This window comes from Saccostrea cucullata, unplaced genomic scaffold (assembly GCF_032062105.1).
Source record: "Saccostrea cucullata isolate Sc308-1 unplaced genomic scaffold, CSIRO_AGI_Scuc_v1 ctg165, whole genome shotgun sequence".
Classification (NCBI taxonomy): Eukaryota; Metazoa; Mollusca; class Bivalvia; order Ostreida; family Ostreidae; genus Saccostrea; species Saccostrea cuccullata.
Window position 1 is genome coordinate 9111 of NW_026932023.1, and position 128390 is coordinate 137500.

Genomic DNA, 128390 nt, shown 5'->3' on the forward strand with positions numbered 1-128390 from the left:
AAGGAATTGAGCAAAGAATTCCCCGCAAGTCTCGCCGTTTTCAAGATCCCTTAGGCTATTTTCCATTTGCCCGGGGCATATTATTCAAAACTTTTTTACTGCAAGAAATACACGAAAACTGAGGGTACAAATTATCTATTTACCGTTTCTATATCATATCTCAAAAGCAAATATTTGGCTCCTGTTTTTCAAAATGACAGTATTGGTCCAAAAACGAAAATTGACAAATTCCAAAAATTAAAATATTGAAATATTTTTCAGATAGAAGCATATATCAAACTTTTGTGGTTGTTTTATAGATATTGACCATATCTGGGCAAGGAATTGAGCAAAGAATTCCCTGCAGATCCCGCCGTTTTCAAGATCCCTTAGGCTATTTTCCATTTGCCCGGGGCATATTATTCAAAACTTTTTTACTGCAAGAAATACACGAAAACTGAGGGTACAAATTATCTATTTACCGTTTCTATATCATATCTCAAAAGCAAATATTTGGCTCCTGTTTTTCAAAATGACAGTATTGGTCCAAAAACGAAAATTGACAAATTCCAAAAATTAAAATATTGAAATATTTTTCAGATAGAAGCATATATCAAACTTTTGTGGTTATTTTATAGATATTGACCATATCTGGGCCAAAGAATAGTCTCGCCGTTTTCAAGATCCCTTAGGCTATTTTCCATTTGCCCGGGGCATATTATTCAAAACTTTTTTACTGCAAGAAATACACGAAAACTGAGGGTACAAATATTTGGCTCTTGTTTTTCAAAATGACAGTTTTGGTCCAAAAACGAAAATTGAGAAATTCCAAAAATTAAAATTTTGAAATATTTTTCAGATAGGAGCATATATCAAATTTTTGTAGTTATTTTATAGATATTGACCATATCTGGGCAAGGAATTTAGCAAAAATTCCCTGCAGATCTCGCCGTTTTCAAGATCCCTTAGGCTATTTTCCATTTGCCCGGGGCATATTATTCAAAACTTTTTTACTGCAAGAAATACACGAAAACTGAGGGTACAAATTATCTATTTACCGTTTCTATATCATATCTCAAAAGCAAATATTTGGCTCCTGTTTTTCAAAATGACAGTATTGGTCCAAAAACGAAAATTGACAAATTCCAAAAATTAAAATATTGAAATATTTTTCAGATAGAAGCATATATCAAACTTTTTTTTAGAAGCATATATCAAATTGTGGAAATTTTATTATGAGCATATATCAAACTTTTGTGGTTGTTTTATAGATATTGACCATATATGGGCAAGGAATTGCAAAGAATTCCCTGCAAGTCTCGCCGTTTTCAAGATCCCTTAGGCTATTTTCCATTTGCCCGGGGCATATTATTCAAAACTTTTTTACTGCAAGAAATACTCGTAACTGAGGTTACAAATAATCTATTTACCGTTTCTATATCATATCTCAAAAGCAAATATTTGGCTCCTGTTTTTCAAAATTCCAGATAGAAGCATATATCAAACTTTTGTGGTTGTTTTATAGATATTGACCATATCCGAGGATTCGCGCAAAGAATTCTCTACAAGTCTCGCCGTTTTCAAGATCCCTTAGGCTATTTTCCATTTGCCCGGGGCATATTATTCAAAACTTTTTTACTGCAAGAAATACACGAAAACTGAGGGTACAAATTATCTATTTACCGTTTCTATATCATATCTCAAAAGCAAATATTTGGCTCCTGTTTTTCAAAATGACAGTATTGGTCCAAAAACGAAAATTGACAAATTCCAAAAATTAAAATATTGAAATATTTTTCAGATAGAAGCATATATCAAACTTTTGTGGTTGTTTTATAGATATTGACCATATCTGGGCAAGGAATTGAGCAAAGAATTCCCTGCAAGTCTCGCCGTTTTCAAGATCCCTTAGGCTATTTTCCATTTGCCCGGGGCATATTATTCAAAACTTTTTTACTGCAAGAAATACACGAAAACTGAGGGTACAAATTATCTATTTACCGTTCCTATATCATATCCTAAAAGCAAATATTTGGCTCCTGTTTTTCAAAATGACAGTTTTGGTCCAAAAACGAAAATTGACAAATTCCAAAAATTAAAATATTGAAATATTTTTCAGATAGAAGCATATATCAAACTTTTGTGGTTATTTTATAGATATTGAAATTTATTTGGCTCCTGTTTTTCAAAATGACAGTATTGGTCCAAAAACGAAAATTGACAAATTCCAAAAATAAAAATATTGAAATATTTTTCAGATTGAAGCATATATCAAACTTTTGTGGTTGTTTTATAGATATTGACCATATCTGGGCAAGGAATTGCAAGCAAAGAATTTGGCTCCCCAGTATTGGTCCAAAAACGAAAATTGACAAATTCCAAAAATTGCAAACTTTTGTGGTTGTTTTATAGATATTCATATCTGGGCAAGGCTGCAGTCTCGCCGTTTTCAAGATCCCTTAGGCTATTTTCCATTTGCCCGGGGCATATTATTCAAAACTTTTTTACTGCAAGAAATACACGAAAACTGAGGGTACAAATTATCTATTTACCGTTTCTATATCATATCTCAAAAGCAAATATTTGGCTCCTGTTTTTCAAAATGACAGTATTGGTCCAAAAACGAAAATTGACAAATTCCAAAAATTAAAATATTGAAATATTTTTCAGATAGAAGCATATATCAAACTTCTGTGGTTGTTTTATAGATATTTACCATATCTGGGCAAGGAATTGAGCAAAGAATTCCCTGCAAGTCTCATTGTTTTCAAGATCCCTTAGGCTATTTTCCATTTGCCCGGGGCATATTATTCAAAACTTTTTTACTGCAAGAAATACACGAAAACTGAGGGTACAAATAATCTATTTACCGTTTCTATATCATATCCAAAAACAAATATTTGGCTCCTGTTTTTCAAAATGACAGTATTGGTCCAAAAACGAAAATTGACAAATTCCAAAAATTAAAATATTGAAATATTTTTCAGATAGAAGCATATATCAAACTTTTGTAGTTATTTTATAGATATTGACCATATCTGGGCAAGGAATTGAGCAAAGAATTCCCTGCAGATCCCGCCGTTTTCAAGATCCCTTAGGCTATTTTCCATTTGCCCGGGGCATATTATTCAAAACTTTTTTACTGCAAGAAATACACGAAAACTGAGGGTACAAATTATATATTGGTCCTTTCCATATCATATCCCAAAAACAAATATTTGGCTCCTGCTTTTCAAAATGACAGTATTGGTCCAAAAACGAAAATTGACAAATTCCAAAAATTAAAATATTGAAATATTTTTCAGATAGGAGCATATATCATACTTTTGTGGTTGTTTTATAGATATTGACCATATCTGGGCAAGGAATTGACAAAAAAATTCCCTGCAAGTCTCGCCGTTTTCAAGATCCCTTAGGCTATTTTCCATTTGCCCGGGGCATATTATTCAAAACTTTTTTACTGCAAGAAATACACGAAAACTGAGGGTACAAATTATCTATTTACCGTTTCTATATCATATCCCAAAAGCAAATATTTGGCTCCTGTTTTTCAAAATGACAGTTTTGGTCCAAAAACGAAAATTGACAAATTTCAAAAATTAGAATATTGAAATATTTTTCAGATAGAAGCATATATCAAACTTTTGTAGTTATTTTATAGATATTGACCATATCTGGGCAAGGAATTGAGCAAAGAATTCCCTGCAGATCCCGCCGTTTTCAAGATCCCTTAGGCTATTTTCCATTTGCCCGGGGCATATTATTCAAAACTTTTTTACTGCAAGAAATACACGAAAACTGAGGGTACAAATTATCTATTTACCGTTTCTATATCATATCTCAAAAGCAAATATTTGGCTCCTGTTTTTCAAAATGACAGTATTGGTCCAAAAACGAAAATTGACAAATTCCAAAAATTAAAATATTGAAATATTTTTCAGATAGAAGCATATATCAAACTTTTGTGGTTGTTTTATAGATATTTACCATATATGGGCAAGGGATTGACAAAAGAATTCCCTGCAAGTCTCATTGTTTTCAAGATCCCTTAGGCTATTTTCCATTTGCCGGGGGCATATTATTCAAAACTATTTTACTGCAAGAAATACACGAAAACTGAGGGTACAAATTATATATTGGTCCTTTCCATATCATATCCCAAAAACAAATATTTGGCTCCTGTTTTTCAAAATGACAGTATTGGTCCAAAAACGAAAATTGACAAATTCCAAAAATTAAAATATTGAAATATTTTTCAGATAGAAGCATATATCAAACTTTTGTGGTTGTTTTATAGATATTTACCATATATGGGCAAGGAATTGACAAAAGAATTCCCTGTAAGTCTCGCCGTTTTCAAGATCCCTTAGGCTATTTTCCATTTGCCCGGGGCATATTATTCAAAACTTTTTTACTGCAAGAAATACACGAAAACTGAGGGTACAAATTATCTATTTACCGTTTCTATATCATATCCCAAAAGCAAATATTTGGCTCCTGTTTTTCAAAATGACAGTTTTGGTCCAAAAACGAAAATTGACAAATTTCAAAAATTAGAATATTGAAATATTTTTCAGATAGAAGCATATATCAAACTTTTGTAGTTATTTTATAGATATTGACCATATCTGGGCAAGGAATTGAGCAAAGAATTCCCTGCAGATCCCGCCGTTTTCAAGATCCCTTAGGCTATTTTCCATTTGCCCGGGGCATATTATTCAAAACTTTTTTACTGCAAGAAATACACGAAAACTGAGGGTACAAATTATCTATTTACCGTTTCTATATCATATCTCAAAAGCAAATATTTGGCTCCTGTTTTTCAAAATGACAGTATTGGTCCAAAAACGAAAATTGACAAATTCCAAAAATTAAAATATTGAAATATTTTTCAGATAGAAGCATATATCAAACTTTTGTGGTTGTTTTATAGATATTTACCATATATGGGCAAGGAATTGACAAAAGAATTCCCTGCAAGTCTCATTGTTTTCAAGATCCCTTAGGCTATTTTCCATTTGCCCGGGGCATATTATTCAAAACTTTTTTACTGCAAGAAATACACGAAAACTGAGGGTACAAATAATCTAGTTACCGTTTCTATATCATATCTCAAAAGCAAATATTTGGCTCCTGTCTTTCAAAATGACAGTTTTGGTCCAGAAACGAAAATTGACAAATTCCAAAAATTAGAATATTGAAATATTTTTTCAGATAGAAGCATATATCAAACTTTTGTGGTTATTTTATAGATATTGACAATATCTGGGCAAGGAATTGAGCAAAGAATTCCCTGCAGATCCCGCCGTTTTCAAGATCCCTTAGGCTATTTTCCATTTGCCCGAGGCATTTTTTTCCAAACTTTTTTACTGCAAGAAATACACGAAAACTGAGGGTACAAATAATCTATTTACCGTTTCTATATCATATCTCAAAAGCAAATATTTGGCTCCTGTTTTTCAAAATGACAGTATTGGTCCAAAAACGAAAATTGACAAATTCCAAAAATTAAAATATTGAAATATTTTTCAGATAGAAGCATATATCAAACTTTTGTGGTTATTTTATAGATATTGACCATATATATCTGGGCAAGGAATTGCAAAGAATTCCCTGCAAGTCTCGCCGTTTTCAAGATCCCTTAGGCTATTTTCCATTTGCCCGGGGCATATTATTCAAAACTTTTTTACTGCAAGAAATACACGAAAACTGAGGGTACAAATTATCTATTTACCGTTTCTATATCATATCCCAAAAGCAAATATTTGGCTCCTGCTTTTCAAAATGACAGTATTGGTCCAAAAACGAAAATTGACAAATTTCAAAAATTAAAATATTGAAATATTTTTCAGATAGAAGCATATATCAAACTTTTGTGGTTGTTTTATAGATATTGACCATATCTGGGCAAGGAATTGCGCAAAGAATTCCCCGCAAGTCTCGCCGTTTTCAAGATCCCTTAGGCTATTTTTCATTTGCCCGGGGCATATTATTCAAAATTTTTTACTGCAAGAAATACACGAAAACTGAGGGTAAAATAATATATTTACCGTTTCGATATCATATCCCAAAAGCAAATATTTGGCTCCTGTTTTTCAAAATGACAGTATTGGTCCAAAAACGAAAATTGACAAATTCCAAAAATTAGAATATTGAAATATTTTTCAGATAGAAGTATATATCAAACTTTTGAGGTTGTTTTATAGATATTGACCATATCCGAGGAAGGAATTGCGCAAAGAATTCCCTGCAAGTCTCGCCGTTTTCAAGATCCCTTAGGCTATTTTCCATTTGCCCGGGGCATATTATTCAAAACTTTTTTACTGCAAGAAATACACGAAAACTGAGGGTACAAATTATCTATTTACCGTTTCTATATCATATCCAAAAACAAATATTTGGCTCCTGTTTTTCAAAATGACAGTTTTGGTCCAAAAACGAAAATTGACAAATTTCAAAAATTAGAATATTGAAATATTTTTCAGATAGAAGCATATATCAAACTTTTGTAGTTATTTTATAGATATTGACCATATCTGGGCAAGGAATTGAGCAAAGAATTCCCTGCAGATCCCGCCGTTTTCAAGATCCCTTAGGCTATTTTCCATTTGCCCGGGGCATATTATTCAAAACTTTTTTACTGCAAGAAATACACGAAAACTGAGGGTACAAATTATCTATTTACCGTTTCTATATCATATCTCAAAAGCAAATATTTGGCTCCTGTTTTTCAAAATGACAGTATTGGTCCAAAAACGAAAATTGACAAATTCCAAAAATTAAAATATTGAAATATTTTTCAGATAGAAGCATATATCAAACTTTTGTGGTTGTTTTATAGATATTTACCATATATGGGCAAGGAATTGACAAAAGAATTCCCTGTAAGTCTCGCCGTTTTCAAGATCCCTTAGGCTATTTTCCATTTGCCCGGGGCATATTATTCAAAACTTTTTTACTGCAAGAAATACACGAAAACTGAGGGTACAAATTATCTATTTACCGTTTCTATATCATATCTCAAAAGCAAATATTTGGCTCCTGTTTTTCAAAATGACAGTATTGGTCCAAAAACGAAAATTGACAAATTCCAAAAATTAAAATATTGAAATATTTTTCAGATAGAAGCATATATCAAACTTTTGTGGTTATTTTATAGATATTTCTGGTATCTGGGCAAGGAATTCCGCAAAGAATTCCCCGCAAGTCTCATTTTTTTCAATATCCCTTAGGCTATTTTCCATTTGCCCGGGGCATATTATTCAAAACTTTTTTACTGCAAGAAATACACAAAAACTGAGGGTACAAATTATATATTAAGCCTTTCTATATCATATCCCAAAAACAAGTATTTGGCTCCTGCTTTTCAAAATGACAGTATTGGTCCAGAAACGAAAATTGACAAATTCCAAAAATTAAAATATTGAAATATTTTTCAGATAGAAGCATATATCAAACTTTTGTGGTTGTTTTATAGATATTACCATATATGGGCAAGGAATTGACAAAAGAATTCCCTGCAAGTCTTGCCGTTTTCAAGATCCCTTAGGCTATTTTCCATTTGCCCGGGGCATATTATTGCCCGGGGCATATTATTCAAACTTTTTTACTGCAAGAAATACACGAAAACTGAGGGTACAAATTATCTATTTACCGTTTCTATATCATATCCCAAAAGCAAATATTTGGCTCCTGTTTTTCAAAATGACAGTTTTGGTCCAAAAACGAAAATTGACAAATTTCAAAAATTAGAATATTGAAATATTTTTCAGATAGAAGCATATATCAAACTTTTGTAGTTATTTTATAGATATTGACCATATCTGGGCAAGGAATTGAGCAAAGAATTCCCTGTAAGTCTCGCCGTTTTCAAGATCCCTTAGGCTATTTTCCATTTGCCCGGGGCATATTATTCAAAACTTTTTTACTGCAAGAAATACACGAAAACTGAGGGTACAAATTATCTATTTACCGTTTCTATATCATATCTCAAAAGCAAATATTTGGCTCCTGTTTTTCAAAATGACAGTATTGGTCCAAAAACGAAAATTGACAAATTCCAAAAATTAAAATATTGAAATATTTTTCAGATAGAAGCATATATCAAACTTTTGTGGTTGTTTTATAGATATTTACCATATATGGGCAAGGAATTGACAAAAGAATTCCCTGCAAGTCTCATTGTTTTCAAGATCCCTTAGGCTATTTTCCATTTGCCCGGGGCATATTATTCAAAACTTTTTTACTGCAAGAAATACACGAAAACTGAGGGTACAAATTATCTATTTACCGTTTCTATATCATATCCCAAAAGCAAATATTTGGCTCCTGTTTTTCAAAATGACAGTATTGGTCCAAAAACGAAAATTGACAAATTCCAAAAATTAAAATATTGAAATATTTTTCAGATAGAAGCATATATCAAACTTTTGTGGTTGTTTTAGATATTGACCATATCTGGGCAAGGAATTGAGCAAAGAATTCCCTGCAGATCCCGCCGTTTTCAAGATCCCTTAGGCTATTTTCCATTTGCCCGGGGCATATTATTCAAAACTTTTTTACTGCAAGAAATACACGAAAACTGAGGGTACAATTATCTATTTACCGTTTCTATATCATATCTCAAAAGCAAATATTTGGCTCCTGTTTTTCAAAATGACAGTATTGGTCCAAAAACGAAAATTGACAAATTCCAAAAATTAAAATATTGAAATATTTTTCAGATAGAAGCATATATCAAACTTTTGTAGTTATTTTATAGATATTGACAATATCTGGGCAAGGAATTGAGCAAAGAATTCCCTGCAGATCCCGCCGTTTTCAAGATCCCTTAGGCTATTTTCCATTTGCCTGAGGCATTTTTTTTTTTTACACTTTTTTACTGCAAGAAATACACGAAAACTGAGGGTACAAATTATCTATTTACCGTTTCTATATCATATCTCAAAAGCAAATATTTGGCTCCTGTTTTTCAAAATGACAGTATTGGTCCAAAAACGAAAATTGACAAATTCCAAAAATTAAAATTTTGAAATATTTTTCAGATAGAAGCATATATCAAACTTTTGTGGTTATTTTAGAGATATTTCTGGTATCTGGGCAAGGAATTCCGCAAAGAATTCCCCGCAAGTCTCATTATTTTCAAGATCCCTTAGGCTATTTTCCATTTGCCCGAGGCATTTTTTTCCAAACTTTTTTACTGCAAGAAATACACAAAAACTGAGGGTACGAATTATATATTAAGCCTTTCTATATCATATCCCAAAAACAAGTATTTGGCTCCTGCTTTTCAAAATGACAGTATTGGTCCAAAAACGAAAATTGACAAATTCCAAAAATTAAAATATTGAAATATTTTTCAGATAGGAGCATATATCATTCTTTTGTGGTTGTTTTATAGATATTGGCCATATCCGAGGAAGGAATTGCGCAAAGAATTTTCCGCAAGTCTCGCCGTTTTCAAGATCCCTTAGGCTATTTTCCATTTGCCCGGGGCATATTATTCAAAACTTTTTTACTGCAAGAAATACACGAAAACTGAGGGTACAAATTATCTATTTACCGTTTCTATATCATATCCCAAAAGCAAATATTTGGCTCCTGTTTTTCAAAATGACAGTTTTGGTCCAAAAACGAAAATTGACAAATTTCAAAAATTAGAATATTGAAATATTTTTCAGATAGAAGCATATATCAAACTTTTGTAGTTATTTTATAGATATTGACCATATCTGGGCAAGGAATTGAGCAAAGAATTCCCTGCAGATCCCGCCGTTTTCAAGATCCCTTAGGCTATTTTCCATTTGCCCGGGGCATATTATTCAAAACTTTTTTACTGCAAGAAATACACGAAAACTGAGGGTACAAATTATCTATTTACCGTTTCTATATCATATCTCAAAAGCAAATATTTGGCTCCTGTTTTTCAAAATGACAGTATTGGTCCAAAAACGAAAATTGACAAATTCCAAAAATTAAAATATTGAAATATTTTTCAGATAGAAGCATATATCAAACTTTTGTGGTTGTTTTATAGATATTTACCATATATGGGCACGGGATTGACAAAAGAATTCCCTGCAAGTCTCATTGTTTTCAAGATCCCTTAGGCTATTTTCCATTTGCCCGGGGCATATTATTCAAAACTTTTTTACTGCAAGAAATACACGAAAACTGAGGGTTTGAATTATATATTGGTCCTTTCCATATCATATCCCAAAAACAAATATTTAGCTCCTGCTTTTCAAAATGACAGTATTGGTCCAAAAACGAAAATTGACAAATTCCAAAAATTAAAATATTGAAATATTTTTCAGATAGAAGCATATATCAAACTTTTGTGGTTGTTTTATAGATATTTACCATATATGGGCAAGGAATTGACAAAAGAATTCCCTGCAAGTCTCATTGTTTTCAAGATCCCTTAGGCTATTTTCCATTTGCCCGGGGCATATTATTCAAAACTTTTTTACTGCAAGAAATACACGAAAACTGAGGGTACAAATTATCTATTTACCGTTTCTATATCATATCTCAAAAGCAAATATTTGGCTCCTGTTTTTCAAAATGACAGTTTTGGTCCAAAAACGAAAATTGACAAATTTCAAAAATTAGAATATTGAAATATTTTTCAGATAGAAGCATATATCAAACTTTTGTAGTTATTTTATAGATATTGACCATATCTGGGCAAGGAATTGAGCAAAGAATTCCCTGCAGATCCCGCCGTTTTCAAGATCCCTTAGGCTATTTTCCATTTGCCCGGGGCATATTATTCAAAACTTTTTTACTGCAAGAAATACACGAAAACTGAGGGTACAAATTATCTATTTACCGTTTCTATATCATATCTCAAAAGCAAATATTTGGCTCCTGTTTTTCAAAATGACAGTATTGGTCCAAAAACGAAAATTGACAAATTCCAAAAATTAAAATATTGAAATATTTTTCAGATAGAAGCATATATCAAACTTTTGTGGTTGTTTTATAGATATTGACCATATCTGGGCATGGAATTGAGCAAAGAATTCCCTGCAGATCTCGCCGTTTTCAAGATCCCTTAGGCTATTTTCCATTTGCCCGGGGCATATTATTCAAAACTTTTTTACTGCAAGAAATACACGAAAACTGAGGGTACAAATTATCTATTTACCGTTTCTATATCATATCTCAAAAGCAAATATTTGGCTCCTGTTTTTCAAAATGACAGTATTGGTCCAAAAACGAAAATTGACAAATTCCAAAAATTAAAATATTGAAATATTTTTCAGATAGAAGCATATATCAAACTTTTGTGGTTGTTTTATAGATATTTACGCTATATGGGCAAGGAATTGAGCAAAGAATTCCCTGCAAGTCTCGCCGTTTTCAAGATCCCTTAGGCTATTTTCCATTTGCCCGGGGCATATTATTCAAAACTTTTTTACTGCAAGAAATACACGAAAACTGAGGGTACAAATTATCTATTTACCGTTTCTATATCATATCTCAAAAGCAAATATTTGGCTCCTGTTTTTCAAAATGACAGTATTGGTCCAAAAACGAAAATTGACAAATTCCAAAAATTAAAATATTGAAATATTTTTCAGATAGAAGCATATATCAAACTTTTGTGGTTGTTTTATAGATATTGACCATATCTGGGCAAGGAATTGGGCAAGGAATTGAGCAAAGAATTCCCTGCATCTCACGCCGTTTTCAAGATCCCTTAGGCTATTTTCCATTTGCCCGGGGCATATTATTCAAAACTTTTTTACTGCAAGAAATACACAAAAACTGAGGGTACGAATTATATATTAAGACTTTCTATATCATATCCCAAAAACAAGTATTTGGCTCCTGCTTTTCAAAATGACAGTATTGGTCCAAAAACGAAAATTGACAAATTCCAAAAATTAAAATATTGAAATATTTTTCAGATAGAAGCATATATCAAACTTTTGTGGTTGTTTTATAGATATTGACCATATCTGGGCAAGGAATTGCGCGAAAAAGAATTCCCTGCAAGTCTCGCCGTTTTCAAGATCCCTTAGGCTATTTTCCATTTGCCCGGGGCATATTATTCAAAACTTTTTTACTGCAAGAAATACACGAAAACTGAGGGTACAAATTATCTATTTACCGTTTCTATATCATATCTCAAAAGCAAATATTTGGCTCCTGTTTTTCAAAATGACAGTTTTGGTCCAAAAACGAAAATTGACAAATTTCAAAAATTAGAATATTGAAATATTTTTCAGATAGAAGCATATATCAAACTTTTGTAGTTATTTTATAGATATTGACCATATCTGGGCAAGGAATTGAGCAAAGAATTCCCTGCAGATCCCGCCGTTTTCAAGATCCCTTAGGCTATTTTCCATTTGCCCGGGGCATATTATTCAAAACTTTTTTACTGCAAGAAATACACGAAAACTGAGGGTACAAATTATCTATTTACCGTTTCTATATCATATCTCAAAAGCAAATATTTGGCTCCTGTTTTTCAAAATGACAGTATTGGTCCAAAAACGAAAATTGACAAATTCCAAAAATTAAAATATTGAAATATTTTTCAGATAGAAGCATATATCAAACTTTTGTGGTTGTTTTATAGATATTTACCATATCTGGGGCCGCAAAAGAATTCCTGATTTTCAAAATGACAGTATTGGTCCAAAAACGAAAATTGACAAATTCCAAAAATTAAAATATTGAAATATTTTTCAGATAGAAGCATATATCATACTTTTGTGGTTGTTTTATAGATATTGACCATATCCGAGGAAGGAATTGCGCAAAGTATTCTCTGCAATTCTCGCCGTTTTCAAGATCCCTTAGGCTATTTTTCATTTGCCCGGGGCATATTATTCAAAACTTTTTTACTGCAAGAAATACACAAAAACTGAGGGTACAAATTATATATTAAGCCTTTCCATATCATATCCCCAAAACAAATATTTGGCTCCTGCTTTTCAAAATGACAGTATTGGTCCAAAAACGAAAATTGACAAATTCCAAAAATTAAAATATTGAAATATTTTTCAGATAGGAGCATATATCATACTTTTGTGGTTGTTTTATAGATATTTACCATATCTGGGCAAGGAATTGACAAAAGAATTCCCTGCAAGTCTTGCCGTTTTCAAGATCCCTTAGGCTATTTTCCATTTGCCCGGGGCATATTATTCAAAACTTTTTTACTGCAAGAAATAAACGAAAACTGAGGGTACAAATTATCTATTTACCGTTTCTATATCATATCCCAAAAGCAAATATTTGGCTCCTGTTTTTCAAAATGACAGTTTTGGTCCAAAAACGAAAATTGACAAATTTCAAAAATTAGAATATTGAAATATTTTTCAGATAGAAGCATATATCAAACTTTTGTAGTTATTTTATAGATATTGACCATATCTGGGCAAGGAATTGAGCAAAGAATTCCCTGCAGATCCCGCCGTTTTCAAGATCCCTTAGGCTATTTTCCATTTGCCCGGGGCATATTATTCAAAACTTTTTTACTGCAAGAAATACACGAAAACTGAGGCTGAAAAAACATTTCAATATTCTAATTTTTGGAATTTGTCAATTTTCATTTCTGGACCAATACTGTCATTTAGAAAAACAGGACCCAAATATTTGCTTTTGAGATATGATATAGAAACGGTAACTACATAATTTGTACCCTCAGTTTTCGTGTATTTCTTGCAGTAAAAAGAGTTTGGAAAGAAATGCCCCGAGAAAAGGAAAATAGCCTAAGGGATCTTGAAAACAATGAGACTTGCAGGGAATTCTTTGCTCAATTCCTTGCCCAGATATGGTCAATATCTATAAAACAACCACAAAAGTTTGATATATGCTTCTATCTGAAAAATATTTCAATATTCTAATTTTTGGAATTTGTCAATTTTCATTTCTGGACCAATACTGTCATTTTGAAAAACAGGAGCCAAATATTTTTTTTCGATAAATGATATAGAAAGACTTAATATATAATTCATACTCTCAGTTTTTGTGTATTTCTTGCAGTAAATGAGTTTGGAAAGATATGCCTCGGGCAGATGGAAAATAGCCTAAGGGATCTTGAAAACAATGAGACTTGGAGAGAATTCTTTGTTCATTTCCTTGCCCAGATATGGTCAATATCTATAAAACAACCACAAAAGTTTGATATATGGTTCCATCTGAAAAATATTTCAATATTCTAATTTTTGGAATTTTTTCAATTTTCATTTCTGGACCAATACTGTCATTTTGAAAAACAGGAGCCAAAAATTGGAATATAGAAATATTTTTGAGATAGGAACATATATTATTCACTTGCAGTGGTTTTTATAAGTAATTGAGTTATCTGGGCCAGGAATTGAGGAGAGTAATTCTGGAAAGAAAGCCTTATATGTTTCACTTGGTTGTTCACCGTTCTATCGATGGTCATGATTTTACGAATTTAGAATGTACACTACTCCAAGTTTCTTCCACATTAGTTTCAGCTTTCCTGGCAAACTCTGGTTTTGAGAAGATTTTTAAAAAAATTCCATCTGTATATCTCTATGTAAAACTGAAACCCCTATTGTGGTTCAATATCCAGGGGTCATGATTTTAACAATGTAGAATCTACACTATCCCAGAATATTTCCACGTAAGTGTCAACATTCCTGAACACTGGTTTTTGAAAAGAAGATTTTTAAAACTTTTTTCCTATATATTTATATGTAAAATATGGATTCCCTATTTTGGCCAATCCTACCAACTATAGCAATGATTTTTACAATCTATAATAAATACTTTCCCAGGAGGCGCTTTCCTGGCACACTGGTTCTTGAGAAGAAATTTTAAGAATAATTTTCCTATTTATTTCTATGTAAAACTTGGATTCCTAGCTATGGCCCCGTCTTTTCTCCGGGTGTCATGGCTTTACCAATTTAAAATCTACATTACCCCAGATTCCTTCCACATCGGTGTCAGCATTTCTGGCCACTGGTTCTTGAGAAGAAGATTTTCAAACTTTTTTCCTATATATTTGTATGTAAAATTTCGATTCCCTATTGTGGCCCCACTGTTCCCCTGGGGGTCATGATTTTAAAAACCTAGAATTACTGTTTTCCTTGCATGCTTCCATTTAGTTTCCAGCTTTCCTGGCACACTGGTTCTCGAAAGGAAAATTTTGAAATAATTTTCCTATTTATTTCAATGTAAAACTTGGATTCCAGGCCTAACTCCGGGGGTCATAGTTTTACCAATTTAGAATCTACACTACCCCAGGATGCTTCCACAACATTTCTGGCCACTGGTTCTTGAGAAGAACATTTTAAAACCTTTTTCCTATGTATTTCTATGTAAAAAATGGATTCCCTATTGTGGCCCCGCCCTACCCACTATGGTAATGATTTTAACAATTTGGAATCTATACTTCCCCAGGATGATTCCAGATAAATTTCAGCATTCCTTGCCCACTCGCTGTTGAGATGAAGATTTTAAAAAGAAATTCCTTTTTATTTCGATGTAAAACTTGTATTTTCTACTGTGGCCCCGTCCGACCCCCGGGGGTCATGATTTCAACAATTTAGAATCCACACTACCCCAGGATGCTTCCAAATGATTGTCAGTCTTCCTGGCAACTGGTTCTTTAGAAGATTTTTTAAAAATAATTCCTAAATATTTCTATGTAAAACTTGGATTCCCTATTGTGGCCCCGCCCTACCCAATATGGTATTGATTTTAACAATTTGGAATCTACACTACACCAGGATGCTTCAACATAAGTGTCAGCTTTCCTGGCCACTGGCTCTTGAGAAGAAGATTTTTGAATTCGTTTCCTATATAATTCTATGTACGAGGGTCATTCAAAAAATACGTAGACAATGCTTCTCATCGTCGTATAATTATTACAAGATTATAGATCAACACATTTTCGTAAACATAAACATTTATTTTGTCGAAGTGTGAAGTTTCATTACATTTGATTAAATAGAACTCATGTTAGCCAGAATTTAAACCAACATGTTTTGTTACCACGGAGCACGGTTACCCAACATTGTAACGTCAAAGACAACGTTGAGAAAGTTTGTCAAAATTATACTAATTTTCTTAATTTCAAACTCGGTTTGTAGTGTATTCTTCATTTAAAAAAACATATCCATAACATTTAACACCTAGTTTGCAAACAATTGTACAAATATAGCTTGAATAAGAATGTCATTGTTTCCAAATTCTTTAATTTACCATGTAGCTCTATTAATTCTGCAACAGTGAAGCACACATCACGTTCAATGACGTTCCTAACTATTTCGACAATATTTTTAACTTTAACCTGTTTCTTTGCAGACAATCCATCGCCCGATTCAAACTCGCTACCACTCAAAAATTGTATTTTCCATTTAATACCAATACACAGATTATTTTTCATACAGATCCTGATTTATACGGATTTTTAAAGCTTGTAGAAGAAGTTTCCCGAATGTAAAGTACAATTTTATTGCTACTTGCTGCTCCGTGACGTCCTCCAACGTCATGGTTTTTTGCTTTTTTTAATCAAGTCCATATGTATTTAGAAACTGATATCTTTTAAATGGAGCGACATATTACATAACCTGATTTCATTTTAATTAATACAGCAATACTTTATTTAAACATGTAAATTTTATTTCGTTTCAGCTCCATTTATTAGAGGTATGGCTGTAAATACTGTAAAGTGAAAATTAATAAATTACTCAATTTTGACGGTGCTCCGTGACCCCATTTTTGCTGTTCTAAATCCTTGGTAATTTTAATAAATATAAAGATACATTCCAATTTTTTTACTCAAATTATTTGAATTTGTTGTTAAAATATTTGTACCAAATTTGGATTTAATATGACGTTAAATAGAAAAGTTAGGACAAAAGTCTACGAACTTTTTGAATGACCCTCGTAAAACTTGGATTCCCTACTGTGGCCCCGCGCTACCCCCAATGGTAATGATTTTAACAATTTAAAATCTACACTATCCGTGGATGCTTTAAGATAAGTTTCTTCATTCCAGGCCCACTCGCTCTTGAGAAGATTTTTTTTAAATTCTTATTTATTTCTATGTTAAATTTGGATCCCCTACTGTGGCCCCGAAGATTTTAAAACTCTCCTCCTGTATATTTCTGTGTAAACCTTGGATTCCCTATTGTGGCCCCGTCCAATTCCCAGGGGTCATGATTTTAACAATTTAGAATCTACACTACCCCAAGATTCTTCCACAAAAGTGTCAGCTTTCCTGGTCACTGGTTCTTGAGAAGATTTTTAAACTTTTTTCCTATATACGAGTATTTCTCTGTAAAACTTGGATTCCTTGTTGTTGCCCCTCGCTATCCCCTAAGGTAATGATTTTAACAATTTGAAATCTATACTACATTGTACCTACGGATGGTTCCAAAGAAGTTTCAGCTTTCCTTGCCCACTCGTTGTTGAAAGAAGCTTTTACCAAAAATTTTCCTTTTTATTTCTATCTAAAACTGTGGCCCTGCTGAAACCCTTATGGTAATGATTTTAACAATTTGGAATGTACACAGCCCCAGGATGCTTCCACATAAGTGTCTGCTTTCCTGGCCAATGCTTCTTGAGAAGAAGATTTTAAAACTTTTTTCCTATTTATTTCTGTGTAAAACTTGGATTCCCTAGTGGGGCCGCGCCCTACCCTCTATGGTAATGATTTTAACAATTAGAAATTTATACTACCAGCGGATTCTTCCAAAGAAGCTTCAGCATTCCTGACCCACTCGTTCTTGAGAAGAAGATTTTTAAAAGATCCTATTCAGTTCTATGTAAAACTTGGATTCCCTACTGTGGCCCCGTCCTATTTCCGGGTGTCATGTTTTTACCAATTTAAAATCTACACTACCCCAGGATGCTTCCACATAAGTTTCAGCTCTTCTGGCCCACTCATTCTTGAGAAGATTTTAAAACTCTCTTCCTGTATATTTCTATGCAAACATTGCATTCCCTATTGTGGCCCCGTCCAACCCTCAGGGGTCATGATTTTTATAATTTAGAATTTACACTACCCCAGGATGTTTCCACATAAGTGGCTACTTTCCTGGCCACTGGTTCTTAAGAAGAAGATTTTTAAACAATTTTCCTATATATTTCTAGGTAAAACTTGGATTCCCTATTGTGGCCCCGCCCTACCCCCTATGGTAATAATCTGAACAATTTAAAATGTATACTATCCGTGGATGCTTACAAATAAGTTTTTACTTTCCTGGCCACTGGTTCTTGAGAAGACATTTAAATTTTTTTCCTATATATTCCTATGTAAAATTTTTTAACGGCTATTATGGCCTCACCCTAGCCCCGGGGGGGGTCATGATTTGAACAAATTTGTATGTACACTACCTCAGGATGATTCCACATGAGTTTCATCTTTCCTGTTCCTATGGATCTTGAGAAGAAGATTTTTAAAGATTTTTCCTATATACTCCTATGTAAAAATTTGATCGGCCATTTTGGCCCAACCCTACCCCCGGGGGTCATGATTTGAATAAACTTGAATCTACACTACCTGAGGATGATTCCACATGAGTTTCAACTTTCCTGGCCCAGTGGTTCTTGAGAAGAAGATTTTTAAAGATTTTTCCTATATACTCCTATGTAAAAATTTGATCGGCCATTTTGGCCCCACCCTACCCCCGGGGGTCATGATTTGAACAAACCTGAATCTACACTACCTGAGGATGATTCCACACGAGTTTCGTCTTTCCTGGCCCAGTGGTTCTTGAGAAGAAGATTTTTTTAAAATGCCATTAACTTTTCTCTAATTCATAATTATCTTCCCTTGGAAAACGGCGTGGCCCTTCATTTGAACAAACTTGAATTCCCTTTACCTAAGGATACTTTGTAGCAACTTTGGTTGAAATTGGCCCAGTGATTCTTGAGAACAGGATGAAAATGTGAAAAGTTTACAACGACAATAACAACAACGACAGACAACGGACAAATTTTGATGAGAAAAGCTCACTTAAGCCTTCGGCTCAGGTGAGCTAAAAATGTATACTATCCGTGGATGCTTACAAATAAGTTTCAGCATTCCTGGCCCACTCGTTGTTGCAAAATTCTTTTTTTTATTTCATTTTTATTTCTATGTAAAACTTGGATTCCCTATTGTGGCCATGTACAACCCCCAGGGGTCATGATTCTAACAATTTAGAATCTACACTACCCCAGGATGCTTCCACATAAGAGTCTGCTTTCCTGGCAACTGGTTCTTAAGAAGATTTTTTGAACTTTTTTCTCATATATTTCTATGTAAAACTTGGATTCCCTATTGTGGCCCCGCCCTACCCCCTATGGTAATGATTTCAACAATTTAGATTAAATACTTTCCGAGGATGCTTCCAAATAAATTTCAGCATTCCTGGCCCACTGATTCTTAAGAAGAAGATTTTAGAATAATTTTGTATCTTTTTATGTTAATCTTGGATTCCCTACTGTGACCCTGCCTTTAACCCGGGGGTCATGACTTTAACAATTTAGAATCTCTACCTCAGAATGCTTCCCTATCAGTGTCAGCTCTTTTGCCCGACTACTTCTTGAGAAGATTTGAAAAATAATTCCTAGATATTACTTTGTAGAACTTGGATTCCCCATTGTGGTCCCACCCTTTCCCAATGGGTGATGATTTTAACAATTTAGAATTTACACTATCCCAGAAAGCTTCCACATAAGTTTCAGCTTTCCTGGTCCAAAATTTCCGGTGGAGAAGATTTTTAAAGATTTTTATCATGTATTTGTATGAGAAACCTCGAGTCTCTATTGTGGTCCCGCTGTACGCCTGGGGGTCATATTTTCAAAAATGTAGAATAAATACTTTCCCAGGATGCTTCCCATTAATTTTCAGCTTTACTGGCACATTGGTTTTTTGAGAAGAAATTTTTTTTAGAAAAAATCGTATGTATTTTTATGTTAAACTTGGATTCCCCACTGTGGCACAGCCCTATCTCTGGAGGTCATGGTTTTACCAATTCAAAATCTACATTACCCCAGAATGCCTCCACATAGTTTCAGCTTTCCTGGCACACTAGATCTTGAGAAGAATATTTTAAAATAGTTTTCCTATCTATTTGTATTTAAGACTTGGATTTCCTAATGTGGCCCTGTCCTATCTCTGGGGATCATGGTTTTAGCAATTTGAAATTTACTCTTTCCCAGGATGCTTCCACATAAAATTCAGCTCTCCTTGCCCACTGGTTCTTGGGAAAATTTAAAACTTTTCTCTTGTATATTTCTAGGAAAACATTGGATTCCCTACTGTGGCCCCGTCCAACTCCCAGGGGTCATGATTTTAACAATTTAGAATCTACACTATCCTAGGATGCTTCCACATAAGTGTCAGCTTTCCTGGTCCACTGATTCCGGAGAAGAAGATTTTTAAAGATTTTTCCTATGTATTTCTATGTAAAACCTGGAATCCATATTGTGGCCCCTCTGTACCTCTGGGTTATGATTTTAAATATTTAGAATCAATACTTTCCCTTGAAGCTTCCACTTATTTTTCAGCTTTTCTGGTACATTGGTTCTTGAGAAGAAATTTTTAAAAAATCCTATTCAATTCTATGTAAAAGTTGGATTCTCTACTGTGGCCCCGCCCTATATCCGGAGGTCATAGTTCTACCAATTTAAAATCTACACTACCCCAGGATGCTTCCACATAAGTTTCAGCTTTCCTGGCCACTGATTCTTGAAAACAATTTAAAATATTTTTCGTATATACTAATTTTCTCAATTTTATTCCATCCCTTCCACTGGGGGTCATGATTTTCTCAATTAAGAATAAATACTTTCCCTTCATGCTTCCATTTAATTTTCAGCTTTCCTGGAACACTGGTTTTTGAGAGGAAAATTTTGAAATAATTTTCCTATTTATTTCTATCTAAAATTTGGACTTCTTACTGTGGCCCCGTCCTATTTGCGGACGTCATGGTTTTACCAATTTAAAATCTGCACTATCCCAGGATGCTTCCATGTAAGATTCAGATCTCCTGGCCCACTGGTTCTTGAGAGGATTTTAAAACTCTCCTCCTGTATATTTCTATGTAAACATTGGATTCCCTATTGTTGCCCCGTCCAACCCCCATGGGTCATGATTTTAACAATTTAGAATCTACACTATCGCAGGGTGCTTCCACGAAAGTGTCAGCTTTCCTGGTCTTCTGATTCCGGATAAGAAGATTTTTAAAGATCTTTCCTATATTAAACCTGGAGTCCCTATTGTAGCCACGCTGTATCCCTGGGTTATGATTTTAAATACAGTGCATTTAGAATTGATACTTTCCCTGGATGCTTCCACTGAATTTTCAGCTTTCCTTTCACAATGGTTCTGGAGAAGAAAATTTTTTTAAAAAATTCCTATTTATTTCTATGTAAAAATTGGATTCCCTACTGTGGCCCTGCCCTATCTCCGGAGGTCATGGTATTATGAACTTAAAATCTAAACTACCCAAGAATGCTTCCACATAAGTTTAATCTTTCCACGCACACTGGTTCTTAAAAAAAAATTAAAATATTTTTCATATATACTAGGATTCCCAATTTTATTCCATCCCTTCCCTGGGGGTCATGATTTTCCCAATTTTGAATAAATACTTTCCCTTGATGCTTCCACTTAATTTTCAGCTTTCCTGGCACACTGATTCTTGAGTAGAAATAATTTTCCTATTTATTTCTATGTAAAACTTGGATTCCTAGCTATGGCCCCGTCTTTTCTCAGGGTGTCATGGCTTTACCAATTTAAAATCTACATTACCCCAGATTCCTTCCACATCAGTGACAGTATTTCTGGCCACTGGTTCTTGAGAAGAAGATTTTTAACCTTTTTTCCTATATATTTGTATGTAAAACTTGGATTCCCTATTGTGGCCCCGCTGTTCCCCTGGGGGTTATGATTTTAAAAATTTAGAATTACTATTTTCCTTGCATGCTTCTATTAAATTTCCAGCTTTCCTGGCACACTGGTTCTTCAAAGGAAAATTTTGAAATAATTTTCCTATTTATTTGAATGTAAAACTTGCATTCCATACTGTGGCCCAGGCCTATCTCCGTGGGTCATCGTTTTACCAATTTAGAATCTACACTACCCCCAAGATCCTTCCACAGCATTTCTGGCCACTGGTTCTTGAGAAGAAGATTTTAAAACTTTTTCCCTATAAATTTCTATGTAAAACTTGGATTCCATATTGTGGCCCCGCGCTACCCCCTATGGTTATGATTTTAACAATTTGGAATCTACACTACACCAGGATGCTTCAACATAAGTGTTGTTTCCTATATAATTCTATGTAAATCTTGGATTCCCTACTGTGGCCCCGCGCTACCCCCTGTGGTAATAATTTTAACAATTTTAAAATCTACACTCTTCGTGGATGCTTTAATATAAGTTTCGGCATTCCCGGTCCACTCGTTCTTGAGAAGAAGATTTAAAAAAAAAAGAATTCTTATTTATTTCTATGTTAAATTTGGATTCCCTACTGTGGCCCCGTCGTATCCCCAGGGGTCATGATTTTAACAATTTAGGATCTACACTACCCCAAGATCCTTCCACAAAAGTGTCAGCTTTCCTGTCCACTGGTTCTTGAGAAGAAGATTTTAAAACTTTTTGCTATATATTTCTATGTAAAACTTGGATTCCATAATTTGGCCCCTCGCTACCCTCTATAGTAATGATTTTAACAGTTTGAAATCTATACTACATTGTACCTGCAGATGCTTCCAAAGAAGTTTCAGCTTTACTTGCCCACTCGTTGTTGAGAAGAAGATTTTACAAAAAAAACTTCCATTTCATTTTTATTTAAAACTTGGACTCCATAATGTGGCGCAGTCCTATTCCCGGGGGTCATGCTTTTACAAATTAAAAATCTACACTACCCCAGGATGCTTCCGTATAAGTATGACCTCTACTGGCACACTGGTTCTTGAGAAAATTTTAAAATAATTCCCATATATTTCTATGTAAAACTTGGATTCCCTATTGTGGCCCCGCCCTACCCCCTATGGTAATGATTTCAATAATTTAGAATCTACACTACCCCAGGATGCTTCAACATAAGTGTCAGCTTTCCTGGCCACTGGTTCTTGAGAAGAAGATTTTAAAACTTTTTCCCTATAAATTTCTATGTAAAACTTGGATTCCATATTGTGGCCTCGCGCTACCCCCAGGGGTCATGTTTTTAGCAATTTAGAATCTACACTATCCCAAGATCCTTCCACAAAAGTGTCAGCATTTCTGGCCACTGGTCCTTGAGAAGAAGATTTTCAAACTTTTTTCCTATATATTTCTATGTAAAACTTTATTTCATATTGTGGCCCCGCGCTACTCCATATGGTTATGATTTTAACAATTTGAAATCTACACTACATTGTACCTGCGGACGCTTCCAAAGAAGTTTCAGCTTTCCTTACCCACTCGTTGTTGAGAAGAAGATTTTACAAAAAAATTTCATTTTTATTTCTATCTAAAACTAGGATTCCCTATGGCCCCCGTCCTATCACCGGGGGTCATGGTTTTACCAGTTTAAAATCTACACTACCCTAGGATGCTTCCGTATAAGTGTGACCTGTCCTGGCCCACTGGTTCTTGAGAAGATTTAAAAAATAATTCCTATATATTTCTATGTAAAACTTGGATTCCCTATTGTGGCCCCGCCCTACCCTCTATGGTAATGATTTTAACAATTTAGAATCTACACTACCGCAGGATGCTTCAACGTAATTGTCTGCTTTCCTGGCCACTGGTTCTTGAGAAGAAGATTTTAAAACTTTTTCCATATAAATTTCTATAAAACTTGGATTCCATATTGTGGTCCCGCGCTACCCCCTATATTTATGATTTTAACAATTTGAAATCTATTCTACCCCCGGATGCTTGCATAGAAGTTTCAGCTTTCCTTGCCCACTCGTTGTTCAGAAGACGATTTAAAAATATTTTCCTTTTTATTTCGATCTAAAACTTGGATTCCCTGCTGTGTCCCCGTCTTGTCACCGGGGGTCATGGTTTTACCAATATGAAATATACACTACCCCAGGATGCTTCCACATAAGTGTCACCTCTCCTGGCCCACTGGTTCTTGAGAAGATTTTTAAACTCTCCTCCTGTATATTTCTATTATATAAGTCTATTTCTAGAATTGGATTCCCTATTGTGGCCCTGCCCTACCCAATATGGTATCGATTTTAACAATTTGGAATCTACACTACACCAGGATGCTTCAACGTAAGAGTCAGCTTTCCTGGCCACTGGTTTTTGAGAAGAAGATTTTGAAATTTGTTTCCTATGCAGCTCAACAAACTTTTTAAGCTCACATGGTTTTTCGCACAAATTAAGGTCACATTGTTATGATATAATATTGTGTATCGAGGCAACAAAATACATTTTAAAAATATTTGTTTACAAAGTTTGAGTTTTATTTCATTTACTGAAACATAATTCACAGAAATCAATTGGTAGAACTTTGATATATTTATGACAACTATTCTCATTTGAATTTTTGTAGTTTCTTGCCAATTGCAGCTGTCCTTTTATCCGTTCTTTTGAAAACAATAGCGCTTGGCAGAAACGTAGACATGGGCACTGTACAGCTACTGTAACTTGTATTTTCTGTATATATTGACTCTTTAACTCGGAGTGGTAACAGTATTTTTCATATGTTTGACTGTTTTCTATGCTAATAAGGTGGGGTTTTTAAGAGATAACTTCTAAAATCTAGAATCATGAAAGATTCATCCCACTGCAAAATTTGAACGTTTCAAACCGTAAATGCATAAGAATTTTCCTTTTCATAGAAGAAATTTACTATTTAAAAAAAAACATACTTCATTATCCTACCCTTTAATGTGGTTTCCTTTTGCAATATTATCCGTTTTCGCTGCTACATTTGGACGAAACCAAGAGAAGTATGGTAAATGAGCAAAGATTTTTTTAAAATACTCAACTTTAGGAAAAATATTTAAAAATTTCAATTACATGGGATCAAGGAAAGATCGTTTTATACAATTTGTAAAAACCTATGTTAGAATCGTATTGTCGAATCATCCTACCTTTTACTTATAAATTTTCCTTTAAAACATCCACTTTGGAAACTTAAGATGATAATTTTAAAAGACATTTATGCTTGACATTATATGTGTAATGTAACGAAGGGTTATACCATTGTACTGCAGTTCCAAAATGGAAATTTTTATTACAATAATGTGACCTTAATTTGTGCGAAAAACCATGTGAGCTTAAAAAGTTTGTTGAGCTGTATAATTCTATGTAAAACTTGGATTCCCTACTGTGGCCCCGCGCTACCCCCTATGGTAATGATTTTAACAATTTAAAATCTACACTCTCCGTGGATGCTTTAAGATAAGTTTCGGAATTCCCGGTCCACTCCTTCTTGAGAAGAAAATAAAAAAAAAATTCTTATTTATTTCTATGTTAATTTGGATTCCCTACTGTGGCCCCGTGTTACCCCATATGGTAATGATTTTAACAATTTAAAATCTACACTATCCCTGGATGCTTTAGGATAAGTTTCTTCATTCCAGGCCCACTCGCCCTTGAGAAGATTTTTTTTTAATTCTTATTTATATCTATGTTAAATTTGGATTCCCTACTGTGGCCCCGTCCTATCCACGGGGGTCATGGTTTTACCAATTTAAAATTTACACTACCCCATGATGCTTCCACAAAATTGTCACCTCTTCTGGTCCACTGTTTCTTGAGAAGATTTTAAAACTCTCCTCCTGTATATTTCTGTGTAAACCTTGGATTCCCTATTGTGGCCCCGTCCAACCCCCAATGGTCATGATTTTAACAATTTAGAATCTACACTACCCCAAGATTCTTTCAAAAAGTGTCAGCTTTCCTGGTCACTGGTTCTTGAGAAGACGATTTTTAAACTTTTTTCCTATATACGAGTATTTCTCTGTAAAACTTGGATTCCTCGTTGTGGCCCCTCGCTATCCCCTAAGGTAATGATTCTAACAATTTGAAATCTATACTACATTGTACCTATATATGGATGCTTCCAAAGAAGTTTCAGCTTTCCTTGCCCACTCGTTGTTGAAAAGAAGCTTTTACCAAAAATTTTCCTTTTTATTTCTATCTAAAACTTGGACTCCCTACTGTGGCCCTGCTGAAACCCTTATGGTAATGATTTTAACAATTTGGAATGTACACTGCCCCAGGATGCTTCCACATACGTGTCTGCTTTCCTGGCCAATGCTTCTTGAGAAGAAGATTTTAAAACTTTTTTCCTATTTATTTCTGTGTAAAACTTGGATTCCCTAGTGTGGCCCCGCCCTACCCCCTATGGTAATGATTTTAACAATTAGAAATTTATACTACCAGCGGATTCTTCCAAAGAAGCTTCAGCATTCCTGACCCACTCGTTCTTGAGAAGAAGATTTTTAAAAAATCCTATTCACTTCTATGTAAAACTTGGATTCCCTACTGTGGCCCCGTCCTATTTCCGGGGGTCATGGTTTTACCAATTTAAAATCTACACTACCCCAGGATGCTTCCACATAAGTTTCAGCTCTTCTGGCCCACTCATTCTTTAAAACTCTCTTCCTGTATATTTCTATGTAAACATTGCATTCCCTATTGTGGCCCCGTCCAACCCTCAGGGGTCATGATTTTTACAATTTAGAATTTACACTACCCCAGGATGTTTCCACATAAGTGGCTACTTTCCTGGCCACTGGTTCTTAAGAAGAAGATTTTTAAACAATTTTCCTGTATATTTCTATGTAAAACTTGGATTCCCTATTGTGACACCGCCCTACCCCCTATGGTAATAATTTGAACAATTTAAAATGTATACTATCCGTGGATGCTTACAAATAAGTTTTTCCTTTCCTGGCCACTGGTTCTTGAGAAGACTTTTAAATTTTTTTCCTATATATTCCTATGTAAAATTTTTAACGGCCATTATGGCCCCACCCTAGCCCCGGGGGTCATGATTTGAACAAATTTGTATGTACACTACCTCAGGATGATTCCACATGAGTTTCATCTTTCTTGTTCCTATGGATCTTGAGAAGAAGATTTTTAAAGATTTTTCCTATATACTCCTATGTAAAAATTTGATCAGCCATTTTGGCCCCACCCTACCCCCGGGGGTCATGATTTGAACAAACTTGAATCTACACTATCTGAGGTTGATTCCACACGAGTTTCGTCTTTCCTGGCCCAGTGGTTCTTGAGAAGAAGATTTTTTTAAAATGCCATTAACTTTTCTCTAATTCAATATCATCTTCCCTTGGAAATGGACGTGGCCCTTCATTTGAACAAACTTGAATTCCCTTTACCTAAGGATACTTTGTAGCAACTTTGGTTGAAATTGGCCCAGTGGTTCTTGAGAACAGGATGAAAATGTGAAAAGTTTACAACGACAACAACAACAACGACAGACAACGGACAAATTTTGATGAGAAAATCTCACTTGAGCCTTCGGCTCAGGTGAGCTAAAATGTATACTATCCGTGGATACTTACAAATAAGTTTCAGCGTCACTCATTGTTGCAACTTTTTTTTTTTAAATTTCATTTTCATTTCTATGTAAAACTTGGATTCCCTATTGTGGCCATGTACAACCCCCAGGGGTCATGATTCTAACAATTTAGAATCTACACTACCCCGGGATGCTTCCACATAAGTGTCTGCTTTCCTGGCAACTAGTTCTTAAGAAAAAGATTTTTTGAACTTTTTTCCTATATATTTCTATGTAAAACTTGGATTCCCTATTGTGGCCCCGCCCTACCCCCTATGGTAATGATTTCAACAATTTAGATTAAATACTTCCCGAGGATGCTTCCAAATAAATTTCAGCATTCCTGGCCCACTGATTCTTAAGAAGAAGATTTTAGAATAATTTTTTTTAATCTTTTTATGTTAATCTTGGATTCCCTACTGTGACCCTGCCTTTAACCCGGGGGTCATGACTTTAACAATTTAGAATCTCTACCTCAGAATGCTTCCCTATCAGTGTCAGCTCTTTTGCCCGACTACTTCTTGAGAAGATTTGAAAAATAATTCCTAGATATTACTTTGTAGAACTTGGATTCCCCATTGTGGTCCCACCCTTTTCCAATGGGTGATGATTTTAACAATTTAGAATTTACACTATCCCAGAAAGCTTCCACATAAATTACAGCTTTCCTGGTCCATAATTTCCGGTGGAGAAGATTTTTAAAGATATTTATCATGTATTTGTATAAGAAACCTAGAGTCTCTATTGTGGTCCCGCTGTACGCCTGGAGGTCATATTTTCAAAAATGTAGAATAAATACTTTCCCAGGATGCTTCCCATTAATTTTCAGCTTTTCTGGCACATTAGTTTTTGAGAAGAAAATTTAAAAAAAAAATCGTATTTATTTTTATGTTAAACTTGGATTCCCCACTGTGGCACAGCCCTATCTCTGGAGGTCATGGTTTTACCAATTCAAAATCTACATTACCCCAGAATGCCTCCACATAGTTTCAGCTTTCCTGGCACACTGGATCTTGAGAAGAATATTTTAAAATAGTTTTCCTATTTATTTGTATTTAAGACTTGGATTTCCTAATGTGGCCCTGTCCTATCTCTGGGGATCATGGTTTTAGCAGTTTGAAATTTACTCTTTCCCAGGATGCTTCCACATAAAATTCAGCTCTCCTTGCCCACTGGTTCTTGGGAAAATTTAAAACTTTTCTCTTGTATATTTCTAGGAAAACATTGGATTCCCTACTGTGGCCCCGTCCAACTCCCAGGGGTCATGATTTTAACAATTTAGAATCTACACTATCCCAGGATGCTTCCACATAAGTGTCAGCTTTCCTGGTCCACTGATTCCGGAGAAGAAGATTTTTAAAGATTTTTCCTATGTATTTCTATGTAAAACCTGGAATCCATATTGTGGCCCCTCTGTACCTCTGGGTTATGATTTTAAATATTTAGAACCAATACTTTCCCTTGAAGCTTCCACTTATTTTTCAGCTTTTCTGGTACATTGGTTCTTGAGAAGAAATTAAAAAAAAAATCCTATTCATTTCTATGTAAAAGTTGGATTCTCTACTGTGGCCCCACCTTATCTCAGGAGGTCATAGTTCTAGCAATTTAAAATCTACACTAACCCAGGATGTTTCCAGATAAGTTTCAGCTTTCCTGGCTCACTGATTCTTGAAAACAATTTAAAATATTTTTCATTTCGATGTAAAACTTGTATTCCCTACTGTGGCCCAGTCCTATCCCGGGGGTCATTGTTTTACCAACTTAAAATATACGCTACCCCAGGATGCTTCCAAATAAGTGTCAACTTTCCTGGCCACTGGTTCTTGAGAAGATTTTAAAAAAATAATTCCTATATATTTCTATGTAAAACTTGGATTCCCTATTGTGGCCCAGCCCTACCCTCTATGGTAATGATTTTAACAATTTTAGAATCTACACTACCACAGGATGCTTCAACATAAGTGTCAGCTTTCCTGGCCACTGGTTTTTGGGAAGATTTTAAAACTTTTTCCCTATAAATTTCTATGTAAAACTTGGATTCCATATTGTAGCCCCGCGCTATCCCCTATGGTTATGATTTTAACAATTTGGAATCTACACTACACCAGGATGCTTCAACTTAAGTGTCAGCTTTCCAGGCCACTGGTTTTTGAGAAGATTTTTAAATTTGTTTCCTATATAATTCTATGTAAAACTTGGATTCCCTACTGTGGCCCCGCGCTACCCCCTGTGGTAATGATTTTAACAATTTTAAAATCTACACTCTTCGTGGATGCTTTAAGATAAGTTTCGGCATTCCCGGCCCACTCGTTCTTGAGAAGAAGATTTAAGAAAAAAGAATTCTTATTTATTTCTATGTTAAATTTGGATTCCCTACTGTGGCCCCGTCCTATCCCCAGAGGTCATGATTTTAACAATTTAGGATCTACACTACCCCAAGATCCTTCCACAAAAGTGTCAGCTTTCCTGTCCACTGGTTCTTGAGAAGAAGATTTTAAAACGTTTTGCTATATATTTCTATGTAAAACTTGGATTCCATATTTTGGCCCCGCGCTACCATCTATGGTAATGATTTTAACAATTTGAAATCTATACTACATTTGTACCTGCAGATGCTTCCAAAGAAGTTTCAGCTTTTCTTGCCCACTCGTTATTGAGAAGATTTTACAAAAAGAACTTCCATTTCATTTTTATCTAAAACTTGGACTCCATACTGTGGCGCAGTCCTATTCCCGGGGGTCATGCTTTTACCAATTTGAAATCTACACTACCCTAGGATGCTTCTGTATAAGTATGACCTCTACTGGCCCACTTGTTCTTGAGAAGGTTTTATAAAAATAATTCCTATATATTTCTATGTAAAACTTGGATTCCCTATTGTGGCCCCGCCCTACCCCCTATGGTAATGATTTCAATAATTTAGAATCTACCCAAGGATGCTTCAACATAAGTGTCAGCTTTCCTGGCCACTGGTTCTTGAGAAGAAGATTTTAAAACCTTTTCCCTATAAATTTCTATGTAAAACTTGGATTCCATATTGTGGCCTCGCGCTACCCCCAGAGGTCATGTTTTTAACAATTTAGAATCTACACTACCCCCAAGATCCTTCCACAAAAGTGTCAGCTTTCCTGGCCACTGGTCCTTGAGAAGAAGATTTTCAAACTTTTTTCCTATAGATTTCTATGTAAAACTTGGATTTCATATGTGGCCCCGCGCTACTCCCTATGGTTATGATTTTAAAATTTGAAATCTATACTACCCCCGGATGCTTCCATAGAAGTTTCAGCTTTCCTTGCCCACTCGTTGTTCAGAAGAAGATCTTAAAAATATTTTTCCTTTTTATTTCTATCTAAAACTTGGATTCCCTACTGTGTCCCCGTCTTGTCACATAAGTGTCACCTTTCCTGGCCCACTGGTTCTTGAGAAGATTTTTAAACTCTCCTCCTGTATATTTCTATGTAAACCTTAGATTCCCTATTGTGGCCCCGTCCGACCCCCGGGGGTCATGATTTTAACAATTTAGAATCCACACTACCACAGGATGCTTCCAAGTAAGTATCAGCCTTCCTGGCAACTGGTTCTTGAGAAGATGTTTAAAAAATAATTCCTATATATTTCTATGTAAGACTTGGATTCCCTATTGTGGCCCTGCCCTACCCAATATGGTATCGATTTTAACAATTTGGAATCTATACTACACCAGGATGCTTCAACGTAAGAGTCAGCTTTCCTGGCTAATGGTTTTTGAGACGAAGATTTTTAAATTTGTTTCCTATATAATTCTATGTAAAATTTGGACTCCCTACTGTGGCCCCGCGCTACCCTCTATGGTAATTATTTTAATAATTTAAAATCTACACTCTCCGTTGATGCTTTAAGATAAGTTTCGGCATTCCCGTCCCACTCGTTCTAGAGAAGAATTAAAAAAAAAAAAGAATTCTTATTTATTTCTATGTTAAATTTGGATTCCCTACTGTGGCCCCGTGCTATCACCGGGGGTCATGGTTTTACCAATTTAAAATCTACACTACCCCAGGATGCTTCCACAAAAGTGTCAGCTCTTCTGGCCCACTGTTTCTTGAGAATATTTTTAAACTCTGCTTCTGTATTTCTATGTAAACCTTGGATTCCCTATTATGGCCCCGTCCAACCCCCAGGGGTCATGATTTTAACAATTTAGAATCTACACTACCCCAAGATCCTTCCAAAACAGTATCATCTTTCCTGGTCACTGGTTCTTGAAAAGAAGATTTTAAAACTTTTTTCCTATATATTTCTATGTAAACCTTGGATTCCCTATTGTGGCCCCTATGTAAAACTTGGATTCCATATTGTGGCCCCGCCCTACCCCCTATGGTAATGATTTTAACAATTTGAAATCTATACTACATTGTACCTGCGGATGCTTCCAAAGAAGTTTCAGCTTTCCTTGACAACTCGTTGTTGAGAAGAAGATTTAAAAATAGATTTCCTTTTTATTTCTGTCGAAAACTTGGATTTCCTACTGTGTCCCCGTCCTATCACCGGGGGTCATGGTTTTACCAATTTAAAATTTACACTACCCCAGGATGCTTCCACAAAAGTGTCACCTCTTCTGGCCCACTGTTTCTTGAGAAGATTTTAAAACTCTCCTCCTGTATATTTCTATGTAAACCTTGGATTCCTTATTGTGGCCCCGTCCAACCCCCAGGGGTCATGATTTTAACGATTTAGAATCTACACTACCCCAAGATCCTTCCACAAAAGTGTCAGCTTTCCTGGCCTCTGGTTCTTGAGAAGGAGATTTTAAAACTTTTTGCTATATATTTCTATGTAAAACTTGGATTCCCTATTATGGCCCACGCCCCAAACCCTATGGTAATGATTTTAACAATTTGAAATCTATACTACCTGCGGATGCTTCCAAATAAGTTTCAGCATTCCTGGCCCACTCATTCTTCACAAGAAGATTTTAATTTTTTTCCTGTTAAGTTCTATGTAAAACTTGGATTCCCTACTGTGGCCCCGTCCTCTACCTGGGGGTCATGGTTTTACCAATTTAAAATCGGCACTACCCCAAGATCCACATAAGTTTCAGATTTCCTAGCCAACTGGTTTTTGAGAAGAAGATTTTAAAACTTTTTTCCTATATATTTCTATGTAAAAACTGAATTCCCTAATGTGGCTTCGCCCTACTCTGGGGGTCATGATTTTACCAATTTAGAATTTACACTATTCCAGAATGCTTCTAAATATGTTTTAGCTTTTCTGGTCCATTGGTTCTCGAGAGGAAGATTTTAAAACTTTTTTCTTATATATTTCTTTGTACAACTTGGATTCTCTACTGTGGTCCCGCTCTATCCTGGGGGTCCATGATTTTCCTAATTCAAAATCTACACTACACTAGGATGTTTCCAAATAAGGGAGACGCCCTACCCGCGGGGGAAATTATTTTCACAATTTAGAATCTACACTACCCCAAGACGCTTCCGCTAAAGTTTCAGCTTTCCTTGCACAATTGTTTTTGAGAAAAAGAATTTAAAACTCTTTTTCCTATGTATTTCTATGTAAAACTTGGATTCCTTATTGTGGACCCATCCTACCCCCTGGCGTCATGAATAAAACAATCTAAAATCTATACTACCCCAGGATTCCTCCACATAAGTTTCAGCTTTCCTGGTCCACTTATTCCGGGAAAGAAGATATTTAAAGATTTTCCCTATGTTTTTGTATGTAAAACTTGGATTTCCTACTGTTGATCCACCCTACCTCCAGGGGTCATGATTTTAAAAACTTAAAATCTACACAACCCAAGAATGCTTCCACATAAGTGTCATTTTTCCTGGCTTACTGGTTCTTGAGAAGCAGATTCTTTTTCCCCTATATTTCTATTTAAAACTTGGATACCCTACTGTGCCCTCCCCCCCCCCCCCCCCGCTCCGGGGGTGATGATTTTAATATCTAGAATAAGCTTCAGCATTCCTGGCCCAGTGGTTTTTGAAAAGATGATTTTTAAACTTTTATCCTATATTTTTTGTGAAAATTTTGTATTCCGTATTGTGGCCACATCCAAACATCAGGGGTCATGGTTTTAATAATTTAGAATCTACATTATACGAAGATGCTTCCACATAAGTTTCAGCTTTCCTGGTCTGCTGTTTTTTGAGAAAAAGATTTTTAAAGATATATCGCATGTATTCAATGTAATTTTTGAATTCCCTATGTTGGGCCCGCCCTACTCCCGGGGGTAATGATTTTAACTATTTTGAATGGAAACTACCGCAGGTTGCATCCACTATGTATCAGCTTTCCTGGCCCACTGGTTCTTGAAGATTTTAAAACTTTTTTCTATACATTTCTATGTAAAATTTGGATTCCCTATTGTGGCCCTGCCCTACAGGCGGATTTTCATTAGTTTAACAATTTAGAATAAACCATACGCAAGGAGTCAGCTGTCAGTGACCCACTGGTTCTTGAGAAGAAAGATTTATGAACCTTTTCCTATATATTTCTTTGTACAATTTGGATTCCGCATTGCTGCCCCGCCCTACCCCTAGGGGTCATGATTTTCACAATTTGGAATGTACACTATACCAGAAATTTTTTTCACATAGGTTTCAGCTTTCCTGAATCACTGGTTCGTGAGGAGAAGATTTTTAAAGAATTTTCCTATAAATTTCTATGTAAAACTAGGATTCCCTGTTGTACCCCGCCCTACCCCCGGGGGTCATGATTTTAACAACTAAGAATATACACTACCCCAGGATGGTTCCACATAAGTTTCTGATTTTCTGGCCCACTGCTTCCTGAGAAGATTTTTAAAGATTATTCCAATATATTTCTATGTAAATGTTGGATTCCCTATTGTGGCCCCGCCCTACCCCCGGGGGTCATGATTGTGAACAAAAATGTTTATTATAGAGCTTGAATTAAAATATAGGACATCTGCACACACGACACACACACCTACAATATTCGTACAAATTAAAACGAGAAGCCTCTGATGAGACTGTAGGTCTGTATGTATAACAAAGGAAAAGAAGCACATGAATTTGAAACTTTGCAACAGACAGCAATAAATAGAATTATATATCTAAGTGTAGTCTACTTATGTGCCACATTATATTGAAATAATACCAAAATTGTAGGTGGAGTAGCGTTTTAAAGGAATTTCACAGATTTTTTTTTATTTTTAGTAACAATGGCAACACCGTTTATCGAAATCAAAAACTGATGCACTAAAGTATGTATTTTAGTGTAATTTACGTGTGCACCAAGTTATATTGAAATCAAAATAAAATTGTAGGAGGAGTAGCGTTTTGAAAAATTGTTTACAGACAGACGGACAGCTAGACAGACAGACGGACGGAAAGACAGACAGACAGACAGACGGACGGACGACAGACACCTTACTAACGCATAAGCTCTTCTCGTCTCTGACCAGTAGAGCTAAAAAAACCAAAAAATAAAAAACAAAGAAAAAAAATAATAATGATGGTATCAATATACCGACTATAATATCGTCATACCAGACCCGACAAATGTTTCATTGCAATGTGCGAATAAAATCAAAATCGGACACACTGACTGTCGAGACCACAGAGGTTGACCCAAGACATTACCGTATACTGTTAATAGGCACACTGTTGTTGGTTACTCATACACAAGGTTACGACACTGTCCAACAACTGCAGGTCCCTCTAGCCAAAACGACCTAGTACTCAGGATTTCCTCAATGTCTCAGTATGCCATAATGTTCATCTGCTAACTCAAACACGTACATACACTGTTGGTCACCTATAATTATATATTATTTCAAAGTCTGGGTTTCCATAATCTGTAAAAAAAAGTAGTCATGTGGAATTCCTGAATATGTCGGTTATAGTATCTTGTATACATAATACTTTACAACATAATGAAATAATAACTTTTTCTTTAAACACATTTCAAACTCACCGCTGCCAAAGTTCTCAACTTTACTCAACAGTCCACACAGGAAAGCTTCTCGAACACTCACAAAACATTCAAGCCTACTTCACACAGCTATTTTTCACGCGTCCAAACAGGTCATACGACATTTCTATGAGGAAGGACACACCGTATTACTTCTGCGGCCTGCTCATAACTCACACGTAAACAAATTGTAGAAACCGGTCTGACAGCCATGAAAAACTATCCGTAACGATTCTACTGCAAGAATGAAATTATGGTACGCCCTAACCAATATAATAATAAAATCCGCCTTTCTGAATGCTTGTTTTTATTGTTTGTTAATACATAATAAAGAATATTTATATGATACATTGTAAATACTTTTTACATATTAGTAGTAGTACTTATATACAAGAGGCCCATGGGCCACATCGCTCACCTGAGCACTAAGGGTAGGAAAAAGTAGAAAATGGCTTTTTATTGTAAAGTTTAAATCCAAAAGTAGTCCCATGACCAATCATGGATTTGCTATTTTTTAGAAAATGATTTTTAAAGAATTTTCCTATATATATCTTTAAAAACTTTGGTCGGCCATTTTGGCCTCGCCCTACATCGGGGGGTCATGATTTGAACAAATTTGAATCTACACTACTTGAGCATGCTTCCATATAAATATGATGAATTATGGCTTTGTCATTCTTGAGAAGAAGATGTTTAAAGAATTTTCCTATATATTTCTATGTAAAAGTTTGGTCGGCCATTTTGACCCCGCCCTACCCCAGGGGGTCATAATTTGAACAAATTTGAAACTATACTACCTGAGCATGCTACAATATATATATGATGAATTATGGCTTTGTCATTCTTGAGAAGAAGATTTGTAAAGAATTTTCCTTTATATTTCTATGTAAAAGTTTGGTCGGCCATTTTGACCCCGCCCTACCCCCGGGGTCATGATTTGAACAAACTGGAATCTACACTACCTGAGAATGTTTCCCTATAAGTTTCATCTATCCTGGCACAGTGGTTCTTGAGAAGAAGATTTTTAAAATATGCCACCAAATTTTCATTAATTCCCAATTATCTCCCCTTGAACGAGGGCGTGGCCCTTCATTTGAACAAACTTGAATTCCCTTTACCCAAGGATACTTTGTGGCAAGTTTGGTTGAAATTGGCCCAGCCGTTCTTGAGAAGAAGTCGAAAATATGAAAAGTTTACAGACAGACGGACAGACGGACAGACGGACGCCGGACAAAATGTTATCAGAAAAGCTCACTTGAGCCTTCGGCTCAGGTGAGCTAATAATATAGAAAGAAAAACTAAAAAAAGCATACTGAATTTAATCTAAACCAAAGTCTTCCAACTGCCTCGTTAGCTCAGTGAAATGAGCATCGGACTGCTAAAGGTGACGTTACCGGGTTCGATTCTCATCATGGGTGATATAATTTTCTTAATGTGAAACTAACCTTTAATATTTTCCAAAACTCTTCTCTAAAATTTTCTAAGTTCTTTCCTTGGTAGAGGCACGGAAAGGAGAATAAGACCATAACAAATTTCGTTTTCAATGTAATTTGCAACTCTCCATTCCATAAAAGTAATGGAGCGCTCAAACAAAAGAATGACGTCACAGGTGGATTTTACACGCGGGTTAATATACTCGTAGCGCTCCATTCCTTAAAAGTAATGGGCCTCGGCCCCTTCGGGGCCTCTGCTCCAAAATAGGCCTACATGTAGATATTTTTTTTCATAAACCTGTAGTTTATCTTTAGGTATAAAAAACCTTCTCCTGACTTCCTTATTGAACAACTTTATTTTTAAAAAATATTCTAAACTAAATTTGTGTAAATATACAGTCTCTGAAAATATTAATTAACTATAATAATCTCTTCTTATCAAAAAATTGTAAGAAATCCTTGCTTTATTAATAGTTTAAACTCCTCTCTGCTGCTAGTGAACAAAACAACTGGGAGTCTGCAAATTCAGAATACACAAGGGGGGCGGAGCTATCATGTCACTCAGAACCTCTTTCACACATGAGTGAACAAAGCAGTCCCAGAAAGCATCCTCAGGGACAGCTGGGACTGCTAGGTCTGCTTTTTAGAGCAGTCCCAGAGCAGTCCCGGAGCAGTCCCACAACGGTCCCAGAGCAGTCCCACAGCAGTCCCAGAGCGGTCCAAAAGCAGTCCCGGGGACTGTTTTCTGGAACTGCTTGGGTGTCAGATTGGGTCTGGTCGGTGCTGTAGGAAAAATCTTTAAAAAATCTTCTTCTCAAGAACCAGTGGGCCAGGGAAGTTGAAACTTATTTGGAAGCATCCTGGGGTAGTGTAGATTCTTAATTGTTAAAATCATGTCCCCAGGGTAAGGAGGAGCCAGAATAGTGAATCCAAATCTTATACAGAAATAAATCTTCTCCTCAATGACCAGAGGGGCTGGAAAGCTGAAACGTGAGTGGAAGCCTCCTGCGGTAGTGTAGATTCTCAAATGTTAAAATCATAACCCCTGGGGTTAGGCCGGGCCCACAATTGGGAATTCAAATTTGAAATAGAAATATATAGGAAAAATCTTTTTCTACAGAACCAATGGGCCAGGAAAGATGATACTTACGTGGAAGCATCCTGGAGTAGTGTAGATTCTAGATTGTTAAAGTTATGACCCCCGGGTTAGGGCGGGGCCAAAATACGGAATCCAAGTTTAACATCTAAAATATATAGCGTAAATCTTTTAAAAAAATTCTTCTCAAGAATCAGAAAGCCAGGAGAGATGAAAATTATATAGATGGAATCCTGGGGTAGTGTAGATTCTAGATTGTTAAAAAAATGATGACCCCCAAGGGTAGGGTGGGGCAGAAATAGGGAATCCAAGTTTTACATAGAAATATATTGGAAAAATCTTTAAAAATACTCTTCTCAAGAACATGTGGAATAGAAAAGCTGAAACTTATATGGAAGCATCTTGGGGTAATGTATAATCTAAATTGTTAAAATCATGACCCCAGGGGTTAGGCTGGAACCACAATAGGGAATCCAAAGTTCACAAAGAAATATGGTGGAAAAATATTCTTCTCAAGAACCAGTGGGCCATAAAAATTAACACTTATGTGGAAACTTATTTGGATATTGTAGATTCTAAATTGTTAAGATTATGACCCCCGTTGGTAGGGTAGGGCCACAATTGGGAAACTAATTTTTAAATGGAAATATATAAGAAAAATCTTTTTCCATGAAAGCTGATACTTATGTGGGAGCATTTTGGGGAAGTGTTGATTCTAAATTGATACAATTATGACCCCCAGAGGTAGGGCAGGGCCCCAAAAGGGAATCCAATTTTTTACATACAAATATACAAAAATATCTTTAAATATCTTCTTCTCAAGAACCAGTGGTCCAGGAAAGCTGAAACCTATGTGGACGGATCCTGGGGTAGCGTAAATTCTAAATTATGACCCCTGGGATAAGGCGGGGCCACAATAGGGACTCCAAGTTTTACATAGAAAATACATTTGAAAATATTTAAAAATCTTCTCATGAACCAGTTGGCAAGGAAAACAGAAACTTACGTGGAAGCATCCTAGTGTTAATTCTTAAGAGTTAAAATCATGAGCCCCAGGGATAGGGTGGGACCAAATAAGGGACTTAAGGGATAAATTTTTCATAGAATGTATAGGAATTTTTCTTAAAAAATCTTCTTCACCAGAACCAGTGGGTCAGGAAAGCTGACACTTATGTGGACGCATCCTGGGGTAGTGTATATCCTAAATTATTAAATTTATGACCCCAGGGGAAGGGCCAAACTTTATATAGAAATATACAGGAAAAATTTCAAGAACCAGTGGTAAAAAAAAAGCTAAAACTTATTTTTTATGCATCTTTGGGTAATTTAGATTTCTGAATTGTTAAAATCATGGCCGGAGGAAGGTTGGGGCCACGATAGAGAATCCATATTTAAGATAGAAGTAGATGGGAAAAACCATTAAGATTATCTTCTCCAGAACCAGTGGGTCAGGAAAGCTGACACTTATGTGGAAGCATCCTTGGGTAATGTAGATTCTAATCGGGAATCCAAATTTTACATAGAAAATATGTAGGAGAAATCTTTAAAAATCTTCACCAGAACCAGTGGGTCAGGAAAGCTGACACCTATGTGGAAGCATCCTGGGGTAATGTAGATTCAAAATTGTTAAAATTATTAACGATACACTTGAAATGCTTACCTCAATATCTATCAGCTTATGACATTTAACACTAATTTAGGAAAAGTGAGGTCAATGTCAAAGCAAAGGTCAAGGTCAAAACTATTGATGCAGTTGCACATCTCTCATTAGTATGTATCAACATATGAAGTTTGATAAAAATATCTAGAATTGATGTCTTTAATGAAAACTGACTTAAACACAATATGATAAATGTGGGGTCAATGTCAAATAGAGGTCAAGGTCAAAATTGTTGATGCAGTTGAATTGCTTACATCAGTATTTATCAGCATATGAAGTTTGACACTGAATCAGGAAAAGTGATGTCAAAGGTCAAAGCAAAGGTCAAGGTCAAAGATGTTGATGCAGTTGCAAATCTCTCATCTATATGTATCAACATAAGAAGTTTGATAAAAATATCTAGAAACGATGTCTTTAATTAAGCCTGACTTAAACACAATTTGATAAAAGTGAGGTCAGGGTCAAATAAAAGGTCAAGGTCAAAATTGTTTATGCAGTTAAATTGCTTACATCAGTATGTATCAACATATGAAGTTTAAAGGTACTTGGACACAGATTTGAAGTTCTTATTTTCTCTATAATATTACAAATTAGGCCAAAATAAAAAATACCTTTGTTTCCCCTAACACGACCGACCCAATAAAATCGCGCCGACTGAAAAGATTTTTTAAATAAGATGATTCAAAAATTTTTTTTATTGTCAACCAAGTTTTATAAAATACAATTTCATCAAAATCAGTTTTTTTATCAGAACGGCAGACATTGTTCTACTGTGATTTTCAAGCATTTGTTGGAAAAAAATGGCGTCTAGAATCTGTTGTTGTAAATACGTCTGTATATTCATCCTGATAAATATAATTCAGTTGTCCTTTTTCATGCCTTTATTTACAGGTTTAACTTTGAGACTATGACATTGTTTATAGCATTTTCATCATTTGTAGATTCGGTTTGGTTCATATAAGTATTGTTTACACACTCTTTTCAAATAGTTTTTAAATCATAATTAAGTTTCCTGAGACGTCCAGTGTAATATTCTTTAATTAGGTCCTTGAAGATTGGTTGTTTCTTTGCTTTTAATCCCTTCGAGATTTGTTGGGACGACATTTGAACATTTCCCCATTGCAGTGGGGGATCTTTTTTGAGCCAGCATCTTCTGCTACACTGGACATAGGTTTTTATGGTCCCTTTTGAAGGACTGTTTTCAACGTTCCTTATTGGTATTAGAACCTGCGACTTAAAATTAGCCACTTACGTGTTAACTCCAAAGCAAAATGCTCTAGAACCACTTCAAATCTCATGGCCTTCAAAAAAGTGCATCGACTATATATAAGCACTGAAGGCTGATTGAAGGTTTGAAAAAATATACTCTGATGTCCAGTCTTTGTGTATTTGAGACTCTATAAATGTACTCTGGCGTGACAAGTTCAACTAAATTACAGTTGTGAATTAATTCTTCTTCTTCTTCCTATCAAGTGAAGGGCCGCTGCTGCGGCATTTTCTCACTTTGATTAAAAACGTGTACGTGAGGGGGAGTCCACGCGTCTATTTACAATTTTGAAAACTGATAAAAACATGTCCTGCTTCATTTATGGTGCTATGTATCTCTGAATCCTGGTCTTCAAGGACTCCAGGGATAGAGCTGTGATAGTGTCTTATGGCAGCTGGTTCCATATCCTGATGGTAGTAGGAAAGAACGATTCCTTGTAGACGTTGGTACGGCAGAATGCGATCCTGTACCGCTGTTGGTGTCCCCGTGTGGCTGCTCCTGTTTGGCTGAACTGGGGAGGTAGGTCTATGGCAACAAGGGAATGGATGACAAGGTACATCATAATAGCCTTTGCTTTAATTCTGCGTTGTTGTAGATTTTCCCATTCTAGCCTGTCAATCATCTTTGTGACACTACTGGTGGTGTTGTCGTTATTGGTTACGAACCTAGCTGCCCTTCTTTGCACAGCTTCTAGTTTGTCAATGTTTTTCTTTGTGTGAGAGTCCCAGACGGTGGATGCATATTCTACCTGGGGTCTGACCAATGTCTTGTAACACTTGTCCTTGATGTTACTGGGACAAGACGAGAGGTTCCTCCTTAAGAAGGCAGTGGTGTTGTTTGCCTTCTTACATACACTATCAATATGATGGTTCCACGATAGGTTGTTGAAGATGTTGACCCCTAGGTATTTGGCCTTGGTGGTAGTGGTTAACTCCTTCCCATGGATGTAATATGGGGTAATGAGTTGATTCCGTTTGGTGGTGATACGGATAACCTCGCACTTGTCTGGGTTGAAATGCATTAGCCAGTCTGTTTCCCAATCTTGGAGGTTGTCAAGGTACATCTGGAGTTGTCTGGCATCGGCCTCTGTAGTGATGGTCCTATACAGAAGGCAGTCATCCGCAAATAACCTGGCCTTGGACCTCACTCTGGAGGGTAAATCATTTATGTACGTCAAGAAAAGCAGTGGGCCGAGGACTGTTCCTTGTGGCACTCCAGATGTAACCGGTGCGGTTGGTGAGAAATGGCCCCTGGGTGTTGTTTTCAATACTCATGGCGAGGTCCTGGATTGTTGTTATTAGTTGGGAGACTCACAGGAGCGCTTCTTCCTGAACCCATGCTGGTAGTGGGTTAGGATACTGTGATGCTCGAAGAAATTCATCAGTTGGCTGTGGATAATGTGCTCTATTACCTTGCAACACACAGAGGTCAGGGACACAGGACGATAGTTTGCAATTAATCATGAATTTTGCTTTTAAACGGCATATGTATGATTCTTAGTATTTTGTTCACAAATCAATTTCTTTTGTACTTTTCTTATTTATAAATGTAATTTTCCAATAAATTTTAGAATGTATTTTCAAAGCTGCTGTCAGAAAATAAAATTGTTACCCAACTTGAGAATTTAGGGTCGGGTTAGGGGAAACAAAGATATTTTTAATTCCGCGGCCTTATATATTTTAATAGCATTTCACACAAAAAATAATTAAAAAGCTTTCATATAAAAGATATTAAAATTTAGAATTTTTTGGCGGGTTTGATTGACACATCCTTCCACTTTCACATATTAATTTTATTCTTAATCCTTAGGAAAAGTGGCAATCTCGTTGTGTATAAATGAAAAGTATTAATACTGTAATGCAGAATATTCAGAGTAGACATGTTTGAAAGCAAAACAAACTCACAATATATTGGCAGTCCGTGCAGCTGTGGTAAGCAGACTGTGACGACTGAACGCACCCGATGAATTGTAAACATCAACAAAAACAGAACTCGCGCCCTGTTTAGAAAAACTGTGTAAATAACACGAGTGTGCTCGACTCGATGTTTGCTAAACTCTGTACACAACTCTTAGTTCGGAATGACGATACTCGTGAATAAATTTTGCTTTCTAACATTTCTACTCTGAATAAAATTATTTTTCTGGATAAAATTTTTAATATTTCTCATCAATACACAGCAAGATTGCCACTTTTCTTAAGGATTAAGAATAAGGTTAAAATTTGTGAAAGTGCAGGGATGAGTCAATCAAACCCGCCAAAAACTTTGAAGTTTTAATAACTTTTAACTGAAATAAGATTTTTGATTAATTTTTGTGCGAAATGCTATTAAAATATATAAATCGTAATATTATAGAGAAAATATTGACTTCAAATCTGTGTCCAGGTACCTTTAAAGCCGCTTAGTCCGAAACAGGCACATTTTATCTTACACAATAAAAGTACGTCATTACATAGATAATATAAAAAAATAAATTATAAGATTGATTTTATAGTTCATTACAATAATCCTTGCAAGGAAAACATAGATCAAAACCTTATTGACAAACAGAAGTTCCTGACGGGAAGTTGAAATCTGTTGTGACGTCACCTTTGAAAAAAATAAATTTATCGGCTATATCTAATAATCAAGATAATTCAAACCCGAGTATTTTTTTCCATTACATGAAGAAGAAAGTCATAATATTATATCTTTTAAAAATTAAGAAATTAATTGAATATAATCCATAGTAATTTTTATATTAATATGCATATTTAAAGAATAAAGGAAAATCAGATTTGTTAAAGATTTTTTTAAAGGAAGTTTAGTAACGAAGGCTAAAATATTGTCCGTGTACAGGTATAAGTACTTTGTTATGAAAAAAAAATGCTCGGGTTTGTTCTTCATGAGATATAAGCGAAAAATTTAAGTTTTCGAAGGTGATTTCACGCGATATCAACATAGGATTATTTTTGGTGTGACCTAACAAAAATTATTTTTCTAACTTCTGAATTTTGATATCTTTTAAAAGAAAAAAAACTTTGGGGATATAATTTGACAAAAGTTGAAACAATTTATTGACAATTATTTTTCAAGAAGAACAGCGAATACATTTTTTCGCGATTAGAATCGGACCAAGCGACTTTAATAAAAATATCTAAAAATGATGTCTTTAATTAAAACTGACTTAAACACAATTTGATAAAAGTGAGGTTAAGGTCAAATAAAAGGTCAAGGTCAAAATTGTTGATGCAGTTGAATCACTTACATCAACATGTATCAACATATAAAGTTTGACACTGATTTAGGAAAAGTAAGGTCAAGGTCAAAGCAAAGGTCAAGGTCAAAAATGTTGATGCAGTTGAATTGCTCTCATCAATATGTAACAGCATATAAAATTTGATAAAAATATCTTGAATGGTATCTTTAAAACTGAGCAAACCACTAATTTCAGAAAAGTGAGGTCAAGATCAAAGGAAAGGTCTGGGTCAAAAATGTTGATGCAGTTGAATAGCTCTCATTAGTATGTATCAACATGTGAAGTTTCATAACACCTCTTGAATGGTATGTTTAAAACTGAGCTAAACACTAATTCAAGAAAAGTGATGTCAAGGTCAAAGAAAAGGTCAAGGTCAAAAAATGTTGATGCAGTTGCATATCTCCCATCAATATTATCAGGATATAAAGTTTGATGAAAATATCTTGGATAGTTTCTTTTAAACTTAGCTTTGAACAGAGCTAAACGCAAAGTGTGAAGGACAGACGGAAGGATGGAAGACGAACATAACAAACACTATATACCCCGGCCATATTCATGGCGGGGCATAAAAATCTTTTTAAAAATCTTTTTCTCAAGAACCAGTGGGTCAGAAAAGCTTACACTTATGTGGAAACATCCTGGGGTAGTGTAGATTCGAAATTGATAAAATTATTACTCCCGGGGTAGGGTGGGGTCACAATAGGGAATCCAAATTTTATATAGAAATATATAGGAAAATCTTCTTTTCAAGAACCAGTAAGCCAGGAAAGCTGAAACTTATGTGGACGCATCCTGGGGTTAGTGTAGATTTTAAATGGTTAAAATCATGACCCCCGGGGGTATGACTGGAGCACAATAGGGAATCCAAGTTTTACATAGAAATATATAGGAAAATTCTTTTAAAATCCTCTCAAGAACCATTGGGCCAGGAAAGCTGAAGCTTATGTTTTTATGTTATATTGTGGCCCCGTCCAACCTGCAGGCGTCGTGATTTGAACAGTTTTGAATCTATGCTATCCCAGGATGCTTCGACATTAGTTTCAGCTGTTCTGGACAAGTGGATTGTTAGTGATTTTCCCTATATATTTCTGTGGAAAAGGACAAGTGCACTTAAGCAATTATACTTAATGGACCCTTTTTATGGGGTGTTACTAAAACGCGGAACGGAAAACGGAACGGAAAGCGGAACGGAACAGAAAACGGAAAATAAATGTCAAGCAAAGAAGCTTGATTCGATATTCATCAGACATAAAAAGCATTATTCATGATATAAAAGTCATATTTAATGAAAAATTAACGTAAAATATGACATTTTCGTTAATCATTAACCCCTCATAACATGTATATATGATGGTCAATGAAATGTACACACTGTAATATATATGTACTAACTATAGTATCTATCTGTCAAATGTTTCGTTCAAATCATTTTCAAAAAAATCTTGTATTGAAATAAGCGTAAGGAAAAAGACTTCTAGAATGTACACATACGTGTATCGGTATAGACAAAAATTTGAACTAGTTTTGACATATGCATTACGCATGCATTGGCGAATCCGGGAACTTGAAAAGGGAGGGGGCAGTTTAGGGTCGGAGTAGGTGCCTTCAGTCACACACATATACTAGTCACAAAGAGGACGGGGGTGGTCTTCCTCCCCTCTAAATCCATGAGTGGCATATGATATACATATTGAGAAATTCAAATATGAATAGCTGCAGCATAAGAAAACATTTCTTGCAAAGGAATTTGATAGCGTGACTGTGTAACCTTTTTCTTAAACAGGAACTTTTGACAAGAAGCAGAAAAACAAATTTAAAGTTTTACAGCCAATTAATGCAGAATAGCGCAGTAGACATGTTTGTAAGCAAAACAAACACACAATATATTTGTCCGTGCAGTTGTAATATATACTGCGAGTTTCAACGCATTTCATCGGTAATTTAAACATAAACAATATACAGACACTCGTGTTGCACTGTTTACAAAAACTGTGAATATTATATTATTTATTTATTATTTATTAGAAAAATCAGGAAGTAAAGATATTATAGTACAAGAGGCCCATGGGCCTTATAAGTCACCTGAGCATTCTGCAACAACTTTCCAGTTATTGAATTTGATTCATGTTTTAAGCCAGATGCTATATGGCATTCACAATTTTGAAAGAGGCACCATTGATCATCATAAAAATACACTACAGTTGCTCAGCTTGGTTTATTGATTTAATATATCCAATAATAATTATAGGATCTTCATGAACATTTCATCAATAAAATTCATGAAAAATTACGGAAATAAATGAATTATATATGATCACCTCGCAGGGGTTTTGCAATGCGCGCATACGCAAGGTAAGGGAACAAAAATGCATTCCAACTAATCAGTAATATTCAGCAATAATCAGTAGTGCCCCTAACACTGTGAAATAAACCCCTGACCCTAGGTCCACACATTGCACAAATTTTAAAAAGGCACCGTTAAAATTGCCTATCAAAAAATAAATAAATGTTTTATAAATACAAAGGAGCAGATTTCAAACAATTAATTCATTAGTATATGTAGAGCTCCACCCCCACCCCTGACCCTGGGGCCTTGAAATTCAAAATTCTGCAAGATTAGTAAGCCTTGCTCATCATAACTATTTAGGTAGTTCATCTGCTTCATACCCAGAGACAGAGAAGAAAATGTTCTCAAAGATTTAATGTATATTCACTATATAATCAACAGACCCCCCCCCCCCCACACACACACACACACCAGAATCCCTGACCCTGGGACCATAAAATTCACAATTTTGGTTGAGGCACTTTTGCTCATCATAACTATGTACTTAGTTAGTTTATTTAATACCTAGGAGCAGAGAAGAAGATTTTCAAAGAATTCATGTATTTTTTCACTATATAATCTATAGAGCCCCGCCCCAACACCAGAACCCCTGACCCTGGGACCATCAAATTCACAATTTTGGTAAAAGCACTGTTGCTCATCATAACTATGCACTTAGTTAGTTTATTTAATACCTAGGAGCAGAGAAGAAGATTTTCAAAGAATTCATGTATTTTTACTATATAATCTATAGAGCCCCCCGCCCCCCTACAAGAGAAGCCTTGACCCAGGGACCATAAAATTCACAATTTTGGTAGAGGCACTCTTGCTCATCATAAAAAGCACTTAGTTAGTTTATATAAAATACATATTTAAAGAAGAAATTTTCAAAGAATTTGTGTATTTTCACAATATTATCATTAACCCCTCATACACCAGAATATATGACCCTGGGGCCATAAAATTCACACATTTTGGTAGATATATATGCTCATCATAACTATGCACTTAGTTAATTTATTTAATATCTAGGAGCAGAGAAAAGATTTTCAAAAAAATCATGTATTTTTACTATATAATCTATAAAGCCCCCCCCCCCCTACCAGAACCCCTGACCCTGGGGCCAAAAAATTCACAATTTTGATAGAGGCACTCTTGCTCATCATAACTATGCACTTAGTTAGTTTATTTAATATCCAGGGGCAGAGAAGAAGATTTTCAAAGAAATCATGTATTTTCACTGTATATACACACAGCCCTGGTCACAAACAACAGAAACCCTGACCCTGGGGCCATAAAATTCACAATTTTGGTAGGGGCACTCTTGCTCATCATGTACTTAGTTGGTTTATTTAATACCCAGGAGCAGAGAAGAAGATTTTCAGAGAAATAATGCATTTTCACTACCTACTTGTGTAGCCCTGCCCTAGCACTATAACCCCTGACCCCAGGGCCATGAATTTCACAATTTTGGTAGAGGACTCAATGCTGATTACAATCATGCAAACAGTTTGACTGCTTGATTTCCAGGAATAAAGAAGAAGATTTTTAAACACACAATTTTAGTGGTTTTGGCCCCACCCCTCAGGCCCCAGGGGGGCAGGGATCATGAAATTCACAATTTTTGTTCCTCTTCACCCATAGATGCTTTGTGCCAAATTTGGTTGAAATTGGTTCAGTGGTTGCAGAGAAGAAGCTGAAAATGTTCAAAATTAACGATTTATTATACGACGTACGACGAACGACGACGGACGAAAACAGATAGCAATAGGTCACCTGAGTTTACTCAGGTGACCTAAAAACAGATATTAAAGCAGATTTTGTCTACAAGCAAGTCAGAGTGAAACTTTTCAGATTACTTGTATTTAATCATATACTGTGGATAGTACTGATTCTTATCAAACACACAAAATACTCTTGGATTATCCAGATTATCCACACAGCAGTCATACAGCTCTGAATTAGGATTTTTAGGATCCACAGGTGGGGGTCTGGCATATTTTGGGTCTCCAAGAGCCAACTTGCCACACAATACTTTGACAAGGAACATATATTTGTTCTTCTCTTTGTCCACTTGGGCATACAAATCTGAATACTTGGCATCCGATGCAAAGTATGTACCTTTCCCAAATAAGGCCCCAACTCTCTCCCCAGCAAGACGGAAGTCCAGGTTATCTTTACAGATGACATCTACAAGGTGGGGTAGAGTACCATGAAAAAGTTCTCTCTCATTGGAACATCCACTGCCCCCGTACTGTATTTCCATCCGATTGCGTTTTCTACAAAGCAGAATATTTTACATGATTTGAAAGATAATTTTTTAAAGTATTAAATAGAAAATGATTTACTACAATACCAGTAAAAGTCCTCTATACACTTCACAAGAGATTCTGATTTTGTGGTATACTATAATAATTTCTGTGGTACCTTTACTACAGTTAAAATAATATCTCCTTGCATCTAAAACAAGAGGCCCAAGGGCCTTGAATCACTCTTCTGATAAATTGTACGATCTATCACTTCTATTAGAAGCCTCCATTTCTATCAGTATCATAAGACCCAAAATGCATCAACTGAAAAAGTTTGATAATATTTAGTCAGTTAAGACTGAAGATATTATAATTATAAAATACCATAAGTAGGTCACAATGACCTACCTTTTGATTGAAAGTTTCTAAGGACTCAAGATACATTAATTGACAAAGACTGATGATTCTAAGTGAATAAGTACCTGAGATATTCAAGAGTAGTTCACCATGACCTGCTTTTTGGTTGACATTCTCTGAAAACCCAATATGCATAAACTGACAAAGTTTGATGATACTAAGCCAATAAGTACCTGAGACATTCAAAAGTAGGTCAATTGACAAAGTTCAATGATTCCTAGCCAATAAGTACCCATTATAATTAAATATAGCGATAAAATGTCAAAAGTAGGTCACAGTGACCTACTTTTTGATTGTCAAAACTTGATGATTCTAAGCCAAGAAGTGCCTGAGATACTTAAATATAGCCACAAAATGTCAAAAGTAGGTCACCATGACCTATTTTTTCATCGACATTCTCTGAAAACCCAAGATGCATCAACAAAAAGAGTTTGATGATTCTAAGTCAGTAAGTACCTGAAATACTTAAATATAGCCATAAAATTTCAAAAGTAGGTCACCGTGTCCTACTTTTTAGTTGTCACTCTCCGAAAACCCAAGATGCATCAACTCACAAAGTTTGATGATTCTAAGCCAATAAGTACCAGAGATACTTAAATAAAGCCATAAAATGTCAAAAGTATGTCACCATGACCTACTTTTTGGTTGTCACTCTTGATTCTAAGCTAATAAATACCTAAGATATTTATTTATAGCCATAAAATGTCGAAAGTAGGTCATCGTGACCTACATTTTGGTCAACATTTTCAAAGTCCCAAGATGCATCTACTGACCAAGTTTGATGATTGTAGGTCTGAAGGTAATCAAAATATGCCTTTTAAACAATTTGAAAACAAATGCCCGCAAAATTTAAAAAGTAGATCATCGTGACCTACTTTTGAATGAACCTGATGTGAAGTACTAAGATGCATCAACTTACAAGATTTGATGATCCTAGTCCTTATAGTAAGCAAAATATAAACATTTTTATTAATTGTAAATTTAGGTCAACTTTGAAGTGACCTTGAGACCATGCCTTTTGCCCCAGGGTAATACCCCACGCAAATTTTAATCTTCGACACATCCTGAACCTTGTATGTAAGTTTGGTGAAAATCTGCCTGGTGGTTCTGGAGAAGAAGATTTTTTAGCAACCAGTACTTTTGGTTTTGTTTTCCTGATTATCTCCCCTTGTTCAAGGGTCCCAACCCTTATTTTAGTATACATGTAAATGGTAGCCCTTGGGCCAAGGATACCCTGTGAAAAATTTGACACTGATTGGCCAAGGGGTTCTTGAGTTATGGCCCATATTCTAAAACATCACGAATGGCCATAGCATTAGCTCTTTGAGCCTTTGGCTCAGAAGAGCTAATAAAATTGACATGTAGTGTTTTACTACATTTATAACCAATTTTAGGATTAATATAATTTAATAGGCAAGGCAAATTCAAATAAATTATGGGCCACTTTGCTCATCTGTTCAAGAAAAAAAACAAAAATCAACCCAGAATTGAAAATAAGTATAAGTGGTCCCAACCTACTCCTAAAAAAAGGGGGGGGGGGGGTTATGATTTGAATAAACTTGAATCTACACTAACAAAGAATGCTTACATACCCCAGTATTTCTTTGACTTACTGTGGCTTTTTTCTTTTTAGTTTTGAAAACTTCATTATGGTCCACCCTAACCCCAGGGGCCCTGATTTGAACAAATTTGAATCTACACTACCTGAATATGCTTCCATATTAATATCACTAATTATGGCTTTGCTATTCTTGAGAAGATTTTTTAAAGATCTTTCGTATTTAATGTGCATATATTCCTATGTAAATCTTTGATTACCCATTGTGGCCCATCCTATCTCTTGTGGTCATAATTTGAATCTACACCACCTGAGAATGATTCCACTTGAGTTTCATTTTTCCTGGCCCTGTGGTTCTAGAGCAGATTTTAAAAAGATTTTTCACTTGTACTAGTCATGTCTTTGCTGTTCTTGATAAAAGATTTTAGAAGATTTTTCTATACATTCCCTTGTAACTTCGCTTATTGTTACATCCTGATTGGTAAAAACATATACAGCTATATTATATATAACTACTTGACGATGAGTCAATATCAACATGACAAATCATGGCTTTTAAATAGCTGTTTTTGAGAATCTTTCTAAAAAAGTTACTTTTTCATTCCTATTAAACACAACTGCAGACCTACCACATCTAGGAGGGTCATGCAGGGCTTTCAAAAAGATTTGAACCAGGTGGTACTTTATCAAAAATAGGAGGTACCACTTGGCGAACGCCGAAGGCGTAAGCCTGCTAGGGGGGTCCGGGGGCATGCCCCCCCGGAAAAATTTTGAAATTTAGAAGCCACCAGACAGCATTTCCTGGTTTCTAGACACATAGAAGTATGCTGCTATCAGTGTTATTTTTATGCCATGTTTCAAAGTTTATTTTTGGTCAATACACATTACATGTGAAGTTTAGCACTGGATGGGTGGAATTACATAGAAAAAATTAGTTATTTGAGCAGAGTAAAACTTCTAAGTTCTATGCTATATTTGTTTATATAAATGTGTTCAAAAAAATTTTGCAAGGTTTGAGTTGTAAGTGTTAATTTGTTTTAAATATAAAAAAAAAGTTATTGAGTCACGAAAGGAAATGGCAATTCAAAATTTAAATTTAATAAAAGAGAAATGAAATTGTATTTGCATTAAATTAAATTCATTTCTGTTCTACAGTAAAGTGCAGATTTAAAAAAAAATTTAGAAGAAGCACTGCATGATGCATAGCATGTACCAATAAATTCAGCATATTTTTCATGCACTGGTACATATACATATAAAATAATATACATGTGTAAATTAGATAAAGATGACATCAAGACTGGAGACAAAAAAATTTTTAGATATGACTCCCTCACTTTACTGGATATGGTTACAATATTGGGAAGAAAGTAAACGTCCGCAAGGTCATTCTCTTGACCACAAGAAAACTGCTGAATCAAAGAATTAAATGTGTGGTAAAAGAAATAGTTTCTGTTTTATGTCCTCTTGTTTCATCAGAAAGTTGCAGATATTCAAGACTGTAAGTAATTTATATCGTCAGCTGCGGATTTTGACACTTAAATTTGAAGAGTTGAGGCTATTAAAATGTACAGAGGTGGTCAAAGAACTATCTACTGTTCATGTCCGTCTCTTTATCGGTCAATTGTGTTGAAGATTTTCCGTGGTCTAGTTCCTTGTATCTTAAAATCTTTTGTGAAACTCATTACCATGGCTTTAAATTGACACTTTCATTTTTGACATCTAGATTCCTATTTTTTATTTGTTTGACCGTATTTATTTAAAATATATTCCTAGTCATTCGCTTTTGTCAAAATCAGTGACGGTGGCATTTGATATCGAAATCTACTTTCGTTTTCGACAAGATCTATAAGACGCGTTACGCAATCTCTTTAGTTTCATTTATTCAAACGCTTTAATGATCTTCTTGACTAACCAATCAAAAACGTTATTAGATACCATTACGAATTAAAGAATAATACAAAGCTACGTAACCACAACTTTTGTAAAACATGGTAGGGCCTATCGTATTTTCACGCGATTTTTTTTTCTCCACTGAATATTTTGGCCGGTACCATGAATGAATCCAACCGGGTAAAAGTACCGGGTACCGGCAGATTTTGAAAGGCCTGGTCATGCATCCTAGAGAAGCAAAAAATGGAGAAACATAAGAGAAATAAAATTAACATGCACAAAATTATCACTTACAAATAATAACATTCCCAGCAATAGAGATTTTGGATTCTTTCTATTGTTAAAATTTTGGCTTGTCCTAGTGTCTTTTTAAATTTATCAGCCACCATTTGGTATTCCTTCTGCAGCATACCACCACCATCAGGAGAAAGGGGAACTCTTCTGAATGGTTCCCGACCCATGGCCTCCCAGTCTGAAGGAATTCCCACACCTTTCTTTGTCACAGCTAGGTTTGAAGTTGTAGCCTTTTTAGACAACCTGTGTAAATTATTCATAAGATTTCAAGGAAGTCAATCAATCCCAGAATCTGGTATAAAATTAATTATCTGATTTAGATGACCATCTCTACTTTCTATTTGTAACTCACATGACCATGAAATGCTTGACCATATCATCCTCAGCCAAATCCAGGGGGGACTTTTTCTCCTGATTTTCAATATTAATGTCGGCCTTTGCTTCTAACAAAGCACAAATAATCTGTGTACCAACATTTTTGTCTTCTGGTTTCAGTTGTATCAGCTACAAAGGAAAGAGAATTATTTTCCTTCTCAAAAATTACTGACACAAATATTAATTGTGATATACTCTTAACAGCTTCTTTACTGAGCAGTTTAAAATCGCTCAAATTACATGACACTAAACAAGAAATGTTTGTAAAACACTTATGCCCCCTTCCCCAACAAATTGGAATTTTTCTATGTCAAAAAGGACATAACTCTGTCAAAAATGGTGCGATCATACCCAAAACAGAACTTGAACTAGATATTCATCTGACAAATCTGTACACTAAATTCCATTTCAATACACATAACTCTGTCAAAAATGGTGCGATGGTACCCAAAACAAAACTTGACCTAGATATTCATCTGACTTATCTGTATGCTAAAATTCATTTCAATATGTGCAACCTCTCCGAAAAAAAATGAACGGAAACTGCAAATAATTGGAATTTTTCTAAGTCCAAGGGGCATAACTCTGTCAAAAATGGTGCGATCGTACCCAAAACAGAACTTGACCTAGATATTCATCTGATATACCACGGTACCTGTATACCAAATTTCATTTCAGTATGTGCAACAGTTGTGAAGAAAATGAATGGAAAGTAAATGGACCGACAGACAGCAGCAAAGCAATATGCCTCCCTTTTTCGAAGGGGGGGGATAAAAATTAAATACCAATTTTTAAGGACAAATCCCTAAATTTGCATCTCACTTAAAATTTCCACTTATATGGCATCTCAGTGTAGTCTACTTGCATGCCAGGTTACACTAAAATCAGACCAAACTTTAGAGAGAGTATTGTTTTGAATGTAATTCACAAATATTTCCAGTTTTAGTAATCATGTCAACACCATTCATCAAAATAAAAAACAAATAAAAAGATATGTACATTTTAGTGCATACTATTTGTTCAGCAAGTTATACTGAAATCAGACCAAAACTGTAGGAGGAGTAGCATTTTGAATCCATACCAGTTACCATGCAGACAAAAAATGATCTTTTACACTGTAAATTCGACAATCCTAGTTCAATGAGGATTAAAGTATTAATTTGTGCACATGCGTGAGAGAAAAAATAGATTCAGACTTTCTTGCTATGTTAAAAATGTAACTTCCATTTTAAAAAGTGTGTTTGTTTTATGAAACACATCGACAGAAAATGACTTGTACCATAAACAGCAAGCATGTTCTCTGATGAAATCGAGGACAAATACAGCTAAAAATGTAGCTATATCTCACTATAATAGTGATATACCACTATTATAGCAAAATCCCCCCAACCTGATGAGAGACAGACAGATGGTAGAGGTACTCTGTACAACTTTTCCATCAGCAAAGCTGACTTGAATCTTCATCACAGTTGAGCTAAAAAGCACATGAATTACCCCTGGTAGAGACTTCTTCATCTGAGCAACATGTAAGGCTGTGTTTCCATTGTTGTCCTGGGCATTGACATCACAAGCTACAAAACAAAACATAAAACTGAACCATTAATGGCTGCAGCTGATGTAAGAGTAAAACATGCATATTTTGTCACATTTTGGTTATCTCTCACTGTCTCTCATTTATAAGTGGTACATCAGCTAATATTTTAACAAGTGTTTGAAATTTTAAACAAGAAGCCCATGGGCCTTAAAGCTTATAGGTCACATGAGCATCATGCAACAACTTTCCAACCATTGAATTTAGTTCATATTTTAAACCAGAGGCCATGGCATTTACAATTTCCAATAAGGCACCATTGATCAGCATAACTATACACTTAGCATGCTTAGTTTGGTTACTTAATACCCATAGGCAGAGAAGGGGAACAAAAAAATACATTTCCACTAATCAGTAAAAATCAGCAATAATCAGTGGTGCCCCACCCTACTGGAACCCCGCAGCCCGAGTCCACAGATTTAACAATCTTTGTTCATTATAAATGTTTGATTAGTACTAAGGAGCAGATTTCAAAGCATAAAATGATTCATTTTCAGTAGATAAGTAGAGTCCCCCTCTATAATACCCCTGACCCAGGGGCATTGAAATTCACAAATCTGGAAGAAGGATCCTTGCTTATCATTGCATGGAGTTGAACAAACTTAAATCTATTCTTCCTACAAATGCTTTTAAATTAATATGACACATAATGGCTTTGCTGTTTATAAGATGAAAATTTTTATTGATCTAGCTGTTTAATATATTCCTTTGTATAACTATGATCCACTTTAATCGCTCATCTATTCTCCTGGTTGGTCATGATTTGAACAAATTTAAATCTGAATTACTTTTTTTTAATGCTTTTATATTGATGATCCATCATGGCTTTGTTGCTTTTGTGAAGAATTTTAATGATTTTTCCTTTGTATTCTTCATAAAATCTTGATCACACATTGTGGCCCAACTCTACCCCCTGGGGTCATGATTTGAATAAAATTGAATCTACACTACCCGAGGATGCTTCCATATAAATATAAACAATCACATCTTTGATTTTTAGAGGATTTTTCCTATGTATTCCTACATTAAACTTTGATACCCCATTTTGGCCCTATCCGAACCGAGGGGGGGGGGTCTTTATTTGAACAAATTTGAATCTACAATCAAGAGGATGCTCCATTCTAACTATGACCAATCATGGCTTTCCTATGTATTCCTATGATAAACTTTGATGCCCCATTGTGGGCCCACCCTACCCCATGTATTAAACAAAATTGAATCTACACTACCAGAGGATACTTCCACATTAGTTTCATCTTTCCTGGCCCAGTGATTCTTGAGAAGAAAATTTTTAAAGACTTTTCCTATATATTCCTATATGTTCAGCCATAGTGGCCCTGCCCTACCCCCGGGGGTCATGATATGAACAATTTTAAATCTACACTATCTGAGGATGATTTCACATGAGTTTCATCTTTCCTGTCTCAATGGTTCTTGAGAAGAAGATTTTTAAAGAATTTTCCTATATATTTCTATGTAAAACTTTGATCGGCCATTGTGGCCCCACCCTACCCCCGAGGGTCATGATTTGAACAAACATGAATCTACACTTCTTAGGATGATTTCACATGAGTTTCATCTTTCCTGTATCAATGGTTCTTGGAAGATTTTTCCTATATATTCCTATGTAAAACTTTGATTGGCCATTGTGCTACCCCGCGGGGTCATGATTTGAACAAATTTAAATCAACACTACCAGAGGATGATTCCATGTGAGCTTCATCTTTCCTGGCCCATTGGTTCTTGAGAAGAAGATTTTTTAAACAAGAGGCCCATGGGCCACATTGCTCACCTGCGTAACTTGGGTGATGCAGTTCTTGACCAGATTTCCCCTCTTGCTATACCTATCGTGCCCCCTACCTCCTTCCCTTTTATGATATTTATAGAATCTACACTACCACATAAGTTTCACCTTTCCTGGCCAAGTGATTCTTGAGAAGAAGATTTTTAAAGATTTGTTCTATATATTTCTATGTAGAACTTGAAAATCCCTATTGTGGCCCTGCCCTACCCCGGGGGTCATGATTTTAACAATTAAATATCTACACTACCCAAGGATGCTTCCACATAAGTTTCAGCTTTCCTGGCCCAGTGGTTCTTGAGAAGAAGATTTCTAAAGATTTGTTCTATATACTTCTATGTAAAACTTGGATTCCCTATTGTGGCCCTGCCCTACCCCAAGGGGTCATGATTTTAACAATTTAATATCTACACTATAAGGATGCTTCCACATAAGTTTCAACTTTCCTGGCCCAGTGGTTCTTGAGAAGAAGATTTTTTAATGACCCCACCCTATTTTTGTCTTTTCTTGATTACCTCCCCTTGTAAGAGGACTTGGCCCTTCATTTTAACAATTTAAACCTCCCTTTACCCAAGAATGCTTTTAATCAAGTTTGGTTAAAATTGGCCCATTGGTTCTTTAGAAGAAGTTGAAAATGTGAAAAGTTTACAGATGGACAAAATGTGATCAGAAAAGCTCACTTGAGCCTTGGACTCAGGTGAGCTAAAAATGCCATAAATTTTTCACAAATTCATAATTATCTCCCCTTGGAAGAGGACATGGCCCTTCATTTGAACAAACTTGAATCCCCTTTACCCAAGGATACTTTGTAGCAAATTTGGTTGAAATTGGCATAGTGGTTCTTCAGAAGAAGATGAAAATGTGAAAAGTTTACAACAACAATAACAACAGCGTCAATGCCAAAGATGACAACGACAGACAACGGACAAATTTTGATCAGAAAAGATCACTTGAGCCTTCAGCTAAGGTGAGCTAAAAGTGAAAAGTTTACAACGACAACAACAACAATGCCAAAGATAGACAACAGATAAATTTTGACCAGAAAAGCTCACTTGAGCCTTTGGCTCAGGTGAGCTAATAACTTATTTAGTCTCTCACTAACACCAGAACCCCTGAGCCTTCCCCCCTCCCCCCCGAAAATGAGAAACAAAAGCCCCTCACTCTGGAACCATAAAGCTTTAAAAAATTTTAAGAAGGTAGATTTGTATTTAGTCATCATAACTATGCACTTTGTTAATCTGATCAACACTAAAGATTTAACAGGATTACTTAACAGAATAAATGCATTTTCACTACATAATTAATTGAGTCCTGCCCTAACACCAAAATCCCGACCCACGGACAAAAAAATTCACAACTCTTGCTCATCATAATTATAAACTATTAGTTAGTTGGTTTAATACACAGAAGCAGAGAAGATTTTCAAAGAATTAATGGGATTTTTTTTCCATATATAATCAATAGAGCCCTGCCTTAACACCAGAACCCTAGACCCAGGGGCTGTGAAATTCACAATTTTGGAGTTTATTTATTACATAGGAACAGAAAAGAAGAATTTCAAAGAAATAATGCATTTTTACTATATGATCTACATACTTTAACTCCTGAACCCCTGAACCTGGGGTCATGAATTACACAACTTTAGTAGAGGGCTCTCTGCTTATTACAATCATACCAACAGTTTGACTGCTTGATGTCCAGGAGTGAGAAGATTTTTAAAGATTGCACTAAATTTGGTGGTTTTAGCCCCACCCCTGTCCCGGGGGGGGGGGGGGGGGGGGGGGGCAGGGACCATGAAATACACAAATTGGTTGGAATTGGTTGAGCAGTTGCAGAGAAGAAGCTGAAAATGTTCAAATGTTAATGCACAAGGCATAACAGATGATGCACAATCATGACGGACACAAACAGATAGCAATAGGTCACCTGAGTGACTCAGGTGACCAAGAAATCCCATGTGGCTTATCATAATTAAATAAGTTATTAAGTCATTTATATTCTGTCTAGATGCTGTCTACATGCTAAGATATTTAAATCAAACTATTTTATATTTTCAGTCAATCAATTTTAAGATTAATATTTGAAGAACCACTAATCATCTCATACCAATCTACTCTAACAGTAAATGTAATCAAGGTTTTATCTCAAACCAATCTACTCTAACAGTAAATTTAATCAAGGCTTTATCTCATACCAATCTACTCTAACAGTAAATGTAATCAAGGCTTTATCTCATACCAATCTACTCTAACAGTAAATGTAATCAAGGTTTTATCTCATACCAATTTACTCTAACAGTAAATGTAATCAAGGTTTTATCTCATACCAATCTACTATAACAGTAAGTGTAATCAAGGTTTTATCTCATACCAATCTACTCTAACAGTAAATGTAATCAAGGCTTTATCTCATACCAATCTACTCTAACAGTAAATGTAATCAAGGCTTTATCTCATACCAATCTACTCTAACAGTAAATGTAATCAAGACTTTATCTCATACCAATCTACTCTAACAGTAAATGTAATCAAGGTTTTATCTCATACCAATCTACTCTAACAGTAAATGTAATCAAGGCTTTATCTCATACCAATCTACTCTAACAGTAAATGTAATCAAGGTTTTATCTCATACCAATTTACTCTAACAGTAAATGTAATCAAGGCTTTATCTCATACCAATTTACTCTAACAGTAAATGTAATCAAGGTTTTATCTCATACCAATCTACTCTAACAGTAAGTGTAATCAAGGTTTTATCTCATACCAATCTACTCTAACAGTAAATGTAATCAAGACTTTATCTCATACCAATCTACTCTAACAGTAAATGTAATCAAGGCTTTATCTCATACCAATCTACTTTAACAGTAAATGTAATCAAGGCTTTATCTCATACCAATCTACTCTAACAGTAAATATAATCAAGGTTTTATCAAATAAATAAATCTAACAGTTATATAATCAAGGCTTTATCTCATACCAATTTTAAATATATGTATATATAATTATATACTCAAACAGTAAATGTAATCAAGACTTTATCTCATACCAATTTACTCTAACAGTAAATGTAATCAAGGCTTTATCTCTTACCAATCTACTCTTACAGTAAATATAATCAAGGCTTTATCTCATACCAATCTACTCTAACAGTAAATGTAATCAATGTTTTATCTCATACTAATCTACTCTAACAGTAAATGTAATCAAGGCTTTATCTCATACCAATTTACTCTAACAGTAAATGTAATCAAGGCTTTATCTCATACCAATCTACTCTAACAGTAAATATAATCAAGGTTTTATCTCATACCAATCTACTCTAACAGTAATTATAATCAAGGCTTTATCTCATACCAATCTACTCTAACAGTAAATGTAATCAAGGCTTTATCTCATACCAATCTACTCTAACAGTAAATGTAATCAAGGCTTTATCTCATACCAATCTACTCTAACAGTATATATATAAGACTTTATCTCATAAAGACTCTTACAGTAATTATAATCAAGGTTTTATCTCATACCAATCTAATCTAACAGTAAATGTAATCAAGGTTTTATCTCATACCAATCTACTCTTACAGTAAATGTAATCAAGACTTTATCTCATACCAATCTACTCTAACAGTAAATGTAATCAAGGCTTTATCTCATACCAATCTACTCTAACAGTAAATGTAATCAAGGTTTTATCTCATACAAATCTACTCTACATGTAACAGTAAATGTAATCAAGGCTTTATCTCATACCAATCTACTCTAACAGTAAATGTAATCAAGGCTTTATCTCATACCAATCTACTCTAACAGTAAATGTAATCAAGGCTTTATCTCATACCAATCTACTCTAACAGTAAATGTTCAAATTGTATCTCATACCAAAACAAAATACCTCCATTGTTTTTGTGACCTTGAGAGACACAGTTTTATATTCAGATGTTTGTCTGTTACGTTCACATTACACTGCCCCTTAAATTATAAAAAACAACAAATAAATAAATCATTATATTATAGGAATGCATGATTTTAAATATATGTATATATAATTATAACATCAATGTCAAAAATTGTATGTGAATATTGTGTACTTATAATAGCAGGCTTATATTTTAGCGACTTCGGCACAATTGAACAATGTGCTAATTTATGAAAATGCTGATAAATCATTTATTAATACAATAAAGTATGAATTAGCAACATTTTCACACAACAACTCCATACCAAGTGACTATGCTAAATTTTGAATGTGCCAAATTATGTAAATCACTAAATGTACAGTACTCAAATTGTATGTGAGGTAAACTAGCTGTTCTTGTTCTAGCTGCTTTAATGACTATGGCATCAGGGCTAAATTGGCCGTACTTATACATAAAATCTTTTGACGGGAAATTTTCAATAAATAAGAAAGCATCAAATGTTTGAAATATTGATTTGATATATGATATATATATATATATGTACATCCAAAGTCTCTTCTTTGTAATAGAATAAAAAACTTTAAAACACTTTTCGAAATATTTCAACCGTGTTACAGACCTTCATCAGCCGTGTTTATTTAAGGGGGGACCTATGTCCGAAAAGTCTTTGTGTGAAATTTTCAAAACTTTCACATTTCTTTCCTGACCAATTGCTCTTAATTTTTAGGTATTAAAAACAATACCTTTATATGCTTATTTTTACACAGAAGCACGTGCAAAAACAGTGTAAAATGCTAAAAATAGATTATTTTCAGACATTATTGTTCTACCCCAAATATGCGCTAAAAAGAACCAAAAAATATCAGATCGCATTCAGATCAATAGGTATTTAATTTATATGACTTGTATCTTTAAAATGAAGCAAATTCATTGTAATTCATCTCGCAGGAAAAATTATAATGGAATTCAATGTAAGTATCATCCCGTTTTTCTTGTTGTGTTTTTTACAATTCCGACACGCAGAACAGGTTATATCTTAAAAAGTCTTTGTGTGAAAATGTTGTAATTCATATTTTTTGAAAGAAATGATTCATCTCTATATTTTGATAATGATTATGATAAAACAAACGAGAAATATGACGTTTTCTTTTATTTTCGTACTCTTGTGTCATAAATATCCGCATATATGGCAAACATCTGAATATAAAACTATTTTGCGAAAAACGAGTATTTTGTTTTGATTAGAAACAATTTAAACAGATTATTTCTTTCCTTCTTGATTCCAATCATTCTGCCCCCCCATTTCCCCGTCAACAAACAACACCTATTAGAACCTAGGAATGACTTTATACAATAAAATCTACATGTACTATAAATCAATTAGCAAAACAGGTACAAAGTACATTTCTTAGTTTTTTTCTTAGTTTTATCCAGAAAATACAATTAATGGTAAACATAGAATTAAACATATTTCCCTGATTTAAGTGGCTTTATTAGCTAAATTTCAACTTATCTTTATGCACTTATATATCAGCATATCATCAAGGTATTTCTTTACAGCTGAAATTGCTATAAATTATCAACCAAAGGAAGAGAATTCTAATATTAAGAAACTCCATAAATAAAAAAAAAATGTTATAAGTGATGAATAAATTTTCTTTTTGTAAATTGTGTACGTTAATAAGTATTAACAATGTTCTGCATATATCATAGTTGCAAAATCAACAGGTAAAATATAAGCCTGTGCGTATTACGCTGCTTTACGTAAAACAATATTCACATAGCAATTTTTGAACAATTTATTGAGATGTGTTTTAAGTTTAGTCATAAATCATGATATAATAGGGATGCATGCTTTTATCTATATATCAGTAATTTAATTTTGGTTGTAACGTGTAATTTGATTGGATAAAAATTAATCTGTATTGTATAACCTGGGTTGCCAAAATCACAATAACATACGTCAAAAACATATTAATCCACTTGACATCACATTTAAAATACAAACAATTTCAAGGCATTTTTAAGGGAGAAAGTAGGGATGGGTATCGCCAAAAATTTTGTATCGCGATATATAACGAGTTTCCCCCAAAATATCACGATAATATCGTGATATTTTTACAATCAATTTTTTACAATGATTTTTAATGAATTTTCATTATTTTTATTTAAAATATGCTAGAAAAACAATTTTTTTTTTTTCAAAATTTTATGAATTGTAATTTGAAAGATTGAACAAATAAATGAATAATTTCTGGACTTTATAATATGTACCTAAATACCAGTATTTAGGCCTCTGTATCATGATATGTATCACGCAAAAAAAAAAAAATCGCGATATACCGGTATAAGGATAAAATTGCATATCCCTAGGAGAAAGTGTCTCGTTTTCTATACTTAATAACTGAAAATAACTTGGGTAGCTCTCAAATTCATTCCTAAAATATATTGTGATTTTTTACTTCATGATACTTAGACTAAAATACCTGGTATACTTATACAATAAATACTTGGTATAAAATTACAAATTCTGAATATTAATTTATTTGTTTTGTTGAAAGTACAACAATGATGACATGGAATATGACAGACCAATTTTGATCAGAAAAGCTCGCTTGATCCTTCACCTCAGGTGAGATATAAAGCTTACATAATGAAAGAATGATAGATGCAAAGAAAATGCCACATCACTGTTAAGCCTGTCAAATTACAGACATTTTAAATATCATTATTCTAATAGGTGAACAATATCATTTTTTTTATTTAACATTCATTGACAGCTGCCACAATACTGACCCTGTGGATAAGAACACTAGCAATCTCTACATAGTCATTAGCAGCAGCAATATGAAGAGCTGTAAAACCCTCTGCCATCTTCTCATCAACAATAGATCGATCTTTGTCCATGATAACACTAACAGCTCTACAACAAACAAAAGTAATGCTAAATAATAGTAACATGTTCACAACATACAGTCAAACCCTGTCAACTCAATGGGACCAAGAAAAAACTTTAAGTACCCATCTTCATGTATCACAATGATCAGTCTAGGCCTAATGTAACTTTCTAGTTCTGAGCCAGACAGGATTTTTACATAGCATCTTTAATCAAAGGTCACAGTTACCTACTTTAAATGTGTATCAGCCAGCTGGAAAGCTGGACTGACATGAACCCCTTTATATTAGTTACATAGCGTTTTAGTGACGGGATGATACCGGGTTAGGAAATTTCACACCTGATTCGGCTTCGCCTCGCCAGGTATGAAATTTACTAACCAGGTATCATCCCGTACCGTCACTAAAACACTGTAACGAATTTACCCCACCAATGAAACATTTACGTTATATCTGTGGTTTATAAATGATTTTCTCTACTAAATGTTTCATCACACTTTTACTGTGCCTATTATGACATCACGTTGTGTTTGTTACGTAATACATTGACCGGGTATAGATTTACAGATTTATAAGTAATCCACCTCATTCATGTGACAGACTTCAACCAATAGTAAGCCAGGATTTCACAGAAAAATCAACAGAGGTGGGGTAACAGAATATTTCCTGACTGAAGACAGATATATAAAAGTTATCTATGTCATAATGAAAAGATACACAAAAAAATTGTTATTTATCATGAGTTATCAACTTTTGAAATTAAATGTTATTTAAAGAGTTTTGTTAATATGATGTTCATTTTGTCATGGTTAATACCAAAGGCAACATAATAAAAGTTCTAAAGCAAATCCATTAAACATTGTTTTGAAAGTTTTTGTTATCAATGGATGATGGCAATTTCTTCCACTCCATTTCCCTATTATTTTTTTAACTTAAAATGTCTTAATTTAAACACTTTGAATCTTCATTTCCATATAAATATCATTAATCATGGCTATATATACTTTAAAAGAAAGCAAAAGAAATTCACTTTTATATATTCCTATGTAAAACTTTGGTAGGACATTTTGGCCCCACCCTACCCCCTAGCAGTACAGGAACAGCAACAAGCTTGAATCTAGGCAAGTCAAAAAACCTTTGCATGCCGATAATTTCACATGAGTTTCTACACTACACGGTCATTGAGAATGAAGTGAGATACAGTTATTTGGATAGAGTTTTAAAAGATTTTACCAATACACATTGTGATGAAATTATTATTTATAAAGCACATTTTACAACAACTCTTAAACTAACATAACTGCCCTAAGTGAAGAAATATTGATAATTAATATATTCCATACAGTTACAGCTTTCGCTGGCCGCTGTGGTTCCTAGGCAAGATTTTCAAAATAGCTTTTTTTTTCTTATATATTCCTATGTAAAACTTTGAATCGGCCATTTTCAACCCTGGGCTGGGGTGGAAGTGGGTATCCATAAAAAAAGTGAATTTCTTTGTGCTTTCTATATTAATATTTCATCTTTCCTAAGGCAGTTAGGTTAGTTTAAGAAGTTTTTTAAAAACACCATTAATTTTATATATATATTTAATAATATATATATATATATATATATATATATATATATATATATATATATATACCGTAAATACCTAAGAATTTTTTGTAGATAAATTTTTAGCAAATTTGCATATAATTAATTTAGAAGTTATTTTCAGTGCAAATCCTTTAGTGTTTTTATTTTCAAAATTGTTACGACGACAACAACAACCACAGATTTCTTGACAAACGTTGCGAATATATTGGTATTCTAACTGTGCATACTAATTTGAAACATAAACTGATATGAAAATCCATTAAACATTGTTTTTAAAGTTTTTGACAATTCGCAAAATTTTGAAGCGTAAAAATTAATCAATTTTTTTTTAACCTTAAAATGTCGTAAAATAAACATGTAAAAATTTCAGATTTCCATTGACATTATTTCATATATATATATATATATATAGTTATATTCAAAAAATTATCTTTCCTTGGTATAGGGATATATCATGTCATCCCTCCCATACTAAACGAAACATCCCATTCAATATGGCCAGGCGAATTTGTACTATTGTTATTGATGAGGAGCGCAGAAATACAAGACTATGTGAACTAATTTTTAGGCTAGACAAAAATATCCATCAAAATTAATTGAGGCTGCTATACAAAAGGCAAAGGAAATACCCATTAACGAATTACGTACTATTAGACATCACGTTTTAAAGAGGAGAGTTACCAAAAGATGTTGTGATGAACCCACAACCCAAGAAATCACAACATCTTTAAAACTGCCAAACAATTTTTCCCTAAGTGAAGAAATATTCAACAATCAGAAACATTAAGGGACCTTATTAAACCAGAGGATATACTACACAGCAGGCGTCAACCTCCCAATTTGAAAAAGATTCTACCACTGCCAAATTTACAACAGCGCACTAGAAACCGATGGCTTTCTAAGCAAGTCAAAAAACTTGCTGTCAATTTTTAAAAACCGGCCAAACCATTATTTTTAAAAACGGAATGAAGTTTGACGTTAAATCTTCTATGACGTGTAAATCTAAAAACCTTATATACTTATGACGTGTCCTACATGTGAGGAAAATTATATAGGACAAGTTATGGAACCAAATTAGCCGATCGTGTGCGTGCACAAATAATAATTAATTTCATTACAACATGCAATGTAGTAACACTTTGATTCTTGTGGCAAAGGACATTTTTATATATTTCCTTTTTACAAAATAAAAGTGAAAATGAACAATTACGGAAAGCCAAAGAACAATATTTTATAAATCTGTTTAAACCAAAATTGAACTGCTAAAAGGAATTTATATCAAATTATTTTATTATGTACATTTTATATAAAATGTCTCCATTATTGTACATTTATAATAGGCGCTTAACTGGGTATCCAAGTAAATGTGAACTTTTCTTTGTGCTTTCTATATTAATATTTCTTCACACGGCAGTTATGTTATAAGAGTTGTTGTAAAATGTGCTTTATATATCATCGATATATATTATTTTTATATCATTATTATCAGGATTATATATATATATATATATATATATATATATATATATATATATATATATATATATATATATATTTTATATATCTTTATATTTATATATATATTTCTTTATTCTGTTGAAGCTTTTTTGCCTTGTAACTTACAGTCTGGAGTCCTTCATCGCTGCCCACTGTAATACATTGAATCCCTTGGCATTTGTTTCTTTATACTTGGCAAGAGAACTCCCTAGAACTGCTTGTATTATCTCAGAGTTTCCCTCTCTTTGACTTATTGCATCATGCATTGGAGTATCACCATCATTATCCTTAAAGAGTAAGGTAAAATAAAACATCATCACCTGAATTATTTAAATGTTCAGCTTAAGACAAACAAGATGTGTTTGTGAAACACTGATGCCCCGATATGGATACATACCAAAAGTAAGATATTCTCACTGGAAATACAATTGTGAAATATGAAAGTAGGCCAAGGTTAAAGTTTTTTTCATAAGTACAGAAATCTTCAAGGCATAGGTATCCAATGAGAGGTCTTGCCACAAAAAATACATATGTAAAGTATGGAAGCCCTGGTCCTGATAGTTCAGAAGTTAAGTCCGAGGTTAAATTTTTTAAAAAGTAAGTCAAACTCGAAGGTCAAGGTCAAAGGTTTTGCTATCAAATGAAAAGTCTTGTCATAAAACAAATATAACTATGTAAAGTATGAAAATTCCAAGGTCAAGGTCAAAAGGTCAAGGTAATTGGCATCTAATGAAAGATCTTGCCATATAGAATACATATGTAAAGTATGGAAGCCCTAGCCCTTACTATTAAGAAGTTATGGCCAAGGTTAAACTTTTTAAAAAGTAGGTCAAACTCCAATGTCAAGGTCAAAGGGTCAAATGTGTTTCTATCAAATGAAAGGGCTTGCCACACGGATTAAATATGTAAAGTATGAAAGCACTAGCCCTAACCCTTTAAAAGTTTTGGTCGAGGTTTGCTTAAACTCCAAGGTCAAGGTCAAAGAGTAAAAGTTTTGGTATCCAATAAAGGGTCTTTTCACTAGGATTACATATGTGAAGTACGAAAGCCCTATCCCTTACCGTTCCAAAGTTATGACCAAGGTTAAAGTTTTTTTACAACTTGGAAATTTCCAAAGTCAAGGTCAAAAGGTCATGGTTGTTGGTATCCAATGAAAGGTCTTTCAACAAAAAATACATATGTGAAGTACTAATGCCATGGTGCGTACTGTTCAAAAGATATGGCCAAAGTAAAAGTTTGAAATTTTTGTGTAAAAGTGGGTCAAACTCCAAGGTCAAGGTCAAATTTGGTGGTACCCAAAGAAAGGTCTTGTCACAAGGAATACACATGAGAAATATAAAAGTCATAGCTCCACTAAATCAAAAGTTATGGGCAAGGTTAAAGTTTTTGCGGACAAACAGAGAGGCAGACGGAGAGACAGCTAGACAGACAGACAGACACGACAAAAACTATATGCCCGGGATACTTCATTTACAGGGGCATAAAAAAACTTGTAAAACTTTTACATTTGACAGAGATTGCAATTAGGCAAAAACTGAAGAGGAAGCAATAGCAAAGTCTTGAAAAAAATTCCCCAAAAATCTTTTTTATTGACCATGACAATGGGTCACAAAGCTCAACTGAATCATGTTTGTCCCATTCTTATTCAGATTACCTCCTTTATACATGTATATTTTTTTGGTCTTAAATGATACCTCCCTGTTCTTTTTGGGTTATAATTTGTACAAAACTAGACCTACACTCTTATAATTTTCTATGTAAGTCTATAAGTTCATCTATTGGATCCTTGAGATTCAAGATTTCAACAATCCTTCAACAGTCATGATGATGAACTGAAAAAATTGAATCTACACTATGTCAGGAAGCTTTCACATAAGTTCAAGTTTTGGACAAGTGATTCTTAATAAAAAAAAATTCAAATGACCAACCCAACATTTACTTTTTCTTAATGATCTCTTCTTGGAAGAGTGTGTGGCCCTTAATTGAAGAGAATTGAATTTCTTGTACCTGTAGATTCCTAAATATACGCATGGAATTAACTATCACGTGTTTTCGCAGGAAAACCCACTTGAGCCTTTGGATCAGGTGAGCTAGGAACTGATCACTCATTGCAGCATCCTACCCCCATTGAAACGCAAAATAAAATTACTCGCCTTTATTTTTTGGTTGTTGAAATCTATGTAAAATCTCTTGATCAACCGACCATTCGCAAATTATTATTCTCATGATTTGTTGTTTACGAGTCCTTTTGCGATAATAAGTACTTGCAAAAAATAAGGAATCTACAGTATTCAGACTTATGTTGTTGTGCATGACATTAAAAAATTGAATCAAGATCCCGACTTAAAAGTTGCGTCAGGCCATTTTTAGCCAGTTGGTCAGTAGGGGCAAATGCATATTTTTTTTAAGGATGGCCTTGTAAATTGTTTTCCTTCCTTTTTTTTTAATCTTTTAGTGACCTTTGACTTCAGATCAAGACATGGTTATTGGCAATGCAAAATTTAGGATTGAAAACATCCTAAATGTATTCAAGAGTTATTTAAAGTTTATGTCAAGATTTGTGAGAGATGTACATAAAACATCATGACAGACAGAAACTTCTTTTGTGTTACCTTTAGGGATGGATTGGCTCGGTGTTTAAGTAAAACTTTAACACATTCTGGACTTGCTTTCCCTACTGAGATGTGAAGAGGTGACTGCTTGCTTTTGTTAATGATGTTGGCATCTGCACCAAATCTCAGGAGTTCTTCCATGGTTTTATGCTCTTTTCTACAAGACAAATAATGATAGGTGTACATCTACTTCTGTGTAACTTGTACTACATTACTTTATTAATGCTGTATAATTTTTCCCTGTCAAATAATCAAAAGGCACATGCATGGCCCACAATGCTCATCTTAATTACCTTGGACCTGCTGTTCTTGTTTTGAAAAGATATTTTTTCTTTCACCTCATAAGATCATGACTTACTAAGTCTTAAATCTAAAGAATACTGGGATCAATGCTTCAATTAAACGAGGTGCACATCTAATCCTGAGAAGACTGAAGACAGTAGATTTGATCATGTACCAGCCATGATTTTGAACATCCACATCACCTCAGGAAGCTTCTACACACCTTTCAGCATTCCTAGGTCAGTGGTTCTTGAGAAGAAGATGTTCACAGATATTTCTTATTATTTCAATAAAATTTTGGTTCCCAATTGTGGACTTGACTTGACTCATTTATATAATTTTAACTCCCCTGCACCCAAGGATGACTTGTAACAAGTTTGGTTAAAATTGGTTCTTGAAGAGAAGTTGAAAATGTGAAAAGTATAAAGACAGACAACAGTTGATCAGAAAAACTCGCTTGAGCTTTCAGCTCAGGTAGGATAAAAATGTTTTGAAAATAGCTTCTTTGATCAATGTCTTTGAATTTTTCATACATAAACATGGAGCTGTTCTCCCAAATCCCCAAAATTTGGTGTTCATATCCTGTAATTACTTTTCTGCAGTATATAACAACGACAGATATTGAAAACAAAGAAATAAATTTGCAACCTTTCAGGGTCAAATCACAAAAATTTTAAACTTTGATCCGAGTTCTCTACAATTCAGGTGTCATAAAGACGTGTAAATTACCCAAAAGCACTGTAGTGTAGTGGACTGTCATAAAGACGTGTAAATTACCCAAAAGCACTGTAGTGTAGTGGACTATCATAAAGACGTGTAAATTACCCAAAAGCACTGTAGTGTAGTGGACTGTCATAAAGACGTGTAAATTACCCAAAAGCACTGTAGTGTAGTGGACTGTCATCTTCGGAATCTTTCAGGTTCGGGCTTGCTTTGTTTTCTAACAAGAATTTGACAACATCCACATAACCTTCATAACATGCAATCTGTAGTGCTGTTTTACCCTCAAGTTTTTGATCCACCTGTGAAATTTAGTATAAAGGAATGTAAATCATACATGACTGTACAGGCCTTAATCAACTAAACATGAAGAATACCCATCTACTTGTCATTATATCCAACCTTTGTATCAAGTTTGTCAATTATTAACTGAAATCTAAAGTTTCAAAATTTGATGTGAAGAATAGCAACAAGATAGCTGAATTTTGACTTGAATATCACATGGCCATCTTTGTAGTGCAGAGGAATCAGCACTGATAAATTAATTGTAGTGGATTTATTTCAAACTTCCAAATCGGATTTAAAGAGTGTGTTTACACTAAGTTAGTTCTCATATAAAACTTTAATCCCAGTTGTGGACCCTCCTTATGATTTGAACAAAACTGAATTATACTAACTAAGGATGCTTACATATTCCTTTGACTATTAACTGTGTTTTTCCTTACAAATTTAAACTTTCACTGTGGTCCCCTCCTACCCCCTGGGGTCATGACTTGAACAAATATGAAACTCCGTAATCGTATGAATGCTTCCACATCCCTTGAATCTATACTACCTGTGGATGTTTCAGACTGAGTTTCATCTTTCCTGCCTCAGTGGTTCTTGAGAAGATTTTAAAAGATGCCATTAATTTTGGAATATGACAATGCCCTTCATTTGAATAAATTTTTTGCACCCTTTACATGTCAAGGATGCTCTGTGCCAAGTTTGATTGAAATTGGTACTGTGGTTCTAAAGAATGTGGAAAATGTGAAAAGTTAACAGACAGACAGAATACATACAAGATCAGAAAATCTGACTTGAGCTTTCAGCTCAGGTGAGCTAAAAACTTTACTTCCTATAAATTTTATTTAAAACTTTAATCCCCCATTGTGGCCCCACCTTATCCCAGGGGGCATGATTTTAAACAAAGAACAGGGTTCACTTATAGCCCTTTTTGGCCCTGTGAATTTCTGAAAAACTGAAACTGCTTAATATTAGTTAACAATGCATTAAATATCTTTTAGACCTTTGTTGATTGCATATATCTATCAAAAATGAAGTAATTTTCTGGCTAGTCAATTAATGCATTATGACGCCATGAAATGCGTCAATTTCCTCATATTCTGAAAAAGTCTTCAAAAACTGCCAATTTTTAAAGCATTTTTCAATATTTAATATAGAGTGCAACCTCTGATCTAAAATGTGCAACTTGTAAATGATAGAACTATTGCTGAGGATTACAAAACATGTTTTATTTTTTAGATCAGAGGGTGTGCTCATATTATTTTTCTTCTTGGAAAGTACGCAAATATACCTGTTTATATTAAAATTCAAGAACATTGCAATTCAATAAAGCCCAGGGTTCTCCATCGTTCAAAATTTTACTGTGTTGCATAGTTTACTCGAAGCACTAAAATTTCGCAGTATTTTTGCGATCAAATTCGCAACTGAATAACTATTCATTATAATTAATAAAGAATACATGAACACACTTTTTTAAAAATCGCTAATTCTTTACACAAATGGTATGGTCGTATATATTGATAAAAGTAAAAAAACACTTTCTGAAAAGCAGAGGAAATTCTGGTCGATATAGTCGAACAACTGAACATTTTTGAAAGTAAATTTGCCATGATTAGGCCAAAAAAAAATTAATCAATAGTTTCTCGGGCACCACCGCATCAGTTCAAAAACGGCCACATTGATCAATTTTATTGACATATTGGAATGGACAACAATAGTTATCAATCAAATCTCAGAACCTATCAATTCATATAAATAGAATTCCTATGAAATTCTACCCAATCATTACCTTATCTGGGAAATTTTTAACAATTTCCTTGACAGCTTGAAGGTCCCCCTGTCCTGCGGCCTGTACAATACTGATTGTCCCTGCAGCATGTCCAGGCATTCCCCTTAGCATGTCTACAAACAACTGAGCAATGGCTTCTGCTACATCTACAACAAAAAGATGTCATTCATACACCATTATAAAGTCAATTAAATGAATAATTAGTTCTAGGACCAAAAATGCTGCAGGTGGGTTTTCTCTTTTTATGCCCCCATAAAAGAAGTTTCTGTGGTATGTAGTTTTTGCCCTGTCTGTCCGTCTATCTAGCTATCTGTTTGTCTGCAAAAACTGCACATAACTTTTGAGTTGATGGGGCTATGGCTTTCATATTTCACAGTGTATTCCATGTGAAAAGACCTTGCTTTGGGTATCACCAAATTTGACCTATTGACCTAGGAATTTGACATACTTAAAAAAAACTCACACTTTTACTTTGGCCCTAACTTTTAAACTGTGGGTACTAGCCTAAGGTTATTCATACTTCTCATATGTATTCTGTGACAAGACCTTTCATTAAATTCTAACAACTTTGACCTTGACCTTGGTAGATTGACCTACTTTTCAAAAATTTTACCTTTGCCTGAAATTTTAGATGGTAAGGGCTAGGGCTTTCATATTTCACAGATGTAATCCTTGTGACATGACCTTTCCTAGGATACCAACAACTTTGACCCTTTGGTCTTGACCTAGTAGTTTGACCTACTTTAAAAAAAAACTTTAACTTTGGCCATAACGTTTTAATGGTAAGGGCTAAGGCTTTCATACTTCACATATATAATCCTTGTGACAAGACCTTTGATTGAATTCCAACAACTTTGACCCATTGACTTTGACCTATTTTTAAAAAAACTTTAACCTTGGCCATAACTTTTGAACAGTTAAAGTTAGGGCTATCATACTTCAAATACAAGGGTTGTCCAAAAAGTTCATGGACAATGACGTTTTTGTGAAAATAAATGGTTCTATACAAATCTGTTGTATATCAAAATATTTCTTGCGAAAAAACAAGTCAGAGTGATTTAAATCTTATTGATGGAACGTAATATTTTTGTAAAAATCGGGGTCTTTAAAGATTGCAGATAGTGCACACTGACCATGCAAGGTTAAAATGACATAAAATCTGATATACAGTGTTTGGATTAAAGTGATTATTTTCTACATAAAACAAGTCAAAACTTAATAAAAATTTTATGTTACACAAATATAGAGGCTATAATCATTTTATAATGTTTTATGTATCGCTTATTGTATAGACAATGCAAATACTAAACAAAAACCCTAACAAACACGTTACTTTTTGACACAAAAAGTAACGTCGGCAGTACGAACTGGGCAACATCTGGTCAAAAAAATATGTTTTAATACAGTTGAAACGAAGTAAGAGACAAAATATTTGTTAAAACAATTCAAAACTAGAACTGTCCAATAGGGACAAATACCCCCGCTGGGTTTTTCAGAGTAGGTGCCAATTCAGAAATATTTTATGGATCTAGTAAGAGGTGTTCACTATTGTCTAATAAAGTGCCCCGCCACAGCATGATACCCCCATCAAATATTGTTCGATAATCATAAATTGGTTAGGGTGCAAGAAAATCAAGTAACCTTGATTAACAGATTGACACAGATTTCAATGATCTAATTTCCATTTCTTATCATGCTTAAAATATTGTACATACATCTCTAAGAGACTTACAGTGTAGGGATTAATTAAAACAAATAATACATCATATAATTCTAAACTGGCTGTGTTAGAGCTTAACAAATATCCATCTGCAGCTTTCAATTGTTTATTGCATATTTTATGAAATAATGGAAATGCTACAGTTTAATAAAACAAGAGGCCCAAGGGCCACATCGCTCACCTGAGCACATCTACTAGGAAAAAGCACATATCAGATAAAAACTGAAAGTTTACTGGAGACATGACTGCAACTTTGGGTGTCAAATATATAAAAATCTACACTATGAGGATGATTCCATATAAATAGGAAAATATCACTAATCATTTTATACTTGAAAAGAAGATTTTAAAAGGTTTCCCTATATATCCTTATGTACAACTTTGGTCAGCCATTTTGGGCCCAAAACTAGCCCCAGAGGTCATGATTTAAACAAGCTTGAATCTTCACTCACTGAGGATGATTCCACATAAGTTTCTCTTTCCTAACACAAAGGTTATTGAGAAGAAGATTTTTAAAGAATTTTCCTATATATTTCTATATAAAACTTTGGTCGGCCATTTTGGCCCCACCCTTGTCCCGGAGGTCATGATTTAAACAAACTTGAATCTACAATACCTGAGGATGATTCCACATGAGTTTCATCTTTTCTGGCATAGTGGTTCTTGAGAAGAAGATTTTTAAAGAATTTTTCTATATATTCCTATGTAAAACTTTATGTCAGCCATTTTGGCCCCACCCTAGCCCCAGGGGTCATGATTTGAACAAACTTGAATCTACACTACCTGAGGATAATTTCATTTAATAAGTTTCATATTTCATTTCTCAATGATTTTTAAAAGAAAATTTTTAAAAGATTTTCCTATATATTCCTATGTAAAACAACTATATTGGCCCCACCCTAGCCCCATTTTTAAGCAATTATGAAATCCACACTTAAAATTCCACATGAGTTTCATCTTTCCTGGCCCAGTGGTTCTTAAAAAGATTTTAAAAGATTTGTTCTATGCATTTCTATGTAACTTTGTTCGGCCATTTTGGCACCACCCTAGCCCCGGGGGTCATGATTGGAACAAACTTGAATCTACACTACCTGAGGATGATTCCACATGAGTTTCATTTTTCCAATTCCAGTGGTTCTTGACAAAGATTTTTAAAAGATTTTTCCTATATATTCCTATGTAAAACTTTGGTCGGCCATTTTGGCCCCACCCTAGCCCCTGTAAAATGATTTGAACAAACTTGAATCTACACTACCTGAGGATGATTCCACATGAGTTGCATCTTTCCTGGCCCAGTGGTAGAAGAAGATTTTCAAAGATTTTTTCCTATATATTCCTATGTAAAACTTTGGTATGCCATTTTGGCCCCACCCTAGCCCCGGAGGTCATGATTTGAACAAACTTGAATCTACACTACCTGAGGATGATTCCACATGAGTTTCATCTTTCCTGGCTCAGTGGTTCTTGAGAAGAAGATTTTTCAAAAATGCTATTAATTTTTCACTAATTCATAATTATCTCCCCTTGGAAGAGGGCGTGGCCCTTCATTTGAACAATCTTGAATCCCCTTCAAATATATTTGTGCCAAGTTTGGTTGAAATTGGCCCAGTGGTTCTTGAGAAGAAGATGAAAATGTAAAAAGTTTACAACGACAACAACGACGACAAACGACAACGACAACGACAGACGACGGACAAATTTTGATCAGAAAAGCTCACTTGAGCCTTCGGCTCAGGTGAGCTAAAAAATCAAAAATTAATTATTCTTTAGACTATAAAATTCTAAGTGAGACATGACTGCAATTTGTTGCAAATATATAAAAATTGAAATGTAATTTTTTTTTTAATGAACACATGTATAATTAATTTTAATTATATTATTCAATACTAATTCAGTTTTAATCATACACTAAAACATCAATTTGTTTTAATTACATTACACCAATTGAAAGAGTGTGAACTACAGCCATCAAGAACTCTTAATTAACACAAGCAACTATAAGGCCTTTTTTTTTTTGCCCAACTCCCAAGAGATAAATTAAGATAACACAGCATGATGCTCTTGTTAGTTAACTCCCGACAATGAACTCATTAATTTCTCTCTAATTTGACATGCACATTTCTGCTATCAAAATTTCTCCTTGACCAGTGCTTGATAATTATGCCCATGGGACAAACTGAATTCCTTTCAAATCATTAACATTTGTTACAGAATTTGCTGTAAAGTATATGATAAAAAATAAGCTTTTACTTAATTTAGCATTTTTTAATAAGGATACAACTATATTTTTACATTTTTTAGGATTATGAAATTTAAAATTTTAAAGACTTATTTTTTTTTTAAAAATCACTTAAATTAAAGGTCACAGTGACCTTGAAATAGGTCGTGACACACCGTCTACCCAAGATGCATAAATTGTCCAAGTTTGATGATTGTAAGTCTAATAGTTTTCTAGTTATGAGCCAAACAAAATCACAAAATAAAAAGGAAAAAATGCCTGTAAAATGCAGAAAAATCATCCAATCATGATGAAAATCCCAGGTGCACACCTTCATATGGTAAATAATAAGTGTATAAATTTTCAGTCAAATCCATCCAACAGTTTCTGAGAAACGGTCTGGACAAAATCTTGTCTACAGACAGACGGACAGACAGACAGACATGGTGATTCCAATATACCCCCCTAAACTTCGTTTGCGGGGGTATAATTATTGAAATATATTTAGTGTATTGATTTGAGGTTGGCATTTCAATAGAGTGTACAGATTCAAAGACACTACAAGAATTTAAAAACACAAGTAATTTACTATTTATTGCTAGCATTTGGAAGTGTGTTGCCCCTTAAAACAGAAATGTAGTGTAGTGTGTCCATGAACATGTGTTAGGTCTAAATCCAAATATTAAGTCTCTATCTTTCATGGTTCAAAAGTTATGGGGAAGGTTAAAGTTTGCAGATAAAAAGACAAAAACAATATATGCCCCGGATCTATCAATCCGGGTGCATAAAATTCAAATCATTCTGACTTGGTTTTTCATAAGAAATAATTTGGTATACAATAGATGCATACAGAACTATTTATTTTAACAAAAACGTCATTGTCCAAGATCTTTTTGGACAACCCTCGTATGTAATCCTTGTGACAAAACCGTTCTTTAGAAACCAACAACTGTGACCCTTTGACCTTGACCTAGGGGTTTGACCTACTTTTGAAAAACTTTAACCTTGGCCATAACTTTTGAACAGGTGGTACTAGGGCTTTCAGATTTCACAATTTTTTTGCTTGTGAGAAGACCTTACTTTGGGAACAAACATACTTGATTTGCATTTGAGAAAGTTTCACCTTTGCTATGTTGCCATAAGGGAGCATCAGTATTTCACAAACACATCTTGTTTTTTGCAAATGACGAAACCAGCAACACAATTTTCTAATTTGAAATCATGTTATTACTTGATACTCAGTTGCCATTTAATGAAAAAATGTTATTTAGACAAAACTTTCAAAAGAAAAGTTTATTGATTGCTATCAGGGAATATGATTTTTCAATTGAGGAATACACCAATTCAAGTCAAACATAGGTAATCAAAGATTATGAAGCTCACATTGACGAATCTTATCAGTAAAAGTAATGTAACTCTCATATCACATTTTCTTAATAGTTAGAATTTATCTTGACAATAATATTCAAGCAAGTTCTGTTTAAATAGGCCTTAAAGTTCACTGGGGATTGACCTGTTAGCCGAGTCCCAATACGGATTTCCATTTCACACCTGTATGAATCCGTATTAGGTCACTAACTGACTGTGTAACGAATTTATCCCGCTGAAGACCTTTTTCAATATAAAAAAAATATTTGTGCATATTATGAAAATATTAGTTTTAATCCAATAACAATCAACATAAAATATCGTTACGGTAACAAGAAATTTAACTACACTACCTACGTTAACCGTTTCTTAGTCGCCATTTTTATTTACAATAACAACGCTTCGAACGGAATCGCGTGCCCCATTTTCATATTACGCCTCGACGGAGACGTAATATGGAAACGGAGACGTAATACGGAAAATTTCAGGGCGTCATGTGATTAGCTTTTATCCAATCAGTAATCGACAAATTTTTCTGAAGCGGGATAATATAAAGTCCAGAAATTATTCATTTATTTGTTCAATATTTCAAATTACAATTATAGAAAGTATAAAAAATGTTGTAAAAGGTGAAAAGAACAACGTCTTACCATCCAAACATGATTAATTCTATGCACATAAAAATTTCAAAAAAGTTAAATTTTGTTATTCTAGCATATTTTTAAGTAATATGACGGTTGATCCAAAAGTAATGTCACAACTTTGATAAAATTGCTATAAATCGACATAAAGCAACAAAATTATACATGGTGGAAGCATTATTTCAAATCAGACCTGAAAAATTCAAAGGAATATGATGTATACTTTCCAAAATATCGGATTTTAAACATTGTGCGTTTATGGTAGTCACCGCACCTAAATATAACGCCATATGACGGATACGCACCGTCATACTTTTAAGTGTTTCCCCTTCGTTTCATTAAAACAATATGAAACAATTAAAACACTTTCACCAGTTTCACTTTTTTGAAGAGTTCTTGGTACAACTAGGAGACTTATTGTTCACAGAACAATAAGAGGTCTTTCCACCTTTTTTGAATTTCAAATTTGTTATATATCTGCCTCCTTAAAATTAAATTCCATGAAAAAGAAACCAAAATGGTCTTAAAGCATAGAAAAAATGGAAATAAAAAAATTGGAATGACCTTGACCTTGAGAAAATGTTCAAGGTCAAAGGTCAAGGTTCACAATGCAAATGACCCCATGCTTCTACGACTTATAGCTTTCAAGTTATAATGTTTAATAGTAAGTACAAAGAAGTTAAAGGGCAATAATTCATATAAGGGGTAATCAGATCCTTTCGCACCTATACAGTGAAGTTAGGCCTTTAGACCCTTAAGACATCAGTGAAGGTTTGGTGTCTCTACGGTGTATAATTTCGGAGGAGTAGCGATAACAAGGTTTTTCGCACAAGGGGCAATAACTTTTAAAAGGGTCAATCCTAGGGGACAAGAACAAAATATTTAAAAGAGTATTAAGAGTGCATGTTAAAGAGAGAAGATAGATAGTATATGTTTAAGGATATAAGAGCTATTGAAAGAAATTTATTCCTCATATTTGGAATGACCTTGACCTTTGACATTGAAATAAATTTGAAGTTCAAAGGTCAATGAATCTTATGCACTTAGACCCATGTCTCTATCACTTCTCGTTTTGAAAATTTTCAATTATTTCTAAAATTAAAAAAGTTTCAGGGGCAATAACTCAATGAAGGGGTCACCAAAAATTTTCGCAATGAATAGATTCCAGAGTCCTCTTAATTAGTAGAAGACTTTAGTGAAAGTTTCATATTTCTACGGTTTACGGTTTCGAAGGAGTAGCGATAACAAGCATTTCTTGCGAAAGGGGCAATAACTTCGAAAGCGGTCAACGATGAAACATGGGGGGTCGTTTTTCGAAATAACTTTTGATATCCAATATCATGAACTATAAAGTTTTTCGATAAGTCTTGCGGTTTCAAAAGTCCGGGAAGAAAAATAATAATAAACATAAGCATTTCAAGAGGTCTTTCCACAGAAAGGTGGAAAGACCTAATTATACACTCAATCATTTCATAATTAAGCCCTCTGTCAAAATTTTTTGAACGGTAGCAAAGACAAACTTAAAAATTCGCATAATATGCATGTCACTCTATACGTCTGTCTTTTTTTACGTCAGACACCATTGAACGTTTCCGTCCGATCTCCTATCTTTCGGTCTTTTTGTCCTCTGCTGATCATTCAGTGACCAATCACCCGCCCAAAATTGCTGAACCCATCTATGAAGATGTCTCTTACTTACATTCTTTATTCTGTAGTCTGATTAACTAACGAAACTGTCGCTTGTGATGATTCCCATATTTTAAAGAAACAAATGCATTACAACTCGTCGAGCCGGTTTTTCGCATTTCGAGAATCCCGTTCAATTCAACGGAGTAAAACAATGTTTATTATCACTAATACCAATGCCATTCTATAATCTTTAAATAAAGACTAGAAAATGACGAGAATTGCGCCTTTTAAACAATTGAGAGATTAAGTGCTTTTTTAGAATCTTTTTAATGTGTTTGTCTTTTTCATTCTAAAAAAAATACACTTTAAAACGTGACATTCCGTTGTGACGCGGCGACACCCCCTATGCTCTATGATTTAAACATCTATAAAATAAATTCAAATAAACATTATTAAATTAAAATTTCAATGTTAATTAGATTTATATCTGTGCATCTTTTGGTATATTGTTTTTGATAATATGACGCCAAATATAAAAGATATGGACACTGTGACATTACTTTTGGATCAACCCTCGTATAATGACAATTCATTAAAAATCATTGTAAAAATTGATAGTAAAAATATCATGATATTATCGTGATACTTTGAGAAAAAATCGTGATATATAACGATAAGAAATTTTTGGCAATACCCATCCTTAGTCTATCCCTAGATGCATCATTCATGCAAGTTTGGTTTGGGTAGGGCTTATATAGTTACTTGGGAATGGACCTGCTCCAAAATTTTAACCTATTCACTCATCTGGAAAATGCAAGTCACATCCAGCATCCGAAGCAAGTCCGGTAGTGTCCATCCCTACACGTATCATCCATGCAAGTTTGGTCCAGGTAGGGCTTATAGTTACTTGAGAATGGACCTGCTCCTAAAACTTTAACGGGGATGTTGACGCTAACGCCCGGGGTATAGCATAAGCTCATCTCGATTTTGTTGAGGTGAGCTAAAAAGTCTTCAAGTTGAAAATCTCTTGAAATGGGCAAGATTCTATATACTGTTAACTGTTATGTTCTATTTAAAATATTTGAATGAACAAAATCTGTTACTGAATGGGAAAAAATACATTAGCATTTGTCTTATTTACCATTTGAAGGAGCATCAATGGATTCTGTATCAGAGTCTACACATTCAGCAGCTGGAATGGCTGGGATTTCTTTAGCTACGGCTGCATTCTCTACTGGCATGATACAGACTGGACTAAATATCCAGGTCCTTTCTTCTATCTTCACTCGGATATCCCCATCCTGGTCGATCTTTACAATGCGACCATTTTTACCAAGAGCCTGTAATATGTTGCTTTTATGGTATTATTACTGCATGACTGCAAAAGGCAGGATAACGCATGGACTTTAAAATAAAAATCACATTTGAAGTATAAAAGGCAGAGAGTTTAAAAAATGTAAATATAAGCAATGAATCATAATTTATCATTATTATCAAATTTTTATAACGTGCTAACAAGCAATGCTATGGATTGAAAATTAGGGTTAAAAAACTATTATGCCTGTAAATTAAATAATAAACTGATTCATCAGAATTTCAAAAATGCAATCAACTGCTTGAATTATATCAGAAATCGACTGATTTTTTTATCAAAATCGATGATTGGAACACCACTACGCATTACTCATTTTGCACACACACCCTCACAATGACAATTGCAGGAATTAATCTAGGATTTTGGGGAAACTACCCTTTTGGAGAAATTGGGAAAATCAGCCAGGGTCTGCAAACCATTTAAGCGAGTGCAGGGCAAGCCCTTCTAGGGGGCCAACTGAATTTCAGCGTTTTTAAGACCAATTAAAGCACATAAAGTAGCAAAGTAAAAGCATATTTCTTGTATAGTGAAAAAATTCACTTTAAATTTTCAGTTTTTATGAAGGAAAAAAATATTTGAGATTATTAGTATTTTAAGGGGAATATTTTACTCATTAAAAAAGGGAAAATTAGATCTTCAGGGGATATTTTCTCTGGGGAAAAAAACACCGAATATTGGTAGTAAATATGCCCTAGATTAATCCCTGGTATTTAAATATTACTTTAAAACAGTGATCAGACGCAAGTTAGAGCTCATAGCTTCCCTCTCTGAGAACAACACAGCAGTGTCTTACCGGCCTCATGTCATCATAGTGACTTACAAACCTCATGTCACTGTTCAGTGACTTACCAGCCTCATGTCATTGTTCAGTGTCTTACCAGTCTCATGTCATTGTTCAGTGTCTTACTGGCCTCATTTCATCGTTCAGTGTCTTACCGGCCTCATGTCATCATTCAATGACTTACAAACCTCATGTCATTGTTTGGTGTCTCATTGTTCAGACTGTTCAGTGTCTTACCGGCCTCATCTCATCGTTCAGTGTCATACCCGCATCATGTTATTCTACAGTGTCTTACTGGCCTCCTGTCATCATTCAGTGTCTTACCCATCTAATGTCATTGTTCAGTGACTTACCAGCCTCATGTCATCGTTCAGTGTCTTACCGGCCTCATGTCATAGTTCAGCATCTTACCGGCCTCATGTCATCGTTCAGTGTCTTACCGGCCTCATGTCATCTTTCAGTGACTTACCGGCCTCATGTCATTGTTTGGTGTCTCATTGTTCAGTGCCTAATGTCATAGTTCAGTGTCTTACTGGCCTCACGTCATTGTTCAGTGACTTACCGGCCTCATGTCATCGTTCCAGCCTCCATGGCCCTCCTGTAAATCCTTCACCACATTGTAGGCAGACAATACTTTTACAGCCTCTCCCTGAGTAAATGTATGGATCTACAAGCACACACAAAATCAAAATAAAACCTCTTTATAAAACCACTTTATATTTGTTGGTTTTATATACCAGTATATTCATCAAATTAATGAACTGGATTGAACAGAGTAGATTATAATTGCCTATGATCATTCTCTCCATAGGTCATAGGTCACTCAATGAATAAAATCAGTATGTAGTAAAGACAATCTTCCATTATATTTCTTCATTCATTGTGTATCTTGACATCCATTTCCATGAAGTTTGGTTTAAGTAAGACTGATAGTTTCTTGGGAAAGGAGATGCCCAAAAACTTAAAACCAGGGACTCATCTTAAATATTAGGTCAGATACAGCATCTGAAGCAAGTCTGGCAGTATCCATCCCTAGATAAAACATCATTGCAAATTTGGTTTAAGTCTGACTTATAGTAACATGTACCTGGGAATTGACTAGCTCAAATCCTGAAAATTTCTCCCAAACTTAAAGCTGTTTTTCAATGTGCAGCAAATGCCACAACCTCTGATCCAAAATGTCTGTTATATTTAAAATTCAAGAACTGAGAGATTCATCAGATTACATGTATAATCAATGATTTATATTTTGGAGGTGAGCTCATGTTTGAATTTTTTTTGAAAAGGTACTCAACTACACCAATTTTCTTCAAAATTCAAAAACAATGGAATTTCCCAAAGCCTGTTTTCCAATACCTCAGCTCTTAAACTATTTCATAGGAATTAAAGCATAAAATCTTGATTGATGTTTGAAATGAGACATTAGGACTTGGTCAGTTAACTGGAATATGGGCAGGATCATTTTAAAGATAGCTTAAAGTGAATGTAGCTCTTACAGTCTGAAAGTGATATTAAATAATAAAGTCTGTATTACAGTATATCAACCCTTTCTCTCTTTCCAACAGCAGATGTATGAATTGAAAATCCTACATTTTTCAATAAGAGGCCCATGGGCCACATCGCTCACCTGAGAAACTTTGGCCATGCTGTTCTTTAACAGATTTCCCCCATTTGTAATACCAGTTGTGACCACGTCCTATCCCCAGAGATCATGATTTGGACAATTTAGAATCTACACTACCCCAAGATGCTTTCACATGAGTTTCAGCTTTCTGGCCCAATGGTTCTTGAAAAGAAGATTTTCAAAGATTTTTCCATAAATATTTTAATGTAAAACTTGGATTCCCCATTATGGCCCACGCTACCCCCAGGGGTCATGATTTGGACAATTTAGAATCTACATTATTCCAAGATTCTTCCACATAAGTTTAAGCTTTTCTGGCCCAGTGGTTCTTGAGAAGATTTTAAAAGTTTTTTCCTATATATTTCTATGTAAAACTTGAATTCCTTATTGTAGTCCCACCCTACCCCTGGGGGTCTTGATTTGAAAAATTAAAATCTACACTACCCTAGGATGCTTCCACATAAGTTTCAGCTTTTCTGGCCCAGTGGTTCTTGAGAAGATTTTTTAATGGCCCAAACCCTATGTTTGTATTTTCTTGATTATCTCGACTTGGCCCTTGATTTTAACAATTTAAATTCCCCTTTACCCAAGGATGCTTAGTACCAAGTTTGGTTGAAATTGACCCAGCGGTTCTTGAGAAGAATTTGAAAATGTGAAGAAAAGTTTACAGACAGACAACGGACAACGGGTGATCAGAAAAGCTCACTTGAGCTTTTAGCTCAGGTGAACTTAAAACATATGGTAACTTTTATGTTTAAATGAATAAAAATTAAGATACTAACTCTGGTTAATGCAGCTCTGTTGATACTCCAAATGCTACTGTCTTCATATTGTACTCGACAAGTCTTCCCTTGAAACAAAATTTGTACAATAGTTCCAAGCTGTCCAATACACTGAAAACAAAGAGAAAGGGAAGATAATCACAACATCTTCTTGTGAACTTATACACAATGACAAGTCCATGGACCAGAGAGTTCCCTTGGATTACTTAAGGGAGCCAACTATAGTTTTATTGTGTGAAAACTACAATAGCGAAACTCTTCATTTTTATACCATATACGACTTACATTAACTTCAGTGTACATGCAAAGTTTGGGGGAAATCTACCATCCAGGTATTTTTGAGGGACTGTCTCAAAATACAGGTACATTTACTTTAGGATTATATAGAAAAATGCCAATTTTTAGCACATTAAAGCAAATTATACAAATACTACAATAGACATTTTGTTCAAACTATAATATTTGAATAGTAGTACTATATTATACAATATATGTAAGAAACACAAAATTCTACCGTCTTGTTACCAAAGGGGGCATCTCAAAATGCAAAAAATTAGCAAATTTTACTATTTTTATAGAGTATTACAAAATATGACGTACACAATGGATTCACATGAAAACAGAATAAAAATATTGGAGATATTCTTAAATTTCTATGTTTTAAATTTCAAGAGCGTATGTTTATTATTTTTTCTTTAATAATATTTTTATTACCCCTTTCTTTAAGAGCTACAGATTATCATTACGTCAAAAACACACTGCAACGACGTCAACCTACCTATCAATTGCAAAATCGGTTAAAAAAATCAATTATATCAAATTGTAATTACATTTTTATACCTATAATTTCTTAATTTTGTTTAATTTTAATAATTAAGTGAAAAAAGTTGCATTAAAACAGTAAATACACTTCATTTTACTATGATGCGCGAAATATTGCGCAATGGAAACTATAGTCGGCCCCCTTAAGTGTTGAAGTTCTTTGAAAAGGATCACCCCATATTATGGCTAACCCTAACTCCAAAGGTTTTCTGGATCCACAAACCATGAAAGTGATTTGGAGTAAGAGTCCTTGTGTTATAATTATACAATATGGGTAAAAAAAATATTACAGAAACAAGTACCTGTGCTAAGTCCCTAGAAAATAAGCCGAGTGTGTGATTTATATGATGTCACTACATCTCTTGTATTAAGTATAAGATTTGATACGAGACTGGGATACTGTAGGCTGCATCCATAGTTATTTTCGCCCCATTTAATTTTCACCCTTTCACACTCGCAAACAATTTTTTTCCCCATTTTAAACTCACCCAGTCATAGTATTGTTTAAGAAATTATACCGTATTCTTTGAATTCGCCTGGTTTTAATGAGGGTAGGGCGAAAATAAAATGGGGGCAAAGATTTTCCTTTATACAGTACATGTACTTCCCTAGTACTGGATGAGTACAGTGTGAGATAAAGAATGAGAATTCAGGCCTGTTACTTAGTGATGTGTACAGAGTACAGTGTGAGATAAAATAGTAATGAGAGTTCAGACTTGTTACTTAGTAATGAGTACAGAGTACAGTGTCAGATATAAAGTGATGAGAATTCAGACTTGTTACTTAGTAATGTGTACAGAGTACAGTGTGAGATATAATAGTAATGAAATTCAGACCTGTTTCTTTAGAATAGTGTGAGATATGAAGTATTGAGAATTCACACCTTTCCTTAGTACAGTGTGAGATATAAAGTTATGAGAATCCAGGCCTTTCCTTAGTACAGTATACAGTGTGAGATAAAGTAATGAGAATTCAGACCTGTTTCTTTAGTAGATGTGAAACATAAAGTAATGAGAATTCAGACCTGTTACTTAGTAATGAGTACAGAGTACAGTGTGAGATATAAAGTGATGAGAATTCAGACCTGTTACCTAGTAATGTGTACAGAGTACAGTCTGAGATATAAAGTGATGAAAATCCTGACTTGTTACTTAGTAATGTGTACAGTGTACAGTGTGAGATATAATAGTAATGAGAATTCAGACCTGTTTCTTAGTAATGTGTACAGTGTACTGTGTGAGATATAAAGTAATTAGAATTCAAACCTGTTACTTAGTAATGTGTACAGTGTACAGTGTGAGATATAATAGTAATGAGAATTCAGACCTGTTACTTAGTAATGTGTACAGTGTACAGTGTGAGATATAAAATGATGAGAATTCAGACCTGTTACTTAGTAATGTGTACAGTGTGAGATATAATAGTAATGAGCATTCAGACCTGTTACTTAGTAATGTGTACAGATTACAGTGTGAGATACTATAGTAATGAGAACTCAGACCTGTTACTTAGTAATGTGTACAGTGTACAGTGTGAGATATAATAGTAATGAGAATTCAGACCTGTTACTTAGTAATGTGTACAGTGTACAGTGTGAGATATAATAGTAATGAGCATTCAGACCTGTTACTTAGATATAATAGTAATGAGCATTCAGACCTGTTACTTAGTAATGTGTGCAGTGTACAGTGTGAGATATAATAGTAATGAGAATTACAGTGTGAGATATAATAGTAATGAGAATTCGGACCTGTTACTTAGTAATGTGTACAGTGTACTGTGTGAGATATAAAGTAATTAGAATTCAAACCTGTTACTTAGTAATGTGTACAGTGTACAGTGTGAGATATAATAGTAATGAGAATTAAGACCTGTTACTTAGTAATGTGTACAGTGTGAGATATAATAGTAATGAGAATTAAGACCTGTTACTTAGTAATGTGTACAGAGTACAGTGTGAGATACTATAGTAATGAGAACTCAGACCTGTTACTTAGTAATGTGTACAGTGTGAGATATAATAGTAATGAGCATTCAGACCTGTTACTTAGTAATGTGTACAGATTACAGTGTGAGATACTATAGTAATGAGAACTCAGACCTGTTACTTAGTAATGTGTACAGTGTACAGTGTGAGATATAATAGTAATGAGAATTAAGACCTGTTACTTAGTAATGTGTACAGTGTACAGTGTGAGATATAATAGTAATGAGAACTCAGACCTGTTACTTAGTAATGTGTACAGTGTACAGTGTGAGATATAATAGTAATGAGAATTCAGACCTGTTCCATATTGTCCTCCCAGCCTCCATACACATCATTATCCTGTAACTTCCTGAAATCTTTCAAAGCCAGATTCACTCGAACTTTATCTCCAGGTTTAAAAAGAATTACACCGGGGTTCACAACATCTAAAGAAAAACAACACAAAATTATCATACAGTGGAATATATGTATCAGGATCTCAAATTTTGAGGGACCTAGATGAAACTTTTAAGACATCCAAGGTATAAGATATCTGGGGTTGTCCTTCAATTTCAAATCAGTAACTTTCCATATGTTCATAAATAGCTTCCATGCATAACACTTTTATTAACCATCAATGTAGTCTTTTGCACAGTTGTAACGACTTGGGCATATTTGCAATGAAATAAGAAAAACAATGTTGTTTTCATTATCATGAATAATCATAATATACTCAAGGCATTAAAAAAATTATATAATTGCCTAGTAATTGCATTTACAGTATCATGCATTCATTTAACAGTAAAATGAATGGATATAATTAGCAGCAGTCACAATGTGGTGACTCTGAGTATTCTTTTTTTCACTTAGTATAAAAAACAGCAGTAAGTTTAATTTTATAACCTACCAACAACAGGAAGATGTTCTGGGTAGTACTTCCCACCTGATGCAGTTTCTTTCATCCGTGTGTAGATGACATCAACACAGCCCTCTCCCCCCACTCTGTACACTTTACCTGTGGAGTCATTCTTCCACATAACCTTGACCCCACCGCGGTGAAACTTTTTGTCCCAGGTAACCACTTCCTGTATCCTGCCCACTTCACCTTCACCACCTGTTTACAAAAATAAATCTGTCGCTGACTCCTGAGAGACTTCGCTTTATATTTTACGTAGTGTCACTTTACTTTATAACAAAGAGGCCCAAAGGCCTTAACAGTCACCTGTGTATAATAAGTACAACATTGTAAAAGATCCCATGTACCGAGTACAGTATGTGATATTAGATGGGGGTACTTCCGTAGTAATGAGTACAGTTTGTGAAAAATTAAAGAGTTTAAAACAACTATATTCATTGTTTTGCAATTTATTATACTCAAGAGTTTGCAGTAGCTCTGGCAAGATTAAATGACTACAGTAAGACTGTTACAGGAAAACTCGTTTAGTACGAACACGGATACAGCGAATTCACGGATATAGCGAAGTTTTTCCGAGTTCCCGGCAAAATGCTTTATAAATCTTTGTAAATTTTATGGTTATAATGAACTCTGATATAACGAATTTACGGAAATAGCAAAATGATTTTGAGTCCCATTGAGATTAAATATAATGAAATTTTCATCTTTTATAACGAACTTTCAAAGATCTCAAAATTTGATGAATTGAACCGACTTAATTTTCTTTTAGCATCTGTATATAAAATTCAATTCATAATAAAACCTTAGTTATCGAAAGTATATTTTGTAATATTTGCTTCCCTAACATATTTGGTAGTAACACCTGAAGGAAAACATGCATATTGCGAATTCGCTATATACACTGTATGGTTATATGAATTCGTTATACGGATATAACGAATTAAGGATATAGCGAATCAAATTCACAGGTCCCCAGGACTTCACTATAACCGAGTTTCACTGTAATGGATAATGTGTGTTTCTATTCTGTCACAAAGGTTAAGGGCTAAAAACACAAAACTCATTGAATCATAAATAATATCCATGATATCCAACCACAAATCATACTACATGGCAAGATTTGGGTGTTAGCACTAATTCATGAAATACACAAACGACTCAAACACTCAGTTATTGCGCTAAATTTTGCATGCCCCAATTTAAGTACACATACATTATAAATAGACTGCAGACAAAGTACACTGTAAGAAGAGTACTTCTCTGATAAAAATATTAAAATCTGCCTATTTTACGCATATCATAATCTTTATCCACATCAACTGGATTAATTTTACGTGATACAAGAAAACAGCAGTTTAAGGGGGCCGACTGTGGTTTTCATTGCGCAATATTTCGCATATCATTGTAAAATGAAGCGTATTTACTGTTTTAAAGTATCTTTTTCATTTAATTAATAAAATTACAAAAAATTAAGAAATTAGAGGTTTAAATATGTAATTACAATTTGATATAACTGAATTTTTAACTGATTTTGCATCTGATAGGTCGTTCAGTGTGTTTTTAACATTATGATAAAATGATGCTCTTAAAGAAAGGCGTAATAAAAGTTTAATCAAAGAAAAAGTAATAAACATACGCTCTTGAAATTTAAAACATAGAAATATGAGAATCTCTCCATTCTTCTTATTATATTTTCATATAAATCCATTGTACCCGTCATATTTTATAGTACTCTATAAAAACAGGAGAATTCATTAATTTTTGGCATTTCAAGATGCCTCCTCTGGTAACAAGACGATAGGATTTTGTGTTTCTCACAAATAATGTACAATACAGAATTACTCATCATATGTTATAGTTTGAACAAAAAGTCTATTGTAGTATTGTTATAATTTCCTTTAAAGAGCGAAAATTGGCACTTTAATTCCGATATAATCCTATAGTAGATATACCTGTATTTTGAGACAGTCCCTTAAAAATACCTGGATGGTAGTATATAGATTTCCCTTAAAAGTTGCATGTGCACTGAAGTTAATGTAAGTTATATATGATATTAAAATGAAGAGTTTCGCTATTGTAGTTTTTACACAATAAAACCCCAGTTGGCCCCCTTAAATGTTCTCTGTGTAAGATCATTTCATATGGTTCAGTTTCAGATTGATTGATTGTTTGTTGTTTAATGCCCTCTCAAGAATTTTTCACTCATATGGAGATGCCACCACTTGCTGGTGTAGAGCTGCAAATATTTATCAATACTCAGCACTCAGGGCCATTGAGCAGTGAGGGATCTTTTTTGTACCAGCAACTATACTGCCACACGGGACCTCAGTGTATACGGTCTCATTCTCATCCAAAAGACCATGGAGTCTCCATGTCCCATGTGGGATTTGAACTTGCATTGTAAGAATCAACTCCTTGCTTGGCAATTCTAAAGCAGACCCTCTTACCACAGCACTATGTGGGGTACTAATTCAATGTGTAAATATTGGCCAAACAAATAGTGTGCAAAATTTTACTTCCTATTTTCAGAAAAACCGCATGAACATCATGTCACAGACTGCCCTAATCTTCTTTTAGAGACAGATGTTTACAAAACATGCTTTAAATATTCAACATAGATTCGGAAAATAGATGTACAATTAACAAGAGGCCCACGGGCCTTATAGGTCCCCTGAGTATTGTGTAACAACTGCCTTAACACCAGAACCCCTGACCCTGGGGCCATAAAATTCACAATTTTGGAAGAGGCACTCTTGCTCATCATAACTATGTACTTACATAGTTTATTTAATACCCAGAAGCAGAGAAGAAGATTTTCAAAGAATTAATGCATTTTTACTATATGATCAATAGAGCCCCACCCTAACACCAGAAACCCTGACCCTTGGGCCATAAAATTCACAATTTTGGAAGAGGAACTCTTGCTCAACATAACTATGTACTTACATAGTTTATTTAATACCCAGGAGCAGTGGAGAAGATTTTCAAAGAATTAATGTATTTTCTCTACTGTAAATCTGGAAATTTTTACTGTAGATAAATTTTTAGCAAATTTGCGCGTGCATTGCATTCGCAGAAATTTTTTTCTTAAAATAAAAAATCAACGTAAAGAATTTTTTTTTCTGAAAGCTGGTGTCTATTTTTAACTCAGTGAATACCGTAAATCTGGAAATTTTTGCTGTAGATAGATTTTTAGCAAATTTGCGTGTTCATTGCATTCGTAAAAATATTTTTCTTAAAAATAAATTACCAATAAGAAAATGTAAACAAAGCAGTGGTAATTCGCAAAATTTTGAAACGTAAAAATTTATCAACACCATTTTGAACCGAATTCGCAAAATAAAATCGACGTAAAAATTTCCAGATTTACGGTAGGCATCTGTAAGCACTGGTCAATTTTAAAAAGAAACCTGAGTGTTTATACTACTGTAACTACAAGCTAATTACCCGTGTGTGTAAATTGCCCTCATTATATGCAATATTGTCCGATGGTATGTCCCTTTTTAATTATTTTGCCAAGAAAGAGAGACCAGTTATTTTATCTAACCATGTATCAACACGAGCGAAAACTTGAACTCAGTGCATTTACTAGAGAGTTCCAAATGTAAACACAGCATGTAAGTTTTAGGTGAGAAAAAAACAAACGTTGAGAAAATTAGTTATATTTTTGTCTTTATTTGGATTATATTTTAGGTTAGAAGGCATACACAACCTCTAAAAGGTTTGTTATAATTAATTTAGAAGTAATTTAATGCAAATCCTTTTGTATTTTTATCTTCAAAATTGTTTCGGAGCAATTCTGCAATTTCTTGCCATGTTGCGAATATATCAGTGTATTGGTGGTATTCTAACTGTGCATACTAAATTGAAACATAAACTGATATGAATATCTTAAGTGATTTTCATTTTTAGCGCCAGTGACAATTTGCAAAATTTTGAAGCGTAAAATTTAATCAAAAGCTCTTTGACCCAAATTCGCAAAAATAAATCAACGTAAAAATTTCCAGATTTACGGTGCCCCACCCTCACACCAGAACCCCTGACCCTGGGGCCACAAAATTCAGAATTTTGGAAGAGGCACTCTTGCTCATCATAACTATGTACTTACTGTAAACGTGGAAATTTTGACGATGTGCTAATTTTGACTATTTTGACGATTTTTCTTTTCTCGTCAAAATTTACACTCGTCAAACTTCACATCATATACATAGAGTCACAACATACAAAGACTATTGTACAACATTACGCTTAATTTTCTCGGCTTTCCCCTATTAAATCTAGATCAAAGTTACTGTTAATTTCTTTAAAAAAAACATTGAATCTAAACTAGTGTATCAAATACTGCACGCGTAACTTAGCATAGTTATCACGCCGTGTTTGACCTAGTTTGTCACCTCAGGCAATTGACCGCTTATAATGAAAACAAATTACAAGAGGTCAATTTATTTAATCAAATCTTACACACTGTAGATACTAGTAGTCTGTACAAAAATTAAATTTTAGTGATACCGACGCTGCCTTTGTATCCCCGTGAATTCAAAGATACAAAACTCCTGATTAAATATTTCGTCAAAATTAACACTCGTCAATTTTCGTAAACAAGAAATCGTCAATTTTTCAACTCGTCAATATAACCACGTTTACAGTAGTTAGTTTATTTAATACCCAGAAGTAGAGAAGAAGATTTTCAAAGAATAAATGCATTTTCACTATATAACCAATAGAGCCCCGCCCTAACACCAGAACCCCTGACCCTGGGGTCATAAAATTCACAATTTTGGAAGAGGCACTCTTGCTCATCATAAATATGTGTTTGGTTAGTTTATTTAATTCCCAGGAGCAGAGAAGAAGATTTTCAAAAAATTAATGCATTTTCACTATATAATTTATATAGCCCTGCCCTAACACCAGAACCCCTGAACCTGGGGCCATAAAATTCACAATTTTGGAAGAGGCACTCTTGCTCATCATAACTATGTATTTAGTTAGTTTACTTAATACCCAGGAGCAGAGAAGAAGATTTTCAAAGAAATCATGCATTTTGACTATATTACCTATATAGCCCCGCCCTAGCACTAGAACCCCTGACCCTGGGGCCATAAAATTCACAATTTTGGAAGAGGCACTCTTGCTCATCATAACTATGTATTTAGTTAGTTTACTTAATACCCAGGAGCAGAGAAGAAGATTTTCAAAGAAATCATGCATTTTGACTATATTACCTATATAGCCCCGCCCTAGCACTAGAACCCCTGACCCTGGGGCCATGAATTTCACAATTTAGGTAGAGGACTCAGTGTTCATTACAATCATGCCAACAGTTCGACTGCTTGATGTCCAGGAATAAAGAAGAAGATTCTTAAAGATTTCATTTATTTTAGTGGTTTTGGCCCCACCCCTCAGGCCCCAGGGGGGCGGGGACCATAAAATTCTAATTTTGTTCCTCTTCACCCATAGACGCTGTATACCAAATTTGGTTGAAATTGGTTCAGTGGTTTCAGAGAAGAAGCTGAAAATGTTCAAATGTTAACACACGACAAACGACGGACGAAAACGGATAGCAATAGGTCACCTGAGTGACTCAGGTGACCTAAAAATTTCATTACCCCTGGGAGCTTTCTCTTTCAATTATAAATTTTAAGTTGATCTGCATTCATCAAAACTGTATTTTGTTTAGGGTTTAGAAGGATGATGCAATATAATTCCTCAATCTCCACTCCTGATTCAGGCATTTTGCACAAGACTGAAATTTATTCTTTTATAAGATGAATAAAGTGCCGCGCCACAGCATGATACGCCCGTCAAAAAAATTACAATTTTCTTGAACAGTTTAGGTGCAAGAAAATCACCACAACCTTGATTCTAAGATTTCGATGATTTTTCCATTCCTTAAAATATTTATCCATCCCCTGTGATGTAGGCATCAATTATAATAAATTATTACATCACTGATAGATTTCTGTGCTGGTTGTGTTAGACCTTGTCAAATGCCCGTCATCAAATTAGTCTTAACAACTTAATCTATACCAAATTAATTTTGAAAAGAAAAGGCTGGCCATCAAATGACATATGTTATAAACTGACCAGCAGTTCTTCTGTCTAATCCCCAAAGGGTGCTTAATCAGAGCGACTGAGACAGCTAGCCTTCCTACATTGAACTCATTAATTAATCTTTAACTGGATGCTTGTCTACTCATTACTACCAAGAGATGAATGGGTCTGCACTATCTACTATAAATTTTTTTTAAAAACATATAAAATACTCAAAGATTTTTTTGGGGGGTTGAGATTTAATTTCCAACAGGTTTTAATATGTAATTCATATGGACATGCTGATTCCACCCCACCCCATAAAACTAGTTTTTAAATTAATAATATTGCATAATATCAGATTAGTCTATAATGCAATATCAAATTAGTTAATTTAATTACTTTTCATCAAATTCATTTTAAAACTTAAGCTAGTCAACAAGAGCTATAGTCTATTTTTAATCAAACAGGCTTACCCATTTGCCCAATACTCAAGGGATATAGATAACACCAATGCTCTGTCAGTTAGCTCCTCGCACTCAAAATCCATTAATTTCTCTCTAATTTGACATGCAATTTTCTGTTATCAAAATTCTTCTTGACCAGTGCTTGATAATTACACTCATGGGAGAGGTAGGATTTCTCTGACATACATTATATTTGTTATAGATTGCTGTCAAGTATATGCTTTAAAAAAATAAGTATTTTCTTGATTTAACACTTTTTTAATAAGGACAGTGCAATACTCTTACATTATTTGGGATGTGTAAATGAATAGTAAAAAGACACATTTTTTTTTAAAATTTCACTTAAATTAAAGGTCACAGTGACCTTGAAATAGGTCGCGACACACCTTCTACCTAAGATGCATAAACTGGCGAAGTTTGATGATTGTAAGTCTTATGGTTTTCCTGTTATGGGCCGGAAAGAATTTTTCAATATTTGGCTATAACTTCTTAATCAAAGGTCAGAGCGACCTACTTTTTGTGTGCCACACACCTTCTACCCAAGATGCATCAGATGACAAAGTTTGATAATCCTAGGCCTAGTAGTATTAAAGTTATGAGCCGGAAACGAAAAAGCTAACAGACAGACGGACAGACGGACGGACACGAAGCCTATAACATAATACGTCCTGTCTTAAGACGGGCGTATAAAAACTATATTACTCATTAAGACCTAGGCTTGCAGAAATTTTAGTACATGTATTTACGGAGGGACTGTTTAGCTCCTGCATTGGCTTTTCAACCACCTGCTTCACTTCAATCAAAACAATTTAAAACAAAATCTTTCAAAATTTTGTTGTACCGGTAAATTAAAACCGCCTACACTAACTTGTGCATTTATGCTAAGATATAAAGCAAAATCTAATTCGGTAGCATAAAATATATTTGAGTAGTATCTAGATACAATAAGGAGGTTACCATCATCATTTTTCCATTTCCAGTGGGGTCCCCTGATTACCTCTGCCTTAGGAAACAGACCCTTGACTTCTATGGATTTACTTTGATTCCTCGGGGGCACATTAGATCTGTGGAAAAAGTAATATACAATTATGGACTCTTTTGGTGTTGAATATGGTTTGTTATTCACCAGAAAAATATCAATATTGACCAAGGCGAAGCCAAGTTGCTCAAGTAATCTATCACAGTGGCTTGCTTAGTGGCATTTACTGGCTGATTAACAGCAATGTTTTCAATTCATAAATATTCAGTGGACATAAATATATCCAGTATATAAACATTTGATCTCCTATAATGACCAACCCTTTCTTTGGGAGACCATGATTTAAATAAACACAGTATCTGAGGATGCTTGCAATTAATTATCACTTATCATGAACCTTGCTTTTCTTCAGGAATTTTGAACACATTTTCACATTATTTTCTCATGAAATAAAATCTTTGATCCCAATTTGTGACCAACCCTACCACTGGGGGCATTGTTTTAAACAAACTAGAGTTTAAACTACTGTATACAGGGTTATTTGCATAGTGTTTCATTTTACCCCTATCATACTTACATACTATTTTCCCTAGCATTTTTGATTTGTCCAAAGTTGCATGGCTAAAAGAAATGATGCTAACCTAATTTTAATTTAACCACTTGCAATGAAGACAAAAGGGGCAAATATAAAACAGGTGCAAAATTTCCTTGTTCAGAAAAGTTTTACACAAGTTTCATCTTTTTTGTATCAGTGGTTCATGAGAAGATATTATTTTCAACATATGATCAAAGACATCCATGGATGCTTTGTGCAAATTTGAATGAAATTAGTCCATTGGATCTCATTCTGATGAAGAAACTGAAAATGTAAAAAATTAAATATGTTGGTTTCCAAAGTAAGAGGTACAATTGTGAAACATGAAAGCACTAGGACCACCTGTTCAAACATTATGGACAAGGATAAGATTTGAAAGGTAGGGTCAAAGGGTCAAAGTTGTTAGTTTCTAAAGAAAGTTCTTGCCACAAGGATTATATATGTGAAGTATGAAATCCATAGCCCTAACCATTCAAAAGTTATGTTGGCCATAACTTTTGAATGGTTAGGGCTATGGGTTAAAGTAGGTCAAACTCCTTGGTACTTCTTGGTATCGAATGAAAGGTCTTGTAACAAGGATTAAATATGGGACGAACAAGAAATCTGTGAGCCAATGCTCACTAGTAATACCCCCGCTCTGATGTAAATAAACAACTATCATGTTAATTTACACAAGTTCAATTACAGGCAGATGCACAGAAAAATATGAAGTTGACATCAGATTCATTTCAAAATTAATCCCACCATATGACTTGCCTTGACAAAGAGTGTACTAAAATTAAGCATCTGCTATGAATAGTTAATGAGAAAAATGAGAAAACTGCAACGAAAATTTGTTATGCATGAAACGGACAGACAAACAGGAAGTTGACATCGGGTTTGAACAAAAATGAATCCAAACGTATGGCATGCCTCAGAGAAGATTGTGTTAAAATTTCAAGCATCTGCGATAAGTAGTTCCTGAAAAAACAAGCATCTACAATAAGTAGTTGTTGAGAAAACTGCGACGAAAATTTGTTCTGTATGAAAGGGACAGACACACAGACAAACAGGATGTTAACATCAGATATGAACAAAAATGAATCCCACCATATGGCATGCTTCAGAAAAGATTGTGTTAAAATTTCAAGCATCTGTGATGAGTGGTTGTTGAGAAAACTGCAACGAAAATTTGTTATGTATGAAATGGAAAGACATACAGACAAAGAGTAAGTTGGCATTGGAATGTATCCCAACGTATGGCATGCCTCAGAGAAGATTGTGTTAAAATTTCAAGCATCTGTGATGAGTACTTGCTGAGAAAACTGAGACAAAAATTTGTTATGGATGAAAGGGACAGACGCACAGACAAACAAGAAGTTGACCTCAGATTTCAACAAAAATACATCCCAACGTATGGCATGCCTTGGAGAAGATTGTGTTAAAATTTCAAGCACCTGCGATGAGTAGTTGCTGAGAAAACTGAGACGAAAATTTTTTACGTACAAAATGGATAGACGTACAAACAAACAGGAAGTTGACATTGGATTTAAATAAAAATGTATTCCACGGTATAGCATGCCTCAGAGAAGATTGTGTTAAAATTTCAAGCATCTGTGATGAGTAGTTGCTGAGAAAACTGCGACGAAAATTTGTTACGGACGGACATACGGACACACAGCTACACAGACAGCTGGACCGACAGACAGACAGACACACAAGGGTAAAACAGTATACCCCCCTCTCCTTCGGAGCAGGGGTATAATGAAAGCCCTAGCTATAACCCTTCAAAAGTCATGGTCAAGTTTGTTTTTAAAAGTAAGAAAAGCTCCAAGGTCAACAGGTCAAAGATGTTGGTAATCAATAAAAGATCTTCTCATAAGGATTACAAATGTGAAGTATGAAAGCCCTAGCCCTTACCGTTTAAAGGTGCATGGACACAGATTTGAAGTTAATATTTTCTGAATAATATTATGACATATATTTCAATAGCATTTCACACAAAAATAAATTATAAATTTTATTTCATCTAAAAAATATTGAAACTTCAAATTTTTAGACGGGTTTGGTTGACACATCCTTGCACTTTCAAAAATGTTAATTCTATTCTTAATACTTAGGAAAAGTGGCAATCTTGTTGCGTATAAATGAAAAGCATTAAAACTTTAATCCAGAAAATTCAGAGTAGAAATGGTCGAAAGCAAAACACACACACAGTATATTGTCATTCCGTGCAGTTGTGGTGAGCAGACTTTAACAATTGAACACACCCGGTGAATCGTAAACATCAACAATAACAGAACTCGTGCACTGTTTACAAAAACTGTTTCACCGTTGTGATCAATTTGCTAAACTCTGTACACAACACTCAGCTCATAATGACGATACTTGTGAAGGAGTTTTGCTTTCTAACATTTCTACTCTGAATATGATTATTTTTCTGGATTAAAATCTTAATATTTTTCATTAATACTAGAGATGTCAAATCGGTCAATTTTTAATACTCGGTTACTCGGACGTTTTTCCGATCGAGTACCCGGGTACTCGGTAAAAGTGTAAATAGATATGAACAAGTTAATTGATAACTGTAAAACATTGTAAACTCTTGTAAAAATAAAACCGATGGGAGGTTACCTGCAAATGCGTTGTAACAATTATGACCACTTTGTACCCGACGAAATTTAATCTAACATTTTTGTTTTAAAGTTCAAATTATTTATCAGATAAATACGAGAAATAAAATCATAAATGGTTCACAATGTTTTTGTTTTAAAAATAATCTGTTCCGTAATTGTAGTGTAACTCTTTACAAATTGGTGCGTTTGACGTCCAAGTGATAAGTTGTCAGAGCTACATGTACGGTATAAACTTGATCAAGTTATCCTATAACAATGCGGATTAAAGCGGATTTATACGATCTTCGTACACTTTTTGATCCTAGATTTCATAGAATTACGATACGGTATGTTGTGGTGGAGCAACGATGGACATAATATTTTTAAAGCATTTGCCTTCAAGCATTTGCATTAATTGGCAGGTAATCAAACGCATCCATATCAACAATCGCACATGCAATGTCGTCTGTCTCTTTCCCCGAGAATTTAGGGCTTCTTGGAGAAATGACAAAATCATTAAATTTATTTATATATAATGGACTTTAAACGATGTTCAATGAAAACAAACAATTAAAGCAAACTAAACATAAGGGTAGAAGACAGTCGAAGGTGAGAAAAGCCAGGTAGGTACATCAGGTGTTTGGTCACGATAATTACTGTATAAACACTGCCACAGGCGATAACCATGATAACGGTCATTTAGAGGCGTAGGAAACCCTACTTACTGTATGTACAAGCGCAATGAACATTTTACGTTTTAAAAGCGACGCATTAATGCATTAATAAATAAGCTTAGAAATATTTAAAAATATACATCCGAGTAACCGAGTAGCGATTTTAGTATTCGATACTAGGACGTTCGATCGAGTACCCGGTTAACCGGGTACTCGTTGACATCCCTAATTAATACACACCAAAATTGGCACTTTTTCCTAGGATTGAGAATAAAGTAAAATTTGTGAGAGTGCACGGATGTGTCACTCAAACCCATCCAAAAATTTAAAGTTTCAATAACTTTTGGTGGAAATAAAATTATTAATTTATTTTTGTGTGAAATGGCATAGAAATATATAAGTCGTGATATTAAATAGGAAATATTAACTTCAAATCTATGTCCATGCACCTTTAAAAGTTATATCCAAGATTAAAGTTTTTTAAAGTGCATGAATCTCCAAGGTCTTTGTCTCGCTAATCAAGAGTCAATGACTATCTCGCGAAAATAAGGTGTCGCGAAAATTAAATGATCTACAGTACCATTTAAATATTATGGTTAAAGTTTGGAATTTTTTTTTAGAAAAAGTGAGTCAAACTCCAAGGTCAAAGTCAAAAGGTCAAATTTGGTGAAGCCCAAAGAAAAGTCTTGTCACAAGGAATATACATGTGAAATATGAAAGTCATAGCTCCACTATTATAAAATCAAAAGTTATGAGCAAGGTTCAAGTTTTTGTGGACAAACAGACAGACAGACAAAAACTATACACCCCTGAATCTTTGATTACAGTGGCATAAAAAAATTATCAATTTTGTAACAATGAAGATGACTGACAATGCACAAATTTAGATCAGAAATGTGCCTCAAACTTTTTTCTTTTGTACAAATTATTGATCAGCTTAAAATTTTGAAAAAATGAAATGTTGGTATTTACCCTCTAGATGATTCTGTTTCAAGTCGAACAAACCCATGGCCTGTATCATGCCTGTCACCCATATAACACAGGTTACATAGGTTTACTTCATCACAGTTGGTACATTTCCATCGTATACCTTTCAGCGGTGTGTCCTTACAACCCTGACATGTAACCTTGTCATGTACAATTCCTAATGAAAGGAAACTAACAATTGTTGGATATACAAACTTAATTAAAAATAAATATTTAAGAAATAAGGTATCATTTTAAAACATCTATCGGGATATAAATACAGATTGGTCACAAGATTAAATTCCATAAATCATGAAGGGCTTTATGATGAATTTAATCTCGTACAAACCCGTACTTATAGCCTGATAGATGTTTTAAAATGATACTTTATTACTTATATTTACATTTTGTGACTTATTCATACTTTATATTTGCCTGATGATTGTTACTTTTAACGTGTGAAATGCATTATTTTTCAAACCCAACGGCATGTATGTAATCCACTGAACACGCGTCGACCCTTTATGACGTCACTGAGAAATTACTTAGAACGTTTATCCATATGCACATTTATGACCTCTTGACCCCGTACCAGTATTTATACACTTATACATGTGTAGATACTTGCTTTCAGTAGTGTTATATAAAGGATAACATTTGCAAATGTAAATATTTAAATATAACTTTCTGGTAAAAATAATAAGCTTTTTTAAATAAAAATTATCTTTAAAGTGTTTTTAACAATAAAAATTGCATTGTCAAAAAAGACGTGAGAACAATACACACTCAGTTATATTTGACCTGAAAAGAGGTTAACCTACCAGCTGGAGCAGTATCATAAGCACGCAGGTCGTACTTCCCATCATGCCCAGCTCTGTATCGCAACTCTCGCCCGGAGTCCCAAATCACTGTCACTTGATTGTCACTAGACCCCACTTTGGGAACAAATATTATTGTACCCAGGAACCCCTCTCCATTATCCTGTTTTTTGGATGCCCAATCTGGACCTCTTACCACTCGAGTTCCTGGCTTTATCTGAATTTCATTCATTAAATTATCAATGAAATATTTACAGTAAAACTCGTTTAGTACGAACACGGATATAGCAAATTCACGGTAATATAGTGAAGTTTTTCTGAATCCTCAGCAAAATTTTTAACAAATCTTTGTAAAATTTTACAGTTATAACGAACTCAAATATAACAAATTTACGGATATAGCGAACTGATTTTGAGTCCCGTTGAGGTTAAATATGATGAAAGAACATCTTTTATAATGAACTTTCAAAGATCTCAAAATTTGATAAATTGAACCGACTTTATTTTCTTTTAGCATTTGTACAGAAAATTCAATTCATTATAAATCCTTAGTTATTGAAAGTATGTTTTGTAATGTTTGCTTCCCTAACATATTTGGTAGTAATACTTGAAGGAAAACATGCATATTGTGAATTCACTATATTTATCTGTTGAGATTTGTTTTCATTTTGTGCATTTTAAAAGCTTGCAAGTCCTGTATCAAGTTTCCTTTTATCAATATTGGTGCATGGTGAGTTCTAGATGCTTTGGGCTATTATAAAATTGTGAGTTCAGCATATTTTTGATTTGCAAGTGTCGAAAATTAACATAGGTTGGAGACAGTGAGATTTCCATGCAGTTTTCGATTCTGACATTTTTTTCTGGCATATTATTATAGCGATTGCAGCGAGTGTTGCAAAAATATGATCGTAACTTTGAGCTCTAATAACAACACCTGGGTGAAGAGAAAATTTGGATTACTGCTCATTCTATAGAATTTTTTCAGCAGTAACTTAATTTGAACCACAATGCATTGCTTTGTACAGCGAAATTCTTGCGAGAATCAATAATGAAAAAAGTTCAGCAAAAAAAATAAAAACTCAACTTAATTGATTTAATGGCTATGTTGCAGATAAATAATAAATAAAATGTTCTTCATTAATTAGCCCCTTCACGGTAACTGCGGTACTACTGTTTTGCAGGGCAAAATAATAACTTTTGGCGAAGTTTTTGGTGAGAGATAATTAAATGACGTATCTTTAACAATTACTTTTACGTCATATTTCACCAAACTATATCATTTTGCCCTGCATAAGAGCAGTACCGCAGTTACAGTGAAACGGTCTATTAAAGTCAGCACTGCTCATGCTTAGTCAACTTACAGACGACGTCATGTGACGTCAGAGTCTAGATGCACCAAATCTAACGTGCTGTTTGACAAACCCAATCTAAATTAAAAAGGAATAAGCGTCTGCGCTCGCCCCGACGGTCGCACCGTCTGCATATTATCAAAATCGTCAAAAAGCCCGGAAAACGTCAGATATTTCGGAGTAGGATCAAGGATGCATCAACTGACACAGTTTGACAATGCTAAGCCCATTACTATTTAGTATCTAAATAATTTAATGACAAAGAGCTGACTCGAACCACGGGCACTGGAAGTTAATGTAAATATATAGTATGTGCATGTATAAAATTTTATACATGCACATACCATGTATTTACATTAACCTCCACTGGCGTCCACTGCCCGTGACTCGAACCAATGAACGAAACCGAAAGTAGGAAATCATTTTAAATACTTTCCATCTTTCCATTTATAAAAAGTAGAAATTTTCATAAAGGACGCACTTTAACTAAGTTGTTATTCTAAATATCGACCTAGTCTTTCCTTACCGATGTCATTCTTGCTAAACTTTATTAAGCCCCTCTAGCAACTTAAGCAAGTTAAGGTATCGACAGCCGGAAGTAGAAATCTGTATTCATAGATTACACAATCAAATCGTGCATAAACCAACTCGTACACTTGTAAACAAAAAGTCATGACACTATATTTAGTACAAGGTTAGCTTTTTTAAAAAAGCTGAGTGTCAGCCACTGGAATACAGAGTTTCTTTCTTGTTTTGTAATGGTTTATGATTTGATCTATTCATCGTGCTGTGTTCCTTAAATGTAATAAATGCCATTGTAAGAAAAGTTAAATTAGTGTAATCGTTTTCTTATTTGTAACATAATGCCACATACATAATAAATAATAAAGCATAGAATAATTTTTTTAATTCTGCATCGTGACCATTACAATGATCTCCAATAAATTCTCTTCGGCGCAGACATCAGAGAAAGTTCATCTTATACCGGTAAATGAACAAAAGCCACGATGGCAACTAAGATCACGTTAAATTCTATAAAAATGATATGCAGATTAAGATGAATAAAAGTAAGGTAGACTTTGTGTTAGATCGTTTTTAAATATTATTAAATAACAGTTTTCATTTGTGTGCATTTCGAGGCAATGCATGACGGGGGGGGGGGGCATACTGCATCTATATTTAATTTAATTTCTAAGTTTGAGCATCCATTTTAGTGTTATTAGGAAAGAAAAGAATTGCTTCCAAAAAAGTAATGAACGCCACAGAAAACAATTCTAAATGGAAATTCAAAATATGTTTATACATGCGGTACGTATACATGTACACAAAATGTCTTTGATGATGTCTACCATCATAGCAAAACTATAGATTAAAAAACTGGAATCCATTCCCCCTCTCTCCTTTCATTGGGGGGGTGGGGGGGTGGGGGTTGACCCAGTCTATAAATCAGCACAGTTCTCTCAGCTATCGCATTTCCACTGTGGTTTCACATGTGGGCGCGGTTCACGTGCACAAGCGGCACTTACACGTCTATCATCATGTAAATTATAAGAATTTTCTGTCTTACAGTACTAGTGGTCTTCTAGCTGATGTTTTCATAACTTCCATCATTAGAGTGAAGAGAAATTGATCTTTTTATCTTCACTATTTTGGGACCTTTGTGGCAAGTGGATTGTTGTGTGAATTCCGACCCGTACATGTCTTATGCAAGGTATTGAATACTGATCAAGGGAGTCTTGCTTCAGGCATCCAGAGGAATACACAATTTAAATCTTCGGCTTGCAATGGCGATTGAGGGAATAAAGGTACTTATCATCTATTAGAAGCAAAGAAATATTTTCATAGTTTCATTTAAAAACTGACAAATATCCCATCTAGAAGCTGAATAGTCTATGTCATAAATTTTCGTCGAGAACGACGAAGAACAATGCAGTCTATAAATAGATCGAGGTCGTGTGTGCGTGTAGAAGCACGCCCTCTGGTTGGAAAAAATTGTGCAAATCTTTTTCCCAGAATTCCGATTAACGCAAGCGCACTTGCAGTTTCATCCTAACGTAACTAGTCAGCCCGGGGGCTGACTAATAAGTAAAGAAGTTTGGCTATTTGTAAACACAACCACGTAACATCGTTTTTGAAAGTGGGGGGGGGGGCAGCCAGAGAATTTTTTTTTTACTTACCTGAAAAAAGTTGACAAGCAAAAAAAAAAAAAAGGTAAAAAGAAAACTTGCCCCAAAGTCGTAAATCCTATATCATGGGTGGAGGGTGGTGGGGGGTGTAAAGGCGAACTTTTTTCAATGCCAACCACTTTCAGTATCAACAAGCAAATTCAAAGAATTGTGGTCCCCCGCTTTCGGTGTCTTTGTGGGTGAGATGTTAATTTTTATGAAATATTGTGTGTAATATGAACATCTTATCATACGCCATTTATTTAGAAAGTAACATTGAAGTTGATTTTTTTTTGAAGGATGAAAACCCTAATCCTAATCGTTAAAAAGTTATGGAAAAGTAAAAAAAAAAAATTAAAAGTAGGTCAACTCCAAGGTCAAGATCAAAGGGTCAGAGTTAGAGATGGGTATCGCCAAAAATTTCGTATCGCGATAAATCACGATTTTTTCCCACAATATCATGATAATATTATGATATTTTTAAAAGCAGTTTTTACATTGATTTTGTATGAGAAGTCATTATTTTTGTAAAAAATATGCTATAAAAACAAAATTTTACGTTCTTGAAATTTTTATGTATATAAAATCAATTATGTTTGGACGGCAAGATCTCGTTCTTTTCACTTTTTACACAATTTTTATACTTTCTGTAATTGTGATTTAAAAGATTGAACAAATAAACGAATAATTTCTGGACTTTATAATATGTACCTAAAAACCGGTATTTAGGTATCCGTATCACGATACGTATCACGCAACAAAAAATCGCGATATACCGGTATACCGATAAAATCGCACATCCCTAGTCAGAGTTGTTGATATCCAATGAAAGGTTTTCTCACAAGTATTACATATGTGAAGTATGAAAGCCCTAGCCCTTAATGTTGAAAAGTTATGTTCAAGGTTAAAGTTTTTTCATAAGTACGTAAATCTTTAAGGTTAAGGTCAAAAGGTCAAAGTTGTTGATATCCATTGAAAGGACTTGCCACAAAGAATACATACGTGAAATATAAAAGTCCTAATATCTACCGTTCAAAAGTTGTGACCAAAGTTATAGTTTTAAAAAAAAAAGTAGTTTAAACTCCAATGTCAAGGTCAAAGGGTAAAACGTGTTGGTATCCAATCAAAGGTCTTCTCAAAATGATTACGTATGTAAAGTAAGAAAGCCTTAGCCCTCACCGTTCAACAGTTATGGTCAAGGTAATGGTTTTTCATAAGTACGTAAATCTCCAAGGTCAAGGTCAAAAGGTCAAAGTTGTTGGTTTCCAATGAAATGTCTTGCCACAAACAATACATATGTGAAATACATGTATAAAAGTCCTAGTATCTACTGTTTAAAAGTTGTGACCAAGGTTAAAGTTTTTAAAAAGTAGTTTACACTCCAATGTCAAGGTCAAAGGGTAAAAGTTGTTGGTATCCAATCAAAGGTCTTCTCACAAGGATTACATATGTGAAGTATGAAAGCCTTAGTCTTGACCGTTCAAAAGTTATGGTCAAGGTTTAATTTTATCATAAGTACGTAAGTCTCCAAGGTCAAAAGGTCAAGGTTGTTGTTATCCAATGAAAGGTCTTGCCACAAACAATACATGTGTGAAATATGAAAGTCCTAGTACCTACTATTCAAAAGTTATGGCCAAAGTAAAAGTTTGAAATTTTTGTGTAAAAGTGGGTCAAACTCTAAGGTCAAGGTCAAAAGGTCAAATTTGGTGGTACCCAAAGAAAGGTCTTATCACAAGGAATACACATGTGAAACATGAAAGTCATAGCTCCACTAAATCAAAAGTTATGGGCAAGGTTAAAGTTTTTGTGCCGGACAGACTGACAGACTGACCGACTGACAGACTGACGGACAGACGGACAGACAGACAGACGAATGAGATTTAATGTCCCCTCGCTTTCGCGAAAGCGGGGGACAATTATTATACTACATTAATAGTCGGGGGCCAACCAGCCTTTCACTGAACATTTCCTATAGTATAAGTAAGGTTGGAGAAAAAAGTGGGGGAGGGGGGGGGGCAACAGATTAAAGGCATTTACCTTTTCGTCACTTCAACGTTAGTGTAGACTGGAGACCAAACGTACATGTATATATACTCTAAACATTGATAAAGTTTTGCAAATAAACTCCGAAACGGTTGCACCAGAGTTCATACTTTCTCCTCTAGGAATACATAAAGTACATGTATTAGACGTATTAGCATGAAAAGGTGACGTCCGAAAACTATATTCAGATTACATTCGCATAGTTAAGACCGCGGAACATTAACTGGCAAAATTGGAAATATACAGCTTACGTCACTTCTATCTGTTAGGCTACAATCAAAACATTCAGCACTTGATAGACAACGAAATGGGCGGGTACAATTCGACGCGGACGTTTGGAAAACATCGGATTGAAATTTCAGATCGAAATTCATTTTCAATCCACCTGAGCTGTTTTCAAAGCAAAGAGTGAATGTATGATCCAAAAATCAACTATATTTCAACTCCCAAATACATATTGTTTGAAGTTCACATTAATATGAGTTTAAGCTTATCATTTTAAGAACGCGAAAGGTCATACAAGACAAAGATTATTTTTCAGGAGATATTTGATTCTAGGTGGGGGGGGGGGGGGTAAAAATTGTCGAGTCATGTCATGGCTTAACATGACAATTATATATTTTATTTCTAGGATTATAAGAGTGCATGAGTTTTATACTTATTTTCACTGAAAACTGTTGGACAACTTTATTTAAAAATCGTTAACCCCCCCCCCCCTCCCCACTACCACCACCAACACTAAGATATACATGTATTTACCGAACAGAAATGAAATATTTGTCCCTTAAATATTTATTCATTTAAAACACTAGACAAAAAAATTCAAACTGTACCAAAATTGAAATTATTTGTCTTCTGGGTCAATCAGTAATAATGTGCCTTCTAGCGTAGCTGAGGTGGATTGAAAATGAATTTCCGATGTTTTCCAAACGTCCGCGTCGAATTGTACCCGCCCATTACATTGTCTATCACTGAATGTTTTGATTGTAACAGATAGAAATGACGTAAGCTGTATATTTCCAATTTTGCCAGTTAATGTTCCGCGGTCTTAGCTAGAAGCTTGTCTTTTTAAAAAGATTGATGAGCCAGCGTTGCAGCATAATTATAAGCACAGAAGATATCTCAACCATGGAGCACTTCAAATTTTTGCTGAATCGAATAATTATAGATAGGAAGGCACATTGCATGGTGTACTGGGTGTTGAGTTAGCACCAGAACTGTACCTCTCCGAAGAAATATATATCCATAGACTGAGAGCTACAGCCCCCCCCCCCCCCCCCCCAAAAAAAAAACAAAAAAAAAACCTGTATATCTATTGCGCACAAAAAATGCGCTGTTTCTCGATTTATTTTTCCGCGTTTTTAAATCTGTCATCTCAAAATATTATACTAAACCTCTAACCGTGCATTGGCGTCGGAAGTAAATTGAAGGGGGGGGAGGGGGGAGGGGCGCTAAAGTGAAAGAGAAAAAGAAACTACGGAAATCTTGTCAATCAAAAAAAGATCTAACTTCTTTCAGTATGAAATTCTGATCAACAAAACGTTTATCTATGTACATACTACCATTTTGGTTTGCTAGGTCGAAAAATCGGTCCAACGCGCTTCGTGCAGATGACAGCTACGAGAGTACTTGATAGAGGAGTGAAGAAGTTTTTGAAATCTAGCTTTTGAATTTGAAAGAATCAATCCAGAACCGACCACAACTTTTTGTGCGCAATAAGTTTAATTTTTTTTCAATGCTGGCACTGTAGCTCTCCGGTCTGTGAATATATTTTTATGGCCCTGTAATCGAAGATTCGGGGGTATATATAGTTTTTGTCGTGTCCGTCCGTCTGTCTATCTGTCTGTCTGTTTGTCCGCAAAAAAACTTTAACCTCGTTCATAACTTTGGATTAAGTAGAGCTATGACTTCATATTTCATGTGTGTATTCCTTGTGACAAGACCTTTCTTTGGATACCAGAAAATTTGACCTTCTGACCTTGGAGTTTGACACACTTTTACACAATAATTCCAAACTTTTACTTTGGCCATTACTTTTGAACGGTAAGGACTTGGGCTTTCAGACTTAATATATGTATTCTTTGTGACAAGGCCTTTCATTGGATACCAACGTCTTTGACCTTTGGACCTTTAACTTGGAAGGTTTATGTACTAGTATTTAAAAAAACTTTAACCTTGGCCATAACTTTTGAACGGGCTAGGGCTTTCATACTTCAATAATATAATCCTTGTGAAAAGACAATTTATTGGATTCCAACATCTTTGACCTTGACCCTGGAGATTGACCTACTTTTAAAAACAAAACTGACCCAGTTTGACCTACTTTTAAAAATAAAACTGACCATAACTTTTAATGGGAAAGGGCTAGCGCTCTCAATCTTCACATACTCACATTACAGTTGTATTTCTTGTGAGAAGACTTTACTTTTGGTACCAACATATTTAATTTGCAATTAAGAAAAGTTTAATCTTCGCTATATTGCCATACGTACGGGGGCATCAGTGTTTCACAAACACATCTTGTTTTGAAAACCTACAGTTCTGCAGCTAGGGTTGAGTATGTGGGATGGGATTGTTTCACAATTCAAAATGGTGAATCTAATGGTAGGCTTCACGTTGACAATGACATAACTCCCAATTGTGCTTAAGCATTCTGCATTTTACTATATTTACACTTGATGATGTCTTTCCCTATATAACAATTCTAATATAATTGAAATTCAATTTTCAGTGACATGCAGTTGGTCACATGATCAGACTTTCTTGAAGAATGGAAAGCAAACTGCACGAGCAATTTGGAAAGTTCCGACTGTGACGTCACATAACGCCGTAGATACGTTACGTTGCATTTCAAAATCAACGTCTAAATAATGCCTATATTTCTTTGTATTTTGAATAAAGACGTAAAATATAAATATAAGAAATAAAATATCATTTTTTAAAGAGTTTCATTGGGGTATGACATGAATTCGGTACGTGATCAAATCTATTATAACACACTTTGGGCGTTATAGAATCTGATCACGTGACCGACTTCATGGTATACCCCAATGAAAATCTAAAACTGATATCTTATTTCTTAAAAGTATGTCAAACTTGAAGGTCAAGGTTACGGCGTAAAAATCATAGTGTATTCAGAAAGGCCTTGACACAATTACATGTAATATACTTGTGCAATATAGAAGTCCTCTCTCTTCACATTCTAAAGATAAGACCAAGGTTAAAGTTTTTGAAAAGTATGTCAAACTTCATGGTCAAGGTTAAAAAAGTGGTGTATTAAAGAAGGTCTTGTCACAGGTACATGTAATACAGATCTCTTTTATAAAAACCCTAGCCATCTCTTGTCATTCAAAAGTTATTTTTTAAAAATAGGAAAAACTTCAAGATCAAGTTCATGGGGTCAAAAATCTTAGTGTTATCACATGTGTAATATGAAAGTCCTATCACCTCATTCAAAAGATTTAACCAAGGTTAAAGTTTTTGTGACGGACGGACAGACTGACAGACGGACAGACGAATGTGATTTAATGTTCTCTCGCTTTCACGAAAGCGGGGGGCAATAAATGGTCAGTAGAATCAATGAACACCTTGTTAAAGGCGACCGACTGGGGTTTCCATTGCAAAACATTTCGCGCATCATAGTAAAATGATGCGTATGATTTACTGTTTTAAAAGGTAAGATTCTTCTCGTATTTCTTGTATTTAAAAATTAATGAAATTTTCACAGAATCAAGAAGACAACAGCTACGTAGCATCGTTTTTGAAAGTGGGGGGGGGGGGGGCAGCAAGGACAATTTTTTTTTACTTACCTGAAAAAGTTGAAAAGCAAAAAAAAAAGGGTAAAGTTGCCCAAAGTCGAAAATCCTATTTCGTGGGGATGGGGAGGGGGGTGGGGAGTAGAAGCCAATTTTTTTTTTCAATGCCGATTCCTTCAGTATCAATTCATTTGACCTACAATATTACATTTTCCTTATATCACAAAAACTTGGGGGCCAACCAGCCTTTCAATGAACATATCCTATAGTATAAGTAATTGGGCAAAAAGGTTGGGGGAGGGTGGCAGCCCCCCCCCCCCGTTGCTACGAGCCTGAACAATATCACTAAGTGATGGCATCAGTAAGATTAAGTTTGACCGCTTTATATTAGTGGCAAGGTCAGGCCAAGGTCATTAATTACCTTTTCCCTGGACATTAAGAACAAGTAAATTTGATGCAAAGCATCAAATCGGACGCAAACAAAATTTAGCATTAAAAAAAAATCTTTTACAATTTTAAAATTGTCCATGCAAGGAAAGCACGTCAAGATACTCAAAGGTGATATAGTTGAATTAGTTTTATTTCAGGCTGGCTTCAAAGCAAAAAAAAAAAAAAATTCTAAAAAAAACTAAATAAATAAACATTTTACCACATTTGCTCATAAATAAATTCATCGGTGTAAAAAAAAAAACGTCAGTTAACATTGATGAATGATAAGAATTTATTGTCATCAAAATGAAGATGTAACTAATTCAAATATAGGAAGAATATAACGATAACTAATTTATATCCTTTAAAAAATAAGAAAAGTAGATTAGTATATTAGTTAATTCGAATTTTCTCTACTTTTCTTATTTTTTAAAGGATAAGTAGATTAGTATATTAGTTAATTCGAATTTTCTCTACTTTTCTTATTTTTTAAAGGATATAAATTAGTTATCTTTTTATTCTTCCTATGTTTTAATTTTTCTTATTTTTACATATATGGTAAAATTGTTTCATAAAGATTTAAAATGATACAAAAAGTTTTGATCGTTTGCTAAGAGAAACAAGCAAATTCAAAGAATCGTGGTCCCCCGCACTTTCGGTGTATTTGTGCATTGTGTGGAATACGTCGTTATTTATGTTGTGTCAAATATGATGAACGCCCTTTCATATTATGTTATATTATACTTTCATGTAAATTACTTGAATCTGATTCGTCGAGAAACATTTGATAAAAAACACTACTACCCGCTGAATAATGAAGCCACGCCCTCCTGCGTAGCAACAGTCAACATTGCTTGACGACGGGTGGTATTCCAAAAAATAACGACTGCGCGGAATTTATGCGCGCACGGTTCACTGTATGTATTTGTTTAAAACATTCAGTATAATATAATAAATATTGCATGTAGTTGAGGGTAACATTGAAAATTTTCACCCCTCGAAAACCATTGTCAACCTCGGCTGCGCCTCGGTTGACAATGGTTTTCTTGGGGTGAAAATTTTCAATGTTACACTCAACTACATGCAATATTTATATAATTCAATCTTGAGTAATCACCTAAGTTTTTGGGGGTGTTTGGAAAAAATAAGGTCATAGATTATGACGTCATAATGGATCTAGCACCAAAAAATTAGTTTAAAGTTGTTTACTAGATCTTGACCTTAAGGAAGGACTTTCACAGTAATAGGTCAAACGTCAAGGTCAAAGTAAGGGGTAAACAATTGTAGTGTATGTAATGTCTGTTACGTAAATCAAACGGGTGCATTCAGATTTACATATTCAGTGAATGAAAACAAATACGTTTTTATCTATTAAGAATATTAATGTTTCAAAAGGCAGAATTTGTACAATACAATTTTGTAGTTGTTTTCCTGCAGCTGTTTAAAACGAGTCTGTTAGGGTTGCGTGCATCCATACATGTTACGTTATATAGGTTTGATCTAGACGATATACGGTAATTTTATTTTTAAAATTTTATCAGTATTTTTAAAAATAATAGTATCTTGTGTTTTCTGATTTCCAAGAATAAAAAATAAGCTTTGAATGATAATTTCATTGGCTGGTTTCAAACTTAATTATGCATTGTTTAATTGTTTGATTTTATTCTTTACGAATACATGTCATTTGTATTGCTAAGCACCAAAAATGTAATCTAATCATGGTATGGTTATGTTATATGTCTGTCATGTTATGTTATATGACTGTCATAAGTTGCACACATTTCAAACATTAATGATACGAATATTAAATATTTTTTATTTAAATTGTTTTAACTTCGCAGAAACACACGACGACTTCAAACTTTCATATCAAATAACCAACCGCCTCCTGGCGGCTGGTAATAAAATATTTATTTTTGACTTAGTTATGTATTAAAACATTGTTTGTCCTATTTAGAGTTAAAACTTCAAGTGCACATAAAGAAATCTAAGACAAAATAGTGTTTACAGCTGAATTCTTTATTTGTTCTCCCAGATGTACTCAAGTCAGTCAAGAGCGAATTTAGAGCCAGAAAGAGCTTGTCACGAGTAATAGACAGAAAGAGCTTGTCACGAGTAATAGACACATGTGTAACACGAAAGTTCTATTTCTTCCCATTCAAAAGATAGATTATGACCAATGTTAAAGTTTTTGTGGCAGACGAAGAGACTGGCAGACCTACGGACCGCATGACAGACGAATGAGATTTAATGTCCCCTTCACCTTCACGAAACGGGCAACAAAAGAGGACACAAAAGGTGTCTTGCAGATCACATCCTAATGGAAAGCTGGAGAGACCTTCTTCCTGTCTTCTCGTTCACGATGATCGAGCTAGGGTAGATTCAGTTCAGTTCTTCATTCCGTGGGACGTACATCCCATAAGAATTATAGTACAATATATATTTAACAATTACAAACATAGTACAGTAACAAGTTATACACTTACAAACTAGTGATACATACATTCTATGTTTTAAACATTCAAGTCGTAATTTATTAGCATGATATATATATTTCCCTAACTGATTTACATCTTTGGTATTTGTACTACGGAATAGATGTGTTAGTTTGAAGACACTTGGTCTGCGGGAGTAGTAATGTTTGATGAAGTCTCTTAGTAGCCACTCTCTGTAAGCATTTTTAGTCATATAGGGCGTGTGGCACGTTATGTCTTGGATTTTCATGAAACTTGGAACGTATTCCTATATTGATGTATGAAACTAAAACTCATTATTAAATGGTTCCTATGGTCAATAGTTACCATGGCAACCAACATACGTTTTTCATAGCCTAAAAATCGCTATGGAAAAATTTTGATGAAAAAAATGACCCCTATTTGACTTATCGAAACTCTTTAATAGAACAAGATATTTACCTGACTTTACCTTTTTGCCAAAATACATTGTTTTATAGTTCTGTAGATAATCTTTATTATTTCAGAAACTTTACCTCATGATTAACCGTGAAAAATTGGACAAATTAATAAAAAATGAAATTTATCTTCAATATCATTTAAATTACCGGGTAATCAATTGAAGTTTTTCGAAAGAAGTATGTAAAATTATTATTATTATTATTATAATATCTTTTTTCTAAAATTAAGGACATACGCAAGGTACCTTACCTACTGATAATTTTCCAAGATATTTTGAATTTAAACTAATAACCTGAGTAACACAAAAAATTAATTTATTTAATCTTTTGTATATTTAAGACATCAAAATGGGAGGGTGGTGGTGGCTTGGCCCCCTTCTAAATCCTTCGTTGATTTGAGTTGAAACGCAATTGAATATACATTCATGTATTGCCCTATTCTTTCTGGGCTATTGAATAATCATTGCTCTTTCAATCCGCAGTATATTGCCTATGGCTATTTTACCTATTTGGCCAAATTCTGACATGTGATACATGTCATGTGGTTTGAAGAACCAATAGGCTTACTTAAGAATTTTTCCCGCTATTGGTGAACTGCCTTTGTTCATCAAAAAGACAGGTTTCTTTGAGGAAAGCTCTAATTAGTGTATATGTTAAGCTTACTGTATGTCAGAGTGTAGTGTTATGCCAAAAAGTTTGAATTGAAAGATAGTTGGTTTTGAAAAAAACCATCCTGACAAACCTGTAAAAAAAAACCTGCCCCCCCACTTTCAAAAACAGATGATATTAGAACCATCCTGACAAACCTGAAACCTGACAGATTATTGGTACCTATGTATGTATGTATGTATAGTATAACAGACATATTCGTGCAGCTTTATTGAGTTTGCCTCGCTCCATAAACACAGTGACGGAGCAAAAAATCTTCAAGGGGGTGGGCAGTTTGGGGTCGGGGTAGGGGCTTACAGCCACAAATTTATAAAATCTTATGCTTATTTTGGACACAAAGAAGGGGGGGGGCTGGTCCCCCTCTAAATCCGCCAGTGAAACAGGTGATTATTTGATACATGTAATCATGTGAAGTATAATGTTTTTATCAAACGTAAATGTAATGTGAAACAGTTACATCGAAATGTATATATTACGTAATATTATATATAAATAATATTAATTTTCAAAATTAATGTTTAAATTTATACTTTTATGCAATCAAGGGAAATAACTTGTAAATTAATTCAAAATGAAAGGAGATAGCAAGAGCTATTGTCCTTGTAATATGCATACCTTGTAAGTTTATTGTTAATTTTTATGCCGCTGTAATCAAGATTTAGTGGTATATATTTTGTTCTGTCCGTCCATCTGTCTGTTTATCTGTTTGTCTTTGTCAACAAAAACTAACTTTACCCATAATGTTTTATTTGATGGGGCGCTATATTGCTTTCTTATTTCACAGGTGTATTCCTTTTGACATGACCTTTCTTTGGCAGTTTGGGTACCACCATATTTGACCCCTTGACCTTGACCATAGATTTTGACCCACTTTAACAAAAAAAAAAAAAAAAACGAACTGTAACCTGGCCATATCTTATGAACAATTGGTGCTTGGGCTTTCATACTTTACATGTATTTATAGTGATTAGACCTTTCAACTGACATAAAAGAATTTGACCTTTTGACCTTGACCTTTAAGTTTGGCCCACTTTGTAAAAAACTTTAACCTTGGCCATGACATTTATGCCCTGTTCACACTGAGAGGTTAATTCGCAAAAAATTTATGCAAAGTAAACTAATGCGAATCAAACTAATGCGAATTAAATTGCATTCACACAACAGCTAATGCGAAGTAAACTGATGCGAATTAAAATTTTACTTCTGCAGCCCGGCGTCAGTACGGCTATTATGACGTCATTTGCAAATCACATCATCTTCAGAAGCAGATCCATTTGACATAATGTCACAGTGTCTGTACACACATTTTAATGATTAACAAACTTTTCCTTAGTTTTTCGCTCAAAAATAGCACAAGTACCTATACCTGACCATCGACAAGTGGTATTTGACTAAATTTTGCCATTACGCATGCGTCAGAATTTAATTCGAATTAGCTTCACTTAACGTTCACACGGAGCTAATGCGAAGTAATTTAATGCGCAGTAAACTAATTCGAATTAAACTAATTCGCATTAAATTCTCTGTGTGAACACTGAGCGAAGCTAATTCGCAGTAACTTTATGTTTAATTCGAATTAAACTCTCCGTGTGAACAGGGCATTAAACTGTAAATACTACAGCTTTTGGCGTTTCCCTTGTTAAAAGACCTTACTCTTGATACCAACAATTTTGACCTTTTGGTCTTAAATTTTGACATGCATTTGGGTAACTTCAACCTCAGTCTTAAACTGCCATACAGGGTATCAGTGTTTTTATTTCTTTATGATCTATTTTAGTTGTCAAAGATGACTGACATCTTCCAGCATATGAACAGATTTGGGAAGGAACAGACAGGCACAGTCAAGGTAAAGTTAGTAAAACCTTAAATAAATTGAAAAAAGTACTGTTGTGACTTAATCTACAGCGGCGGATCATAATATTATAAACAAAATGGCGTTACAATTGCTGTTAAAAAGAAACCTTCACTCTGCCTGTTTGTATGCAAAAAATTAACCTTGCCCATAAATTTTGAGTGGGTGCATATGGGTCTATGGCATTTCCCTTGAATAAAGTTTTAATGTTTAAAAAAAGCAAAACCTTGAAGGCTTGTACCCTATTCACATATTAATAAATCCTTAAATTCTTAAAATTCAAGTTTTTTGTATGATGAAAAGGACAAAAATATTTAATTTGCCTATAATTTGGGTGTTTTTTTAGCGAAATTTTGGGAAAAAGAGTTAATGTTCAATTGGGACAGGGTTCTTTTACAAGACCTGGATGTAATGAATATCAAGCCTTGAGTTGGGGCTAGGTTAAAATGTTTATTAATATTTGACTAAACCTTCAGTGGGTATATATACTTTTGACTTTGGCCTAAGAGTTTGACCCTGAGTTTTAAAAAATTTAACCTTGGTCATAACTTTTGAACAATTTCATATTTCACAGGTGTATTCTAAGTAACAAGACCTTCTTTTGGATATCACAAATTTAATCTTTTGACCTTGACCTTTGGAGCATCTCAGAAACAGATTACCATTTATTCTACCATGTGGGAGCATCAGTTGTTTAGTTTATGCTTTTAAAATATTGTTTATTCCTATTATAGGGCTATTGAGACCACTACGTCTGAATCCATCCACACCAACACTGCAATATCAAATGAATAATGGACCCATAATTATCTGTGTGTTACATTCTTCACATAAGACTTACTACTACATTTGGTGCTCTAGTTGGTTGTTTATGATGGATGGTGCCTTAACACAGGATAAAGCAGTTAGCTGATAAATGATGGTCAACCTCTACCTTCCTTTTTGTGAGAGCTACAATATGTTTTAACTGTCAAAGTGAGAGTTTTGTGCTGGCTGACTTTAGCCTAAGTACAATATTAGTGATCAACATTGTGGACTGTGATTTTATATTGTGATTTCTGTGGTGATTCATTCGGAATTATTCCACCAGGTATTGGTAAGAGAGTCTACCATACAGCACTTGTTTACCTAACCAGTATATATATACTAGTTAAGAATTTTATACCCCTGCTTTAAAAGTTGAAGGGTATATATAGCTATAGTGATTCGGATGTCTGTTTTTATGTTCGTCTGCCTGTTTTTATGTTCGTCTGTCTGTTTTGTATTATTATCTACTCTATATAGACTTACATGTAAATTGAAAACAAAACATTTGTGCCCTGTCCTTATTGTATTGGTAATTGATATATATAGTTTTAAAATTCAGATTCTTATACTAACACCTTTGCACTGCACTGCATGATACATATGCATATTTTTTTGACAACTGCTGACTGAACATATGTTGACAGAGCTGTGGTAGCTGTGGGAAAATGTACATAATAGGTACAGGTAATGTCCACCCCCCCCCCCCCCCTTGCCCTTCTTAGTCACATGTACATTCACATGTATATGATAGGTAGTCAGGGTAGCTATAGATTACATGTCTGTCTGTCTGTCTGTCGTAGTTTATATTTGCAGTGAATATCAAAGTACATGTATATTGAAATTTTTGTGTGAATATCTCCCTTATACCTGCTCACTATAGAGAGAAGTTATAAGACTGCCACTATTTTATTATTTCATCTGCTCATATTTTCATTTCACTCACTGTATTTAATTTTATTGTGTATATTAAATTTATTTTGTTGTCATTGCCTTATGGACATCTTTTAATCGTTGTTTCTTTCTGAAGTACATGTATTCAGAGTAATTTTTGGATCTCTGTGTCATCTTTTTTAAACAATGGTCTCAACATTGAAAGACCAATATTAGCTCTTATTAATTTTATAGAGAGAAAAAAAAATTTTATATATTAGATGCTTTGATTCAAAAGTTTGCTGTAAATGAATTATGAATATCTTAAAATATATAAAGAAAGGCTGATCATATTTATCATTTCACTGCCAACTGTATTTAATTTTATTGTGTCACACATATTAAATTTTTATTTTTGTATGTGAATTTTCAAAAAACCTTATGGACATTCTTTTATGAGGGGTTCACCTTAGTTAAAAAAAATCCAACCCAGAAATTTCTTAACAAGAAAAACAAAGCAAAATTAACGTAAATTATTGCCTAAACTTTATTCAGAGTAATATCAGTTATTAAGGAAAAATGCCACACCAATTGTTATTTTAAACATCTCTGTGTCATCTTTTTTAAAAATTTTCAACTTCTTCTCAACATTGAAAGACCAATATTAGCTCTTATTAATTTTATATGAATTTTTTCAAAGAAAAGGAAAAAAAAAATCCTTTATATCCAGATTAGATGCTTTCTATTTAAAAGTGTGCTGTAAATCCAAGTTTTACACAGAAATATATGAAAAATATCTAAATAAAATATGTAAAGCAAAGGCTAGATTAAATTGTTGAATTCATCCATATATAGGAAATCCAAGTTTTACATAGAAATATATAAAGGAAAAATCTTGAAAAATCTTCTTCTCAAGAACCAGTCACTGAAAATAATATGGAACATATTTGATTTTAAATTTTCAATAGGAAGTAGTTTTATATATATAGGAAAAATTTAAAAATTTTCATTTGGCCAGAAAAGCTGAAATTAATATGGAATCATCCTTGGGTAGTGAAGAATCTAAATTGTAAAAATCATGACCTCCGGGGTAGGGCAGGGCCACAATAGGAAATCCAAGTTTTACATAGAAATATAAAGGAAAAAAAAAATCCAATAACCATTTGGCCAAAAATTTAAAAGCTTAACAAGAAAAACAAAACAAAACAAATTTATACATAGGAATAATCTTTAAAAATCTTCCTTTCAAGAACCAGTGGGCGAGGATAGCTGAAACATAAGTGAAATCATCCTGGGATAGTGTAGATTTTAAATTGTTAAAACCATGACCCCCCGGGTAAGGCTGGGCCACAATAGGGAATCCGATTTTTATATAGAAATATATAGGAAAAATCTCCTTCTGCCAGTGGGCCAGGAAAGCTGAAACTTATCTTCCTCTAAATTATTAAAAAATACGGGACGGGGGGGGGGGGGGAGGGGGGTGGTAAGGGGCCACAATTGATATAAGAAGAGGGGAAATCTGGTAAAGAACTGCATCACAAAAGTTACTCAAGAACAAACTTTTTATGGTCTTGAGAAACATTTGTTGGTATATGTATATATACTAGAAATATTACCTGAAGTTATTTTTACGTATAACTTTTGTCTGATGTAAAATATCTAGTAATATCTTTCGGAAAAGTACTTATTTTATATTTATGTGTGGAAATTTTTATATGTGTCTTATGTAAACCGTTTTAATGGCTAATATTAGACCTGTAAAATCATGGTGATGGGCATAGCCCTACATTTCCAACCTACATATATACTATATCCAGTAGGTCTATTGCTAAAATTAATGCAATCTTTAAAAATCTTCTTCTTTACTCCTGGACATCAAGCAGTCAAACTGTTGGCATGATTGTCATCAGCATTGAGTCCTCTACCAAAATTGTGAAATTCATGGCCCTGGGGTCAGGGGTTTTAGTGCTAGTGTGGGGCTAAATAGATTATACAGTGAAAATGCATTATTTCTTTGAAAATCTTTTTCTCTGCTCCTGGGCATTAAATAAAACATAGTTATGTTGAATAAGGCTGCCTCTTCCAAAAATGACAAGGGGGCTTACCAAAATTGTCTGTGCCCTGCCAACAATAGTTATATAACTTCTCCTTACATGCATTCCCCACTCCTCCAGTTTGACATTGAGGGGAGGGCACTGCTGGTTCTGGTCCCATTGATTTTTCGGGATAAACTCTAGGATGGGTTTTGTGGTGTTTGTTAAAAATCTAGTGATTTGTAATGATTGTAAGGAAGAAAGGTATGCTTTGTAGGTCTTTCGGGTGATAATTATAAAGGTTTTAAGTAAAATAAAGATACACAGTAAAAGGAAACAAAACTCTCGATAACTATGACCAGCTTGGGCCATTTCAACTTCACTTGCACATTGCTTTGTAGTCATACACCGCATTTTGATGAAGCATTTTTTCTGTTTTTCATTAACAATTAAAGATGGAGAGCACTCAGAAATAAAAAATATGAAAAATACACCTGTAAAACTTATGGCGCTCAAACTTCATGCTTTTTAATGAAAATGGTCACAGTGGAGTAATTACACATGCAATTACAATTTTTTTTGCCTTGACAGGTAAGCATTGCAAATTAAAGACAAATTAATAATTTGTAAGCAACTAGTAAATTGATGTTAAGGTTTTAATTTTTTGAAATAATAAAAGTGGGGACTTAAAAATTTTGACAAGTATACATAGTTATGTTGAATAAGACTGCTTTTTCCAAAATTGTGAATTTCATGGCCCCGGGGTCAGGGGTTCTTGTGGTAGGGCGGGACCCTATTAATTATTTAGTGAAAATGCATAAAATGCTTTTTAAATTTTCTCTGCTCCTGGGTATTAAACAAACTAACCAAGTACATAGTTATGATAAGCAAGAATTTCTCTGGCCCCTGGGTTGGGGGCTCTGGTGTTAGGGTGGGGCTCTATTGATTGTATATTGGAAATACATTAATTCTTTAAAAATCTTATCCTCTGCTTCTGGGTATTTAACCAGTGAACTATGTACATAGTTATAAAGAGAAAGGATGCCTCTTCCAGATTTGTGAATTTCACGGCTCCAGGGTCAGGGGTTCTGGTGTTAGGGCAGGGCTCTAATGATTATATAGTAAAAATGCATGAATTCTTTGAAAATCTTTTCCTTTGCTCCTGGGTATTATATGCCAATGTTCTTAGTATATGAGTATATTAATGATGATGAAAGGTGCCTCTTCCAAAATGGTTAATCTCGGGGCCCCTGGGTCAGGGGTCCTTGGGATGGGGTTGGGGGTTACATAGTCTGAAAATAAATTAATGCTTTTAAATCTGCTTTTTGGTATTAATCAACCATTTATCATGAAATAAAATTTATGATAAAATTTCCAGAATTTTGAAATATGTGCCCCCAGGGTCAGTGGTTCCGGGGTGGGGGGGGGGGTGAGGGCACAACATTGACAGAGGTAAATTCATGAAAATTCACTAACGTTTTATAAAGATCAAATAAAACAAATGTGCAGATTTTCTAATTTATAGGGTAATTAGATTAGTAACAGTGAAATCATCAACATGCATAATGTCTATCGACCTGGAGCAGCATCGCTACATCATTTCAATGTTGCGTCAGCCGAAGATGTTTTCAAATGTGGAAGGATCGGGAAACCTTACTCTTCCTTCTCTGTTATGACACACAAAACATTAGACACTCCAAAAATTTATTATATAAACTGTCTTGTTTTTTTTAACGATTCTAAGATAATTTTAAAAATATGTGCTGAGTTGGAATGAAAAGTGATAGATATGAAGATAATAAGCATATTTAAGAAGTCAACTCAACCCCAGCTGAAATAATTTAAGTTTATGTCTGTTTTTTTTTTTTCTGTTCAAGAAAGGTCCATGTATACACAATGACAAAAGAATTGACCTATAGGAGAGAACAATTTCCTGGAAAAAGTGACATTTAAATTTTAATCTTTATTTGTTCTTTTCTACAATATATATGTTTAAATTTTTCAAATTTGTATTTCACACCTAAAATTTATTATTTACAACTTTACAATAAACCTCTAAAGTTGGCCAAAACACCATTTTGTCCATTAAAACGTTGATTTTTGCATGAATTTTGGCTTAGAAGTCCTTCAGGGCAGGCCTGCCCCTAAAAAAAATTGTGATATTTGGATAGGTTAGGATGTAAGGAATAATTTAAGATAGGATTTTTTTAGGGGCACCCCTGCCCTATGGTTGAAATTCACAAAAAACCTACAAAAAATAAGGAACCCTGATTTTGATAATCTGCTTCAAATTTATTCCTTTCATTCTTATAGTCAGACTGGCTGACAATTAATATATGCGCAGATTTTTACATCGTGAAAACTTTCTTTTTAAAGTCGGGGGATCAAATCCACCTGGTACAACACTTTTAAAGTTTTAAATTTCACCTTTTCAAAGACTATTTTAAGTTCTTTTTTATAGACTTGTGTATTTTCTTTCAATTATCTATCCTTTATGCATGTCCGTTCTTGATATTAGAAACACTAAAGAGATATCAAATCTTAACAATCCAATGTACACTTGTCAGTCAGGCGGAACCAACCTCAGTATAAGCACACTTTCTCCGAGGACAAGAAAAACTCACTCTGTGTTACTCGATACAGGTATTCTTGGCAGCATTGAGCTGCGATGAATTTCAATTGTATATATTCCATAGAATTTAATCACATTGATTTTTGCTACATATATCAATAACTGTACTCCCTTGGATTTCATTTAGGCCAATATAATTTGCACACATTAATGGCATGTTTTGTTATATCCACAGATAAATGACCTAGACATAAATAATAGAATTTCAGAGACAGTAGACATTACCATTATGCACAATGAGAAGTAAAGACAATTATCAATTACATTTGGCGATAACAAACTCAGAAAATCAATGAAAGGCTTCCCCCTACCTCTACTCACTGAAATAAAGATTTAAGAAAAACAAATTGTTATGTGTATTCAGCCTAATGTCATTAATTGGAACGGAAATTGACAAGCTTTTTGCAAAGAAAAAACCAAGCCCGGTCCTATAGGTCAGATCCCTTTTTAGCTCAAGTGAGCTTTTCTGATCACAATTTGTCCGTTGTCTGTCATCGTTGTTATTGTTGTCGTCATCGTTTGTCGTCGTTGTAAACTTTTCACATTTTCAACTTCTTCTCAAGAACCGCTGGGCCAATTTCAACCAAACTTGCCACAAAGCATCCTTGGGTAAAGGGGATTCAAGTTTGTTCAAATGAAGGGCCATGCCCTCATTCAAGGGGAGATACCGGGTAATTCAGGGAATTAATGAAAATTTGGTGGTATATGTTTTAAAAATCTTCTTCTCAAGAACCGCTATGCCAGGAAAAATGAAACTTATGGGGAAACATCCTCAGGTAGTGTAGATTCAAGTTTGTTCAAATCATGACCCCCGGGGGTAGGGCGGGGCCACAATGGCCGACCAAAGTTTTACATAGAAATATATAGGAAAATTCTTTAAAAATCTTCTTCTCAAGAATAACAAAGCCATAATTGATCATATTTATTTGGAAGCATCCTCAGGTAGTGTAGATTCAAGTTTGTACAAATCATGACCCCCGGGGGTAGGGCGGGGCTACAATGGCCAACCAAAGTTTTACATAGAAATATATAGGAAAATTCTTTAAAAATCTTCATCTCAAGAGTAACAAATTAAGCCATAATTGATCATATTTATATGGAAGCATTCTCAGGTAGTGTAGATTCAAGTTTGTTCAAATCATGACCCCCGGGGGTAGGGCAGGCCCACAATGGCTGACCAAAGTTTTACATAGAAATATATATAGGAAAATTCTTTAAAAGTCTTCATCTCAAGAATAACAAAGCCATAATTGTTCATATTTATATGGAAGCATTCTCAGGTAGTGTAGATTCAAGTTTGTTCAAATTATGACCCCTGGTGGTAGGGTGGAGCCACAATGGCCAATCAAAGTTTTACATAGACATATATAGGAAAATTCTTTAAAAATCATCTTATCAAGAATAGCAAAGCCATGATTGGTCTTGGGACTACTTTTGGATTTAAACTATTCAATAATAAACCAATTTTTACTTTTTCCTAGCCACAGTGCTCAGGTGAGTGATGTGGCCCATGGGCCTCTTGTTATAATGAAGTGATCCTTTCTGGGTTGGATTTTTTTTTTCTACTGGAGTGGACCTCTCCTGAAAAAATATCCTGGATCTACACCTGGTTATTTTTTTCAATTTTATATGCTGATATACCGTATAAGCAGAATTTTTACTGAGGATGTAATTTTGGCATTAAAAGTTAAGGTGTTGAGATTGCTAAATTTGAATATCTCTAAAAATTATTTGCATTTTATTTGTAAAAGCTTCTTAAGTGAGCATTTTAAAATTGCTATAATTACTTAAAGCTGAACACGATTCGTAAAAGAAATGTGTCCGCCAATTTTGTTACCGAGTCTCGCTACTCTGCAGACCCCTATAAATAGGGCAGAAATTATTCACTGTTCAGTGTAAGCAATCGACACATAGACGGACGTGTGCTATGACAGGACTCAGTAGCGAGAATAATAACGCAAAACTTCGTCTAATGCAGGAAAGTAAGATACCAAATAAATTTACAATTATAGTTTTACAGGTCAGTGCAGTATACAAACAAACACAGATACACGTAACTGTCAATAAAATATAAACAAAGGTAATGCAAGATAACCAGCCCGAACACGGGTCGCCTTTCCACGTCGATACCCGTGACAATAAACAGTCAGGTGTAACGAATCCAACGAGTATACCATTGATGTTTGGTAGATAATGCTATCGAAAATGGTGTATGCCTATTTACGAGTCATGTTCAGCTTTAATATAAACATAAAATACCCATTTTTAGCTCTTCTGAGCCAAAGGCTCAAAGAGCTAATGCTATATGCGGTGTGCGTCATGCGGTGTGCGTTAACTTTTTAGAATATGGGCCATAACTCAAGAACCCCTTGGCCAATCAGTATCAAATTTGTCACTGGGTATCCTTGGCCCAAGGGCTACCATTTATACTAAAACTAAGGGTGGGACCCTAAAACAAGGGGAGATAATCAGGAAAATTAATTCAAAAGTACTGGTTGCTAAAAAATCTTCTTCTCCAGAACCACCAGGCAGATTTTCACCAAACTTACACACAAGGGTCAGGATATGTTGAAGATAAAAAATTGTTCAAGGCATGACCCTGAGGCAAAGGGCGTGGTCTCAAGGTCACTTCAAAGGTGATCAAAATTTACACTTAATATAAATGTTGATATTTTGCTTACTATAAAGACTAGGATCATCAAATCTTATAAGTTGATGCATATCAGGACTTCACATCATGTTAACACAAAAGTAGGTCACGGTGACCTACTTTTTAAATTTTACGGGCTTTTGAATACTATTAGACCTATGATCATCAAATTTTGTCAGTTGATGCATCTTAGATCTTCAGAAAATGTCGACCAAAAAGTAGGTCACAGTGACATTTTATGGCTAGATTTAAGAATTTTGGGTACTTATTGACTTAGAATCATCAAACTTTGTCAGTTGATGCGTCTTGGGTTTGCAGAGATCATTGAACAAAAAGTAGGTCACAGTGACCTCCTTTTGACATTTTATGGCTATTTTTAAGTATCTCGGGTACTTGTTGGCTTAGAATTATTTAACTTTGTCATTTGATGCATCTTTGGTTTTTGAAGCATGTCGACCAAAAAGTAGGTCACGGTGACCTACTTTTGAATATCTCAGGTACTGATTGGCTTAGAATCATCAAACTTTGTCAGTAGATGCATCTTGGGTTTTTGGAGAATGTCGACCAAAAATGAAGGTCACAGTGACCTACTTTTGACATTTCGTAGCTATATTTAGGTATCTTGGGTACTTATCGGTTAAGAATCATCAAACTTTGTCAATTGAAGCATCTTGGGTTTTCGGAGAATGATGATCGAAAAATAGGTCACAGTGACCTACTTGTGACATTTATGGCTATATTTAAATATTCAAGGGTACTTATTGGCTTAGAATTGACAAACTTTGTTAGTTGATGCACCTTGGGTTTTTGGAGAATGATGACCAATAAGTAGGTCACTGTGACCCACTTTTGAATATCTAAAGTACTTATTGGCTTAGAATCATCAATCTTTTTCAATTAATGCATCTTGTGTCCTCAGAAAATTTCTATCAAAAAGTAGATCACCATGACCTACTTATAGTATTTTATAGTTACATTTAAATATCTTCAGTCCTAACTGGCTAAGAATCATCAAACTTTGTCAGTTGATGCATCTTGGGTCTTAGGATAGATTGTATAATTTATCAGAAGAGCGATTCAAGGCCCTTGGGCCTCTTGTTAAGGACAAATTTGCGTCTCCTTAAAATTTCCACTTAAACGGTATTATGATGAGAGCTTTTCTACTGCATCAACATTTTTTGACCATGACCTTTCCCTTGACCTTACTTTTCCAAAATTATTGTCAATCTTCATATGCTGATACCTACTGATGTTAGCAATTCAACTGCATCAACATTTTTGACCTTGACTTTTCATTTTACCTTGATTTCACTTTTATCAATTTGTGTTTAAGTCAGCTTTAAAGAAACCATTTATAATATGTTTTCAACCAATTACTTCATATGTTAAAACATGCCAATGTAAGCTTTTGAACTGCATCAACATTTTTAGCTCACCTCGACGAAGTCAAGATGAGCTTATGCTATACCCCCACATCGGCGTCCCAGGTTAAAGTTTTAGGAGCAAGTCCGTTCCCGAGTAACTTTAAGCCCTACCTGAACCAAACTTGCACTGATGATGCATCTAAGGATGGACACTACCAGACTTCCTTCGGATTCTAGATCTGACCTACATTTTCCAGATGAATGACCAGGTTAAAGTTTTTGGAGCAGGTCCATTCCCAAGGAACTATAAGTCCTACCCAGACCAAACTTGCATGGATGATGCATCTAGGGATGAACATTACCAAACTTGCTTCAAATGCTGAATCTGACCTACATTTTCCAGATGAGTGACCAGGTTAAAGTTTTTGGAGCAGGTCCATTCCCAAGGAACTATAAGGCCTACCCGGACCAAACTTGCATGGATGATGCATCTAGGGATGGACACTACCAGATTTGCTTCGGATGCTGGATCTGACCTACATTTTCATTTCCAAGTAACTATAAGCCCTACCTGAACCAAACTTGCATGAATGATGCATCTAGGGATGGACACTACCAGACTTGCTTCGTATGCTGGATCTGACCTATATTTTACAAACAAGAGACCAGGTTAAAGTTTTTGAACAGATCAATCCCAATTAACTTCCTAGTCCTAGATATGCTGTATTAACAAAGTTATGAATATTTGTGAACACACTATATGTTTTTCATGCTAGACATGTAGAAATGTGTATACGCCATGTAAGGGGTTAAACAGAACTTGCAAGAATATTGTTGTTGGGATAAATACTTAGTATTAAGAAAATATGATGTGAGATTTGCATCACTTACACTGATAACATTCGTCAAGGTGAGCTTCGTAATCTTTGATTACCTATGTTTTTACCTTGACCTTTCCTTTGAACTCAACTTCATTAGTTTTAAATAAATCATTCATAATATGCTGATACGTATTTGTGAGAATTATTCAACTGCATCAAAAACATGTGACCTGTAACATTTCTGTTACCTTGACCTCAGTTTTCTTAAATTTGCATTTTGCTTAGTTTTAAAGAAACCATATAAGATGTATTTATGTAAGCTTATGCACTTATACATAATTTGTGAGAATTTATCATATCAATCCAACTTTTTAGACTTCAATTTTAAAGAAACTATTCAAGATTTTCTGTTCAAATTTCACACCAAAATTAACTTTGGTTATCACTTTTGAATGACATATGATAAGGCATTCATACATGTATTTGATACATTTAATATCCCATAAATATTTGGATTGCACCAAAAGCGGGGACCACAGTTCTTTGAGTTTGCTTTTAATTATATTTTTCACCTGTGACAATCATTCTGCATTTCAATTTTTCTAAGCTCACCTAGGCTGAAGGCTTATGTGAGTTTTTCTGACTGAAATTATTCCGTTTTCTGTCATCATTGGCATCATCAACATTGTGAATGTTTCACATTTTCATTTTCTTCTCAAGAGCCACTGGTTCAATTTCAATCAACTTTGCCACAATTTATCCTCATTTTAAAAATACTTGATATTTCTTGCATAGATATACAATTCTACTAAAACGTAAAAAACAATTTATGTAAAACAATAAGAATAAAATATTTCATAATACTTTTTGCATAGTTTTTTTTATTAATCTT

General features: G+C 34.4%; 1 protein-coding gene and 1 long non-coding RNA gene across 2 annotated transcripts; one reads left to right on the top strand and one right to left on the bottom strand.

Annotated features, from left to right (window-relative positions):
* Nucleotides 1–48208: 48208 nt before the first annotated feature.
* On the bottom strand, nucleotides 48209–103102 carry LOC134234275 (E3 ubiquitin-protein ligase MIB2-like). The gene is made up of 19 exons (XM_062716325.1): nucleotides 103021–103102; nucleotides 101149–101362; nucleotides 100334–100505; nucleotides 95477–95583; nucleotides 88014–88220; nucleotides 87425–87552; nucleotides 84319–84429; nucleotides 82475–82579; nucleotides 80898–81096; nucleotides 72181–72326; nucleotides 70260–70408; nucleotides 69105–69261; nucleotides 66619–66779; nucleotides 63301–63427; nucleotides 60510–60556; nucleotides 54685–54781; nucleotides 53168–53319; nucleotides 52816–53058; nucleotides 48209–48683 (listed from the first exon to the last, which is right to left on the bottom strand). Exons 1-19 carry the CDS (start codon nucleotides 103027–103029, stop codon nucleotides 48260–48262), a joined length of 2955 nt encoding a protein of 984 aa, XP_062572309.1. The 5' UTR covers nucleotides 103030–103102; the 3' UTR covers nucleotides 48209–48259.
* Nucleotides 103103–114583: 11481 nt separating this feature from the next.
* Nucleotides 114584–117453, top strand: LOC134234280 (uncharacterized). The gene is made up of 3 exons (XR_009985148.1): nucleotides 114584–114627; nucleotides 116247–116315; nucleotides 117056–117453. It is a non-coding gene; the product is annotated as an uncharacterized LOC134234280 (long non-coding RNA).
* Nucleotides 117454–128390: the final 10937 nt, after the last annotated feature.

Excerpts from the sequence above, each read along its gene's own strand:
- LOC134234275 (XM_062716325.1), bottom strand. Across the intron at positions 88,221-95,476 it reads GAAATGGAAAAATGATGATG|GTGGTGAAGGTGAAGTGGGC; the intron begins GTAACCTCCTTA and ends TTTTGTAAACAG. Across the intron at positions 84,430-87,424 it reads GGGAGGACAATATGGAACAG|TGTATTGGACAGCTTGGAAC; the intron begins GTCTGAATTCTC and ends CTTTGTTTTCAG.